Raw genomic sequence first — 144,179 nt, forward strand, 5'->3', positions numbered from 1 at the left:
GCACGGGGCCTTCTTAAATAATATAAATAAAATTTATTTTTATTCAAAATGGGTATCATGATACACTTTTTGAAAGTCGAACGAAGAAACTACGTTGCCTACCACCGGTTCGGGAACTACCCCGCCGAGAAGAACCGGCGTAAGAAACTCGCACGGGGGAAAATTACAAATTTAAAATAAAATAAGTACATGTTTTGCAAACATTGTTCTAATTCAAGCATTACACTAGACTCCAGCAGGCAGCATAATCCCAACGTCATCCAGGGCGTGTCCCAGCTTCGGAAGTCGCAACAACGGATCCCGGTCAAGTGGAAGGATATACGGTCCGCCAGATAACGTGGATGAGTTATAGGATGGACGTAGCCCATAGGTAGTAAAAGATTCCATAATAATAGAAGCGATTTGTTGAAGAGGTTTGACGCCTATACCAATAAAATGATTTTGCTGGGTATGGGTTTTGAGTCCCGGTAAAGGACGAATACTTTTCATCCCGGAAAGGTACGGTTCCCGGGCGATGAATAAATTTTGGCGTAATGGATTTGCGGGTTTTATCCCTTTTTTTATCTAGTACAGGTAGTTTTTATTATTCGTAGTAATAAAAGCTCCATAGAAGCAAAATTTAAAGAAGTCAGAATTAAGTACAAGGTACATAATATTATAGTTGCTTTTTTTTTTATGAAATAAGGGGGCAAACGAGCAAACAGGTCACCTGATGGAAAGCAACATCCGTCGCCCATGGACACTCGCAGCATCAGACGAGCTGCAAGTGCGTTGCCGGCCTTTTAAGAGGGAAATGGGGTAATAGGGGAGGGAAGGAAAGGGAATAGGGGAAGGTAGGGAGGGGAAGGGAATAGGTTAGGGGATTGGGCCTCCGGTAAACTCACTCACTCGGCGAAACACAGCGCAAGCGCTGTTTCACGCCGGTTTTCTGTGAGAACGTGGTATTTCTCCGCTTGAGCCGGCCCATTCGTGCCGAAGCATGGCTCTCCCACGTTTAAATTGCTGCACTATAATTGATCAATATAGGTCTACCAGAATCTGATGGCAAATTTTGATGGCAGATTTTCAAAAAATATCCTTGATATTTGTATAATTTTTTATATCTGCATATTTCACACACAGAATAAGCCGCTATAAGAAAAAAAAAGGATCAAAATTTTTTATACCGATTACCCCGGTATTGCTAGAGTCAATTTCTATCATTCAATCGCCAGCGTCACGTAGGAGAGAAAACTGTCCCCGCGTCTTTCTTTTTTGTTTGTTTTACCTTCTGTCGGCACTCTTGGAGTGTAACCATTTAGTTTTTAGAATTTCTAATGTTGCTTGCAAATTTTGCATAGGTACTTTGAAAACATACAAAATATGTATGCTTATAAATAATACTTATGAAAGAAATGAAAAATGAAAGTTAGAGATGAAGTAAATGCTAGAAAACCACTTCTCTTTTTTTTCAGTTCAGTAGTTAACTCGAAAAGACATAACAACACACACATACCTACAAATTTCACGAAAATTACTATAAATAGTAATGTGATGTGATAATAAAATTATTTTTTAGTCATAATTAAAATATTCAGATGATAAACAAATTATGATTAATGTTTGAAACATCTCAGGTATACGAACTGATAAGATTTAGTGGAAACCTATCTGTGGCATGCTGTATGTCAATAATGCTGTTTGAACTGTTACATCAAAATGTGTTTAGTCTATTTATTGCCTTTATGAGGTTGGACCGTTGGAACAATAAATTTTATGATGACCCTGGGACCATGAGTAGGCGTATAATACTTTCTTAAGTTTTTTGACCGAAAGCTTTGTGTTTAAAGTGATGTTTAATTAGTTAACATGAAACAAGCTAAACAATCAATGATGCTATTGAAATAATAACATGTCTGCCAATAACCTTAAGAAGGCATCGAATCAGGGCTGGTTTTAGGACTACCAGCGCCCTGGGCGAGATTTCTTCGACGCCCAGGGTGCTGGTAGTGCTGAAAAAATTGGCGCCCCTTTTGTTTGCCTCCAGCGACCCTTTTTATCCGGCGCCCTATGTGGTCGCCCCTCCAACCCCCCAACGCCGCTACTGCATCGAATTCTCTCATAAGTTATTACTAGTTGATGCCTGCAACTCCTAGAAATTCTTTATCGCGCAGGAATCATATTATATTTTTTCGGGATAAAAATCATCTTATATCCTTCCCCGGGACTTAAAGTATATCCACATTTAACATCAAAATTACTTCAGCGGTTTAAGCGCGATGGGCTAACAGACAGACAGACAAACTAAAGCCGAAGTTCCCAGCGAGCTTATTACTAGAAAATTTCTCAGAAAATGTCAATATTATTATAGTGACAGACAATAATTGTTTAATAGCGAATAATAACCAGACATTATTAAAAATGGCGAAGAAAATACTCGTACTGCAATAATGAGATCATTAGCAGAGTAAGGTATGAGGTGATAATTATATTTATTTACTTAATTATATTTGTCTAACCTTTTGATGGCATAATAATGTAATGAGTAACTGCATGGCCCCGTGGTTAAAATATTGTATCTGGATTTGAATGTCGTTGGTTCGATTCCGAATTTTGGCGTTAAATTGGGCATTAAAAATGTCCTACGTCTGATCTCTTTCCAGTTACGTATAGCTAGCGGAAATCCCCTACCCAAAGTAATGTGCGATATTGTCATCATCGACCTCAGAGGAACTATTGCGCTATAAATATATATGATTTGATGGTGTGTCTGCCTGTAATATATGATTGGGTCTGCACCTTAATAAGTTTTGTGTTGTAATATAAGTGAAATAATTTTTGATAAGATGAAGACCTGTTAGCAGACCAAATAAATAAATAAATGTTTGTCATCTGTCTGAGTCTGTCGTCTGTCTGAATCTGTCGTCTGTCTGAGTCTGTCATCTGTCTGAGTCTGTCGTCTGTCTGAGTCTGTCATCTGTCTGAGTCTGTCGTCTGTCAGAGTCTGTCGTCTGTCTGAGTCTGTCATCCGTCTTACAGCCTATCTATTACGAGAGTAAAAGAAAATAGAGTTGTGTAGAGTCTAGGGCACTATAATGACTATAATATCCCATACTTAATACTCAGTTGTATGAAACTATTAAACGTACCCTCTATTTTTCAGTAAGTTAAGTACAGTTATGATACAAGCCAAAACGAGCGTGTGAACGTTTTGTTTGGTAAGTTTAACGTGATTAGAACCGCTCCAGTAACCAAATTAGTTACTTATTACCGCTTAACTCGCCATCATAGGTTTTGTAACTATTGAATTTGATGTTTTTATTTACTATGATACGTAAATGCCTATACAGATTGCAACAAAACTAAGTAATAATACTCTAGGGTGTGTATGTGTGCAACACTGAAAGAACTTTTAGTATAACTAGCTGTCCCGGCAAACGTTGTTTTGTGAAATAAAGTATTTCGCCCTTATTATTTTATTGAAGTGACTAAATAAGTACGGCACCATGGCAACGTCCATCGATATCCCGTCACACAAACAATGGTCGCAGTCAGTTTCAAGTCTCTAACCGATTCTCAGACCTACTGAACTGCATATAAAATTGGGACACGGGAGTTTTGTAAATTATAGTATATAAGATTAGATGTTCCGCGCGACTTCGCCCGCGTAATTTAGGAATTTTACGGAAAACGTATATTTTTCCGCAAAAAATAGCTTATATTCCATCACATGGTCTATTCTTCATGTGTGCCAAATAACATAAAAATTGCTCCAGTAGTTATTAAGATAATAAGCAATTTCAAATAATTTCCCCCGTTTTTTCCACATTTTCCTCTATTTCTTAGCTCCTATAGCCTTTAGCCTTTCTCGATAAATGGGCTATCTAACACTGAAATAATTGTTCAAATCGGACCAGTAGTTCTTGAGATATCAAATACTTTTACAGTGAACTCTACACGATGTAACAAAACTAATTAGTGATAATGTTTTAGGGAGTGTATGTGTCCCTTATGTAGAATTCACTGTGAAAGTAGCAACACTGAAAGAACGTTTTTTTTTTACTTTTTACTATTCTTAGCATGAGACCCTAAATTATTATTAAGGTAACACTTAGTTTTGTTACAACTTGTATAGTTTTTTACACATTTAAATGAGCATTGAAACATAATATTATAATCGAATTTCAGTTCTACTTATAGTCTAATTATAATGTGTTATAAGTTAAAACGCATCCCATTCATGTGCCTTATCATTTAATTGCTAATTGATAGTATCACCTATTTAATTTGACATAATTGACGGCAAACAGTCCTAGTTGCGTTATCTTGTGCAATCATCATCACAATATAACTAAACTACTATAAGTTCTACCATAACATACAACTGTCCTAATATTCTATTCTAATTATTATGATAAAGAGGAAAAGTTTTTTCCTTATAAGTACACAATATTTTATACTCACTCATTTTTATTTTTATACAAAAAAAATTAGCATCGAATGGCATCGAATAAGCTTTGAAACTACTAGGGCGATTTTGATTAACTTTGGCATGTAAATAGAGTAGACTACGGGGAAGAACATAGGATACCTTTTATTGCGTTAAAGTTTATGATTATTGATTAGTGATTACCGACTACCGTGGAAATCTAATGGTCGGACGGCGGAGCGGAGTTACTACAATGAAATCAATTGCTAGGATATTGAATAATCTCTTCGATTCGTTCGGGGACATATTTCAAGCTGTACGTTAAAAAATCCCCCAGCATACATGTCCATCGGTTTTAAAAAGCCAAAAAAACTGCAAAGTAGCGACAAAAAATTGCAAAAAACTACATTTTACGAATCGCTGATAGAATGCAATTGACCATTCCATGTCAGCATGGCTAGGAAACGGCTAAATTTTAAAACATCCTAAACGGCAATGCAGCTAAGCTAAAATAAACTCTAACTCTGGCACCCAAGCGGGGTTTTCCAACGCAGAAAATTGTAAACAAACCATAGCGTAGTTTATCTCGCTCGAAGCATTTTTGTGTCGCGAACCCTGTCGTTATAGTCCGTCCCTCTCTAGCTTATTGGTAAAATTCTCCGTCCTGCTCTTTCACGGACCGGTTTTGAAGAAAGATTTTCGTTGATATGATTTTTAACCCAACAAAAGTACGTCTCGACCTTTGGTTTCTTTAATACGTGCTTATGTCAGAGTCTGTTCCATTTTTTACCGACTTCGCCTAAGCCAAAAGGAAGAATAATGATTTTGTTATATTAATCATCATCAGAACCTTTTCATTCGTGATTTAATGATTTATTAGTAAACAATTTATAACATTCTATGATTTAAGTGAATAACCACTCAAAGTCTGCTAATCACAACTTTGTTAACTGCAACAATTCGAATGCACAAAATATGCTATCAATAATCAAAGTCCCATCCAATGAGTAATATTTTGACGCTGGCATGTCCTAGATATTTTGTCGATGCTAATATTAATCACCAATAAATCTAGCACTTCGGGTTTCGTATGACATTAGTCATTATTGGGCCAAGGGTACAAACTTGAACGATCAGCGTCTTTGACATACTTACATCGCGACTTCGTTGTAGGTTTTACTTGTGAGTTGTGACCTACCTTTTTCTGGATTCGGAGCGGTTTTTTTTAATGAAATAAGGGGGCAAAAAGCAAACAGGTCACCTGATGGTAAGCAACTACCGTCGCCCATGAACACTCGCAGCATTAGAAGAGCTGCAGGTGATTGCGCAAAACACAGCGCAAGCTGTTTCACGCCGGTTTTCTGTGAGCCTGTGGTATTTCTCCGGTCAAGCCGGCCCATTCATGCCGAAGCATAGCTCTCCCACGTTTCCCCTGCGATTCCAAATTCCAAAATTCATGGGGGAAATGCCTTTTGCGTGCCCCCGCGGGTAATTGATGTGCCTGAGTTAAGCTTAAGAGGAGTCCACACCGCCCTTTTTTCTATACAAACGTTGTCCCCTGTTTCCTCCCTGGATAATGCTAGTAGAGTTATAATTTTTTTCCTGAATATCTACGGCCACTAATACAATGTCCCTATGTTTTCTTTTTTTTCATAATTTAATTATTAAATAAGATATGAACGTTCAAAAACCCAAAAAAAATGGCCAGATTTTCCGCTGTGTTCAAACGTTCAGAAAACAAATTTGGCTAGATTATACAAAAAAAAAAGCAAAACATAGGAACACAGCTCAATCCTTTTTTTAATCTTTAATGAAAAAACTACTTAAATCGGTTAAGTTTTGGAGAAGGAATCAGGGGACAACGAATCGTTGATTTTCTGGATTTTCTGCAGTTGTCTCTATCGCGTTCTGCGGTATAGGCTTGAGGTAAGGGAGACAGATATAGATATTACAAGTACTTTTTTTTCATTTCTCTAGCCCCTGGTGTATCCTCTTAAACACCCAAAAGGTTATATCGGCCTGCCGACAAGAAGCGCCGAGCCTACCCACTAAAACCACCTGCGGTTTGCTAACAGCTAACTCTAACCCGAGGAAGAGAGATATTACTTCTCTTGCAATGATATCGGTTGTTTACTCTCCCTTTTTTTTTAATAATGTGACATAACATCAAGTTGCGACCAATAAGAGCGAAGAATCAATGTAAAATATGGAAATAACGAAGAAAATTGTGGACGAAGTCGCAGGCAACAACTAGTAAGTTATAAGTTATAAATAACCAATAAAAACATACAGATGTACATTGTACAACCAAAGGCAGGTGTGGTTTACCACTTTTCCACTTTATGCCTTGTCAATAAGGTTCAAAAGCTATATTATAATCTGTTATTAGCTGTACATATTAGTGTCATGACCAAGACGTGCCCTCTTCGCGTTGTGTCAGCGAAATTGCCATGATTCAAGTGATGATAACATCACTTCCGATTGACGCATCATTTCCTGTTACTAAAATGTTATTAAAACACTTCTTATCATTTGATTGAAGGTAGAAAGACATAGAGCTAAAAGTATTAAGCTAACTTCCCAAAATTTACGTTAGTAGGTAGCCAAAATCAGCCTTAAAGGAGACCAGCATCATGGGTTTTTAGTAGGAGACCCTACTGGGTAGTCCCACATACCCCGGCCGATTCCCCATATCCACCGGGAATGCGTAAAGGATTTCTCCCTGTAAAAAAGAGGTAGCCCAAATAAAAAAAAAGTTTAAATTGCTGATCGATCTCCCATATTATAAAGAGGGAAATAGATGATTGCAATCCTTTTAGGATGTTTCTGCGTTGGACAGTAATTGCAGTAAGGCCTTCATCCTGGAAAAGTGTAACTTTACGTTCTCCATAGAGCTGACTCAAAAGTGACTGAAGGTCATCTGTTTGACACCCAAACCTGTCAATAAGGGTCAATTCAGACCGCAACGCAACGCGACGAGGCGAGGCGCGGCATAAATTTGTATGAATTTGACAGATTTCAATTGCGTGAGACGTCTTGCGAATCTGTCAAATCCATATAAATTTAGAAATACTGAATGCATCTACACGTCGCATTGTGGTCTGAATCAACCCTAAGTATCTTCCAATAATTTTGCATATTATTATGTGTAGCGTCCATTCAGACCGCATTGCGACGCGTAGATGCATTTCTGAATTTGTACTGCATTGACAGATTTCAATTGCGTGAGATGACTAGCTAATCTGTCAAATCCATACAAAGTTAGAAATGTATCTACGCGTCGCGTAGCGGGCTGAATTGACCCTAAATTAACGTTGTTATCATTTTAAGTTATAAATATGTCTTATAATATTACAATCCATTTGATGAAGTCAAAAATTTGTATGACATTTCCATTCATCACTGAAGAATCCACTATCTTTGGAAAAAGAATTGGATAAGATCAAAATCTTAGCATTTAGCAGTTTTCAGAAAGCTTTAAAGTACCTTTCTGCATTCCATTATACTTAATCCTCCATAAGAGTAAGGCCACGTTGCTCTATTGCGTTGCGAATTGCGATGCGTGGCTGCAACGTCGTTTGGACGTTTTACAATATACTTTTTGACATGCCACATTGATTCGTTGCGTTGTCGGACGTGGTGTTTTAACGGAACGGTGGATAGAACAGGAGATGAATAAGGTTTGCGACGTGTTGTGTTATCGCACGTTGCTGCATCGCATGTGACATTAAAATCGTTATTCTGTTCCGGCGACGCCAGACGCAACGCATCGCAACGCAATAGAGCAACGTGGCTTCGCTCTAATCTAATTGATTTTGTTGAGATCGAACTCAGGGAAATGCATCGTTTGAAGACTTTTTACACTTTTTCTCTTACCTTGTAAGATTTTATTAAACTTGAGCCACGATTCAGCACAAACGGGCTGGCTCGACCAGATTAACCTGGCTTAAGCAACCGGCAACAACACTTCTATCGTTTTGCAAAGATTGAGGTTCGCTATAATAATACGCACACAACGGGAATAGAAGACATAAGATCACTTAAGGTGAGGCCAGTTCGAAAAGACTCATTTTTATTAAGCTTCCAGTCTGATGAAATTATGTGGAATTCTCTTACATCAAAATTGATGTAGACTCATAAAGGAACAAAGTAACAAAATAACCGAACAGAATATTGAAAAATGACATGGTAATTCTGTAAAAAAATTATCACCATATAAAAATACAGTTCAAATTCGAACATCTCGTAATTATCAATGACAAGATATGATTTTATTTACAAAAAGGATAGTTTTTTTATAGTTCTAACAAAATAATCGAATAGTTTTTTAAATAAATGATTCGGTCGTTAAAAAAAAAAAAATATAATTTTCTCCTAATTCGCCCTATCAAGAACGCGGCGAGCATCGTAACCGACACTGTACATCGCGCGCTGATATGAATGTTATTTTAATGTCCTTTACGTCGATATTCGTACTGACAGACATCGATCTGCTAATTTTAGGAACAGCCTTGCTTTAAACATGGAACTTCTATGGTGTTGCGACTTGTGAGTGTCGTTAAGCAGCTATGGCTATAAGATGATATGTCTACTTGTCTAGTTGATTTTGTCACTGTTTCTGCAGTAACACACCATAATCGTACGAGGCATTTCAAAGGGAAGATCCCCAGAGTTCAACATACCGATTTTTATGTGAATAAACGAGAAATTGCAATGCAAAAACCGCTAACGCACTATTCAATAGAGAATGTTTTTTATTTATCTTAAATTCTCGCTCTGGATGAATGCAGTGCAGTCAAAAGGCGCTCGCAACATTATCAAATACACGGGCAATCAATCAAAAAATATTTGAAATTCTTGTGAAAGAGCGACTCGATTCAATAATTACAGGGAATTCTGTACGTGCGCTGATTTATTTTATGTAGTGATGTCCAGGCTTAGTATCGATATTTTTGTCTCGTTTTTTAAGCGTACCTTTGCGGAAATGTTTTTTTTTTGGATGAGAAAAAATGTAACGCGTTGAGACACGTGATCTGATCACAATGATATTCTACATATACAGATATGTTACGTCCATACTATTTTCCGGCTTAAATCTCTTCCGAACAATTATCAAAGTCAAAATTGCAAACATTGACAAATTTGACAGATAAGTGAAACAAAAGATACGAAAAACCATTTACATAAAAGAGACAGTTCTATTTTTAAACGTCGAATCGTATCGCTGTCTCTTTCTTCGCCTGAGCTATGACGAAAATTCGATTTTTTCCAGATTGTTCGAAAAAATAATTGAAAATGTAAATAATCTAGGTATTTAATGCAATCAAGACATGTGGTAAGAGATTCCATGTGTTTATCATGTTTTTGGGTTTAGTAAACAAATACTTTTAGATATTAAGTATATATTAAATGTAAAACATAGGCTAGAGTTAAGGATAAAAAGGTCATTGTGTGTGTGTGTGTGTGTGTGTGTGTGTGTGTGTGTGTGTGTGTGTGTGTGTGTGTGTGTGTGTGTGTGTGTTTGTGCGTGTGTATGTATGTGTTTATGGTGTCCTAGCCCTACGACACGAGTATCTTGGGTTCGGTAAATGGTCTAGGGGAAAAGAAGTGTGTGTGTGTGTGTGTGTGTGTGTGTGTGTGTGTGTGTGTGTGTGTGTGTGTGTGTGTATGTGTGTGTGTGTACAGTGTATTCGTGTGAGTGCTTGTATGATCGCTGAAAGTGCGAGCCCCATAGCCCTACGACAGTGTCTTGGGTTCAGTTAGTAAAAACTGCTATGGTGCAAGAATTAGAGATGTTGTGTGTTTGTGTGGGTACTAAGTATATTAAATGTATACTACATTTATTTTCATGCCATCATGATTCATATCTAGGGTGCAAATATTTGTGATTACGGAATCAACTTTTTGACTTTTAACACAGACCTAATACATTGGGTCATGGTGCGAGTGTGTGTGTATGTGAGTGTGTGTGTATGTGTGTGTGTATGTGAGTGTGTGTGTGTGTGTGTGTGTATGTTAGAGTGCATAATATGAACTCAGGCGGTGTATGCACCATAGCCCTACGACAGCGTCTTGGGTTCAGTAGAAAATACTGCTTTGGTGCATGAGTGTGTGATGTGTGAGTGTATATGTGCTGTGATTGCCGTTACTAAATACATAGCGCATAGGATTTATCACGGGATAGTGTACGGTACCCGCGTCCCGTGCCATAACGATTTATGGCGCAACGGACTTGTGGGTGTATAATATAATTCTCCCAAACCGGTTTCAGTGATGGCGGCCGGTTTCATTGAAACCAGACCAGTTACGCAGGCGTAATTTTATATTGCCCAAGTGTGTGCGCAGTATACAAGAGCACTCTCTATTCATTTTACTCTCTTAACCCAGTGGGACGGAAGACCGACACGACTAGCGAGAGATCAGGCGCAGGACCGACTATTTACATGCCCGTCCGACGCATGGATCATCTTACTTGTCAGACAATCAGGTGATCAGCCTGCATTGTCCTAACCAAACTTGGAAATAACATGTTTCCAACGCGGGAATCGAACTTACGACCTCCGAGTCAAGAGCCACGCTCTTTACCACTGGACCACGGAGGCGTCAAGGTGCAGATGCCATCAAGTTATAATAAGTATATAATTATTTCTTATACCAACTTCCAAAGAACATTCTTCTCGACCGAACTATCCTGCAGAACATTTAAGTATACAGGATATACTATATTTAGTAAACATAGCAGACGTTGTGTGCACAGGAATTAACATAAAACCTAGGACTTAAGCAGATAAGTCCTAGGCATTTACTTAGCAACATTAACATTTTTACGTTGATCTCATTACAGAAACGCACACCTGAACTACGCTGGAAATATATTTTTATGTTTTACATTTACTGCTCTATTTTATTAGAAAATATACTATTTAGTTCTGTATTATGTTGCTCTGGAGCATGAGCATACAATTTTTTGGAGTTTTGAGCAATAATTGGAAAGCGTTCGATGTTAATTAAAAATTTAATATTATGTAATTATAAGAAAATCATAATTCATAAACAAAATAATTATTTCATAACTTTAGGTCCACATTTCTTCACTTTGAGGATAAGTAAGCAGGCGCAGGAGATTCTGGGTGTTTTTTAGAGTTCCATTTCCAAATGGCAAAAAAGGAACCCCTATAGATTCATCATGCCTGTCTGTGTGTCACATCCACTTTTCTCCAAAACTTAAGACCTTATACTATTTAAACTTGATAAGTAGATGTATTCAGTGAAACTTTTATTCAATCATCGTTAATCACAATCTCATAATCATAGTTAATCAACTCAAATTTAAATATAGATAAAAAGACATTGCCTACTCATTCCTCGACGAAAAAAATGGTACGGAATCCTTCGTGCGTCCGACTCGCACTTTGCCGATTTTATTTTAGTGTGTATATCCTACGATCAAGCCATTTTTAACCAAAGTTTAACTTAACCGTTAATACGCTGTAACAATTATTTATTACACAAATTATTTATCGCCCCGACGATAAGTTTCACGCATTGCGTGTGACTAAACTCTATTTTAAACTTTTGATTTACTGTTACTGCTGATTCGGGCATTGTAACTAGGGAAAAATGTTATACAATTTCACGATTTTTTTCAAATTAAGTTGTCATTTAATGTGTTGTTAATATAACTCGTTTTCCTAATTAAATGTATTATTTGCTTGTCGATGCTCATATTCCAAAAAAATATCGGGCACCGATTTAAAATTTTTTAGGCTTTAACTTTAGATTAGGTTAATAACTAGTATAGGTTTTTATTTTGACACTTGTTATTTAACTAAACATCAAATATGGCGTCATTTTTACAATTGTAAAATGGTGCAACTAGAGATTTGACTGTTGGTTTGACATTTTTGTTATCGTTATAGTAAGTTGGTCCAACTCACTCTCAGTAATAAATTGATCTCTGTTAAGACTCGTAGACAAAGGCTATTTGAAACCTAGTTATTTGTTATAAATTATGAATAGCCCACAACGTAAAAAAAACAAAATTTAAAAAGGCACAAACAGAATCTCTAAAGCATTTGTCGCCCCCTTGTTTGATTGTTGAATTTCAACGTGAAACATCGACAAAATAACGAATGTCCCATCCCATCACTATTTTCTATCAAAACGAGATATTTCACTGGAATCCGGCTGCACGCGGTTACCGATGACCGCCATATTGATTACGGTTTATATTTTAGTTAATTCTTCTCGTTAGACCCGGGCTTAATTAAACCGCAGTTAAATTGAACTTTAATTTCGTTCAGGTCAGAATATGAAAGGAGCAAAAAGAGTTAATTGAAAATAAAGGTTCACCAAAAAAAGAGAAATAGAATTTCATAATAATATAATTATTTATTATAATATAATATTTTTATTACGATATTTTGTGTTGTAGCGTTCGTTGTATTTTAGTGTCATGTCATTTAGGACTTAAGCGCACAAACAGTTTTGTTTTTTGTTTATTATTAACTTAAGACAACGCCCGCAACTATGCTGCGCCAAAATTCGTTTATCGTGCGGGATCCGTACATTTGTCTGGGATAAAAAGTATCCTATGTCCTTTCCTGGGACTCAAAGTATCTTCATACCAAATTTCAGCAAAATCGGTTCACCGGTTTGGGCGTGAAGAGGTCAGACAGACAGACAGACACACTTTCGCATTTAAACATGAACATCCATACTAAACATTAGTTTAGTATGGATGTTCATGTTAATACACTTGTAAGTTGTAACTTACAATACATTACAATTTTTAATTCAAATTGTTCAACCTATCTTTTGTAAGACACATTTTATAGATCGATCGACTAAAATTGATACTTTACATAATACATTGACATCATCGACGTAGACAAGTATCAATTTCTACCGAGAACAGGAGCTGTCCCCTCAGGTTATTATTTAACGTGGAATAAAATCGTTCTCTTAGGCAACTGTTGATATTATATTTTCAATATTAAGTTGTTGTTACCATAGACTAATAAAATGCTGTAACTTTATAAAATTTTTATCGCGCGGTAGCCTTACATTTTTCCGGGATAAAAAGTATCCTATGTCCTTTCCCGAGACTCAGAGTATCTCCATACCAAATTTCAGCAAAATCGGTTCAGCGGTTTGGGCCGTGAGGAGCTAACGTACAGACATACTTTCGCATTTATAATATTAGTAAGAGTATGGACTATTTTTAAGAAGATTAACATTTAGCACAAGGGTTAACATTCTTGTAATCCAATCCACTGCTGGACACTGCAATAGAGGTAATGGGCGCTGGAATGCACTGGGTGGCACTGAATTCCAGTTCCAGTTGATATTCTTCCAGAAGATATCAAGTTGGATTGGAATAATAACTTAAACCGAGTTCCATAAAGGATAACCGATAAGGAATATTTTTCTAGGTAATTTGTACCTAAATAACAATCCTACATCCTTTCCCGGAAAAGTATCTCCATATTCTTTAAATCGGTTGAGTTGTTTGCGCAAACAACAATCAGTTTGATCCACATTGTCCTAACTCCTAACAGCGCGCAGCGGGGCTAAAATGGTCACATTTAGCAATTCCTTTCAATCAATTCAGCAAATGAATTGTCAAAACTGTCAAACTGACAAATGTCAAATCAGTACAAAAATACAAAAATGAATTGCAAGCAGAGTTGCATTTTGCGATTTTAGAAAAATGAATCATATTATAATTCATATCATGATTCTTCAAAGCGACCATGTTAGCCCTGCTGAACTTCGAAACATTTATCCAACGCGACAATCGAACCCACGACCTCCAAAAGCCAAGCTAGCACCTGGACCACGGAGGCATAAAATCAAAAAAAATGATGATCATGTTAAAGAAATATCTCCTATATTTTAATTACTTACAGTATTATTTTCGACATTATTTTCGTCTCGCAATAGTCGAATGGAAAATTATTTTTCACTTTTACAAAGGAAACCTGATTAAAGGTTACAATCGGTATACATTTTAATTATATTTTGCAATTACTGCGATAATTAAAAGCCGAGATGACGGACTCATTATCGTCGAAATATTAATTTTGTAAAAATTTCAATAATTACAGCCCAGGAGTCTGGACTGAACACCTTAAAATAGTAAAAGTTTGTACTGGAAATAAGGGGGTAAAAATATAATGCAAAATTGTAAAAACTTCGGTAGACATCACAATATTAATATTACTGTATACTTTAAAGTTTAATTTAATTGGTTACTATGTATTTTTTATAATATTGGGGGAAAACGGGCGAACGGGTCACCTCATAAGCAACTACCGTCGCCCATGGACACTAGCAACACCAGAAGAGTTGCAGGCCCGCAAGGCCTTTTTAAGAGGATACGCTCTCTTCTTGAAGGTTTGCAGGTCATATTGGTCCTGAGATACCGCTGTTTTACAGTGCGTGGCAGAAAGTTACGCGAAAAACGCACCGTGGAAGACTGCCGCTCATCAAGGCGATGAATTATTTATCAATTATTGCGACTTAATCAATATTTTGAAATTGCAATAATAAATTTTCGTCTTGTTGAATATCAACATAGTCTAATGTAATGTAATAATGGGTACGCCAATGTTTGCTATTATTAATAATTGTAACGTAATAATTAAAATAGAATCTGTCATACACATAATAATAATAATACTGTGAGCTAATAATTATTATAAATATCGTATCGTTTACGAGTAAAATAAAACGTAGTTTCTCAAGTAGTTAGTTTTTTTTTAAAGTATTTATTCCATTATTTTACAACATTATGTCCTTATCCTAAAAACCGCCGTATATAGTACCGTTGAAGTAAACTAGATGGCAGCACACATCGTGAAATGAAAAGTTTAACGTGCGATTTTACCTTGTATTAGCTCCGTGGATTTTACCGAAGAATATTTTTTTATATGAAATAAGGGGGCAAACGAGCAAACGGGTCACCTGATGGAAAGCAACTTCCGTCGCCCATGGACACTCGCAGCATCAAAAGAGCTGCAGGTGCATTACCGGCCTTTTAAGAGGGAATAGGGTAATAGGGGAGGGTAGGTATGGGAAGGGAAGGGAATAGGGGAGGGTAGGGAAGGAAATAGGGTAGGGGATTGGGCCTCCGGAAAACTCACTCACTTGGCGAAACACAGCGCAAGCGCTGTTTCACGCCGGTTTTCTGTGAGAACGTGGTATTTCTCCGGTCGAGCCGGCCCATTCGTGCCGAAGCATGGCTCTCCCACGTGTAAATATTTGTTGAAAGGACCGTGATAACACTTATAGCGGGTTATTATTCCAATCCAGTGCTGGAATGCTTCTGGAATAATGCAAGCGGATACTTGAATGATCTGGAATGGACTGAATTGCATTCGAGTGTCTGTTTATATTATCCCCGTAGCGCTGGATTGGATTACTGGATTGGAGCAATGTAAGCCCGCCATTTTAATTTTTTCTGGACGCTTCACAACACGTCAGTCTGGCCCCGTGGTAAGAACCTGAAGGACTTGTGTTACGGGTACCAGACAACGGAAATTTATTTAATTTTATACTTAGATATTATATAATATTATCCTATCCCTATACTTACATTTTTAAAATTTTAAACCGTTTTAATAGATTTTGATCTAAATGTCAACGAAAAATTTGAAGCAACCAAATAATTTGAACTTGTAATTAACTAGATGATGTCCGCACCTCCGCTGCGCCATAATTTGTTTATCACGCGGGAACCGTACATTTTTCAGGGATAAAAACTATCCTATGTACTTTCTGAGTCCTTTGCGAGTTTCTTACGCCGGTTCTTCTCGCCGGGTTAGTTCCCGAACCGGTGGTAGGCATCATGTAGGACATTCTGAAAACATTTATTTTAAATTTGTTCAGAAATAAAACAATTTTGATTTTGATTTTTGATTTTTCTCGGGACTCAAAATATCTCCATGCCAAGTTTCAGCAAAATCGTTTCAGCGTAAAGAGGTAACAGATAGACAGACACTTTCGCATTTATAATAATACGAGCTTTTGCCCGCGGCTTCGCTCGCGTTAAGAAGTATTATTATATACAAACTTTCATCCCCTATTTGAACCCCTTGGGGTTGGAATTTATCAAAATCCTTTCTTAGCGGATGCCTGCGTCATAACATCTATCTGCATGCCAAATTTCAGCCCGATCCGTCCAGTGGTTTGGGCTGTGCGTTGATAGATCACTATGTCAATCAGTCAGTCACCTTTGAGTTTTATATATTATATAGATATAGATATAGATTAGTATGTATATGGATGGATGTATGGATTTCTGACATTTAAATTGATAGTATTATCACAATAGACATAACTACTCTGTCTATTCTGCGGGGCTAAAATGGTCGCTTTGAAGAATCATGACGTGAATCATAATATGATTCATTTTTCTAAAATCGCAAAATGCAACTCTGCTTGCAATTCATTTCTGTATTTTTGTACTGATTTGACATTTGTCATTTTGACAGTTTTGACGATTCATTTGCTGAATTGATTGAGAGGAATTGCTAAATGTGACCATTTTAGCCCCGCTGGTATTATAATCCCCCTGCTTGAGTGCGGCCCTAACAGCTATAGGATGTTTTCGGCTGGCCCATTCGTGCCGACTCCCAGGTTATTATGACGGTAGTAATTAAGCAGCCATTTCGCAACCGCCAGTCATCTTGTTCGAGCCAATTCGGCCGACCGATGGAAAACTCAGGGTTGCCATAAAATGGAAATTTAGTATTTTTAATAGGAAATTTTCGACTTGAGTAAGTTGATATAGTGAAGTTAGAAATGTATACAGCCGAACGCCTTCCTTCTTTTTTGGAAAGTCAGTTAAAATGAATGGATATTTTTTTAGATACGTTGAGCGCTACGTCGCGCTAGCAGGTCGCAAGACACGTCACACGGCACATTTTTTACTGTGGATGAAAAAATGGTATATAAAATCTGTATAACACAAATTATTTAAAAAAAATTATAAGTCTCGCTAACACTCGAGAACAGCTGAACCGATTTGTCTAATTTTAATGTTAAAATATTCGTAGAAGTCCAGGAAAGGTTTAAATGTTAGGAAATAGGAAGGAAATGATAGTTAATGCAAAGTTCACTGGGTCATCTAGTTGCACATATTATATTTTATGAAAACGGGCCTTATGGCCTTTACATACAGATCTGAAATGTATACTAATGAACAGTATGTAGCCAGTCGTGATCTGTCAGCTGCGCTTGGCATAAGCTAACCAAATTAGGTAGGTGCTTATGAATGCAATTTCCTACTAGTAATCTTCTAGACTAGGGTCAATTTATAATAGCGCAGAGTCGAAGCGAAGCGAAGCGAATTCCCAAAAACTGAACACAGAAAATTCAACCTTAACTCCAGAGCGTAACGCATACATTACTTCTGCGAGGCCGATCAGCGTTGGTCGGGCGCATCATTTTTAAGAGTTTTTTTAGAGTTTTTTCCGTTTCCGATTTTCCTGATGGTGGCAGCCCTGGGGGAATTGTTAGGCGTAGGTAAACATGTAAGCTGATTGCTTACTGCGCTGTAGCTTATGAAATAGCGGCACGGAATTAACATCCTACCTATCTAGTACCTACCTACCTAGGTATAGTACAGTTGGGGAAATGTTTGATTACCTTTTAAATTTTTGTTCGTTCCTATCAATGGCTTGAGTAAGTGATCTGATGTGATGACAATAAATATGATGATGATATTATTATTACGGAATTTTTGATTTCCCTGACTGTAGTATGCGGTGTGCCTAACTAGTTACTATAATACTAGATGTTCCGCGCGGCTTTGACCGCCCGCCCGCCCGCCTTATAGAATTTCAGTGACAAATTAGCCAACAAAAGATAGCCTATGATCCTTCACGAGATCTACTTTTTATCTGTGCCAAATAACATAAAAATTGCTCTAGTAGTTTGCAAGATGAGCCCGTTCAAATAATTTTCCCCGTTTTTTCCACATTTTCCTCTGTTTCTTCGCTCCTATTAGTCTTAACTCTTAGCGTGATGCAACTTATCTTCAAATCCATACAGTTAATATTATAAATGAGAAAGTGTGTCAGTCTGTCTGTTTGTCCGTCCGCCTGTCTGTCCGTCGGTTACCTCTTCACGCTCAAACTGCTGAACCGATTTTGCTGAACATGGAGATACTTTGAATCCCAGTTTTAATCCCGGAAAAATGTACAGTTCCTGAGCGATAAACGAATTTTGGCGCAACGGAGTTGCGGGCGACATCTAGTGAGTCATATTATACAGAGTGTAACTAAGTGATAATACTATAGGGTGTGTATGTGATACTTGTAGAGTTTTTTTCACTTTTGTATGGGCAAGCGCAGCGCGGCGTCGCGAGTTTTCCCATACAAAAGTGAAAAAAATATTTTGTCTTTCAGCGCTGCTACTTTCACAGTGAACTCTCTTTTTGTTACTGTATATCTGGAAAAGACAGTCCGGAATCATTCGTTTTACCGCGAGAAAACTTTAAATTTTCAGGACTCTGATTATTAATATCAAAATAGTTATTATGTTCTGTAGTTTAAGGGTAAACCTGAAGAGGTACAAACAGCGAACATATTTTAGCAGATATTCGGATTTTGCTAATATAAATTAATTTATCTTTTTTTTGTAAAACAAAAATTAATCCTTACTGACATTTTCTTTTCTAGAACTTTGTAAACAAAACCGACCTTCCTTTTTGTAATAAAATATAGGTATACTTACGCGTTTTAAAATAAAAACAAGGTCGAATTTGTTTACCTTTAATAAATGAATAAATATAGAAGTTAATGCACCGTCTGCCCATTTTTGATAAGGATTTTTATATTATTATCTTTAACCTTAATTTCTAGAAATTAGATTATAGAAATAATCAGTAATCGTCATGATGAACATTCTATCGGTAGTCAGATACTGCTTAAGATATTTTTTTTACTGATGCCAGGTACTGCTTAATCTCAATCTAAACAAAAACGCAAATTACAAATTACTTAATGCGTTTTTACTTTTTAGTTTTTAGAGTTCCGTTCCCAAAGGGTAAAAGTGGGACCCTGTTACTTAGACTTCGGTGTCTGTCCGTCCGTTCGTCTCTCTGTCTGTCTGTCTGTCCGTCTCCAGACTGCATTTAATATTGTGTTATTAAAATAAAGGGTGGCATATCTAATAGCCACAAATAGTGAGTTTTATTTACATTCCTATCAAAAGGAATTGAATCAGATTCACAGATCACTAGGGTGGGTTGCACCAACTTACTTTAACTATAACATTAAATTTAACTATAACAAAAATATGTCAAATGAACTGTCTAGTAAAAGTCCATATTTGAAGATAACCTTAACCTTTACTATAAGTTCTACGCATCTGGTGCAACCCACCCTAAATAGTAAATGCATAGAACTACAACTTCCTAATAATTAACTAATACCTATGTAAACAGTATTCAGTCTGCATAATATTGCGTACTTAGCTATTCCTACTATTATATCCTCTTTATGTTACTATTACAGATGTTCCGATCATGACTTTGGCCGACTAGCCGATTAGTCTGTTGCCCGATCATGACTTTGGCCGACTAGCCGATTAGTCGGTTGCCCGATCATGACTTTGGCCGACTAGCCGATTAGTCGGTTGCCCGATCATGACTTTGGCAAACTAGCCGACTAGCCGATTAGTCGGTTGCAAAGAAGCCGTCTAATCGGGCAACTAGTCGGCCAAACCGATCATGGTTTCGGATGTTTCCGTAACGCTTCGTTTACTGCAGATTCGCGGGTAAGTCGCCTACGCCGCCTGCGAACTTGTCGGATCGTATTTGGTTATGTCAACGTCATGATATTATAGTTGATGGTTTCCAGGATAATATATTTTTTATTGTACATCATATTGTGTAACATAATTACCTAGTTTGTTAACAAAAAATCCGAGTATTCTATTTAAATATGAATAAATTTTAAGCTATATTTTATGCACAGCTTTTATCGTGGATTTGAGCGCGGCGACCGAATCTAGTTAATTTCAAAATAATCAAGGTTTTTCTGAAATGTAATATCAATACTTAATAGTAAAATAATAAAAACCCGGATAGTCGGCGCTTTTTGCTGACTATTCGCCGACTAGTCGCCGACTACGAAAATGGCCGGATAGTCGGCACACCTCTAGTTTGAGTGGTTACTATAATAATATTATACGACGCTGAATTAGTAAAAATGGCTTTTAAATATTATTATCAAACTCTTCCCGAATAATATATTTTACCAGCTGTGTTCCGCGGCAAGAGAAAATAAAATGAGATATTTTCCTGTTGTAAACAGTAGCGATCTTACCACAAAATATTTAAACATCTATTGAACAGTTGTTTTGAGACCATTATGTACTGATTTTTTTCTAAACAACTGTTCAATTACAGGTGTTTAAACCTCTTGTAGTAAAACCGTAGGTTATAGGTATCTACTAACTGGTGGACGTGGGAGAGCCGTGCTTCGGCATGAATGGGCCGGCTCGACCGGAGAAATACCACGTCCTCACAGAAAACCGGCGTGAAACAGCGCTTGCACTGTGTTTCGCCGAGTGAGTGAGTTTACTGGAGACCCAATCCCCTACCCTATTCCCTTCCCTACCCTCCCTTATTCCGTTCCCTTTCCATCCAACCTTCGCCTATTACCTCTTGAAAGGCCGGCAACGCACCTGCAGCTCTTCTGATGCTGCGAGTGTCCATGGGCGACGGAAGTTGCTTTCCATCAGGTGACCCGTTTGCTTGACCCGTTAAAAAAAAAAAAAAAAAACTCCATACCGAATTTTATTAAAATCACTCCAACCGTTTAGACGTCTTTATATAATAATATTATAGTTTATACTTTATAGTATGTATCAAGTGTCATAGTGTCATAACAAAAATTATAATTCCTAACGTAAACACTAGCGAGTAACAACAGTGGTCTGCGCCAACCTGTATGTAAATTCGCTCTAGGAAGGATACTGTATACGCGTGCATACGATGTTGATAAAAAGCGCGCGGGGCGCGGGGCGGCGGCGCGGGGCGCGGGGCGGGCGGTGAGGGCGAACAGCTGAGCGGCATATTGACAGCACGGCCTGCCGCGCGCCAGTAGGTGCCCAGCTCTCGCGGAGTGCACACGTAGCCGCAATGCGCGAATCACGACGCGACAGCCGTGTTCGTTGAAATTATGACTTATGGGCATCTTTCGCACATAGTAGTGTCCATGTACTGGGATTTCGGCGAAGCCGGCCGATAGTGTTATAGTGTATAGGTGAACTGTGTTTGTGTTTTATTTTTTTTCCGGGAGGGATTTTTTTTTCGCAAGATGGTCCCGCAGCAGATTTCGGATGTGCGGTCCCTGACTCCGACCGTCAGCGGGGTGGTGTTCGGGTCTCAGCTCGTCGACAAGAACTCCTCCACCCCCTACACGGATGCAACTCAGGTAGGTCCCGAATAGGGCCGCAGGATAAAAAAATCCCAATAAAACAAAAACTGAACCACAAATTAAAAAAAAACATTCCGATGCAAAAATTGGGTAGGCTAAAAAATGAAGTACTTAGGTACTCGTAATATATTTTTTTTTTGGAAATGTAATGCACGCAAAAGTCGTGTCCAAAAATTTCACATGGCAAAATTTTTACGACAGGTCGAAATAAAAAAAGTACCTACTGAACACTTAAAAAAATAATTAGCACTGACTTATATAATTATTCAAAATAATTTCTTAAAAAAGTTATTTAAAATAGAATTCATAATATTAACGAAACTTGTACAACAAATTACAAGTCAAAAATCGTAAGTCAAAAATTAATTACACGAAGAGTTCCAAAATAAAAACGTAACAAAAATTACAAACATGGAAAAAAATGCGCAAATAAGTGGTATAAAAAATCTAAAAAGGTGCGTAATAGATTTTATCTTCGTCAAAAATTGTAAAACGCATTTATAGAATTCCGTAAACATGTTTTTTTCCGATAACAAACACGACCATAACAAAATATTTTTATTGCAATTTTAAAATATTTTTTACAGAAAAGAATTACAAACTTTGATTAGATAGGTATTTTTACGTATATCAAAATTTTTTTTTGAGTAAAATTTAAACGTACTCTAATTAAATTTAACAATGTTCATATCATTACTCTAATGACATAATTAACGTAATGTGTGTCAACAGTCAATTTATTTATCCTTATCTAATTTTTAAACTAAATGTAATTAAATCATGCAACGATTAAAATAAAATTACACTAAGACGTGTAGTCAGAATTTATAATTGCCTAGTTGATATCTGCTACTATTTACTAAAAAAATATAAATTATTTTTGCAAAAAAAATATCTCGAATTTACTTAAAAATCTAGACAGAAAATTAGGTTTTCTCACGAAACTAGATTTATTTGTAGTGCGTGAGTTGACTGTTTATGAAGCAAACTTATGAGTTTCCGTGAAAACTAGATTTTTAAACTTCGAAACGAAATGAAAAATCTTAATCTAACTTTGATCGCACTACAAGAAAAGGCTGGGTTAGTTGTTAGTTACTTTATTTTTGTTTTAAAAATTGTGAAATAATCTGCATCATTATGCGCTTTCGAAAAGTATAACTATTTCATCATTAGAACAACAAACAAATACTTAATACCGTACTTATAATTAAAAAAAAATAATAACCTCAACATTCAAAATTTTATATTCCTAAATTAAAATTATTATTTATTGGCTATTAATATTGTGATTTGTGCGCTTCTAAAAAATAAAATTTTAAGATTTTCGCTAAAAACAATTTTTGATTCCAAAATGCTTATAATAATATTATGTTGTATATAATATAATATAGAGGTTCTTGTAAAAATCTTTGAAAATAAAATTTAAATAAATGTTTGGTCGTTAAACGTATTTCGCTTTATGATGATTATAATTTGCAAATATTATACTCAGAAACAATGAATTATACATAATATTATTAGTACAAGAGAAATAAAGAAGTAATTTGTGAAAACGCCGAGTACCTACTTGACATTAAAAACTATAAACAAAATTAAAAGCAGCACAAACAATTAAAAAACCCGTAAAATTTTTCAAGAATTTTAAATTGATTAGTTTGTTAACCTCTTTAAGTAATATTTGATAAATATATATTTTTTAATTAAGTATGGTAAAAGCCGGATAGTTGCACGGTGCACCAGTATGTAATAATTCTTGTACTTCTTTGGAACAATTAATGTAAGTGAGACGCTATTCAAAATAATTGGACTTGTTCAGCCAAAGATAGCTTGATCTTAATTCTTTTATTTTATAATTTCTTTTTTATAAGCCTAGTTAAGTCGCGTTCCGTAATCTGTTATGGTAATTTCACCGGAGCTTAAAAAGGATACGGAGTACGGACCTATAAAATGTTGACTAACCCATAGTAGTGTAACTATAATAATAATAATAACTAGATGACCTGGTGAACTTCGTATCACTTCCCTGCTAAGAACATAAACCTTTCCTGCCTGCCTAGCATACGCCAACGAGATATCTCACTCTCGAGATAAATAAAACTCGTCTCATAATGTCAAAATCTCGACATTATCTCGACAAAACTCTTTAAAAATGTGTTATTTCAATAATCGATCTACGCGAGAAAAAAATATTTGTCATGCTAGGGTCAATAGAGATGAACAGACAAACCATCAAATATCGAGAAAATATGTCGAGTGAGATATCTCGTTGGCGTATGCTAGGCAGGCTGGACTTCCACGAATATATTTTCAAGACTAAAATCAGCTAAATAGGTTCAGACGTCCTCGAGTCTTAGTGAGACTAACAAAATCGTTTTTAATTAATATAGGGCAACGCTGTGATCGACTATTTACCTGGAGCCATAAGGAAAGATGGTGTTTTGGTAATTTTCTGTATATTTACCCCTTGTATAATTTTCCCCCAACTTAGTATCAACATATTTTATTCAGTTATATAATATAAAGATTTTAAATCTTAGGATAGGTAGGTGGGTTAAGATTTTAAATATAGACATGAAACTGGTAAATAAATAGCTAAAAATTTAGTAGACAGGTGCTCTTAAAATATTTGTTTTAGTAAAAAAAAGGAACATGAATATATATGTTAAGAATCGGAGTATAGCTCTGGTTCAACTATCCAGCTTTTACCCCATATTCTTCAATGTTACAAGAATTTCTGCAATTTTTTTAATTTAATTTAAAATAACTTCAAAAGAAATTTTTTATTAATTTATATTAGTTACTAAATTAATATGGTATTTTCTGGTAACAGGAGATAATAAAAAAATAATATTTAATGTAAAATTAAAATCTTGGTATTTTAATTTCTAATTAAATTCAATACTGTGGAAATAGTAGAAGGACCAAATACAGAACAATCAATCATAAAAAACATTAGTATTACAGACAAAACCGTGCACAGTGATTAATCATTTATTTATTATACAGTAATAAAACAATTTCAAAACAAAATATACATACTTATGCCATAATAGTAAGTATAAAGTGTTTTCCGTCACGCGATCAATACTAAATGATAAAATCTATTTGCTTTATCGGAGGATACACCAGTGTAATAATAACCTAGATAAAGTGAAAAGTATCAACAACTTGTTACAAAAAAAAAAAAAAACAAAAAAAAAAGCTTGATTACTGCTTCCTCAATACGTCCCACTTAAAAGACTTCTTCCTAAACTAGCATCCTATAGAACTTACTTATATCTAGACAAACGGTAGCGTGTCAAGCCAAGTTCAAGTATAACAGAACTGGCGAGCAGCACCGTGTGTAATTATTACACTCGGAACCATTTGCAGCCGCTTTTGACACCCTCATAATAAAGAAAATTTGACTCATATATTGAGACATGCAAGATAATACATATATTATATGCTCTAAATTTCATAAACAGATCTCGAACGGTTATTGCGATATTATCGTCCAAAAATCTAAATTTTTTTCACTGACTGACTGACCTATATTATATCAAAATTCTAACCCACTTCCAGATGACCTAGAAGGATGAAAACTGGCCAAGTTAAGTCTAATCTAGTTAAGGATCTCACATTATTTAAATAACAGCAATTGTTATAGATATTCAATAGAGTAAAGAAATAGACTTTATTATTTGTTCATAAATCATAATGTTATTTGGTTCCTATAAATATATATTTCGATTTTCCATAGAACTTGGCACTCATTTAGATCTCCATTCTTTTTACGGTGAAGTCCTTAGACAAGCATAAAGTTTGTATTGAACTTGGCTCTCCTTTTTTACATTTATGTTTTTGGTGGGATTATGTTAACATAATCCGACCAATTGACCAACTGACGTAGGTCCGTCAACTGCCTGATGATTGATGAATCAATTTCATCGATGGTACTATATTATTAGGTCTATGGCATTTGACATAACGCGTCGCATTGTCATCATATGGCTCTTGCGACGTCTATAATTAATTTTTTTTCTAATTTCAATAGAAGTCGAATGTCTAAGTACGGAAGTGTTATAAAACTTATAAAACAATAATCGAATAATTTAAATCGAGTAATGTTGATAAATCGCTTCGCAGCGGGCCGCGGCGGGTGCATTAACATTTCAATGTCATCTTGTATTTTTAGTTCGTGTGTGTGTGTGTATGACCTCGCTTGTGTTTACTAGGAAATAATCTCCGGTCATTCCCCGCCGATTTTTACTTTTTTTAATCGCAACTCTCGCAGATTGAAATACAATATTATGGAAGTGGTGAGTTGGTCAAAAACTGACTCCACGAAATCTACAGTAAGGTAAATTAGTTGTCATACAATTTTCTACTTTGCCCTACATGTTTATGACAATAACTGGATCCATATTTGAGCAGTTCATTCTATGAGAGTTACCATTCTATATTGTATTGTATTTCGATGGGTGTAAAGTATAAACACGGCTTGAGCAAAAATTAACATGAATTTTAGAAGCCTTGAGCTCAGCTTATTTTAAACCTAATTATCTTAGCATCTAAACGTTATTCAAATTAATTTTATATACATTCGCCTGGGTTAATCTCTCTTATATTTTGTTAACCGGCGTTTAAGCGTAATTAAGTTAAACGATCGTTAAGTTGTATGTAAATTTAATTATGGCACCGGGCGCTGGCGTGCCTGTAATATCTGTCGCGTGCCGCATGTGCGCAAAAGGTTCGTCACCTCTGCACTGGGTTTAGCTGTCATTTGACCATCAGTACTTTTGCTACTTTGGAGATTTCCTTATGTGCCAAATGTTGGCTACCTCTGCACTGGGGGCTTAGCTGTCATTTGACCATCAGTACTTTTGCTACTTTGGAGATTTCCTTATGTGCCAAATGTTGGCTACCTCTGCACTGGGGGTTTACTTGTATTTTGACCATCAGTACTTTTGCTACTTTGGAGATATCCTTATGTGCCAAAGGTTGGCTTACTCTGCGCTGGGGTTTAGCAGCTGTCATTTGACCATCAGCAGCTCGTGTTTGGTTTTGAGATTTCATGTGCAAAAGGTTCTATATCCCTGCCCTGGGCCATTTGACCAGAAATTTTTGGGTACTTGTGACATTTCTTAGGTGCCAAAGGTTTATCATCTCTGTACTAAGGGTTGACACATCTGAATATTTTTCAGTCTTTCTTAAATTAATGAGTAACAGCTTTAAAACCAAATTGTGATCTTTGACACCTCAACCATAGCATATTTTTTTCTAGAAGGCGGTTTTAGTGAAGTGGGCGTGGGTTCAGCTGATAACAAGGTAACTGACCTTACGCAGTCCATACAAAACCACCAAGGAAATGATTACTTATAATAATTATTGTGTTGTAATGAAATTAATTACGATTATTGTATTGTTACATATTTGCATGTATATTGTAATTGTGTCTATTGTTGGTTTTGTGTAACCGTTGACACGGAAAAATGTCACGGAAACCACAGGTTTAGGGTTCGGCAGGATGATAAATGTGCACACTACAGAACCACCGAAAGGTTTTCCTACAGTCAAAACTATAAACATCCATATAAGCAGACTGAGAATGGTATATATTCAGTCAACTGTAAAATGATACACAGAAAATAGAATGATACACCCATACTTTATTTATTCATTGTTAAAAGAAAGTAATGAATTATATTAAATAGGTAGGAATATAATCAACGTACCCAAAAAGTCGTTGGATAACCAACAAACTAAAATAAAAGAAGAACACAAACATTAACGTGTTCGAAATATGATTTTTTGCATACAAGTAACAGAGAGCCAAGTTCCATTTGTCATGGCCAGCATTGGCCCGAACTCTTTTAATTTAGGTACAAACACTTCCTTGGAAAAGGCAACTTTTTCTTCGTGTCTGTCTGCTATAACCATTACGAGTGCACGAAACCCTGTGTTTGTAGAATTCCTAACTTCCTAGCCCTCTTGAGACCTGATAAAATCAAACGGTGCTGCAATTAAATTTGAATTTTATTGGGCTGTTATCAGAGTAGCTATTGCAACATTAGTAGCTACTGATAGCGCTCTGAAAAGGGATAAGATTGGTTTTAAAAGGATAGTTGGCGTAATTGCTTTTTAATGTTGTCCCGCTAATCTTTCTCATTAGGTTCGGAAGCTTGATGGAAGACTTCGAAATGGAAACAGGTTTCTAGAAAATTATTTAGATAATATATTTTTAAGACTGCGATGTGTATCAAACACTCAATAGTAGGTATACGCACCAATCAATATGATAGATTTAGGGCCTGTTTCACCACTTTCTGATAAAGTGCCTAATAGGCTATTCACAACTTTTTTGACAGATTCTCCATACTTGATCTGTCAAGATAATTGGTGGATAGCCTTATCAGGAAGTGGTGAAACAGGCCCTTAAAAGAATGTAATATTGATCAAAGTATTCAACTATTATATTCTAAGTCTCAACCAAAATATTCAACCAAAAGTAATTTAAACAAAACACGTACATGCCTCCTATTAAAACAATTTCCAAATCAACGTCAAAAATGACGGAGCTTTCGAAATGGAAGCTAAAGGGTAAAACAAATAGTCGACGCTCCCAGACAATAAATTATGTTCACAACTACCCGCTTTCAGAATCAATTTCGTGTGAATCCTTTCCTCAAGTTTATCGTTTAAGTAAGCAAATTTATGTACCCTAATGCGCTCTTGGCAGCACTGGAAATCAAGGTTTGATTGTAAAATACACGGCCGTGTCGGCAAACGCAATTTGTTCTACACTTGTGGGTGGTGTTTAAATGGTGCTATTATGCTGGAGAATGGAGTCGGTTGCACAAGAATTACCTTCGTGCATTACTTGGATGTTTATTTCATATTGTAATGTGCTCGATTGAGACCTATGTTGTCTTAATCTTTATGATTTATGGTTCTTGTGGAGTACCGTCCGACTCTGATGCGATTGCAACATACGCATAGGTACTGTTTCTACAAAAGCCAAGGCTCCAAGTGGTATATTTTTAATACAGACCTACAAGCTTTTTTGACCTAAATTAGAAATAAAGCCATCTAAGGAGACATCTGAACGAATTTTGACCTATTCTATGAATTTTAACATCCGTACCCCAAGTTCCCAACATCATCTCCGCGCCAAGGTATCCTTGTGAATATCTGTTACTTCAGCCAGAATAAAGTTCCACACTAAGTGTATTACAGTAAATTCTCGCGGAGCATAAACTTTTAAAATGCGACCTCATGACATGTGAAAACAAAGTCCGACTAGCAATAAATCCGGCACGGTGACGCCGAACCGAAAATCTTCGGCCAACTTCTGCGAAACACCGAAACTGAGCCATATATCTTTCAATCCAGCTCTAGCTCGCCGGTTGATTGTAAACACGCGGGATTTTACCAAATTAAGCTGGAATTCGTATGTTTAAGCCATCCGCGCTGTTTTCGCGAACTCCTATAAATCTGTATTATTGGAAAGGGGAACGGTGGCGATCGGTCTTAAAATTCTTCCAGCGTCCGAGGAATACCGCTGCAGTTTTATTAATTCGGACTGGCTGGAAACAATTTACGCTCGGAATTTTAAAATATTATTTATTCATCTACATCGCTATTTTGTTTTATCGGACGATGTTCGTCGGAAACTTTTTAATTTCATTAAAGACAGTTCTGTTTGCATTCGAACGAACCGATGGAAAGGAACGGGAGCTAGACAATGAACGCTCCGAATCAGCGACCGAAACTAATTGTACATATTAATTAATCGACGGTAAACAATATAACGAAACCATTATCAATCCACTCAAAACATTTCACAATTCCCAGAAGCAATATATTCGCGTGCTGCGTATTATTTTGTACGCAAAATGTCATTCATTGGACCTCATAATTATCGTGCAGCAAAGATTAACTAAAATCCAATCGGGATCCCTCTCGGTGCTCGTTAGAGGCGTTATAATATACAGCATTGACGCTAATGAAGGTACAGTAGGTGCAGTATCATAAAATCAGACGCTTCATTATAATTTATTTTGTAATGTGAATGTCGCTAATGAGCGGGAATTAAACTACATGGCACTAATGGCTGTAAATATTAAATTACAATTTTATGCCAGGATATGAATGCATCTGCCTTTTCAACACGCTGCAAGCTGACTAGTTGAAGGAAACTCTACGGAAACATCCAGGGTTCCTTCGCCTTTCTCAATATTATATACTTTAGTAATATTATGTTTATTTAATCTCATAAGTCATGTATAAAGAGATTGTATTAATGCTATGAATGTTATCATCACCATTAACTTGCAATGCAATGTCATTAATGCCAAAACTGTCAAATCCTATCAAAGCTAACTCAATAATCGATCATTACGAGGACTCGGCGAGGTTTTCATAACAGATATCTCTCGGGGGATTAAAGACTTGATCAGGTGGTTGACCGAGCTTAGCTCACCCTAAGCATGTTCGATATTACTCCCTCGGTTTATATTGTGACAGGAGCGGATAAAATTACAAAATTATATGTTCCATTTGGTGTAATAACTTAGCTGTATCGTAACGAAAGTAAGCTTAATTTATTTTAGTGGCCAGCTCGCTGAACTAAATCACTCTTAAGCTGAATTTATTAGGTCAAACGTTTACTTGGGCTCGGTAATCAGACGTGCTATATTGATTTCTTAAGAACTTTATGTTAACTCGGGGGGTGAATTTAATTTTTATCAGTTCCTGCAATAATGTTTTGACTTGCTAAACCACATTCAACGAAACAATTTATTTTTCAAAGCAGACAACAATTTTGCCCTTCAGCGTAGGGAACTTATCATTTTGGTATAAATCTGCTGACATGTGCCCATGTAACCAGACGACAGTTTACTATTGTATCGTGTCCGGTGTTCGTATTGTTGACGCAGCTCGATACGAAGCCTAGATAGCGTCTAGATAGCAAACTGTCTAGAACGTTGTAGCTAGCGGGTCGGATTCTAAGAGGTTCGAAGGTAGGGTCCTCACTGTCATTTGCAGCGGGAACTATAATTGGTTTGTCTGTGAGACTCGAGAGTTTTGCAAAACGCTTCGAGAATAATCGCCAACAGTACGTGACTATATCGGTCCGATAGTAATTTCGGTAATAAAATCTCTATCAAAACTTGCGGCTCGACTTTTGTACTGTCATTAAAGTTATTTTAAACTTTAGAAATAAAATGTCCGCCACCCCACGGAGTTGGAAGGTTGTCCACAGTATAAACTGTCATGAGAATGTTTTATTTTGTGACAAGTTCAAATTAGTTTACTTTTTCGTTTTAAATTGTTCTTATAAATGTGATTTTTTGTCGCGAGTCGTAACAACCCAAATGATTTACTTGACTCATTTTACACAGTCACAAACTTCTTGAACATGCAAATAATTTTGTGAGCTAAGTAATGGATGTTCGTTTTAAATAAATTACCTACTTATATTCCAAAGTTGGTTTCTTAAAAACTCGTAAGCGCTGCCTACGGAGGCGGCTTTCTTGCTAATCTCGCTTTACAAAATGAGTTATTTAAATTAAATGATAGGGACATTGACAAAATATATAATCTTTAATCCCCGCGATGTTTGAACTGTTTATATCTCGTAATTAACGCAGTCGAAAAATAATCGCTAATCGTCCATTTACATTTATTTCTGCGCCATTGTCCGGACCGTAAACTTTACGACCGGCCGCAGGACGACCGTCGTCTTTACTTTCGAAAAAGAAATTTCTTAAAACTAGAATTTCTCCGTGCTTCGAGTTATTTCACTTTATGACTCCTCTCTTATCAGCTGTCTCGGTTTATGGCGTAATTAATTCGCTTATACGCCCTGCTGAGACTGCCATTTTTTATGTTCCAGTAACGTCGAGAGCGCTCAGTTAAAATCTTTATTAAACCTTGTGATACTCGTATCGCAGACATTGCAATTTACAAGTGTATGTTTTTTCGTGTTTGTTTTATTTTTTTATTTATTACCGACATGTTACCCGTGACTTCGTTTGCGCTAAAGTTCGTTTACCACAAGAAAAATATACATTTTGTCGCAATACTCATTGTCGTTTTACGGGACTCAAAGTATCTCTTTGCCAAACCTCTATGCTAAAATCTTACCAGTTCATTGGTTTAAGAGTGACAGACCGACAGCGACACATTCATATTTATTATATTAAAATCTGTATATTATGTATTATCTCATTTATGATCCGATCGATTTTCCACTTTGTCGCAAAGTGCTTCAGTTTAATCTCGTTCGTTGGAAGTTTTCAATTCTGCGTTGCCATTCGTATTATCGGCAGTGACCTTTAACAACTTTTATTCCGCTGAGCTGCAACCGGTTACTGATCTAAGTCGAGACCTGTTTTCGTGTTCCTATAGTAAAGTGGTCTGATATTTTACAACCGTATCATTAAATGTAACTAGACGTCTCGCTGATACGTCAGATCCAATTTATTGTACCTACCTTTTTATGGCAACTTTTAAATAATTTATCAGGAGATGATTGTGTGCTTAAAACTAAACTAGTTTAAAACTGGAGCCAACTAAAAAGCAAAAAAGAATGAGCGCTTTTTGTTCGATGTATAAAGACACACAAATACCTAAAGTTACAAAAGCAGAAGTCGCTGAATTTCGTTTCGAAACTCAAAGAATAAAGTCTTCCAGAAATATAAGAGGAAATAATATGCTAAACGGAGTGAATAGAACGGCAGTCGAGCACAATTATACTAATAATTGCTACAGTATCAGAAGTGTCGTTATCGCGAGTGTGTTCAACAACTTCCCTTGTTCAAGAAACTTTTTCTCGTGATATTCACTCTGCGGTAATCGCGTTAGCCGCTTAACTTGCGGACATCTTCCCCGGTTCGCCCCTTATTGAAAAAAAAACTTACATTTTCCGTTCTAAAAGTTAAGAATTGCGCTTTAAAATTCTTTATGTGGTAAAATGTTTTTTTTTACGAACTGAGACAGATAATGAATTTTGCATGCAGCAAGTATTCCGAGTAACATATGATTGTATGCAATGTACAGTATATTTCTGAGTAAAAAGAACGAAATAAAGTCAATAAATACAGAATTCTTTTCACCAGCTAAAGTCGCGTGTTGGAGCGAAGCATTCCTGTTTAAGTTAAAATTTAAACACATCGCAACTAGCTCCACGAAATGTATTATTTACCCCAACTTTGGATCAGTATATCTTGGTATTATTCCGTTTGTCATATTTTATTTTCTCTTTGTTTTTGAGATGCTCTTCTTTTACGTAATATTGTGTTATTTAGCAAGGTTTTTCGAAAAGTAAACATACAAAACTGATGAAGTTTAAAATTGTACCGCAGAATGTTTGTATCGTTTTAGCTAAGACTAATATATTGAAAGTCATTACAGTCTCTCAATCTGAAGCTTTAAATCCAATAATTCCAATCACGCACACTCTATCATCAATATTTGCGTTCAAAACACTAGTCGCTACTAATCATATGATTATTTTTTCGAAGCTTCATAAATCCCGCGGGACCGTAGTACGGCACTGGGATGATTTACATCGCGAGTAGCGTGACTCCAGGAACGAACGGCAAATCCCTTGAATGCCAGCGAAATTAATCACCCGGCTCGAGTTCCCCTTCCAGCGCAGTTCAGTCGAAATTCCCTTTCGAACCAGCCAGCCAGATTTTTTAATACATTAAGTAGATAAGTGAGTTTCGTTTTATTTCCTGCGATTGTTTTCTTTGGGTTAGCTGAGCTTTTTACATGTCTCGAATATAATGCGAATTAAAGCGCGTTTTTTGCAAGCGACTGCGGCGTCGGTGAAACCGAGTTTACATTATCATGCACGGCTAGAATTAGTCGCCGCCCGACACCTTTATCGTCTAAACGGTGCACCGTTATCCCTACCAGGGAATTTAAAGTTCGAAAACAACAATTCAGACGTACACGCCTGAATTTTAAATTGTTTCAGCAAACAACACTTGTTGTTCGAAATGTTTAAGCAAGAATTTCAAAACAAGTTTTGTCACGTCCCAAATCTCCTCCTACATCGCCAACTTTATAATTTTCATCTGCAATCTAAGTAAATTGAAATTCGATCTCGGATCTCTACTCGATTCCACATCTTAAACGTATTCAATTTGTGTTTTACTCAATCTAGTTAAGACTAATGTCTACGGATTCGATGATTGGCACATACGAAAGCAATTTGCTAAGTAAAAGCGTGGAAACCTCAAGAACTTAATATATTATGAAATAGATTCGATTTCCATGTTCTTCCCTCATTAGCAATATTTCGCTATAAAGTTATTATAGCTTGGTATTCGACTACCCTTGCCCATGTTATCCTCGTCATGATTCGAGTTCTGATTGTGCTCACAATTTACAAGTCACGAATTTAGTACTGATATTACAAAATTGTCGATCCCGCTATCATTCATCGTTGACTGATTGCACTTAATATAGTGCCTACTCAGATCTGGTTTGTTCTCATGATTAGCTTTGACTCAAGCATAAAATAAAATTGATTTACTGTGGATTTTGATTTCTTCTACTGTTAAAAGAATATTATAAAACCTTATTCTAGAATCACTAAACCAAATTTAATAGACCAAAAGGTGACGAAGTTATCAAACACGTGAACTCGTTATTACGATTGACGCACAAAAATGAATTAAGAAATATCCAACCGCACTCGTGTATTATAACTCCCCTTAAGCAACAAACAGCGAATTACGAATTAATCATAATTTGATCCCCGATAAGGCCGTACAATAAGTCTCAATAACAAACTTTAACAATCCGAAAGGAAATGGATCTCGGTGTCGTGACCTGTCGGCGGCCAATTTAGCCTCGAATGCGATGACGATTAAAAACTAAATGCATTATTTATCTAGCTTAGTGACAATTATATAATTGGGTCGAGTGATTTTACAATCGACAGATAATGCGTTCGCGTCGATAGCTGTGTATGCACTTCGCAGTACTTCCTTCTTATTCACACTCAGGTCTCATTTAGACGTTCCAGCTTCGACAATATCTAAATCTGAGCACAATTATGCTCCCTCTATAATTTAAATTGCATTCGGAGAAGGAGTAAAGCATTATCAAAATCACCATTTAAAAGTTATGCTCGAACAGACATAAAAACAAATCGGGAACATCCTTTTGGGAAGTTGGGCTGTAAAATCTTAACAAAGCCTTAAATGTGCAATAAAATCCAAAAATAATTACGGGGATGCTGGTACGCTGCTCAAGTTTTTATGAAACCTGAATTGGTGGGTACGAGATTTCGCGAACTAACCTAAATTAGACTCATTATTGTGTTTTTGTGTAACCCTCCCACTATTGTAGTTTGGAACACTAAAGACTACAATAAATATAACTGTAACCTCCGGTAGCCCCATATCTTTAATTTCTTTCTTTTAATTTTCGTGTGTTACGTTGTTATTATTGTTAATTTTTGTTGACAAACAGACGCTCACTCTCACATTTGTAACAATATTAGTATGGACAGCAATAATATACGACGTAAGCGAGACATCATAACAATCAATATTCTTGTACATATTATGATATCGATCGAAGACACGTCTCGAACGATTTGGGTTTCCAAAGCCGTCAGATTACGAACATTATCTCATGACGCATATCTAATGGGATCGTCGACCTATTGTCCTATTAGATATTTGATCACGCAAACATTTAAATTAGCACCCATTTAATGTCACCTCCGTCTATTAACAGATTTATGACATCGAACAAACCAGATTTAGGAAATATATAAATAGCGAGAAAAATGTTTAGATTGCATATTTAATGGAACGGGTGCCTGAGTCATCAACGGATTCGCTGGAGGTATTAATATGAAATTTGACAGGTATATTCCTTACCGCGTAATCCACTCTGATGTTTCCCGGAATACCCATGGGAGTGACGGGAAATGGGAAACAAGTTCCGTGCACGAAATCGTGCGGCTTCTGTTGTAAGACATAAAGGCTTTTAAATTTTTGGAATTATTCGCATGGTCGAAATTGGGAAGGCTCCGGTGAGGAAAATTCTTGTCTAATAATATTTTTATCCTCCTCGAGAGGCGGGCGTTCTTTTTTTGGTAAGATAAAAACAAAGATTTTAATAAACACCCACATTATTTCGTTCTAAATGAAAAAAGAAGAATAATGATTGCCTACTTATTGCTCGCTCTAGACCATCTTGGGGACTGACTAATAGGCATCGTTTATTTTTTGCAGAAATAAGCTTCTGATTAATCACCCGAGTAATAATCCGAAAGTGTAATGTGTACAAGTATTATAAAATAACATACAAAAAGAATTTCTTCCACAAATTGATGTGGCAATGGCGACGTGAAGCTCGCGTGTATGACGGCTTTGTAAGTTTAACATAATTAACGAATCTAGATATGAAAATATACTCAAAATGCCTTTTAGGATAATTAATTTTCGCTCTTTATAATTAATGAGACCTACGTTTAATAAATTATATTCTATATTACTCTGATTATTTAGTTTGCCAACGGTCTATTTTAGCTCTTGAAATTATGATGCTAATATGATTTCCTCGTACGTAATATTCAAACTACTGCTGAGGGAGGAGTTATTCCCAGACCTCTAATGTCGCCCCCCAGTCACTCTACCCACATTAATTTTCATGAAATGGATTAATTTAAATTTTAATAGTTTCCAAATCAACTTCATACGCATTCCCCTTGACACTGTACGTCATATGAATCCTTACACTTAACAAATGACAACTGTTCCCCAATGATTAAGGAGGCTCAACCTGAACTAACTCTGCTGTATAATTATGTGCCTCATCATCAATATCAACATCGTTTGAAACATCTACAAAGTTCCCGCTTGATCAGATTTAAAACTTTGCTTTTCCATACCGAAAATATTTGATCGAAGTGACCGCAACGACATACGTCTCGATCGATTATATTCATCGTACCTTTAATACTATTTTTTTGACTCTATATTGCTTAATATCAGTACTAATAGCTTCTCTAATAATAATTTAACAGCATTTTCAAATGCAATATCTCAATCAATCGTTTTAGCCTCGTAATCAAAGGCACAACTGATATTAAACGTGGAAGTTAATTCACAGCGAGTGGGACTCTGTAATTATGTATTCGTGAACGGAAAACGTTCAAATTCAACCTAATTGATGCTTTTGAAGTGTTTTAATTCTGTAATTGAATTTTTCGTACTTGTTTAGCATCTTTTGTTTAATGTATACCACTTTGGCCTTTTACAAACCGTGTTATTTGTTAATGATTTTCCGTTGAGTAGTATTTTCTTAAAATCTCTTTAAATAAAATGAATTTTGTTAGTATTAGTAAAACTCGAAAACGGCTGAACTGAGTTGGCTAATTTTAGTCTTAATATATTAGTGGAAGTCCAGGGTAGGTTTATATTAGAAGGGAAGTGATAATAATCACCGGGTCATCTGCTAAGTTTATAATTGTATGTGTGTGTTTGTAATTCCATTGACTGTTGTGTATGTGCTTTGAAGCACGTAGATACAAGTAATGCAAATTAATGATAGACTGGACTTTGATTATGAGATAATGATAATGTACAGGAAGTTCAAGACGGAGGTACCTTTCTTAACACGGATAATGCACTGTATCATGAAAAATATAAACTAAGATAAAATGTGTGTTCCAAAATTCCAAAAGATTTTAAAGCATCGTAATATACATTATAAGTAGCAAATATCTTATTATTAGTTCCAACAACATACCACAACATCATATTCGTCTTGTTTTAATAAAATATTCAATATAAAAATATGAAGCTTATTGAGATGTCAATAAAGATGCGAAAAATGTCTGGCTTACTACTGTCTGCTTGCAAATTTATTTTTCATCGACGGGAGGTATGCACTTAAAAAAGTTTCAATGGAATCTGTCTCGACGCCATATTTTGCGATGCCTTCTTAATAAATCTTCGACATGAATGATAAGTATTTTCTATTTTACGTTTTTGAATTTCGTTTTATGTTCACTTGTTGACCGCCATTTATAATCTTGTAGTATGTTAAGATTATTCATTCGTGAATCCTTAAACAGATTTTTAAAATTAAAATTATCAAAATCATAATTTTAATACAAAGTTTAAATAAATAAAAAAATATAAATAATTTATTTCCTTATTTCACAATTTTGTTACATACACAAAAAAGATGAGATCCACCTAGTAACTGTCTTAAGACACTTGTGTCAGGTGGACTCGCCCTTCCATAACTATTATATGTAGTGTAAAATACATTTCAGGAAAGAAAGAGATAGATTTACAAAAAACAAGTTATAACAATATTTAATTTTATTTATGTGTGTGTGCGTGTTAAATGTAAATTAACTTCTGATATTTCATTCAAATATTCCTGTTAAAGCTTACAGCTTTACATCAGTACACTTTGCCGATATATGTATATTTAGCTTATAAAGTAAACAACAAACTAGTTGATGAAAACCACATTTGTCCAACCTTTAACAAAAGGCAAAATTTTAAAACTCATCCCAGCTTTGTTGTACTTTGAAAGTTGCCCGTTACAGTTGGTAATACACCACCAATATTTACTTTGTCCAGTCCCGGAGGATCGGGAGTCCGGGACGCTTCGTTGTGTAAATATTCTTATCCAATTTCATCTGTCTTCGGATTGAATTCTGAAAGCGGACGGGTTGATTCAGAATTAGTTTACAAGATCATAGGTATAAGCTAATTACGCCGGACAATGGCTTCTTCACGGAAAGCGTTAAAGTGTTAGCTATTGATTAGCTGATGTATAATTCACAAAACAAGGATGCTATTTTTATTAACACCGTGCTAATTTTAAATTAAAGCTCATGTTCTCTTTTCTCGTATCGTAAAATTTAATTTTATGTTCCTTTTATAGCTTTCAGATAGGAAAGTTTCGTTTTATTCAAATTTTATTAGTTTAAGATACACGCTATCTCGCGTCAGTCAGATATTAATTAAATTTTCAATTATAATAAACATCTAAGAAACAAATAAGCCCAGTCTATATTCGACCTCATCTGTTTCTCGTTCGACACAATGCACTATTGAGATGTTCTATTAAACAGAATATCTTAAACGTTACATCTAGCTGTAATGCATCCTTGAAACGTTGCTTGTGTTGCTACACGTAATCCTATTTGCTCGATGTATTAAATTTTCTGTTCAATTATTTCTAAAGCGATTTTAATATTACACTTATAGTAATATTAACTTGCGTTTTTACTACCGAGACAGTATATAATAATATCTGAAGTGTATACTCGTAATATGTCCACGTCAGAAGTAACTTTTTTATTATGTAGTAAAAGTAGCTTACGAATCTCCAGCAATTTTATTTTCAAATAAAGGGTTGCCGGATTGTGATTTACGATATTTTCGGTCTCGTCTCGTAAACCCTTTTACACTTTGAGAGTAATTTCTAATAACGTCCGCTACTGTTATTACGGTGCAAATGGACGTAAAGCGCTCTCACATTTCATACGCTCGACTCAATAGCGAGCCTGTGCATGCTTTTTATTAAGCGAGTGAGCTATAAATTTTACATTTACAACGTCGAAAACTCGACCACTTTGTTGTACGGCTATAAAAAGTTCAATTCGTAACAAAGTATCGAGTGCGGGCTCACGTTCCGTCGAATTGCATCTGCGTCCGTTTCGGTTCGACTCATCGATTGGCTCCATCTGGCGAAGGTCGGCCGTGCTGGATCGTCCTCGTCGCCCTCGAGAGGATCCGCAGTGCCAGCAGATATTTTCCGATCCCCGCCGGCTCGACCACCGCCTATCGAGTTATCAATTCGTGCCCCAGTTTCCTGACACGAGTCACGCAAGCTCCGATAAGACTAATCGGCCTTTATTATTGTGACATCGTTGCGAATTGTTAAATTACATGGTTCGTTTCGAAGACTCGTAATCAAAAACGGCGAAGGGGATGGGAGTCTCATCAACTTTCCTTTCGGTTCACTATTGACTCTGTAATCTGACTCATTTCCCCACACCGGCTTTCGGGAATAAGAAAAGTTCCGGCGTCTTTGAAAACGAAAGAAAGGGCCCTTCGCTCGAACGAAACTGAGTGTCTTTGATCAGCAAAAGTTCGTAATAAGTTAAACACAAAAACAATAAACGGAATCGTTTCGAATTAATCTCGTAATCGAAAACCGAATCAGTAATGAATAAAAGTAAATTAAACACAGCATTAACGTTTGTGCGCTCGGTTACGTGTGAGTACATAATGAGAGCTTATGATTCATCAGTTTCGATACGAATGTACTCTCCTTCAATAACATTATCGACGTTATCGATTTTAGCTCCTATTAGCTCATATTTTCTCGCATGTGCTACATTATGTAATAATATATTTCCACCGCATTTCGCAAATCAAACGTTAGAGTCGTTTCTTTTCCTTTGTTACGGCCGTCATTATCGTTTTCACTTCGTCAAACTTTTTTATTTTCTTTCTCCTCACCCCGGATCGGGATACATTGAATTTAGAAACGTTTCCTTTTTACCCCCCGAGGTTTTTATCTTTATACGGTGCGCTGTTTTAACACAAATCCGCACCGAGTGGCCCATTCGGTAAATTAGCATGCCTCCTTCCTTATTTCTCCTCTCGAATTCGTTTAAAAATCAAAAAAGATCACCGAGATAAAAACCGAGGCGCGGAAACGTAAGCCACACGATGGAAACGATCTCGATCTTAATACGCTCGCCTAATGCGTTTATAATCATATGCGTTCGCTTCGTCGTTCGAGAAACAGTTTAGTCGGTGTGATCACACTAATGAGCGTCCGACCACTGATCGGGAACGGGATTTTGTAGAACACTATAATTTTCCCGAGCGACTAAACCAGTAATAGCCCCGCTCCTAATAACTTCGCAGTCTCGGTAACTCAGTTTTCTCGAGTTCTAAAAGCAATATGAAAAGTGTTACTACGTTTAGTTGTAATCACGGAAACATAATTAAGATCTACGTTTAACGTCTCGAGTCCCGGCAATCCGGCACACTCCGTATAATCGACATTACGTTTGTAATTAAATCCCCAGCGAGTGCTAAACGGGCATCCATGGCTGGCCCCGTAATATACAGTCGACGCATGTCGCCGCGATCCGCAGACATATATTTCAGCGGATCCCGCATTCTGCCTCAATATGTATAAATCTAAGCGTGTCAAATTTTTCTTGCCGACTGAAACGTTTGCAATAGCGATATTTTGCGGTGAAACTAAATCGCAGATTTAATCTAAAAATTGGACTAGTCAGTTTGTAGTCTATTTTAAAACCGTTCATTTGAGAAGTCGCTTATAAAAACGCACTCATCAATCGTAATTTGCATGTAACATTTTGCATCGACTAATGTCTACCCCGTTCCCATGCGCTCGGGAGATGCATATAGCTCCGTTAGGGCAAATATAGTGTGCAGCTCTAGAATTACAGAACTATACACGGAAAATTACTGTTGTGTACACGCAGCGTTTTTTGTTCCCATACTAGCTGCCGCTGATATATGATGTCATTATATAATTATATCAGCTGCTCTGCTCGGCTCCACTGACTCTACGTAATGTATGTTTTCTTAGACTATCGTAATAAAACTCAATGCTATTATCACTGCGATGATTAATACTCTCTTTATGCAAACAATAAATATGTTAACAGTCGATACAGCTATTATTGAACATATAGCTATTACAAAATAAAGTTTATTCGCTGTGTAATTTTTATCACGTCTCCGCTTCCTAAGTCAACGATCTCGACGCTTCGTACTTAGCGAATATTACGTACTGACATGCCTGTCATAAAAACTGAACTCATTTCACACTCGGTAGTTTTAAACGGGAGACATTCCGCTCAATCGTACGACAGAAAAATATGTAGAGAAAGAATAGAGACGCTATTGCGAAGACGAGATATTATAATCTCAAATTTCTCAGAAGAGACAGAGCTGAAACGTCTTCAGTAATTCTACACGAGATTTATAAATAAATCTACTCTCGAGTGTTTATTGCATTTAATTTGTATCTCTCTCGCATTTGCATTCGCCGTGTCGTTAACAACATATTGTCTCGAGGAATCCAATATAGTAAACATTGCACGCTATATTTTAGGCAAGAGCTCCGGTTAGAAATTTAGGTCCCTCTGGAATTGTGCATCCGGAATTGCTTCTACTATTTTAACGGGTACACGATCATAAGCTGCAATACTTGCATCATCGGATCTACAAAAACATGATGAGTATATTGAAATCGGTATATCTGTCAACATAGGAATTAGTTCAGAATCAAACGCTAGTAATCTGAGCGACGCAATAGCGATTTGCGTAGCGGCACCGAGTACACGTTCCGGATTTTCACATTCTATTTCTGCTGTGTTTTCGTTTTGATAGTAAACTTTCAGAGGATTAATCGAACTATCATCAATACCTGAGAAAGAACGTTCACGGTTCAGGATATAATATGCTGAAAAGTAAAAAGTGATCAACGTTAATTACAGTTTATTAAATGCATTAAGCAGAGCAAGTTTACCAGAATGCGTCGATCCTGATTCTCAGTAAAACTCTGCACGTATTCGCTTATCACAAACATAATATTTATCGTTAAACATATTGTATGTAAATGATAATTTCATTTTTACACAGCAATTGATATAATTCCGTTGAAGTGTTTTGTATCGGATCGCGAATTAATGAACGGATCTCTCGCTCGAGAGACGGAAATATTGTAATTACGCTCGTAATGATGGAAAAAATGCCAGCAGCTTTCGGGCACTTCACGTCTGGGAGTATCGTGCAATCACTGATGATGGTGCATCATTAAAGTAGATAATCTTAATGTTTGTGTTTACAGCAGACGTGTAGTTGGCGTTAGATCAAAACCCCACTGTTAGACAGGCGGACGCCATGACATTTGAGATCTTAATGCAGTCACTTGTTAATAAAGATAACAACCTGTTTAAACATTTTTGGATCCCGTCCCAACCTCACCTTTTACTACCTGCTATTTTAAAGTTTTATGTCGGTCTAGCTCGCGGTTTGTTTTTATCCGACAATATTATGTTATGATAATAATTTTTACTTTAGTTTTGGTTGTGTTTCGTTAAATGTTTTTGATGTTAAATAGCATCCCAGAGCAGTAAACATTTCAGACTTTTTGTATTAGTATAATTACGTTCTAGTTTTTGATGCACTAATTGTATTCCCTTAAAATAGCCGATTAAAGATTCCGACGCAATGACCCGTTAACACAAATAACTGTATATTTTTATTTAAATTTGCATTGAATGACCCGTAGGAATATAAGGTGGAAATTAATTCCAGAATGTATTGTGACTCACGCCTCTAATTAATTTATACGACAGAACAATTTGATCAAGGTTCGTATAAAGATGTCAAATTGTAATTATACAGTTAGATTACCACTTAAGCCTGCATGTGCTGGGCTCGAGTTGGCCTTGGGTTAAATATCACGTTGTCATCTCTGTCGTTCTTCGTACTTGTGAACCAACCCTGGTTAAACTCCAATGAGCCGCCCAAGAAAATATAATTTTAAGTCGTGGAATGTCATAAGTTGACTCTCTAACTGATTTCTATTCATAACATCATAACCATTAGTATGGGGTCCAATATTCCATCTATTACGCCTCCCTAAATGAACTCGAACGCTTCAACAAAGGTCGCCCATCTGTCGAGCGTCAGAACCTCGCTGACTCATCCATCATGAACCAACAAAATATCTCGTCCGTCTCCCCGAGAATCTGATCCTACAATAAATTCTACTTCAGATTAAGCATAAGTCGTCCTAAACTATATAATAAATCATATCATCAATTCGCTGTTTGAAGTCGAGCAAACGATTTTCAAGTATAATACAATAAATTCTAGTTTTGGCACGCGCCAGCTCGTATCGAAACTCCTGATTCTTTATTGATCAAATGTTTACCGAAAATAACAAGAAAGGTTAACTTAATGTTGCGAATAAAACGATTTTCTCGTTTGAATTTTCAATAACGGCCTCGTGTAATCGTTCTGTTTATATTTCGTAAACAAGTTTAATCACTGAGTTTATTAATTTTCGGTTGTTGATTATCTTTATTGCTTTTTAATAGTGGTGCGACACGTTTCGTCTCAGTATTTTCCCTCTCTCTTATTTCTCTCGATTTCGCCTCATCGCGAGCCACACGTGAAAGATCTCCAATTAAACACATAGTTTTATCAAAACAATCGTAAAGCTGTGACGTCATTACACGCGCGGTCCTGCACCGCGTATATTTATAAACAGCACGTGTGCCGAGTGCGCCGTACATGCGCCCGCGCTGAGCGCTGAGCCGGCGTTTACATGGTGGCATGGAAATTCACTTTCTAATAACTAGAATTCTAAAACATCCAGCTTCTAAAATTATATAGCAGTAAATGCTCGCCAGCGTTTATATCATCCACATAGACATGTTGCTCGCTAAGCTAATATTACAGACCTTCGCTCTTATACGTATGTAGTGTAAGTTTCGTATCCGTTAAAATCTCTTCCGAGCCACATAAATGTAGCGTAAAAAGATAAGTGTAAATTAAGTACATCATAAACGTGTTAATGGGAGGTTTGACTATACTCGCGTTGGAGTGAGGAAACATTTCTTTTAATTATAAACCTTTGTAAAGACTCGAACAATTAAGATGAATGTTACAAAGTAGTGTGTAGACGTGCACCTCGTTAAGACCACAAAGCTTTCAAAAGAACACACTCTACATAAGAAGTAACGTAGAATGCACTTCAGATAGATAATAATTTCATCAACATTTGTAATTATACTGTTTAACCTTATCCTAACATACTTTTAGGATAAGGTTAAACAGTAGACTTTTCCAATACGTTCGATTTCAATAATCCTTCCTAATGTTATCTGCGGAAGATTTCGGTATTGGATCATCATTTGATAAAAATCGTCTCAAGTCTAAATCCGCTTTTCGATGTTCGATATTGTGACCCTAATCCCCATATAGTCTACATACGAGTGTAGGATCTACTCATGACAGCGTCGCATTTGCATAAGATAGTACCTAATGTACTCATGTTAAAAATGATAGCGTTATCTTGTATGACTTATTGACGATATTAAACCAATTTTAAATTTCGACAATGATTTGTTCCTCTATTTTAAGGACCTTCACATTTATTATCTCGCTGTTTTAAGTTTGTATTAATCGTTGCATCTTCAGATAATAACGTCGCATTTAACGTATATTTGTGTCGTTATCTGTCGTTGTTTGTTATCTCTGAAGTAATAGCCCCTTACTGTCCTACAGCAGGGCAAAGGCCCGTCGTCGGTGTTAAACTGCAATGCGCGATAAATTTTATTGGCAATGTCATTACTCTCTACTTGTCGCGCGATATCGGCGTAGATATTTTTGTCGCACTCACAGTGAATTGGTCAATAATATTTACATTGTTTTTACCTTTGATAACGTTTGTTGTGCTCGATCTCGATTCGTAATACTTTTTATCAATCTGATGTCATCATTATTGTTATTAGCAATGGTTATTTCAAATATTCGGACTCAAAAATTACAAACATTTATTCTACACCTTCTTCGTATGAAACGACTAAAATATCTTAAGAAAATTTAAAATCACAAAAAAACATGATACCTTTTGTGTCGGTATCGCTTCCGCATTTATTACGAGTCGGTCGTGCATTCAAATTTAGTTCCAAATAGATTTTAAAACGATATCTGATTGACCGTATCAAACTAAAGTTTTAAACGTCGGAACGAATCACACGATGGAGCTTAAACTCTACGTGATTTTATATAAAAGGTAGTGTAAATACCGTGGATACACCCGTTTCCATCGATTCTCAACCCTACCGCGTAACTTAAGGAATTTATAAGTCATCGCTTCTCAGTGGTACGCTGAAGTAGAAGCATCTCGGTAATACATCTCATTTTGAAATTGACGTTCTACAAGCAGTGAAACCATAATGATGGTTTATAGTTACAACTTACACGAGTGCTATAACAGTAAATCTAATGTGGATATCGAAAACAAATAAATACATCTATTCTATTTTCACCGCTTGCAACATTGTTGCGGCCACTTGTAAATAAACCGATAAGACACTACGCATTTGCAGTTAACGAAAAAACTACACGTGTACGCGGCGCGTCATCGCTCGCCTCAGCCAATTATGCAGAAGATGTGACTGCAGTCAGGCGATGCCGGGTCACGCCGTCTGCACGGATCATTAACTGCTGATCTATTAAATGAATATAATCATATTTTATATCGCCAATTATTAGTAATCGCTCGCTATTTCCTTTACGATCTAATTGATCGTATATCTTTATCGGTTTAAATGCTTTGTAAAGATCAGCCCAGGACAAAAGTCCAAATACCCAAATTTTGTATTGGAATTTACTTTTCAAGAGAAATTTGTTTACAGCGTTTTAGAAATGGTTCACTAAATGAAATCCCGAGCCGTTTAAACCGATCCGAAAGTTGGGAAGGATGCCATTTTCCGCTGAGTCAGCAAAGCAAATAACTGTAGCATTGTAGACCGTGTCAGTCGAAAAGCGAATAATATATGAGCAATGTTCTGTTTTAAATAAACCGAGAGTAAAACTGATCTTTATTTCTTGGTACATAATAAAAGAAATCGTACAGGTCCGTAATAACATATCATTATATTCCCATTTCGAGAAAAGATTCAATCGCTTTCGATTACATTAAATCAATTCTGGGACGTTCCATAAGAAATGAAACATTAAAGATGTACAAAATATAAAAATTACCATTCCCCGATACATAATAACTCGAGCGTAAAACTCGGCTGTAATTTAGTGAGCACATTTCAATTCGGATATAACTTATCTCAACTTAAGTAAAATATCTTGTCCCTCGGCTCGGAAAGATTAAGAAGTTTCAGCGAATTCGTAACTTGCATGATTCCCTGAGCCTAAGACGTTGGGACGAAAGTGATATTTCTCGTCCAATTAGACTTGAAAATTAAAAAGTTGCCCGACTCGAATTGAAATTTTGTTAGTTATTCCGTAGTTTTGTCGGTCTGTTGCTGTCTTGCTGAGTCATTAGGTGTCTGACCGTGCAAAACCGGCTTCGCTAACCTCATGTGCAATCTACGATTGCTGTGTGCGGCGTGCACTCTATATTATTCTGTACATTGTAGATCATGTTCAGAGACTTACAACAAATAGATATTTTCGATTGAATACTACTCTATTTTTAATAAAAACATTTTAAGTGATCAAGAGTTTACAAAATTTGATTTGTTCTTAATTTTTCTTTAATTTACTTCGGGTTTGACTTTACTAAAAACTTCTGTTTTAAATGTTGATCTGTTCCTGGATACTTGTGATTAAGCGGACAATAACACTGAAACCAATTTAATCGTTTGCAATAAATACCCTTGAACTATTGTCGTTCTAGCTTTATTCGAGCAGATTAAATCAAGCGCCGCTTTGCTTGATCTACGGCTTACCAACCGCCGGGTTTCTTGTATTTGATTTGCATTGGGTGATTCTGTGATTTCAAATTATGGCTTTTTATATTTATATCCTTGCTTTTATCTTCACTACACAACCTAGATTTTATCGCCATCGTAGTTTTGAACAATACTAGACTCTTAATAGTACTACTAATTGTCATCACAAGATACCAAATAGTACTAGTAACTAAATATACTTTTAAAATGAAAATTATTCAGTTAATGCCCTTTTACTAACAGGTTCTGCATACACTACGTTTCCTTACCGATGCCGAGTCGCCTTGACTTTTGTGATATTCTCTACAAAGGTTACTCTTAAAAATGACTGTTGCTAGATCATTAATTACTTATTTACATAAAAGGCATCATTCGATTTTGTGTCCATTAAATTTTTAATGTTAACGATCATGCGTTGTTTATTGTGTTTCTAACCTTCAACTAATTTTGTACTGATGGTATTTTTATTTATATATTTTACTTGTTGATATGTGATCTAAATCTAAAGCACTCAGTGACCGCAGAAGTAAGATAAACATAGATGCAATTTCGAAATATTTGGCAACCTTAATGCGATTTCCTTACTTGATAGTAAAATCAGCGCATATCACAAAGATATTTGCCGCTTGCGCCGCACTTGCGCCATTGTTGCACCATTGAGACGTATTTGCGCCGCGATAAGAGACTCGCGACTCACAAATGTTTACTCAAACAATATTTTCCTCCGCCTCCACTCGATGTCGACATCAAATTAAACAACTTAACCGACCCGACTTTGATAAAGTTTACAGAGATAAGGAATAAAAATCGCCGGCTACGATAGTGAATCCGCCATAAAACCATAATGCGCCAGATTTACAATGTTTAAAAAGGAGTAGGAAAATAGAAAACATATTTGAAGTACTCGATAGTTGTATTATAGCATTATAGATCGTAAACAAAGTAATTTCACACGATTAATAATAATCTTAAGGAGAAGATACACCAAACTGTAGTGACAGGTATAGTGTATACTTTTAAGCTATCTTATCTACGATCGAATATAACATCAAAATAATGTGTTAATGTTGACTTATTCATGATCAAAACTTATGTTGATAGTATGAATCCTTAACCAATGATAACAGCTGATCATTCGAAGTTACGGAAGTGGCAAATTGAGGTTCGCCTCACAAAAAGCAGGAAAAGGTCAAATATGGCGTATCAAAGAAACGTGAAACAAAATTCCAAATTGTGGGCTACGATTGTACCACCTGACTCGAAAATTTTTGCACACTCGAGTAACGAGAATAACATCTGTTCCGGTAAATTCTGGATTGTTTTCACCGTGTTTGAACACTTGAGTAAATAATTACGCATTTCCCCTTTACGAAGTTTCTATCACATTTTTTTTAATGGCGATGAACTTTTAAAAGGCAGGGTTAACGGCCTTTTTGTGGCAGTACCTACTGGCGAAACTGTAAACTCGCAAATCGAACAATGCTTACCCAATTCGAAATGTCATACGACCTCCATTATACCTAATCATCGTCGTTTTAAATCGTGAATTGGTCAAATGGTGTGTCTTACTTTGGGAATTACTCTGACATTGGATTTAAATGTCAAAAATAAGTGATAAACATTACAAAATATTATGAAACTGTCATATCGATATTTAACTCCAGTAAACCAAAGATTAAGTTTCATAGAAAATATGAAGTCTGCTCACAATACGCTTCACAAAGTTAAATAGAGACGAGAAATTAATAAAAGAAAACATAGGGGCCACCCGCTAGTGTGGTAACGAAGGATAAAAAATGACGCAACGAAAAATGGGTTTTAAACGAAAACATAGCGGAGAGATAAGTTCGTTTTATTGTCCGCGACATGGGGGCGAGCTACAAAACATCGAAAAAGAGTTCAATACGGCCTGCTCCAGTGTCCTGTGTCACGTTACAAAAAATCTATTAGAATGTAGATACAATCAGGGAGACCGCCGATGAAATATTTACCATTGTTTCCGATTTCACCAATTACAACTCCCCTTTGCGGCTCGCAATGTTTGACTTTACAGCGCAATTAGCTATGCGCTGTAAAATTACTGTCATTGAATTTAATTTTTAACACTAATTGTAGTTAAATCAAATTTAACACCCGAGTCGAATAACTGTAAATGGCTTAATTAATATTATTCAAATGATTATGTTTCCCAACGGCGGAAATGCAGCGAAACGTCGAATTCGACGTCGAATCCTCTATTAAACTTCTAATGGGATATTAAACCTTGACGAATTTACAGCATTTAGATTTTATTAGATTCAGAAGCTGCACGTGGCGCGAGCCGACATCTTTCAGCGCCAAGTTTTAATCGTGTCTAATAAACACTTCCCTTTTATGAAACATTACCGTGATAAATTACCGGGGTGCGATTATTGCGAGTAGCTCCCGTGGCGTATGAGGCTGATACGTATCTAATAGAATAATACATCAAAACGTCCTGCTCGTATCAGATGTAAGAATGGTCTACCTGTCTTCATCAATAATACTTTTTTTATACGCGAAGTTCCCTCGAACGTTGTCTAATGTCTGTCCGGTGTGATTGATGCGTTTTGAATACGGCGCTGGAGGTTCTCGTGTTAAATCGTCCTCGTCCGATGCGCTCAGATTCGAATCGAACTCTGGATAATTTATATTCCCAGTTTAGTATGTTTATTCGATTGTAAATCGTAATTAAAACACGAGCGGGCCGGGTAAAACATGTAAAAACTCGGTTCCGATTCGGGCGATCCCGATAAAATTGAATAAGAGGATTAAGAGATTTATTGTACGAAACTCTTCAAAGGAAAATTTCGGGTGTTCCCATTTTATTTTGTCCGTTTGTTTCTTCGTCGTCTGCTACCGTACGTGCCAACGCATAACTTAACCGAAATGCTTAAACTCATTCGTTTATTTGGCTCCTTCATGTTGATGCTCGTTTTGAGCTTGTACATTTTCGGGTACCGATGTTATTTTTTCGAGGCTCCTAATGGATTCGGCTTAAGTAGCCGCGCGCTGAGTAGTTACACCGATTTCTTGCAATGGAGTTTTCAATTTTGCTGCAGCTTTTCTAATCTAAAATGGAATTTATTTTATAGCTTGGAAACTCGTGTTTATAAAAATAAAGTGATAGAATTTTTGCTATTTGTTCCATTTATCCGTATCTTAAAAACATAGAGTTTACATCAGTAGCGACTCATTTCATTAAAATTATTTTAATATTAACTGTTATTATAGAACTAAACACATAACCGTTAAATAATAAACTTAGAACTGGCATATGCCAAAAACAGATGGCCCGTTGGGCAATAATATTGTATAATGGAGGTCAAACTTGGAGTAATATTAACCTTGGTTCTGGTAAATTATGTTTAGTTCGTGAACTAAAATTCGATAACCTTACAATTATGTAACTTTTTAATCGGGCTTTAATAAGTAGAAATGTTGTTAACATTTGAGCATAATTTGAATTCCGAACTATCCATATTTTCTTACGGCCGTTCCCAATATTTGATCTATCTCTGGTTTTGCCCTACTAGAGATAGGAATAGCTCACAATTGACATAAAATATATGTCTCTAATGTCTAATGTGAGCTATTCCTATCTCTAGTAAGGCAAAACCAGAGATAGATCAAATATTGGGAACGGCCGTAAGTTGTATTCAGTTACAAGCAACGTCAGTAAGACCAACATAGCCTTATGATTGTATGATATACTCACACATATATATCATACACGTGATCCCTCTCTACGATCAATTCAGATGTTATTGTAATGAACATAGCCAGTGGCATGTATGACAACAGCCCCAGGGCGCTCTCCAGTAATATATTAGTTAAGACATTGGAATATTACTTGTGTATTTTCAGCTACGATAGCAATGGGACCTTTACACAAATGTTTGACTATATTTAATATCATCACAAAGATATAATAATATTATATTTTATTAAAGCTAAAACAACTATAAAATTTTAAATACCCAATTAGATAAAATAATTACAGTAAATAAAACAGAACACAACAGACTCGAGAAAAAAGAAAAGTAAAATAGCGATTAATCTTAATATCTCCAATTAACAATCTGTGCGATACAAAATAAAATAAATCCAGCGAGAGAGACGCAGGCTGAGACAGTTTGAACAGGAGTCTGATGGCTGTAATTAACGCGTCTGAGACGAGACGAGATAACTCCCCCGATATTGATGCTAGCCACATAATTACACGGATCTGTGTATTTCGTGCTTATGTAACAGCTCACAAGTCACAATGTATTTGAATGTCTAAGGTCGGATACCAAAATCTATGCTAAGTTATTTTGAACGATTTAATTTAATGATCTTCATTTTGAACTTTTACCATATTTTTTTTTGAAAAAGGAAACTGATTTCATATTATTAAAATAGCGTTTAGTTAAACATTTATACATAAAAAATCACAATTGAATATCTTCAATGAAGCGATTTTTGTCGATCCTAAAACTATGCATCTCTCTGATATACGAGTATTATCATCATCCCCGGATATCCAGGACTATTTAAAAAATTCCCCTGTATCGTTAATAAAATAAATTGATACTTAAGGATTTTATGTTTAATAGTAAATCTCTCTGTTACAGGTAAATAGCGTTCCGCACTACGGTGAGCCACTACATCAAGTTCCAAACATATTTTATACCAGTCTAGACCTTAACGAGCTCCGGCATTGTTTATGTGTTCATTGATTTTTATTCCCGTGCGCCGAGTATCCAGGAGTTTGCTATTACCTGACGAGAAAAATGATATATGAACAGGTATGTTGATGTTTTGTTTGGATACTTTGCTATCGCGTGATGTCTCTACATCAAAATACCGACATATTGAAATAAAGAAATTGTCGTTACGTAAACCAAAGAATTTGAAAATCTTTTGCGAGTAAATCGGAAGAGAGTTTAATAATTGATTTAAAGTATTTTAATTTTTTAATTTTTATTTAAAGTCGTATACTTATTATTTAAAAAAAGTGTTCATGTACTAATTTTCCCGCTCTTTTGACAATGAATACAAGTAGTTGTAATCTAGGATTTGTTAGTTCGTTTCCGTTGTTTTAACTGTCGCACTAATTCGTACGTGCACTTAAGTAGCCACATCCTCATTAAACGCAATGCTATTAATCTGTCTCGACCACTTAACTCTATAGTCACCTTAATATTTTAAAACTATTATTAGATGCACGATGTGAGATAAAAACTAGAAAATAGAATTTCAGTGAATAGCGTGTGTTCCTATAACTCCATTTCTTTTAACTTTACCATTATTATTTTGAAGATCTTCATCCGAATCCTACTTCTTATATATATTATAAGTCTTCATCGTGATAAAGAATTAGCCTTTGCTACTGCTCTATTTTCTGGTAATTCTAAGCAAAAATGATTTGCTTCTCATTTGTGTATTATATTTGATTTATAACACGCTGGCTTTCAAGACTACATTTAGGGTACGCTTTATGAAATACAATGTCCCGTTTGGGTAATAACCATAAATTGTTGGATCTCTCATTTACAACATCTTTTGGTTTTACACCAAATATATTATCGTTTTGTTTGTTCGTTTGCCAAGTGTTAAAATTTATCTTCCTGTGTTTGTATAGTGAACGTGACATCTCAATAAAAGCAAAATCGCTGACGATGGACTGACTGCTTTGTTTTTTAGTACCGACCTTGACATATTGTCATACGACATACTGTATCATTACCCGATAGGCACATTTAGTGGAAACGTGTTATTTTTACGATTCTATTTTTATTTGATCGAAAATTCGTTTTTAATGACTGCTCTTGGGTTCGACGCTGTTGTCGGTACGTAATTGATGAACATAAAAATATCTATCCTATAAAAAATCAAATATAGTATGGAAATAATTTAATGTAGTACATTATGCTTTTTAAATTTAAAATGAAATAAAATGATATTATCTGATTACTATTTCAAGTATTATGAATGTATTTGAAAAAAATAAATTTCAAGTTGCAATATTTTTTTTCATGAAAAAATCTGGCATTGATTTATAAGTAAAGCAATTAGTGATGTGGATGGTAACGTAAATTTGGAGTTAATTAAAATTTTGACCTCAATTACCTTTTAAGGCCAAATTTTGGTGAGGGTATACTTAAGTAATTATTTTTTTAATGAAATTTTTGTAGTAAGTTAATTTTCAAAAACGTCTTAGCCAACTTTAAAAATCAACGGCAAAATGTGTATAAAATTCATTCATAAAGGTAAATTTACAGAATTATGGAAATTATGGAAAATCAACTTCTTTGGACACAATATGGCTAAGAGGTTTTTAAATGTATGTCATTAAATTTATTAGCATATTTATTAATTCGCAGCTGAGAGAGCAGCTGTTTCCAGCGCAAACCATCGCAATAATTAATCTTTTGCATATGCAAATGAAACCAGAATTAAATCTGTCCATTAGCCCCAAAAATAATAAAGATTATAAAATTGTTACTGATTTCGTCAAAAACTGGTAGTAGAGAGATATATGTTATTTTATAAAATTACGAGTTATATAGGCTCATGGTACAAAAAATTAAGAAGCTACATTTAAAGTTTTTAACAAATACAACCTATTGGCTATTTGAATGATAGAACCAATTAGAGAAAATATTCCAAACAGAAATATCCGATCTAAAACACTCGACTTACTATTTTCTACAGGGTCTGATTTATGGAGACAATTAGAAGACGAAGCAAATTCTCAGAATCGTGACTTAATATAAAGATAATGACTGAAGTTTCTAAAGCAAAATGGAACATCTTTTGTTTGTTACCGAGCAATGTCATACTCATCGGGTCCCATCGGTTCTGACAAATTATAACAAACTGGAACTCCCGAGTTAGTGAATACCATCAAACGGAGGCAAGAATCCATTAATTCACCGTAAACTTGGTAGATCCCTCGAATCTGGTGGAATTTTCGACGTTTTTGTATAATTCAATATACATTCATACAAACTTTGTACTGCAAATAATTGAATTAGCGATGAAAGATACTTTCGAATTGGATTGCTCGAGTCCATCTCGAAATTAAATGTTTTAGATATACGAACCCTTTGATTAGAAAATATTATGTAGTAAGTATAATCTCTTTGGAAATTATGTAGTATAATGAACCGGCGGGAAGTAAGTTAGCATTAAGTATTCGCATTTCTAGAGCTGTCTGTGTCGAGGCAGTTAAAATTTCACTTGGCTAAGCAAAATTTTCTATCCGTTGCAAAAATCTTCCCCTTTTTAAGGGTAGGAGTCGAGCGAATTCTTGCATAAAATTTACATCGAGCGGTCCATACAAATTACCATTTCACTTCTAACTCTGATTAAATGTTGTAGAAAAAATATTGCTCTCTAAATGGAAGAGAAAATGCTCGGTTTTCGACTCATTAAAATTGATGTTTTGTTTTTTTTACGCCCGCCTTCTCCCGAGAGTGATTCCCTTAGTTGAGCATTTTTTTATTCGGGTCCAATACGAAATTGTTTAATTTATCCAGCAGCAAGATTAATGCTTCGCTTTGAAACATAATTAATTTTGTTTAGATAAGTATTTACTACAATGGTTTTGGCATCAGTAAAATAAACACACGAGAAAACTGTTTCTGTTCCGAGAAGCGTCGTTTCGTCCAATCTTAAAACTTGGCAATATCCGATGAGCCGTCTTCCAAAAGAGGTGTACGGTACAGCATCGTTGAAGCAGAAGGGTGTGAAAACATCGGTAGCAGGGAAAAGGGTATTTGGCAGACTCCTACAAGCTAATGATCCTCTTGATTGCGGTAAAGTGTCGCTATAAACCGTCTGGATGTTGCCAACTTTGAAAAAACAGTTCCCTCTCTTAAATGACTATTTTTCCTGGCAGCCGAGCCATATTATGAGACAATTGCCTTTATTGCCTGAGAATTGATGCTTTTCCCCCTGCTCGCTAATTATTGTTGTTTAGTTATTTAAGTGGCGGATAAATCTCACCTTAATCTAAGATAAAGCTTTCTCACATGTACCAGGTACCTCTATAATGCACATTTTAATGTAGCCAGTAGGAAATCATGTTCACGTTCATCACACTTTTATCAAAGATCTGTACCTACAATATTTTAATTCAATATAACCAAGTGTAGTTATTATCTGGGGGCACGGGAGTGCCAAGATGAGCCAAGCGAAGCGCGCAAGCGCAAACTACCTACCTTTTCTCGAAAATTGTTATTCGTCAGGGCTTTGAACTTAATATAATGATAAATAATCATAAATGGCCGGGCCTCCGATTTTGACTAATGTGTAAAGTTTTTAGATTCTCCTCGTGCGGCTGACACATTATATTATTATCAAATATTTTGCCGCGCTTTAGTGTAAAATTAAGGTTTTTAGATTTAGGGCTGAGTATGTAAGGTTAGAAACTTGGCTCTACATGAGATCTCACTACTTTTTGACACGACGAACTATAATATTATTATGTTCTCATCTTGGCAAAATTTTTCATGAAAATGTTTTTGTGGTATTATAACTATTACCGAATTTATCTACTCTATATAAGTCCATCGTTTGTTTCGGAAATAATTATTTTCGCAAAATGTTGTGATAAATTTATGCTGTCAGTTAACTTTTATCTATGTTCTTTAAAATAGCTCACGGCGCCCGAAATCAATTTCGGATTCATAATTTAATTTAGTGGCGCCCATGGCTTTGAAAATGTTTAAATTGCTCGTCAGAAACACAAGGGACCTACTATTGTGATGGCCTTATAACTTTTGTCGCTTTTAATAAATAACGTTTAATTAATTCTGTTTACTTTCGAAAGCATATTTCGATAACTTTTGCTGTAAAACGTGTTTTAATAAAATTTTACAACAAATTTTGTACTCGTGTAATCACTAATCAAGTAGGTTGTGATCAAGAGAAATATTACGTTATTTATTTGGTTTCCAGTTTCACAAAATAACATGAGTGTTTCTAAAACATTTTCATAGCAAACACCTAATTATCCTTAATGGTATTTCTGGTAACATAGTTTCGTTTAACTGCTTATTTAACTCTCATTTCCCAACGAATTTTTCCTCCATGTCCGACTTTATTAAAAGTTGATTCTTCGAGATGGCTTCAGTTAGTACTTCACCGAGAATTCGCGTTGTTAGGGCTGTCTTTTCCAGCTCTGCGAAAAGTTGTATACAGTAAACCTTTTTTGCTGTTTAGTCGGCAAATTATGTTCAGAATATTGTCTTTATTTTGTTAAGCTTATGCTTTTTGTAATTTGAGAAGTATTATTATGAGTGGCTTTCTACTCCGCATCTTCTAACAACTACACAACTTGTATAAATATCTTGGCCTTACAGTTTAGCACAACTACAGTTGTGTTGAACTGTTAAGCCAAAGTGTGTTTTTTTGCTCTTTATTTTTAAGATTTGACAACCCTATGCGTTGGTTCAACGTTTCAATATTCTGGGGGTCCAATAATCACACTAAATTGACAGCGAGGGGGCTCACGTTGATGTCTCTGCAAATCAACTGTTTTTTACTTTACGTTACGAATATTTCCCGTGACAATTCAGTAATAGAGACTTATTTCATATTAGGGTCCTGAGAATTTGGATACTTCATCAGCGACTACGAATTTTTTGAAAGAAATTTATTTCAAACATGCATAATATTATAATAGAGGTATTAGAAATGAAACTTATTGTAATATTTTGTAAAGTACTTGTTTCATTGGTAACTCTTAGTTATTATTTTTTATTTAAAAGATAATTAATATGCATTTTTTATAAAATTTAAATATTTTACATCTACATGACTCCCATATTTTGGTAGTTTTTTCCGTGTTAGATGTTTTCAATTTAATTGATCATAAAATCGTACATGTTACTTATTTACATATTTAATCGGTAATTGAGCTACGAAATCGTCTGTTAGAAGCATTCTAAAATAATTTTTATATTGATATTACCAAATAAATTATATTCTTGTCTTTATTGAAATTTATAGTGTGTGTTTCAGAGAATTTGTACAGAAAATGTTAATTAATTTAATGGTAAATTACAATTAAATTAATAAATGACGATTCGTAATAGCGTTTTAATAATGTTCGTTAAATCCAATAAAACTGTGTGTGATTATACAATCTGTAATTTAAATGGTAATATTATTCTTACAAAGCTCACTACATAATGGCTGACATATTAGTTAAAGATCTGACACTTAAGCACTATGTTACTATGTCATGATTGTGTTTGATGATGACGCTCGCGACTAATGCTCCGCTCATAAACTCTAGTTCAGTTTGTGTAACTTCTACAATGTATAGATAGCGAATTTAATGTTTCGTGTAAAAGCTTCCATTTATCATTAATGGGGCATTCATCATAAATCAGAGCTCTCTCTCGATTTGTATCGCCGTCCCGCTCTAAGTGGGGATCTGCGGGATTTGCTTGACAGAGTACTTTTTGTTTTTCCTTGTTTGGAAAGGCATCACCTTCTATCGGCTGCATCGGCTTGTTTACTCGAAAGTTTACTAAAGTCATTTGGGAGCGATTTTTATTAACTTTCAAGGCTCCCTTTTTTCTTTTAACGATTTTCCGCCTCGTTTACTTTTGGAGTGGTTTTAGGAACTTTGTCTCTTTTAAATTATGCACGAGAATTCGTTGTCTCATCATCAGTATTCGCTGAGTCATCAACATAGATATTCGTCATATTTTGACAGTTCGACATTATCCCACTTGGGGATTTTTTAAATGTTTTGATTTTAATACATGATAAAAAAACAGAAACATTTGTAACTATTTTTAATGACATAATACATAAAAATAATTTTACATCACATAATGCTATTATAACTCATTTTTCCCACACTTCATTAGATACGTTAGCACTTCATTAGCAATATTACCGATTCATTTAAATATAAGCTTGATTACGAGCGACTAAGGTAGATAATACAATAACGATTCCTCAAAGGTTCTTGTACGCCCGCGTGGGTGGCACATACGCGATTTTGAACGCGCTTGCGCAATTTCTAGGACGTTTTAGTGACACGAATGCCCTACTGATATATTGACGGAAAATTTCAATACATGCCCTATCAATATTATTTATCAATAACATATTGTATGAAACCAATAAAATGTCTGTAACTAATTGATACTATGAAATAGATAAAGTACGTTTTGTGAGTAAACAAAGATACTTCCCTGAGGTGGGATAAACTGATGAAGTAATCTAAGCTTTGTCTAATAAAAGTTCATTGAACAATTGATTTTTGTAGTCCTACTTGGTTACTCTGTTACTATCCATTCTAGATCTTTAGCGCTATTCCATATACTTAGTGGCATATAGTATTTCTGTGTTTTTTCAAACAAAGGTTTGCCTATTTTTGAAAATATGTAATATTATGTAAATCGTTAATCACTGTTCATAAATCTTCATAAATCTTTTTCTATGATTCGTAGGTTCTACTATCCAAAACCTTTTGCAGAGTCAACTTGCCAGTTCCTATAGGAATAGACATATTTGAGGGGTCAACCTAACTGGACAAACACTAGAACCGGTTACCCCGGTCCAGTATTTACCGAACCGGTTATATAATCTAATCACTGATACCTGTTTTTATCTCTGCGATCTGTGTTTATGTGTAACTAAGGTTTTTTCCTATCTATTGTTGTTTTTATGGTGTTATCTTCCTAGTTCAAAATGTATTTTTTATATTGATGACCTGTTGGTTCTTTAAAACAGTTTGTGTGTTTATGTTGTGTTAATGTTTACATACAAAATGTTCAAGAGGCAGAGTTTTTAGGGAATTTTTTTCGCGATTATAATAATTAATTCGTTAATTTTAACCTTAGAGATGAAAACTATCCTATGTCCTTTCCCGGGACTCAAAGCATATCAATACGTTTCAGCAAAATCGGTTCAGCGGTTAGGTTGTGAAAAGGCAACAGACAGACAGACGCACTTTGCATTTATAATATTAGTATGGATTGTGTCCCCAATTCAATAAATGGTGTTATGTGGCGTGTGAAGTTACACGATTTCGTCTAATTCCAATTCGGCTAAGATGCGACCTTAACACTATTGTGAGTTTTCTTAACAACCTCGAGTAATTACGAAATTACGGCTCGCATGTTCGAATAACATTATACAACTTATCACGGTCGGTTAAGGTGGCCAATATTTGCTCTGCGTCCAAGACAAATACTTCAGTAGAGGTTAGTTAAGACGATTACTGCTAAGTACTTACACTTGTGGTAGGCAGTTTTATCGCTTTAATATTAGTATCGACAATTATTACATTATAGTTTCGGGTTCCGTAGTTTTATTTATTTCTTCTCCTTTCTAATTTAATTCAATAGACACCTTCTTTTACGTCGATTATGAATTATGATACAAAAATCATTTCTCTTAGATGCGAATGGATGCACAGTTTTAAATAAAAATACGAATTCAGATCATCAATATAATATGCGATTTCCAACAAAATTAAAACGCCTGGTTAGTGTACAGGTACCGTAAGAAAACTTGACCTTTAATGTATCGAGTGCACAGATACAAACACGATGTTTATCATCATCATGGGCATCATCATCATCATCATCATTATGGTTATCACCATTTCCACCACCACCACCATCACCATCGTCATTTTACTTACTTGATAACGTCCGCAATTCCATTGTGCAAAAAATCATTTATCGCGTGGAACCGTTAATTTTCCGGGGTAAAGAGTTTGTGTTACCGGGACACAATCCGATTTTGATAATTTTTTTACGGAGAATGGAGATACATACAAAATTTACTCAAAATAGGTTAAGCGGTTTCAGCGCTGAAGAGTCACAGACATACAGACACACTTTCGCATTTATAATATTAAGTATTACCTCATAATACCAAAACATTTCGGAGACCTTATACGATGGTGATTTCTAGAGCTTTAATGCTAATTTCACCAAAACTGTTTTTTCCCGTTTAATTGGTGTTTTTTATATGAAACGGAAATAAACATAAATCATTAAAGTTGTTCAGGCTAATAGGCCGAGTGGCGCCGACTATAATATAATTCAATTTTCCCGCACATACAAGCCAACCGGTTCTCCGGATTGATTAATAGTCAATAGATTTCGCATTCATTATGAAAATAATAAAATACGATTCGTAACAGACCGACTAACTGAGTTGGACCAATTCAATATTATGTGAAAGTTTTTGAGGATGGATGGATCATGGATGGATGGATGGTTTCACAGTAATAAATAGTTGTCGCACTGGATTAGAAGTCACCTACCGAAAACTAGATGTCGGACGCATCTCTATTGCGTCTTAATTCATTTACCGCGAATCGTACATTTTTCCGGGATAAAAACTTTGTCCATAATTTCCGGGACTCAGTGAGTCACGGTATCTCCAAACCAAATTTCAGCTAAAGAGGTAAAGGAGTATTAGTATGTATACGATTGGTGTGCCAGGCAATTTGCCTAGTCACAATTATATAAGTATAATAGTCCGTGCAATCCACGAAGACGTGCCCCACCAATTTTTGGGTGAGCATCTTTCCCTTTGACCGTGACGCTTTACTTAATTGTCCTATTTATTCTAGTGTGCGCGTACACTCATACGTAATTAGTGTGTACCGATAACACTCAAACATTGGCGAAAGCTTGCACAGTGCACACATATACTACAAACGATTAGGAGGAATAGTGGGGCGCGTCTTCGTAGATTGCACGGACTATATTATGAGCTACAACGCTGAAAACCTTTCTTCACTCTCTTTTTGGTAACATTGTTTATATTTAACAGTGTGGCACTACTTGTTATACGAAGGCCCGCTTATCGAAGGAGTTATAATATCATTAAACAAAATAATGTTAGAATTATTGTGACTTATAACTAAAGGTTCCCACGAACGCTTTCAGCTAACAAACTAATTTATTCACAAGTGTAACTGCGGCTACATGGGAGCGCCTGTCATTGATTTCGTTTCAACAGCAATCCTTGAAATTTAAATACCACCTCCTTTCCAATTCGCATTTGTTTAATCTCTGTTATGGTTTTATCTATGAAACTTTGGATTCCCTAATTTAAAACGGATAAAATATATCTTTCTCGGAAAATTTCGATGCAAGAGTCAATTTTATTGACAACTAGATGACGCCCGCAACTCCGTTGCGCCAAAACTCGTTTGTGGCGCGGGAACCGTGCATTTTTCCCGGATAAAAAGTATCCCATGTCCTTTGCCGGGACTCAAAGTCCCGGGAAATACTCTCCTCTCAAAGTCTCATACCAAACAGCCAAATTGGTTCAGCGGTTTGGGCGTGAAGACCAGAGAGAGAAGAAAAAGACAGACAGACAGACAGACACACTTTCGCATTTATAATATTAGTAAGGATATAAGTTTTGTAATTTACAATTTGCGAAATGAATACAAATAACCGCAATAAATATAAATTTTCGGATAAGCCATCATTCCTTTCTGAGCCCTCTCCTGTATTAATTGTATAGTTCACACTTCGTATGAACAACCTTTTCATTAAAATTTGGATTATTTATTCATCTATTCATAACAATTGAACAAGAATAAATTATCACTAATTAATTGACTTAAGGAAGTGTAGCGTTGTTGAACGTAACACAAAAACAGAACATGCTACCATTTATATAGAGCGTTTAGAATATAAAAACGCAGACAAGGTCAGAGGAACACTACTAGTCCGTGACGATTCGAATGTTTCCTCTAGATAAGTTAACGATAATGATGATGAACCTCGCATACAAAACATTTAGGAAGTGCCTAGCACTACCTCTTGTATTCGAGGTAGTTACAGTACTACCTCGAATACGGGAGGTAGTACTGTAACTACCTTACTTCCAAGATTAGTTTTTAAAGGATGAGAAGCGTTTTGTATTCATAATGATGATTATCACAACAAGTTGTAAGTTGTATCTTAAACATAGCTATCGTAAAAAGCGAAAATGATTTCGACACCTATCGTACTAATTTACTTCTTTTTAAGTCCGTCGACTCGTTCCTGTTACAAAAAAGTAAAAAATAAGCAATGTCAATTATATTTTTTCATACGTTAGCTAATATTGCTCAAAAGAAATAAATGTAGGTGACTCCGAGCGGAATATTGCAAATACAATAAAATGTAAAAGACGAAAGCATAAAGGAAACAGGTGGGTAGGCAGAAGTCTACACTCGACAATAGGTAACCATGGCGACGGAATCAAAGGAGCTCCCAATATTATCTCGGCCAATAAAAGTCGAGACCGTATGCCTCGCAAATTGTACGTACGTGAGTTGTAAAGCGTTCGAATTGGATTTTTCGAGTGTCTCGGTAGGGACATTATCTAAAGTATGTTACCAAATCGTCTAATGTAACTTCTAATGTGTTTTGTTTTGTTAGAAAAAACGTCTTTACGTGCTGAGTGTTTATGATTTATTGTTATTGCTTCATTAGATACCAAATGTGTTTGGACTATATGTCGAGATGTACTTCAGCTGTAAGTACATTTAAATTATTATGCGTCATTTTCTGATTGTAAATTGCCAAATATTTAATTTAGCAGAGGTTCAAAATTACTTTAAAAACTTTTAAACGATTTACATAGGATTATAAAAAATGTAAGTTCTAAAAGCACATACATAATATCATTCGATGAAGCCCTACAAAATGAGACGAGATTTACATTATAATGAATCAGCAAATCAGTAGACGATAAATAAAAACTAATGCTACAATAAAACTAAACTGCTTTAATCAGCTTAAGTTTTTACGAGATCAAATTTAAATATCGACACAGGATGCTGAGTCGTAGTTTACATAATGCATTTCAAATTAAGCGCGACTTTATTTATTCAATTGAAAAAGAAAAAGCTACTAACAGAAAACCACAACTCGAAATTTTAAATTGCCTCAATTCTTTCGTCGGAATATTTTTTCAAATTATTTACTATATTCATTCCATTCAAATTGTGTACTACATTAATCAGGGGAAGGAAGCGTTTTTAAACAATTCTACGCACCACTTATCTTAATAAGGTACACACTCGACTAATTTCACGCAGATGACTATCACAACACCCAAAATAACGTTCCTAATGAACGTTAAATATATTTCGTGTTCAACATTTCAACATCTCATTTTAACAATCTCGACGACTGAATCGTTACTGAGTAATTATGGAGCCATTGTTTCGACAAATTATAACGCGGACGAAATCGAAGCGGAAGCTATGCATAGTACCATAAATAATGACTGACGTTTCTATTTGGCCCGTGAAAAAATTCCCCCAAATTTAAACATGGAGCAGCACGCGAGGTAATTTAAGATTTTTATCTGCCCAATACCTCCGGAAGGCTCGAAAGAACAAACTAAAATGAAGCTAGAGCTACTACTACCGAACATTGACTGTGAAATGTTATAGCCACTCGCGTATGTAATTAACTCGATAAACTATTAAAATTAGGTAAAGCCATAAAATGGTCGTTTAATGGCCCTGTTCAATAACGTTTGGTTACCCTTGACTTCGTTTGTCTTGTCGATGCCACATTACGTCTGAGGACAGCATGTGATATTGTCATTGTTGATATTTGCTTACTGGAAGATAATATAAAGATTATGCTTAATTATGCAATCTAAATGTAAGATTACATTTTATATTTACCTGTGCAAGTTCTAAGAAACAGTTATTCACAATTTACGATTAACTCGAAATCTTGTTAAGAATATTTAATGTAAGCAATAAAGTACCCTGAAAAAATAAAACATAGTTTGTCTTTAAAGGCGAAGCAAATAGAAATTAATACATTAAGCGGAGCAGAATTAAATTCTGTAAATTGTACGATCCCAGCGTTCACTTCGCAGTTCCATCGAAAATGTTTTTATGTGATTACTCATACATTTCCACTCCCGAGACCCTCATGATCGCTAAACGCCTCAAAGTTATATAGCTTTTTTATCGGAGCACTCTTTTTGATTGTGACACATTTCAGACTCTTCTTGTCTCCATTAAAGTCTTCTTGACAAGCGATTTTTAATATTATGTCCTCTAACTTTTACTGATTTTTAATGTTTGGTAAATGTAGCTTTAAATCACTTGCATTACGGTTTATTTTTATTCTTGTATAAAACAGTTAATGGACGTTTAGAGTTTTCTTGCTCATGAGATTTTGAGAAAAATTATAACTTGTCTCCCGCAACTATAAAACACAATGTTTTAAATGAATTATTATATAAAACATTGCGTTTCATATATTTTATAATTGAAACTGTTTATGGTGACTCGTTTTTCATGATTATTATTTATTTACATGTACTGGTTCGACATTAAAGAAATATCATAGAGCATCGTACTTTTAGAGCATTTCTGTACGATACAAAAATGTTTACTCTCCTATATTCTACCACTACTAAAATAAAAGAGCGACAATGTAGTACTATACATTAATATATTATCATCACTTTAACGCACGGGCGTTAATTTCTTTACAGCACAATTTATTACTATGTTTACATGCCCCCGTGTAAGTAACCAAGATTATGATTATCTTGTAAAAACCCATCTTCATAAATACTAACCGCGTGGGTTCTTGTCAGATAATATCGTATAATGGGGTTTCATTACCTAATAATTATGTACATTATAATTAGAAGCAAGATCGTAAGTGCATTAATTATCACTCACTTAGGTTTTTTCCAGTTTAGTTGTTTAGACATGGGAATGTAGCGGACTGTTTCTTTCATACTTTTTGTTTGCTAATTTATTAAGTGCATCTGCTATTTTGATGTTTGACAAATGAATACATTATTTTTCTTCTATTCCAGTATCAAATTACACTTCTCACAGCCTTACGGTATTATCATTATCATCATTACCACCATATTATATCCTCTCAACAATTACGTTTTATTTTTTATAATAACAAATCTTAATTACAATTGTTTTTCATACTTTCAACTCCATCATCAGTACTCACGGTGGATTTAATATGACCAAACTAATTATATTTCTCATGGTCTCCTTGGTGAACTGAATTACTATTGCATCTATCATGTCTAACGACACGTGAACGGTGCGGCGACGCGCGAGGCCCGATTAGTGAACGCTCCGTGGCTCGTATTTCGAGCTCCTTCGTTATGTCGCTTCAATTGATATTGTATTAAAGCCAGTCAATCGTAACTTATGGTATCTTAATAGATTATAGATGGTCATCAGTGTTGATCTCGTTGCACTGTCAAAGAATTTTGTCTTTCTATACTTTGCTATAAGTTAGAAGTTTGAGAGAAGAACGTAAAGTTTATTAATAAACTAAAAACATTGGTATCTCGAAAGTGCATGGTTTATAGGAATAACGACTAGCCAGATCTTTTTCTTTCTTTAATTCTCTTAAATTGTACATTTTAAGGTAATAATTTAGTTTAAACTATATATTAAGCTAAATTATAAAATTAGAATAAAAAACCCGTTTTGAACAAAGCTTATCTTAGACACAAGATTTTCTGCATATGAGCTCTGATCGAAATGGTCCCTGCATGGTCACCAACATAAAGATTCACCAACAATTACGGTTAATGCAATTATTTCTGATGAAACATAATAATTGTATACTGATGAAACATAATATATAATAACTCGTTTTATGGTCCTTAATACAAATGTCATTACAGTGGTACTCACATCAAATGCACACCTGCCTTTGATTGTGATTAATCTGATGATCAAGAACGATTCATTGGAATCATTATCGATTTTGTAGTATATCTTAAATTCTCTCGTTGAAGTAAGACCCTACATGCTCCAGAAGCGATGGGTGTGATACTTGGCAAGACCATTATGATATTGGATCGGTCTGGGTCCATTAAACCTGTTTATTTTCGGTTTATTTGACTTTGTAACTGGGTGTATTGATTTAGGATGCCAGCTGTCGGTAGCTGATAGGAGCTCAATATTCGTTACTCAATAAGTAAATACATCGTAATAGCCCTTTCGATGAAATGCTTTATGTTTTGAGCTCTTGCGTGTTTTAGTGTTCGCATCCATTAAATAAACTGTAAGACATATTTTTTGAGAATAATACCTGTCTAATGTCTATCCTATGGTATCCGTTTTTAGGACTAAGTATGGCAAAAACTTTTTTTATAAGGCCTAAGGATTACGCTAACATGTTATAAACTCAAACTCATTTTTTTGTATTCAGAATAAATTTTTGCAAATCTTCTCTGAAAGTCTACATGATGCCTACCACCGGATCGGGAACTTAACTATAAACTTTGGTGAATCAGAACGGCACGTCGTTTTGAAATATTATGGAGGAGCTGCTGATCTCGAACGTGTATTAGTTTATTAGTCAGAAGGGCGTTTGGTTCCCTTGATCGCGTTACAATAATCGCTTCTGATAGAATCGTGAGCTCTGTAATATGCACATTAATATTTGTATCTGAACGCAAAATAGGGTGAAGTCACATTGCTACATTGCGGTGCGGTTCACTATAATATTATACTACTTATGCGTTGCATCGTCGAGACGTTTAAACTGATTGATGTTTAAAGAGCTGCTTAGGGTCATGCTCTGCTTTTGAGTTATGATGAAGGAAGCTTGTTGCGTTATCGCAGCGTCGACGCAATGCATTAAATGCATTATTTCACTGCGATTAAAAGACGCAATGTAATGTGGTCTCGCCTTTAGGTTTGCAATTACCGACCGCATGAGATGATTATTTTGTAATATCCCTGATTGTAAGATTCGTCATAGAGCCCTCGATCGTTGGAATGGATCATTAAGATTATGACCATTACAACAAACCGTATGTCATGAATCTACAATGCTTTGGCACGAATAGACCTTGCGGAACAAGATCAGGCGTTTCGTCAGAAGGTAGATATGAAGGCTTTTCAACTCCAAGTACGGGCATTTTCGTTAAATATCATAAACGTGAATTATGAAAAAGTCTCGTTTTTCAACACACCTGCTTCTTTATCTCCAAACGTCTAATAAGCCCATGTATGGCGATACCCAAATACCACACCATATACGTTATATTGTCAAGAAAATGGCATAAATTGTAATATACAATTTTCCTATTAGGGTCAAGAATAGATGACGACCTTCGTTTTATATTTTGACGTTCACTCGCTGCCGCCTACGTACTCCTTATATAGTAGATAACATGGCTTCAGGGTCGCCGTTGGATCTTTTAGTTACCTTTCCTATTCATCATCATCAGCTAGCTTTATCAGGGACTCGGAGATTAGGATCACTGAATGTCGTTTGCAATTAGTCCTAATAATTATTTGATACAGAATACTTTATTTGTATGATGTTTGTAGCGACTTAAGAGCACTTACATTAATTGTCGTGATATAAATAAATCATATTCATTTCTGCTGGCACTCTTTGGCTTGCAACCCCTTGTTTTTTTACTAACTTTTATCGTGTTTTACAAGTTGCTAATGAACCTACGAGTTGCGATTATAATTACTATACTAACTATCACAAGATCATGAAATCAAAGCTAAAGTCGACCAACGCCACCGTTGCCCCTGGCTTTGTTACAACTTGGAGTGATCACAACTATAGCTATGATTGGGTGGCTTAGCGGAAACTTGGGAATATTTTAACTACGTAGTTAATAGTTTCAACTGAAAATGGTAATGAAGTTTTTATGTTTGAAGTTTCAACTTCAAACTTGAATTTTTTATTGTTTGACTTTCTGTTTCTTTCTCTTGAAAAACCTTTGGGTTTCCTTTCAAGAGATCATGTGATTCAATTTTTTGCCATAACGTCTGAATATAATTGCAGGAACCGTACATATTGTACCGTATATCTAGTTATCTACATAAAAAATTAATACAAAAAGCGGACCAGCTTATTATATTAGTATAGTTAACAAATATCCAAATGTGAGATGAATTCACACGTTTTTATGTAAACAAGTTATGAATGGAAAGACGAATCCGATAGAATCGCCGGACATATTCGCATCATTCATACGTCGCTGTATGTCATCACCATATTTAGGAATCCGTTACATACATACAAAATCTATGGATTTGTTTTTATTAATAGCAAAAAAAAGATAATATTTCATTTTATTTTTACTTTACTTACTAACTTTAATAAAAATCTTTTTTTTTCTTGTCTGATACGCTACGTTGTAAAAATATCCACATCCGAACATAATTATGACCTCCTCCTTTTTGGAAGTCGGTTAAAAAGTAGCTTGAACAGGGACAAAACATTGTGTTATAGTGTGTTAACATTTTAATTAGTAAGGGAACTAGTGTGTTTTGCTTTTATTCGTAACGACGTCGCACGGGTATAAAATATATAGCCACTAAAAAAATGATTAAAATCGATAGCCTATGATACTTCACGTGGTCTACTTATTATCTGTGCAAAATAATATAAAAATTGCGCTAGTAGTTCGCGAGATAAGCCCTTTCAAAAAATTTCCCCCGTTTTTTCCACATTCGCCTATTAGTTTCAGCGTGATAAAATATAGCCTAAAGCCTTCCTCAATAAATGGGCTATCTAACACTGAAATAATTTTTTAAATCGGACCAGTAGTAGTTCCTGAGATTAGCGCGTTCAAGTTAGCCCTTTTAAATAATTTTCCCCGTGTTTTCCACATTTTCCTCTATTTCTTCGCTCCTATTAGTCTTAACGTGATAAAATATAGCCTTCCTCAATAAATGGGCTATCTAACACTGAAAGAATCATCAAAATCCGTTGCGTAGTTTTGAAGATTAAAGGGAACAAAGGGACATGAGGGAAAAAAAGCGACTTTGTTTTATAATGTGTATTATAAAGTAACATTTATGGTAAATATTTTTCTCACTTCTTTTGCTTCAGCTATTTTACCAAAATTAGTCGCAATAGTTGTATTGAACAAAACTCTCACTTTGCCAATACTAAAATAGAAATCATGCGGAACCCATGCCATAAATCCGACTCGCGCTTGACCGGCTTATCCGCGCCACTAAATCGGCGGGTCGTTCAACCGTTTTACATTTCGTATCCGTATAAATATCAACGCCCAAATTTTAGGTTAAGCGCCTAATAAATTGTATGAAAAATATTTATAATTCGCCAAATATTAGTATGGCTGTCGTAATAACGAATGTATATTTTTTTGCAGGTAATTATTCATTGGATTCTGGCACGTTCACAACTGCGACTTTCATCAAAATGAGTTTATTAGTAAGTAACGTAGCTCAAAACCAAGCTAGTGCTTCATTTTCTAATTTGCTCGGCCCTTCGTTTTTTGTGTGATGAATTATGTTGCATAGGAGTTTTGTCTTTTGGTTTGTTGCATTTTTAGTCTTGAAAATCTGCGGCAAAATGTACGAATATCTGCGTAAACAAAAGGGCTACCTCGAGTTTAAAATGCCTTATATTTATGTAAAAATAATTTTCCTTGATCACGGCAGCACGCATAAACAGCTGGACCGATTGTAATGAAATTTGGCACATAGATCACAGTGAAGGCCAAAGGGCTATTATTTGCCGAAAAATGCAAGGTTTCCGTGTAATTATTTCTTGCGTGCGAAATCGCGCGGTGGAGCTAGCCTAAGTGCCTGTCCAGTGATGCGTTTTACGCGCGAAGTCCATACGCGCGTTTCAATTTCTATTGCATCCAGATACCGCGTTTACGCGCGTTTTTACGCTACAAACATGGACTCGAAGTTATCACGCTCCAATCAAATACGTCCATTCGCAACGGACTCGCGCGTAGTTCTGGACGCTGCAATGTCACCCTGGAAGTATCTCGACTCGCGCGTCACTCGCGCGTTTTACGAGTCGAGAGTCCCGCTCATTGCAAGCGTTTTACGCGCGAGTAAGACAACGCGCGTATATTATACAGTACTTAGCTCTAGGATCTCGGGTACGCGCGTAAAACGCGCGAGTCGCTCACTCGCGCGTAAAACGCCTCATCTGGACAGGCTGTAATTTTTTTATACGTGAACGTTTCAGCGGTAACACGTAGACACAGCGTGCCTCGTAGACACCTCCGTATGTGATTGTACCGAATATGAGTTCAACGACCGCGTTATCGGACACTATTCGCGTATAATATATTTAGATGAACACGTAGTATATAAAATTATGTAAATTGTTTGTGATGACGAAAAACGTGAGAAAATTACTTAAATATTAAATACAGATTTTTTTGTTGTCCTGTTTTCTTCAAATATCCCGGTCAAATCAATTGTTTGCCTTTGCTGGAGTCTTGATAAAATTCTATGTACTATGTAATAATTATGTATATTATCTCGGTAAATAAATGACTAATTACTACTAATTTAGTACAGGTAAATGATAATACATAAATGGACTACCACGAGTATTTGGCAATAAACGAATTTCGGCATAATTTAGTTGATTTTTTCACTCTTTACTAGCCATCGCAATGATCATGATGAGCAATAGCCGGCGTCGAAGCGACGATGATATTGTGTCCGCGACCCGCCGATTTTATGGTTCACCCAGCAAAGGTCAGGAGTCAACGACTCACGAGGACGTTCGTTGACGCTCAAATTCGAAGATTATCATAACTTTAAAAACATCTTTTTGCGTTAAAATAGTCAATGAAATAAACATCGTGCGTTGATATGCGAATGAAAAAACATGGGTTGAAATGAAATAAACATTTTTGTGTTGTTACGTGAAAGAAAAAAATTGAGGTAAAAAACTGTGATTCGGTATAGGTTGTGTGCCACGGCTATGTTAAAAACATCTTATTTTTTATATGCACAAATTTTGTTTTCGTTATAAAAATAATAAATTATATTGGGATCCCGGAATCTCAACTCAAGTCAACTCTTACTCATTAAGTTAATAGGCTCCACCATCACAATATTATTAACGATATCAAAGAAAAGAAAAATCTCGTAAAAAAAATAGGGTGTGCACTCTTGCTGATGATCGCGGATTAGTGAAACGATCACGGGTTAAGTGTCACTGACCCCGCGCAGTTCGTTCAACTTTAAATCATTGAGTCAAAACTTAAAACTATTGAAATTATTCTCGCACTTTACGGTTAATCGCTGATTAATATCGTCATTAGTGACATGGTGGATGCCGTCTGAACGTGACAGAAAAAGTATCGAATGTAGTTAAAAATTATTTATTATGTTGTACTTGTCCGTGAATTCGAAAATGCAAAAAAGAGACTTTCCAGAGTATCATAATATTCTCTGATTTTTTTTTCTATAATAATTTAATATCTCTTCTAAATTTAATAATATTGTAATTGACAGGAAAAATTGTATCAATTGGCAACGACTTCATAAAATTTATAATAACCGATGTTATTTTCCTAAACAAATCTTTACCACGGGATAATGTACGGTTCATGCGGTTTATTGGAATGAAGTTCCTTATCGCGCGTTCGGCGTAAATGAGGCTAGACAGAACGATATTTGACCTCGACACTTTTTATTAGTACCTACATGGTAGGGGCAGAGGGCGTTGATAGTCCTGTGCGTCTAACTAGATGTCGTTTTTGAGAATAAACAGCGACGCGTTGTTAGTATTCCTGGACGTCAATTATAGATAACGGTTTTTTTTTTAAGTGTATATTGTATACATGTTTTTGAACATAAGAAATAACTTTGTTCCATTCGGGTGTCCCTTGACACCTCTCAAGTTTTTCTATTAATACGATTGTTCAGAATAGAGTACAAATTCATACAAATACTATCTAAGTAGATCAGTTGCATTATAACGGTAAAGCCGTAACGCCTATTGTACATAGATGATTAGTTTTTGGATTAAGGTCGAGCCATACGGAATCTTATTATGAACGTCATTACCTTAATATAGGGTAATGCATTCATCAACGCGTTATTGGATTCAGCCAAAATGCACGTGTCATGGGATGAAGAATATGAGAGATCATCACAAGCGACATTAGTTAACTTAATAAGAAATAGATTCAGAGGCAAATTGCAGACCACCATTATTTTGTTGGATTATGTCAATTGCATTGCTCCTATTTTCTTCTGATTAATTTCGTCGTGGGTCCCTAGGCAGCTTTAGCATGTCCCTGAGATCATATCAAAGGGTTTTGTACCGCTGTCGATCCTGGCGACGCAGGAGATACAGTGGTGGAAATGCGTGGTGACTGGTGGACCAAAAAGCGGCAGTTTTCCATTATTTGGTTAGGTAATAGGTTATGTCAATCATGTATGGCATGGCTCGATAAAATCCCACCAATTCACGTAAGCCTGCAGTCTATTATTAAATATTTCTGACGATACAAATCTTTACTCTCATAGGTCAACTGACATTTAGGTATATTTTTTAATCTTTGACAGTGAATGTAACTAAGGCATCTTGGCTAAGGGCCCAGGCTAATGGCCGGGCTTTTAATTATTCCAATCCAGTAACCAAACCAGCTCTATATTGCTACTGGAATAACGAAAAGTTTACTGGAATTTACGGTACTGGAATACTTATTGCATTCCATTACTCCAGCGATCCAGCGCTGGACTGGATTACTGGATCGGAAAAATGTAAACCAGCCATGTGCCTCACCGAAGTCCACTCCTTTTAATCAATTGGCTGCGTGTCTAGCCGGCTAGCCGATATTTCGGGATGTCACGCCTGTATTTTTATCGCATTTCGTATTTACAATTATGCGTAGTTCGGTCGATGACCTTCTTATTTATGTCAATATGTATTTGAGATTCAGATTTTTGTCTGTCCGTTCAAATAGCACATGACAGACGTCTGTATAATATCTTTTAACTTTTTATAAGGACTATTGATCTGTCAAAAGGCTGTACTTGTATCCCTAAGGTCTTAATATATATGTAAATTTCATTTAAAGTAGTTTATTTTCAATGAATACATAATTTTATGTGATTTATGCAATCACCATATTTTAATTTCTGTTTCAACCTGCATAAGAGTGGTAATGGAAGAATTATACAATACAATAATACACAAATTCATATTATACACTAACACAATCCATACTTAATATTATAAAATATGTGAAAGTGTGTCTGTCTGTCTGTCACCTCTTCACGCCCAAACCGCAGAACCGATTTTGATGAAACTTGGTATGGGGATGCTTTGAGTCCCGGGAAAGGACATAGGCTACTTTTTATCCCGAAAAAATGTACGGTTCCCGTTCGATAAACAAGGGCATCACCTAGTAAGTAATTTTGGAGTATCTTTTTTCACTGACTTTCAAAAAAGGAGGTTGTCGTTTGTATTTTTTTTTCCGTGACATACATTTTATAATATTATTAATGTTTTATAGTGTCTAGACCAGACTTAAATAAGCGCTAATGACTATTTAATGCTTTTACTAAATTAATTTATCTTTTCGTTAAATAGATACAACCATTTAGATAACGCACAGAAACATAAAACTTAATTTCATTTTAATTGCTTTTTGGAAAAAGTTTATAATTAATTTAGTTAACATGAAATGAAGATAGTATTTTAAAGACCTCCATGACAAACATCGAAACAGATTCAGTTAAGAGAGGTGACAGACCGCCGACAGAAATTTTTACAGTTATATTAGTATGGATTTGAAAAAATCGAGTGCGAGTCGTACTCGCGCACAAAGGGTTCCGTACCGTTAGTAGAGCAAAAGTAAGCAACAAATTGTGTTTTTTGTATGGGAGCCCCCCTCATTTTTTATTTTATTTAAATATTATTATTAATTATTAAAGTACACATATTATAATATGGGATTTCATAAAAATTGTGTCATGTTATAAAAAAGTGTCTAATTGTTACCATAATATTGAAATCAAGCAAAAAAGGCCAAAAAAAAAATTCCACGTTTCTTGTATGGAAGCCTTCATTATTAATTTTATTTTGTTTTTAGTATTTGTTGGTATAGCAGCAACAGAAATACACAATCTGTGAAAATTTCAGAAGTCTAGCTATAGTGGTTATTAAGATACAGCCTGCTGTCAGACAGACGGACAGACGGACAGACCGACAGACCGACAACGAAGTCTTAGTAATAGGGTCCCGTTTTTACCCTTTGGGTACGGAACCCTAATAAAAATTGTGTTTTCATACCCAATACTGAAGATGCGCCAAACAAGCGGTCGAGGGTACAACAATATAAACACGTCTCTAACCTAGACGTCTAGACGCTGCACATACCTAGGTCCTAGGCTATAACCTGGACTCAAAGCCTATTCAGTTATAACTACAAAAAGGATACATTTTAAGATTTTCCAACAAAGTAAGGTTTCTGAATTATTTTCAATTTTAGGGTTCCGTATTCAATAATAGTTGTTCGCCGCTCGCTAATGGTAAATTGTAACTTTATAAAGAGTCAACATTGACATCATACTATATAACAGTGTTAAAGTCTTTTCACTTAATTGCTTTAATCTTATATCTTTAAACGAGCAATTCTTGTATATATATATATATATATATATATATATATATATATATATATATATATATATTATTAATATATATATAACTTTGTTGGAAAATCTTAAAATGTATCCTTTTTGTAGTTATAACTCAATAGGCTTTGAGGTTTATATAGATAGGGGGTTTCGGGGGCGATAAATCGATCTAGCTAGGAATCATTTTTAGAAAATGTCTTCTTATTCGTGTTTTATCGAATACCGAGCAAAGCTCGGTCAAATAGCTAGTAATAAATTAACTATCTTACATTAAATATGAGATGTATAGTATATTTTATAAGCTAAAGTACAAACTTTACCTCTGGCTTACAAAAATTCAACCCAAGAACTTTTTGCGGTCTGAAAGTATGAAAAATTCATTCTCTTATTTAATTTACTTACGCAACACAAAATATAAGGGCATTTTCACACGCTAGGAAATTGCTTCTGAAAAAAATTGAATCGTAAATTCATCAAACTGGTCAAAGCAAGATACATGATTTTCTATGGAAAATAAAAATCATTACTTGGGTTAGGTGTCCTATTGAATTTGACATTGATTATATGAATTTGACTTGTGGCACTGGGGTGACAGCCATGGAGTCGTGAACATTGTATGCAACTTTCTATTAAGTTACACTTTACAAGGCCTCAACATTAGTTCCAAAAGTTAAGTTTTTTTGTCAATTGATTTTATTGTTAACCATTGAAAAGCGTTTAAAACTAAAGCTATTATCTCTTGTCAAGATCTCAGAAACCCGGTGTCCTTCGCGCCATGCAAACGCAGCCTTATCCACCGCCACGTTAATAAAGGAAATAAAAAACCCCAGCCCATTCGAATTGCAGTCATAACAACGAAATAAAAGCCTCCGAAACGCCAGATGTGCATCCAATTCTACAGGAATAATACCACGTAAAAACAGCGATACCTGCGTAATGGGTACCGTGACGAAATATTGCCGGAATAAAGCCTCGCACGCACCGTGCCGCACTGCGACGCGTCTTGAAATTGCACTTGTTTTGGACCACTTTGGAGCAGCTCTGGATCTATGTATAGGCAGTATAGGCCATGGCCTTGGCCTATGGGCGGCAGCGTCCAAGGATGGCGGCAGAGTTCGTACATAGGGGAGGCAAAATCAAAGTGGCCTATCCTTTACTCATAAAAATATAAATCCGACCTAATATATATACGTATATCTTATATCTTTAAACGAGCAATTCTTGTATATATATAATTGGAATCTCGGAATCGGCTCTAACGATTTTCATGAAATTTAGTGTATAGGGGGTTTCGGGGGCGATAAATCGATCTAGCTAGGAATCATTTCTAGAAAATGTCATTTTCATCGGATACCGAGCAAAGCTCGGTCAAACAGCTAGTAATATAATAAACCTTCGATAATGGTAGCGCTATGGATAAGACAGTGCTGAGACAGTTCTGTCATATCGACGATTCTGACCTATGCGGGGTCCAAGAGGTGTCACAAGGGACCTGACCGCTTAAAGTGGTAATTACTATAGGAGTTTTTTATTTAGACAAACATAATAACACATATCTCCTTCCAAATCTCGAATCCCTCGAAAATTTCAGGCTGACCATGCATCACTTTCTTCCAACAACTGTAACAAAAATACGAGATTAGTTAACGCCCCGGTAACTATAACTATAAATAATATAATATTCCTTACGACTAAAACTGTGTATTTTGTGATACCTACAAGGCAAAGTCACCGGTCGTTTGTACGCATTAAATATTGTATGGCGATCATATTGGACGTTTATATGACCCGACGTGCAATATTTCAGCCGCTGTCAACAAACTTCGGCTCGGATGTTCAGATTTTAATCATACATGAGATACAATTCGATGTTCGATGCGAAAAAATACATTTCGAGCACCATTTTGAGACTTTCCAGTTTTATTTATAAAGGATGCAATATTTCTCTGGATTTACTTCTTACTTACTACTTATGTTGGTACAATTTAATATAATTTCTTCTAAAACAAGTATGTATTGGCTATAACCCTATTATTAACGATGTTCTGTCTGACAATGTTTGTACCTGTCTGACCAGCACTTTTCTAGCGTACCAGACGATGCCACTCAACTCTAAGTTTAACTTCTGTAAGTATTGTAAATGTTACAAGAGGTAAATATTTTCCGCAAAACAATCTCGCACTAAATCATAATTCTCACAAAAAGGTTTTTAACTCAGCCTGCACCGGTCCTTCATCTGCGTATTATCTCCGTAACTGTTGTTTTATGGAAGATGCTAATGCACCTCACGTCCAATTGACATTTCATTTTTTCACTTTGCGTGTTTTGTCCTTATTTAAAACTGTCGAAAACAAAATTACAAGTTCATAATTGCTGCCAATTTGGACTTCTACTAAAGCATTTTTTAAGCATTTGCTTACAAATAACAAGCTTGAAAATTTTGTCAACTTGAACATCTACTATAGTACTTTTTAAGCGTATTATTAGCTAAATTAGCTAGACAGTATAATATGTTTTAACCAAGTTCGGACCAAGAAAAGCTGTGGTTGCACTACAGTAAAGACGTAAAGTAACAGTAATGGCCCCTTGGGGTTATAAATTTTAATAAACTCATCTACAAGCTGATGTTAATAATCGCCATACCCTATAATGCTATTACGTTAAAAAGCTCAATCTACTTCAGCACCAATATATCTTGCAAAGTCGTTGAGTAAATCTCGCTCGTACAAGTTTTTGCTATAACAGTTAAGGTGACCGTCTCTGATGGATCAGAGACGAATCGATTCTGACCGACGAGCTGATTGATGGAAAAACTTCAGGTATCTCCAGGGCTATGGGGCGAATTAGCCGGGGGATTGGGGCTACACATTTTATTGAAGATAATATTTTTATCATCAAATATATGACGTCAATATGGAAGTAACTCTTACGATATAAAGCTCTCAGAAGTCCAAAAATGTTATGATTTAAAAAAGATATATAATATTCAAATACATGAAAGTATAATAAGTACAGCTTATAATGATCTATAGAAATAAATTTCATAATACGTAGTAGACAAATTCGTATAATTTTTCGGAGAATCCCTTATATAATACCGAATCATTTATTTGCTACACCGTAGTCAGGTTACAGCTCTCCAGACAACAATTTTTAGACCACTCCTATGTATTCTGGGAATACCCTTAGCCTACTTCAAACGAATATAAAGTAACATTAATGATAGGCGAAATAATAGGGTTGAAATTTCCACTATATAACTAAAAGGATATTATGCTATACATTCGGGGAATACCCTTATCTTTTAATATTGTAATAACAGGGCGAAACATTTAAATGTTTATTTGAAACATTAGCATAGATAACGGTAGTTGCAAGTATAAAGGTTTTGATAAAACTGACCGAAAACATAAAATGTGTGTAGGTACATTTAGTACACAGGTGCTCTACCCCAGTCCCCGGCTCTCAGGTACACAAATGGCCAACGCGATCGATTGGATACGCAAAATATTTCACAGGCCTATCCGACGCGCAGATCACCTGTTCTGGTCTACTTTTTTGGCCATCCATCATTGGGTAACCAGAAATCTTGTTATTGAATTTTGATAATCGAACCCGGAGCCATCATTGTTTCTACTTAGCGAATAAATATACTTTATAATGCAGTCTCTGTACATTCAAACTTAAACATTTTATCAATAACACTGGTACGTTGATATGTAAAATCGATACAGTGCATCCAATATTTCTATTAAAATTCAGCGAACATTCGCTCCATTACAAGCCCACGAATATACTTCAAATTTCAATTTCCCCATTTCCAAATACGCTACTTTCCAAGAATAGTGTGTATTTCAATGTTTTAAGCAATATTTCTGCCGCCTAAAATGATTGGGTGGAAGGCTTTGACGATAGCGATTTCATTTTTCGAAGTAACATCGTAAGAAGTAACGTCGGTCGTCGCGTTTGGCGTCTTTTCCTTATTGAAATACTTCTTGATTAAATATCTCGCTTATGATAAAGCTTCTGATATCAAATTACTGTACAATGTACATTCCGTAATGCTTAGGATGCGTAAGGCTATTGTTTATATTAAATATCTTTCCTTCAACATCAAATTAGAAGACGTCTATAAATAAGAGTCTCTAGCACCTATCACTTAGATATAATTATTAATAGTAAAGCAATTTAATGCAATGTACAAAAACAATAACTTTTTTATGTCAATGACTATTATAAATTGTTTATAGACCCTTTTTGTTTACCCACAACAAAAACTTTACGATTTACAATTAAATTGCAGAACAGTAAAATATAATAAATGGCATAACGGTACATCACCATTAGAGCACATGAGCGGATGTCATATCAGCCGTGCATCATAAAGTATAGCACAAATAGACGTATCAGTCGCATCGTGCGATAACTTTATAGAGGACAAATGCTGCGCTCGGCTCGCTATGATTTATCAGGTTTGTGCCCGCGACTGTGAGTTACCGATGTTGGATCGTCTATTTTATTGAAAACGCGGCGTCATCCATTTTAGATAATTTGTCAGCGAATACGTTACCGATGTAACTCGTAATGATGACTTATTACAAAAGCTAAACGAGACGGATAAAGCGAGGGAAATTATTAATATTGGTAATACTAACGATTGAGGATTTACCTCGGCGACCGCAAACGAAGTAACCGCAACGGAGACAATACATTTTGCAAGTATAATGTTGTATAACGCTCATAGGAAAGTAATTGACGAGGAATCAATTACGCACTCGGAATCCGACGATCTTGGATTACCGCAGGAGCACCAGCGCCTCAGAGCACGGAACGAGATCCGAGTAATGCATCATCCGGTTTATCATTCGCAAATAAATTGCTTCGGAGGCATTCGTGCCGGCCGCACGGTTTGACTAAATCTCCATAGTCAAATTATTCACTTTCGCAATCCAAGCTAAGCTCCGTCCCCACCGACGCGCCGGCCCGCTCGTGTAATATTAAATTATAGTGGGCCAAGTAAAGCATTTCGAAATGGAAAATTGTATCCAGCCGTACGTTTGTCTGGGCGTCCATAAAGAGAATTTTACTCCCTTTCACGTTTATTTTCAATAAATCCCTATTATAAAATTCCGTTTGCCGGATCCATTAATGGACTCCGTTGCGGAAACGATGACTTATTTATGCATACGATTTTCCATGGACGGAGCAGAATAAAATTTTGAACGCTCTAGACGGTCATACGAGACTGCGAACGTTATTAATGTTCCAGCGGCCGGGGCGTTCGCGGGAGATAACGGTGTGTGTACGTACATCCGAGTTAAAATACAAAGCGAGCACTGGCTGGAAATTGTGAAATATGAGAGGGGATCACGGTGTCACTCTCTTCGCCGCTGGAAGAATTTATCACGACACGGTGTCCGTTTGTAGACCGGTCATACGAAATACGCTGGCCTTTATGTAAATTAGAGTTTGGTCTACCGTCGCATTTGTTATATTCCAGCGACTCGGAGGTCCGTCTGATGTGGTGTAACCGAACGCTTTTACGAGTGAAATAATATCGGCAATCAATAAACGTTATTAAGCAATCGCTCCTTGGCTGATTAAAAGTAATTTACAATGGTTCGTGAAGGGAGCAGTAAAATTATTAATATTCGCAACAATAATATAGCCAAATAGCGATATTAATTTATGACACTTTCAATTATGGGCACTCGCCTTGCGTTTAATATTAATGGCGCAAGAAACGTTAAACTTGGGTTAATTTCAAATTCATAATCAAAATTCGAAGCTCTAATTAATATGGTCACTATGTTAAATCCTTTCATAGAACTAATTAAGTAATAGAGAGTTTTAATTTCATTTGAATAAGTAAAAATCCAGTTACGAAAACTTATTTTAGAATTTAAACAAATGAAATGCATTTGAATTTTCATTAAAGAAAAACGCATCCAAAAGCAAAAAGAGCACCGAATCCTTACTTTTAATTTATTCTGTTTCCGTTTGCAGACTGGATGTCATTTCGTTTTGTGTTAAAACAACAGGTTTATGCTTTTATTTCTCCACTCAAAGTTCAGGCTGAATAATATTTCCGCGTTCTCGGTGATTGTCTTTTAATTTCCGGAAGAGCGTAAGTTGATCTTTAAATTTGTTTGCCTTTCTTTAGCAGTCGGTTATTTGTTTAAAGTTTCGGACTGCCCGGGCCGGGAGATAAGTACCCGGAGTTGTCTCGTTAGCTCCGAATTTAGGTGAATTACGGATTCTACTTAAGATGGAATCAAACTTTTTAAGGTGATACTTCGTTAGGATCCCCGCTCGCGAGAATCAAAGTTTCGCGTTTGAAACTTGGGTGTATAATACGAAATTGCGGTGGTAATAAAAGACGGCTTTGTTTATGTACGCCATCAAATGAGACAGTAGCTTTACATTCTCGGCTTAACTTAGTATCATTGTTTCGTTACTTAGGACTCTAAGCGACATTTCAACACGCTTTTGTTTAAACATTCATGAATATCATTAAACGTCCCCCCGTTTTGAATATTACGGATCTCTCACAAGACCATCATAAAACAGATTTTATTCCCGCCTAATATTTGCCCTTCTTTTGTTATTTACAAACAAATAACGAACAATGGGAGATCAAAAGTGAAATAAGAAGTAAACTGAAAGTGTTTTGGAAAATGCAATTCGATTCCATTTCCGAGCGTCCCGAACGATTCGCTCTTGCAACAAACCACCTCCGTGGAAGTCGACATGCAAAGCGTCATTTACAAAGGAAAGAAAGAATAGCTGCGAGTAAACAAGAAAGTTGGCTAGGAGCGGGCGTTCCTCAGGAACGAAACAAGTTTCGCATATACATTTTAAGTTGCGCCTGGAGCGGGCACTGTATTAAACGTATCTGAGTTTTTAAAGGCGAGTCGTCGATACAGCCAAGTTGGTAGACCGCGAAACAGCCTGGAGTCGGAACAGTTGGCAAGGAACGCCTATTCCGAAAATAAAATGCAGGCAACAGTTTGTTGTAACGTTCCTACAAAAGAAAATATTAGGCGTTTATCTTTATTGAATCATTTTTTAACTTCGATGGCCTCCTTTTTATTATTGAAACGTTTGTAATATTTCTTGAATTGGCTTCATCTACAACTTTTTATTGATTGAAATCGCAATTAATATGTAATCAGCTGTCGACAATAGGAACTGGAGCTATAAATTACTATGTGCATGTGATATTATGCTGATCTAATTTATGAGTCAACAAAATAACAATAGCGGAGTCTCCTTGGACTTTGTTTGGTCGCAAAATATTGATAATGTTTAATTTCGAAAAGACTAATCCTTTTTCGTGAAATTAATTTTAATACGGACTAAAGTTTCAATGTTTGTATAATTACTTTCGCTCTGTTCATTTAAATTAATTTCATCAAACGTTCATTATCTTGAATGTCTCTCGGAGAACATACATTGGCTGCGAAACTTTCGCAAATTTGAGGGTCGCAACAATCGGAGGCCCTTAAACAAATTGCCAATTCGACTTGATATTTGTAAATTTCGTGAACCCTTTGGGAGAAATTTGACAAATAGTTGTTGGACTAATAAATTTCCATTGAAACCCTCGATAATTTCGCCCGAATCGGGACATTTGAGATAGTTAGCTGTAACTTAATTATTACTTGTATTTGTCTCGCCTTAAGTATTGTTGCAACTTGCTTTAGTATCATCGCCTATGGTGTTTTAATTCCATCACTTTTATCACTAGCAGATAGATGAGTTACGATCACTACGTTGTTAGTTACTACGGTTATTTTGTAAATGTTCGTTCTCATAAGGCGTTCTCTGTATAAAGGATGTATCAAAACTTCAGATTGTTGATGTTTTTATTGCATGTACTCGCATGGCGTGTTCTATCGTGCAATGTTCTCGTTTTTATATTTCCTTTATAGGGCCGTAAAATAAACCACGTATTGTAATTAACTCGGCGTGAAACCGTTTTAAGTATTTAAACGTTTATGCTAATATTGTTTTCGTCTTGTGAGGATTCATTGTGACTTGCATATGATATGAACCACTCATACTTTGCGTTGCGTCCATAATATTAACATACATAGTAAAAAGAGCTTCTACAAAACATGTCTTAATATATTTCATATTCGCTTTGCGACGACTTGCATTAATACGCTCAAGCTTTAAGTTATAATTTAGAACAGCGTTTAATATGTTTCGGATCCTTTGCATAAAGTTAGATAAAACATTAACGTCGGAAATTTTAAACTCTAACTCTATTCGAAGTGCATCTCGCAAGAAGATCCAATTTTAAGCGATTATTTTAATCGCCAAACTCGATACAGCCTATTTCACCTCATACATTTTATGCAAGAAAATTTAGTATTAGGTTCTACCTGACGTCGGAGTGTGGAAATTTCACCGGCAAAAACTTTGAGAGTCCCGACATCGAGTGGGAGTAAATTTACGAGTTCCAGTCCGCTCCCTGCGGGGATGAGCTAGAATTTTTTGAGAATTTAATATTTTATACGCTGAAAAATAGTGGTTTTGATGAAATTGGGAACATGAACGAAATTCCTGAAATACTTGTGGAGAAAGAGCGTTTTAAGTTTATTAAAGCGACGTAATTTTTGTTGGAATAACTCACTCGCTACGTTCGTTTAATCTCTCTAAATTGCCTCATTTCCAAGTCGTACAAAATACGAGTAACCTAAGGTCTTCATAATTTCCAAGAAGCTAACGATAAAGTTTATTATGTACTCGGTGAAGTAATGGAACTTTGTGAATATTTCAAACTGGACCTGAACAATAATACAACATCATCTCGTTATCTTTTGTTTAAAAAGTAATTTCGCCGCCCGACGACTTGCTACTTTTAAAATATGAAAGGGCTTCTTGTTTATCGCAAAGACGTACGTTTTGATCAAACATTTAGCTCTTTATGAACTTATATTTCTGTATTTCAAGTTATTTCAAGAGACATTCCCTCTCAGTCCACACTAAAGCCTATCTTTGGCAACAATGCGAGAACGACGAAGTTATATTAACTTTATAAGAAACGAATTATAAAGTTCTTAACTCAATCTGCAATAAAGGCATGTGTAATTACACTTTCCACATTCGACCCGAATGATAGTTCTACAGTTTATGGAAGAAATGGAAATCGAATTAGACGGTAAATTGCTAAGAACAAATATTTCCCCATCGAGGCTTAATCTTGTTCCCGTGTTGGGATAATTCCGTTACCATTCCCAGGTACAGTTAGTAACTATATTAATTTATGAAGTTCGCGTGCATGTGGAAACAACTTCCATACGTGCCTTACTTTCTGTCGATAAACATTTGATTTTATATTTTCACGGTTACTTTTATTGCCCTTGCGGAAGTAAACTGTGTGAATGGTTTTATTGCAGCGATGGTCCTTATTTTTGTGTGTTGTGTAAGGGTAGAATGTGAAAATAGCTCAATAAATTTCGTTGGATAGTTTGTCTTCTCCACAGATTTAATTTTGCAAGAAGAGCTATACAATAATGATATTAGACCATAATCGATAGCTTATCGTCAACCCCGACAATCTTTTGTCGTGATAAAATATTACAAAAAGACTTCAATAAAAGACAAACAGAAAGCGTCAAAGCAAAAGCGACGTGATATTTATTGGTATAGGTGAAGACACGTTTTCTATAATAGAATAGCTAACATATGTTTGGTTCATCCAAAAATTACTTCGCAAAGTGTTCGCCGGAATAACCGTTTCTTTGGTACTTTTCTTAACTTGCAAAGTGAGTATTTATACAGACGGCAAGATCAACAAAGACTTACTGCTCTATGAGGTAGAAAATGTTAACTTCATCCTATACTTTGCCAGGATAATAACCCCATTTATAAAGTGTGCAACTTCTGCGTGGAAATGCATAAAGTTGGGACTTGGGACTATTCAGAATTGACTAAGTATAATGTAGTCCTACGAGTGAAGTAAATTTAATGACTTCGCAAATATTGAGCGTCCGGCGAAGTGTTCCGGCGATGCAGGTAAACATTTTGAAATGTCTTTAAGGGTAACTTTTTCGAGAATCATCGGTTCACTATCGGCAACCAGCAGTACTTACCTATGATACTTTAATTGACAGATTTTCGCAAGAGCGAGCCTTGGGTTCAATTCTTTAAACGTTTGAAGAGTGTCTTCTCATTGTCAATAATTTAACCGAGTAAAGGTTAAGTACTGATGAATTTGGTGTTTCAATGAAATTTTAAGGTTACATTATCATATAATTAAAATATTTACAATTTGCAAATAATTTAACATCAATTAATTTTAAATTATATTCAATAACATAACTTATTACTTGTTACGCAATCGCTTCGTCGGTTTCTAGATCGTTATCTTTAAATTTATTATCAGCTGAGCTTACAGTTCCTACTTAAGAAATTCATTAATCTGTAATGCAAATTACAGTACCTACTTTACATTAAAAATTAATCTTATACAATTTTTGCAAAGTGTGATTCTACAGATTTTCAACATGCGTAGTAGCAGGAGAAGCTAGTATTCGACATTAGTGGGATTAGGTGTACTGTAATGAACGTGGAATTACAAAAATATCTCATTTCATACGTTCTCTCGGAGAATACATTTGCAACATTGCGATGCAAATTGCAAACGCCTCATCGTACCCTCCCTACTTCTCCGCTTCCCACTTCCCAACAAGTTATCCTTTCCGTGCCCGGGTAAAATTCAAAGGAGTGTCAACTACTATAAAAATTATATTTGTTACTTCCCCGTCTTATATTGTTGGTAAATTGTTATCTCTAATTTGTATTCTTCTGTGAATATCGTTTCTGTTGATGATAAAAGTTAAATTGTTTTATGGAACTAATTTAATTTGATACAATTTAAATATTATTTACTAAATTTAAAAACATCTAAATGCAACCAATGAAATGTTTCCTTGCAATAATCAATAGCAAATTAATTTCGTTGATGGACTTTATGTTGATATTAAATTTGATTTTAACTAAGTCAATATTGTACTAAAACAAGCACATAAAATGACTAGCACATGCTCCGATCGGAGCACAGATATTTATAATATAATCACAGCGAGTTTACGGCTCGAAATAAAATACAGATATGACATCAGGGTGGACGCTCTCATAAAAGCTTATACTTGATCTGGGTATAAAATTGAAAACGTAAAGCTGTATATCTCTTGGCTAGCTCGAGTGAGCATTAAATTATTTGGCACTCATTTTCTTATATATGTCTTCAGTAGTAACATAAAAATTATTATTTCAAATTTTTACTTGCAGGTGCTAAAAATAATTTCATATTAGTAGTTCAATTCATATTATGAAATACAATTTTATGAGAAAGTTATAGCAAACTTGTTGGTGCCTCCTTCAACTCCGTTGCGCCAGAATTTGTTGATCTAGATCCATTTTTCTGGGATAAAAGTATGCTATGTCAGTGATTCAAAGTATCTGAATACCAAACAGTAAAATTGGTTCAGCGATTTGGGCATGAAGTGGTAACAGACAGACACACATTCGCATTTACAATATTAGTATGTATTTCAAATATTTTATAGTATGAAACGAAAGCGGCCGTTTATTTCCCTGGCCTAATTTGAAGCTTTTCGAGCCTATGAATTGTTTCATTGTTTGGTCTATCACGAGCACGGCTCACTTTTAAGTCTGACCTGTTTCAATAAGCTGGTATAGTATTCAATAAGCGACGTGTGGTTGGGCATAAAAAACTGCCGATCATAATTCCGAACACACACACAGAACGTGGAACGTGCCCAGAATAGATTATTGCGGCTGATTGATTCAATACCTATACACGATTTGTCTCTCAGAGTTTCATTTTAGTTCATATTTTATTCGTCGCAAACGTTGATACGTAATTTTGGATGTTTCATTTTTGTTTGTTTTAATTTGAATAATTACTATGCTTGTCATATCAATTTAGGACTTTTTCGGCATAACAAACAGTGCTTATGAGTTTGCTCATTTAAATTCTTAAACTTTTAGTTGTTTTGGTAAATTGTTTTTTAAAATTTTCAATTAACAGAACTTTAGCTCGGGTTTTACTTTAATGTACTATAGTGACCTGACCTTAGCCTTAAAATATTTTGACCTCAACCATAACTAATATTACAAAAGTTGCTAGTTTTGTAACAAAACGTGATCATGACTTAGCTTAATCCGATTACTGCAATATTTTTGTAGCAAAGCTCATAAAATTACAAAAAACTACTATTGTTAATAAATATAAATATTGTGTTATAAAAATTGTGTTGCAGCCGAGTAGATAAATATTTTTGTTATCTTATATCTTTAAACGAGCAATTCTTGTATATATATTTATATATAATTGGAATCTCGGAATCGGCTCCAACGATTTTCAAGAAATTTAGTATATAGGGGGTTTCGGGGGCAATAAATTGATCTAGCTAGGAATCATTTTTAGAAAATGTCATTTTATTCGTATTTTATCGAATACCGAGCAAAGCTCGGTCAAATAGCTAGTTTTTTTTAATACTAAATATTAAATAGAACATTAATCATAATATATACATGTGTAATATTTACGAGTATACGAGTACGTACATAAAATTATAATTCATATGCAAAAATGTGTTACTCCTTAGTGATTTTCATTAGCATTATTAAATCATTTATCGTTATAATCATTTGTATCTGATCTTATAATTGTAATTGTTGAAATCTTAACACGCACAGCTGTACTTATCTAGTATTATTGAGTATCCCTATCCATACTAATAATATAAATAGTAAAGTATGTTTGTGACTCTCTCTCTCTGAAGAGGAAATCTTTGCCCTAAGATTTCTCAATTGCTAAAGTCCTAGGACAGGACATAGCTCAAGACAGGACATTTTTGTTCCGGAAAACTGTTCTCATTACGCAACGAAGTCCTTAACAATATCCTTAGCCTTAATTATTATTTGTTTATTGTAAATCTAAATTTCAATTAATATCTCATCCTGACATTTTAGTAACAAATAGTATCTGCATCCTAAGAATAACCGAGTAATTCGACGAGACATTTTATTTTACTTCTCTGTCAGTCCCCATTTAAATTGTGTTCGTTGCATTACACTAATTGGGCCGCGGACTGACGTCGTATGTGGCGTATTTTTTGTGTTCCCTTTCTGTTTGAGGTTAATCTTCATTTGCATTATAGGTTTAATAACAGAATTTCACTTTATCCAGCGCTCCGACTTTACAAAGAATTTTTAAAGCATCTTTGTTTTTCGTTAAAAGGTTACGTCAAAGAATTCTTTATTGAATAACTCGAGAATCCGTTCAAAACATCCCCCGATTTAGGTTTCAATGCTGTCCCTAGTCTGGAGCTAAGTCCTTTAAGATTATCGGAAATTTCATTACTTTGGGTCGACGCCCGCTTAATACATGCTTCTGAAGCAGACATCAAGATTTCTATCCAGTTTTAAGGTTAAAACGAAGTTAACCGTTTTTAAGGTAAAACGGCACCACCGTTCTTATAAACACATTATTTTCGAGACATTACAATCTTGAACTTTACAAATGAAACAAACATTGTAGAGAAATCTCATAAATATGAATAAAAGTATCTAATTCGAGTTAAGTGCACAAGTTTGAACCTAGATTTTATGCGTGGATAAGTGAATGAGTATAAAGTACCAATCCAGTTTCCGACACTAGGTCAGCTTAGAAACGTGCCTAGAACAGGAATCGAACGACCGACCCGATAATTATCGATTATTAAACACTTTGTTCGAGGTGAAACTTAAAACGCCTTTCCCTTCGCATGTAATATCATTTTCCTAACATTATCTTAAAAGCCTCGGTTGACATTGATTAGAGGATTATGGGTGGAAACGCGGCTTGAAACTTTCTTTTCTTCATTAAAAATAGAAAAGTAACTTATTTATTTTGGAAATACCTTACTTATATTAAACGAGCTTTTGCACTGGGCCTAAAATAAACATTATAATATTGTTACTAACAATTATACTAACATAGGTTAAGTCGTGCATTGTTACTAACACATCTACTAATATTTTTATGGGTTGATGAAGCCTGAAATAAACATTTTTTTATTTGTCCGCGGCTTCGCTCGCGTTGAGAAATATTATTATATACAAACTTTCATTCGATATTTTAACCCCTTGGAGGTAGATAGAATTGATCAAAATCCTTTCTTAGCGGATGGCTACGTCCTGCATGCCAAATTTCAGCTCGATCGGTCCAGTGGTTTGGGCTGTGCGTTGATAGATCACCATGTCAGTCAGTCACCTTTAAGTTTTATACATATGCTAACATGCTAATGCTAACATCGGAGTTCAGAACCGTAATATTCCGTAGTATTCATCGAGGTTTTCTAGTATACTTGATCTTTGAGCCATTATATATTTTTTATTATGACATTATTATTTCATACTTTTTATTCATTCTTAAAATATTAGGCTAATAACATAAGTGCTACATATTAAACGCAAAATTCAAGTTTTCGGTTATCGAATCAAAACGGAACTTGCAAAATTCACGTTCGCCTCGGATTTTGAATCATTGAAAACAAACGACTTTGCTGCACGTCTCCTAATTGCTGTATTGGGTCATCGCTCGGTCGTGGCCGGTGCAGGGTTGCTGAACTTTGCCGTAACTCAAGACCTCCTCTTAGGCATACATTATTAATGCAGATATCTGATACTTTTAATTCACCTGAAATGTCACTGGCCCTCGCTTCCTCACTAACTGTATTTACATTGTTGTCTTTTATAATATCAGATTATTTGATTTTAAAGATCTCGCTGGCTTCGATTTTGATTTGATGACATTTCGATTCATTATATTTATTTAATTGAATTCGAAAATAGTATCTGGCATTTGAAACGACTTTCTTTATTTGTTTTTAGCAGTTTGATGATCACATTGCTCCGAATGATTTTAAAGATAACATTTGGCTTTATGTATTCATAGGTCAATAAAATTTACATACGCTACAACTACTATTACTAGTACAATGCAGTAGGTGCCGTTGTCCTGATGATGATGGCACTTAAAACTTTTCACTTTAACATAAATTCTAACTTATCCCGTCTACAGTGAGAACATTTAACGCGGTTCTTGATCCCAAAATAGAGCTCTCTAGAAAATTTAATGATAACACGAACACAAGGATATTTCTAAAGTTTGTCTATTCATCATTTCGGATCGCCTCCGCTTATTGGCTCGACTCGCCCAGGATTTTGCTGATATAAATTCTTAGAAGATGTTATTGTTTTGAAAGCTTGGCTAAGATTTATACAATTAAAATTATTGTCAACGAAAGTGATTGTTCAAATAAGATGAATGTCGACAGAATTAAGGTAGTACTTAATATGTATCTTGAAACCACAGACATAGATCAAGATAGATACCGCATGTCGCTCCATTCGTATGAAAACGAGCGTGCCACTTTTTTACTACCTACTGTGACGTACCGATGATAAGAAACGTCCATTATCAATGCCAACGTTTCTATTTTAATTTCTACAGCTCAATACGGCACTTTTAGGCATTTAGGCATTTTAAAAATTCCGATTGACGTCCGATTCCGATAGCAGACTAAAGAAAAGACTTTCGAAAGACGAGCATTGCTCGTCGTTTGGGAACGCGATATGGTACGCGAAGTAAATACACATGCGGTATCTATCTTGATCTATGTCTGTGGTTGAAACTGAAAAATTTTAGATACCAAGTTGCTATTAGTAGGAAGTCAGTTAAAAGCGTGTCAAAACGTCTAATTCACTTAATCTAACGTTCTCTTTCTGTCAAGGTCTCGTAAGTCATACAAAGATATGACATTATCAAAACCGAAAAAAAATCGATTTATTTTAAGGTTGGAGACCTTCATTTCACCTTCTACCGCTCCATTACAAATAAGTTGTTATTTGTGGCTTACAGCGGCAAAAAATAAGAATGATTACTATGAACGTGATTAGACAGGTACCGTTCGCAAAAAACTAGAGTACCCTTTTTTACGTTTAGGTGGCATTTATCCCTTTTATGTTGCTTTATTATAAGGTTATTGTCAATGTGTGTTTTATTTGAAGGGGGCGACTAACCCTAAAGTGTCGATTTTATAATTCATTTTTATACTTGAAAATAAGCCCCGAGCTGTTTCATTTTCTAAAATTAAATACTACATTATATTTCTAAGAATTGGATGTGAGGAGAAACACGGTATCTTAAAATTTTCTCGATAGAAAAAAATCACAAAGATGCATCTAATTTTCAAGAATTTTTCATTTATTGCCATAACCGTGCATTGAACTAAGTTAATATTTTAACACATTGTATAAAATTCTATCATTGAGAGATTGACCTAGCGGATTTTTAAAATGTATATTTATCGAGTTATTGAGAAAAAAATATATTTGGCGATGAATCCGCGTTGTTCTTTTTCACCTGGCATATGAAACACGGGCGTGAGTGTGAAGAGAGAAGGACGATGTTTGATTTTTGGGGTTAGTGCTATTTACTTTTATCTAAAGTATAGGAAATTATGAAAATCACTATCAAATATTTTTTAAACTTGTTAGTTTACCTCACTAGTTTATAACAATGTAACTATTTTTATGTAAGTAATTAATACTAAATTGGTTTTGCTAACCCTACATCATAGGTATCTTGAAAAAATAACAGAAATAATTTATATTTCGATATTAAACAACGCCCGAGGAGCTAACCTTGCCGATTTGTCAGTAATGATCCTCATTTGGAAGTATATTTTTATAGCAAATATATCATAGATAATAGACTCTCGTATGAAGTAGTGAACTTGAATTTAAGTGTATTATCGTGCAATATGAATGGTAAATACCAGAATAGAAATAATATGATAGTTCATAATATATCAGATTAAAGCGCAGTTAAAGTAGTTATTGCTGCTAATTGAAGAAATGATAATGATGATATAGTACCTGTTTCTACTTTTGCTCCTACTCATTTAATCTGCGTCACCGATGATACTATTGATCGTGAGTAGTTAGGTAATGCTTTTGAAGACGTATCGCATTTGTGGGCTTACGTGTTCGGTAATGAACTGACAGGCTTATTACCGAGTCGCCCGGAGGCGCTGGTGTCAAATTCAATACCAGTATTGACGCAGATTAACACGAAGATAATCACGAGCACAGTATATCGCTCGCTAATAGCATTATAAGGCGGAAAATTGTGTTTGAATGTTTCTACATAGTAAAGTATATCATTGTTTATTTGTGGAGCGCGTTTAGAACGGCTTAGATTCTTCAAAGTTCGCAGAAGCGACCGCATTATCGAGCAAACAAATCGAAGCAAATTAGCGTCGGCGGCGTCTTTGCAGGATATTTTTAGGCATCCGAGGAACTTTATTTATGGTTAACCCGATGGAACGGACTCGTTTAAAATGTGATAAACGAACCAATACCTCCGCCGGCGCTCCTTGTTTGTGACATATAAATATTTGAATAACGTTATCTAAATGTACCGTTTGGAGAAAATGTAAAACTTCCTTTTATGAAGTCGGTTAATGGTTAAGTGCCAAAGGTTGCACACGAGATGTCCCACTTGATATTCAAAACATGTCCGGGGGAATAGATTATAGGGAAGGGGTCGTAGACTAAAACCTCAGTTTTGCATTTCGCGCCGTTACCGACTAAAAAGATTTTATCGACTCGGAAAAAAACATTACGCCACACTAGAATTTCAATTTCCTTCGTCATCATCATTTACCCAAAGATGAACCACCATCATCATCAAAACTGTAATATAATAGAGATATAATGCGTTACCAACTCTTTTTTCATCTTCATAAAATTTTCTTTTAGAATCTCTCTCCTAATATCTCTCATAGAACAAATAACTATCTCTCGATTCTCCTCCTCATTAGTGTATTGTACTTGAAAAAAAAAAATGGTTCCATCCGCTTCAATCCAGGAATGCCCTCTTAAACCAGCCCATGCAATTTACTACACCTCAGCCTCTTACATTTTCACTCCTACTTACACCATAAATTACCAACGTTATGTTTCACAGGCAACGCAACTAGCATTGTGGAAATTGGAACTGTGCAAATAACACAGCTCCAGTAATAATAATAAATGTGTCATTTACGCTTATTGGGTAAGTTATATTATATTATTACAATGTTAATAATGAAATCATAATATATACGAGTCGAATCACTAATCAATTTTAAATGTATGTCACACTGTGTTTACAAATTCGGTGTATCCATATATAGAATTGGATTATTGTCCGTATGTACGCAAAACTAACGTACGATTACCGTTAATAATTTCATTCGATTATGGTCTTTATGGTCACTGTAATAGTGTAGTAAATCGCATTCGCCATTTCATTACATCGACCGTTGTATTGTTGCTAACCTGATAATATATGGGCGATCGTTTATTTATGATTCTCCATTGGCGCAATGGTTAGAGTGATGAAATTTAAATGGGGATTCCAAGTTCAAATTCCTTACGAAATTATCATGGTAATTAAATCAAACAATGTCATTGTCAACTATAATTGCTAGTGATAATTTTTTTAGTTATTATGTTTGCATTCGCAAAAGTATAATCATCAGAATAATATGCTTTGAGTATCTATGCTCATCTTTCTGTTTCTCTATCAATTTAACATTTTTCTAATCACTTAGTATTCTATATTTATAATCACTTCTAGCTGTCCCGGTGAACTTCGTGTCACTTTAAAACCTTCCCTGGACTTCTACGAATATTTTAAGTCTAAAATGAGCCCAATCCGTCCAGCCATTTTCGAGTTTTAGCGCGACTAACACTTTTAAAAATCCATTTTTATATATATATAGATATATATTTTTCAAGCATTATAATTTATTATGCTTTAGAAAATATTATTTCTAACCAAAATTGGTATCATTTTTAACAAGTCTAGACCATCGACCATAAGAAGCGTATTATAAATTACACACTTATTCGAAAGATGTGATGAATGTGGCTATCCAACTTCTAACACGTGGAACAATTATTTAAATTAAAATAACAGCTTATCTAATGAGAACCTTATTTGACTCGAGCAAAAAATATTTCAATACCTTTTAAAGTCGTCGACTTATTCTTCCGTAATATATTTAAATGTCATCTATATAATATAGTAGGTAGCTTCTGTACTTGAAAACGTATAATAATTAATATAACATTAATCTATAATATTTGTCTGTCTGTCTATCAGTCCTACTTCTCTTCATGTATCAAAACTACATCGAGATTACTTCCACGAATAGAGAAAAAATGAAGTTTATTACCTGCGACGTCAATCGAGCGAATAAAATATTAGCAATTAAAGAAAATCCCAGTACCATCTAAGAATTAATGGAATCGTCGAAGAAATATTAATAATTTATAGTATTCGATATCGAGAACGAGTCGTTATACAAAAAGTATACGTACGTGATGTTACATATAACAAAGATTAAAAGCCTTGGCCGGTTTAACGGTTCGCAGATTTTAAAGGTTAACACTTAGGTCTTATTATAACACGTCTAAGATCATTTTTTACGACGATAAGTATCGTGTACGTGTCTGTTTTTAAACAAAACAGAATTTGCTTTTGATAATATCGAATCTTTTTGTCAGTTCATTATTCACGACCGGTCTTTGGATGTGACGTATGGATTCATAATAATTCCGAGGAACATTACCGATAGAATTTATTTAATCGTAGACCCCAAATTCTACTCTGTGCTTTATTGCGGAAAAGCCTTGCAATCTATTAGGGAATTCATAAGAACCGTTGGTCACAGCAATAAGTGAAGCATTTGATAGTAGAATAAATTTTAATGTCGGGGGTGCGCGTGGAGCCATCTAGAGGAACTTGTGATGCAGCACACGAAAGTCGTAACCCATTTTCCTATCGCATTTTACTATTGGAACGTTTACTTTTTATATTTGGCATTACTTGTGGCGTTATGAATCTAGTGGAGGCAGTCAAAGAATTTGATAGAGAGAAATATAATACTTACTATTATAAATGGGGAAAATGAGAGCCGTAAGGTTTCGGAGAGTCGCAAGACTACGGAGAGCCGCAAGGCTACGAAGAGCCGCAAGGCTAAGTCTTCTCGACCTGGCAAGGACGAGAGCAGCAGGTGCGATGAGGAGGGCTTCATACTGGTGGAGAGAAGGAAGAAGAAGCCCGCCGCCCGCAACCATTGCGGCACCGCGCCATATGTACCTGAGCTGCGTCTGCGGAGCGAGGTCCCCGCGACGCCCCTGTACATATCCCGCCTGCACTGGTCCATGGAGGTCGCAGACGTCGTGGACTACATCAGTAAGAAGACATCCCTCCACTTGAGGGTCGAGCGTCTGCAGTCTCGCCACAAGGTCAACTTCAGTTCCTTTGTGGTGAGAGTACCGACGCATCTTCTCGCGACCTTTGAAGCGGAGGAATTCTGGCCGACTGATGTGGTTTACCGAAGACTCCGGAATGAAGCGCGCGTCACGTCGCCGTTAATTCGTGATAATCTGTAGTTTATATAATTTTTATGTATGTTAGTCATTAAGGTATATATTGTATGGGCCTACGTAGCCTGAATTAAATAAATAAATAAATAAAATAAAACATTCACATTTGGTTTTGAGTACAGTAGAAAAGTAAATAGAAGAAACCGCGCAGATAGCGAAGCGATCTTATAAGGGTTTCCGTTTTCCGTTTGAGTTAAAAACCCTCAAAAGATGAAAGTCATACTTTCACTCCGCAGTCATGGGGCTAACTGGCAAATTCAATTCGATAAGGCGAACATTTTCTAATAACATTTGAAGGCGCATTCCCTTGTGTAGGGTCGGGCTCGAATACCCTTCCCTGAGGCCACGTCAACAAAGTCCAAAGAATTGACATATCCCTAGAATAGCGGATGATAAGGTTAAACTGAATAAAGCTTATTCGTGTTTCAAAAAACGAAAAACAAACTACAAATAACGTACTGAAATAATTTCCAAAAATGACCTTTAATGGCTTTAATAAGATCGTTATATATTAGAACATGTAACATTGAAATTCGAAGCAGAAAGAAAACGTTAACAACGGAACGTAATGATCGTAGATTGCGCAACATGATAGATGGATAACGCCTACAAAATTGAATAGAAGTTAAATCAACAGTAATTGCATGAAGTACTCAAATCTGACAAGAAGTGTATTGCGGCCGTGGCATTTTGTAAATTGACAAAGGCAATTGAATATTGATACAACGCTATTAGAAGACTGTAATTTTAATACGATATTGTAATCATAACCCGCGTGTTAAACATGGTCTGGAATTATCATTTACAAATATATATTTATTATTTATATTCAATTCAAATATTCCGTGAATTATAAAATTTGTACTATTTTGTTTAGTATGAAACAAGTATGCGATGGCATAAAATCTTTCTGCAAAGTGCAAACGAACAATTTTGTTGACTTCGGTAAAAGCAGCAGCTGGAGTTCGTAGGCAACATTTTTTCTTCCTTTTGTTTTAGAGTTTAAAATCCATTGCAAAATCCATATTTACCTTTTAATTTAAAAAAAATCTATTAAAACTCCAAATAAAATATTATTATTTAATTTTTAATGATGAGTCACAAAAGTAGAGTCTCCTTCGAAGAAGTTATACCCAAACCGGAAGAACATAATATCTTTAGTGTTTTAATGTTCGAAAGCTGCATTCAAATTAATTATTCTGGGAGACGTTAATTACAAACTTAATTGCATTAAATTTCTCAATTTGCAACTATGTATATTATTTTGCTTTCATCGTGTTACTCATTTAACACAACATATTCCTTCCGCTGTATGCCCTTGCATGAACAAGCATACTCGAGTACAATATTTATACGACTCATTACGAATTTATGAGGTATTGAAGGATTTTGCAAAGTTTGCGTGTTCAAAATATTGGCCAGGGATCTTCCTCAAAAGTTGTTTCGCGCCTTTGTTACATTTATGATATACCGGGCAACATGGAGTTGCGAGCGGACTTCGAATAAGTCATGAATTGTACGACTGTTGCATGCGCTTCATAAAATAATACGTACATTTTAAACGAGACGACCGGGGAGTGTGTTTTACGTTTCATGGAGTGCTTTCGTATTTGTTTGGTTTGTTATTGGTTTAATATAAAATGTTGCTTCTGTAAGTTTGTTTGCACATTAATTGGCTTCGCCGGCATCTATTTCAGTATTCGAGTTAACTACTGTTTATTTTGTGAAAGGGGTTTTTCTACGTACACAATTTTATTTGTAGTTGCATAGAGTTCAAAAGCGTGCGTGTTTACCACTAGACTTTATGCATCGGCGAGCAGATGCAAGTAATAACGAAAAGAGTTAACAAAAGCTTAATTTCTGTGAAAATCCCTCTCAATAAATCGCAAGATGTCGTCACAAATTTAATTCTTTATTCCCGTTCGGACCCGATGAAATTGCTTCAGTAATAAGGGACTTTAATAAAGGAATCGGTCAAGCGTGAACCGCCCTATAATAATACGGGTTCGGAGCGCACGTGGAATGATAAAGTTATGTAAAAACTTACTTTCACCTTCTTCTAAAGGGATTATAATTAATGGACAAAGTTCCAATTTCAATTACGCGACCATTTTAACTTTCGTAGCTGGGAATTATAAAAACCCACAAAGTTCTTGATTCTTGCTCGTTTAGTATTCTAATCTTTACGAGTATGTCTTGAACTAATTGGTTATCTGAAGCAGGTAAATCTGTCCTCGACACATTGTCTAGTTCATTTGAAATCGTGACCAACATTATTGGTTGTATGATTTATTATTTAGGAAGCTATTGGCATTAATTATCGAACTACTCGTTTTAACGTGATTAATTATTAACGTTTCAAACTTATAATTAATTTTGTATCGGCAATATTGAATTTGTTATAATAAAACCAGATACGTTCTATTTAACAAACGTGCACAGCTCATAATTACATTAAAAGCGATTAAAATATGTTTTGAGTTAATTATTTTATAGGACCAACGAACTGCCACTTCGATCTCAGTAGTCATAATCAAGGGATTTAATGAGTCGTAATATTATCGGATAGCAATTTCTGAGCAAACGACTGAACTCATTCATTATGTACACATCAATTTAAACTATTCGATTTCAAAGGGTACCCCAAAAAGTTTCATTTCGACTATTGTAAGTCATTATCAGCAAACACAAAAGACCTCATCTGGTGAGGCTCCATTATTGAGGCCCTAATCGCCCCCGGCTTTGTACGCGAAAGGACTCGGATTGTCAACATCTTCATTAATATTTTCTACCTTGCATTATGTGCTAAAACTCTTAGGAGCTTAAGGATCTTGTAGAGTGTCTGATTTAGCTTGGCCGTTCGCTCCATCGATTTTATTATTAAGCACTCGTTTATTTTAATTGAAGAGTGTAAAAGTTTAAACGGCTACGGTTTTATTTGTTCAGATAAGAACCAATAAACTGCAGTTCGTTTTAAGAATTAACATAAAGGTACGTAGATATAAACATAATTGTACCATTAAACATACTTTTTTTATAATATTATATAATTTATTATATCACTAATCCTTTTGGTGTTATTTGACAAGTATTGTGTTATCATCATTTACTTTTCAAATGCATACGCTTAACCATGTTAAGACTCATGATAATGTAATTTATTGTATTATGTATTTCATAAATACACGAGCAGCCAACCCATTTACAATTACAACTAATATTATTCCACGCTAAACATTAATTGTGTTAATCTTCAATAACGTCGATGTTATTACTGAACTTGGTACATAATTAAATATTGATGGTGTAATTAATTTTGATTTAATTGCGCTAAATTAAATTATTTGTTGAAAAAGTTTCAATGTTGGAGTGAAATTAAAATGGATTGACATTAAATTAGTATCAGTTATGAAGGACCTAATCCTTTTAAAAGCTAAGAATAAAAAAGGAACAAAAATGTCTTCATAATGCCTGGTTTACATTATTCCAATTCAGTAATCCATTCCAGCGCTGGATTAGAATAATGTAAACCCGCTAGAAGTCTACAACTTGAAATCACACAAATCGCCGTTAACAATAAAAATGTAATCTGCTCTATACTCGTAGTTTCTACGTTCAGGTACTCGTATGGGTGCAATAAATATTTGAGATCACGAATCACATCCGATCATAGCGATTCTCGAGTTATGGTATCCAATGAAATAAGGGAAATTGGAAACGTAAAGGTTTCATGTATCGTTAGACCACTTTAATGCCATTTCTGGCTGGCTTATTGGCTCCAATTTCGGCCCAATTACAGCTCAATTTAAGCCCAACTCGGTATTGTAATGCTAGATGAACTCCGAGAAACTTGCTATTCAGTCTGTTTTTCACCTTAAGTTTCTCATATCGTTTGATATAATTTCTTGCATCTAGATTAAGTTCATCTGTTGCGATATGCATATGAATGCCTAGATAGATTAGAAGGTAGAACCTTCGGGTAACGAAATCACAAGCTACATGTCGTGTTCAGGAAGTGAAGCGGCTGCCCTTGGGCTTACAGACATAGTCAAACGACGCGCATTGACGGTGTACTAAACAGAAGGTTGCTAAGCCATATTTAGCCAACACAAACACGCTTCGACTGTTTACATTAGGTTCCGCAAAGTTTTTTCTAACATTGCTGGGTAATTGGACGGTTAGACGTATTGCCGTGATTATGTTGTGGTTTTTGTACGGTACAAATACCCTTATCAGGAACTTAAACCCATAATTAATTACGTGAGGTTCATTAACTTGTTGCCGAATCACATACGCTTTAAATAACCGAGCATAATAATAATTTATAATTCAGTACACTGAAGGTTGACGATAAAATACTAATGTTAGAAATGAAAGAGAATATTTTATTTCCAGAAGTAGACCGTACCGATTATTCGCAAAGAAATCGATGAGCATCACTTGCATCAGGCAATGGTTCGCATTATTGATGAAGTTTTACGATCGTGCTGTAACCCTAAAAGAGTCGGAAAAATTATACACCAGTTGGAAATCGAGCAATTTTCAATGAAGTTACGTACCAGCTGTCAATTTATCTGCCAATAGTTTCTTATCGTAGTAAAATATGTAACTACTTCATTTCTAGGCTTTTATTATGGAGCTGCACTTTATGTCTTCGTTTATAGGAGCTTTTAACGATGTCCAGCATTAATGGTAGCATTTTTATGCGCTCCACACTTTAGTGCGCTAATTACGTATATTGAAAACGTATTTAAATTAATTGAATCCATTCTGTTTTGTTACGCCATTACTGAGTAGTTAAATGATAGCAATGAATCGAGTAAAATTAAACATAACTAATGCACCCGCTTTAGAATTATTACTTTGCAGCTTTGAATTTTCTGCACCTGTCCGATTACTTCAAATAGTAAATCGATCGAGCAATAGAGACCTTCGCTGACATGTCACAATTGACTATTATTAATCACGAAATACGATTTTCATTTTCGATTTTGTGCGTCGAAATGTTGCAAGGAACCACAAGTTCATGATTAATTGAATTGTGGTTTCCAGCTATCCCACAAAAAATTATTAATAATAGACGTATTGGTAACCTGAATACGTTGACTGACAAAAAATAACCTAAGTTCACCTTGAAGACTAGTGGGCGTTCCGAATTTGATTTGCCGCCATCTGACAAACCCTTTTTTTGTCTTGAATATAAATAAGACGTGAAAAAAAAATACGTAGTCGGGTGAGATTTTTTCTTCTTCGTTACCGTCGGGAGTCGGGACCGCTGAGTTTAGCGAATGTTGCATTTGAATAATAAAAGAGGTGGTCGCTCGCTGGTGAATTCGTCAAATCGCAGCCTCGCCGAGCCGCCGCACCTTCTAATGAGGAAAAACGGTATCAAATTGTCCCATATGCTTCCGGAACGATTCGATAATGACTTCCTGCGTCCTTTAATATTCTTCGCGGCCAATGTTTATGGCGCTATCGACACACGGAAGGCACAAACGGTGGAAAAACGTCCAGCTCACGTCCGATAATTTGGCAATAAATTAGAGGGAGGTCGACCGACTAGTGGTAAACTAACCACATGGATGTTATATCAAATTTTAATTAATATTTCCCCGGGCAGGACCGCTGTTCGAATGCCTGGGACTGTTTTGAACCCATTACACGGCGACTCGTTTGTTATAATAGTAATAATTCCTATGATAACAATATCATTAATAGTAAGGACGCTAGCTTAATGGTGCAACGTCATGCATACTAATTTTGTATAGCATATAATACGGGCAGAGCGAGGCAAAACGGACATGCCTGAAATAATAATTATAACGCTCTCCACGATTTAACCGATGCTACAGATTTTACATTTTGATTGTAATTCTATACATTGAATAAATTATGACAAGCGTTATCAGTTTATTACTAGACACGTGTAGTAACGTAATATGATCCGATTGGTGATCTAGCATAGTATGAAAACAATACCTGACTATGTTTTTGAAAACAATTTTTTGTAACGTGCTTTTTTCATTGTTCACAGACAAAGAAGAACAACCCCAACCACATCAAAAGGCCGATGAACGCGTTTATGGTTTGGTCCCAAATCGAGAGAAGAAAAATTTGCGAGCAAACACCGGACATGCACAACGCGGAAATATCCAAAAACCTCGGCCGCGTCTGGAAAACTCTGAACGACGAGGAGAGGCAGCCGTTCATCGACGAGGCGGAGAGGTTGAGGCAGCTGCATATGCGGGAGTATCCCGACTACAAGTACAGGCCTCGCAAGAAGACCGCGAAACCGGCGCAGCGGAGCGGAGCGGTCACCAAACAGAAACGCAAGCAGCGCGCCGACAGCAACAACAATAGAGGCGTCGCCAGGCGGCGATCGCGACCGTCGCCCTCGGTGCGGAGCGTGCCCATAGAGACGCCCGCCCCGCCGCTCCTGCCCGCGTCCCCGGCCTGTGCGCCCGACTCCCCGGAGTCCGCGTGCCTCTACGAGGATAACTCCCGGCGCGAGGCCAACGACCTGTCGGAGCTGTACTCCATCACGGATCTGCTGGAGCTACCGACCGACTGCGAGGTCGACCTGGACGCGCTGACGGACATGGAGGCCTTCGACACGGCGTCCTCCTCCTCCGGCTCCCACCTGGAGTTCTCGTGCACGCCGGACATGTCCGACATGCTGAGCAGGATCGGCGTGACGCCCTGGGACGACCACACGTTCTCGTCGTACCTGACGACATCCTAAGGCGGTGCTCGTGTCGCCCCGGCCGCTGGCCGACACCACTGATCTCATTTTCGAGCCGCCACAAGGAGGCCGACGACGCGGCGACCGCCGCCCCGCCTACTGCGAGTGCCTACGTCCAAACGTGTTTTATTTTGGATCGGAACATTTGAATTCAATGTACAAAGTTATTTAATAAGGTGTGAAATTTTTATTTGGACTGTTATCGGCCGACGCCGGATTTTCGGTTTCGTTTCCGTTTCTCAAACGCGAAATATTCGAAGCAGCAACCCGAAGTTGGGAAACGCATGGGTCTTAAAACATGGGCTGTGAGTTGGTTCTCGTTTATCTGTTTTGCTTTTATGTTAAATATTTCCAAAAATTATGTAATCGAGTGTTTTTCCGAGCGGCACGTCTCAGATGCATCATGCAACAAAGTAAATAATCCGTCTTAGTCTCCGTCGCCTGATTAGCGAGCCCGGGTCCGGGCGGGTCACTCGCCGCACGCGCGTCGCGCGCTCGCCCCGCGTTGTCGTGTCCGTATTCTTCGTGTACACTACTCGACTTGGCTTCTATAGTAAGTTCGCAAGTAACATAGAGCACTTTTACTTTTGTACATTAACTTTCGATTATAATTTTACTCTTACTTTCAAAATATTGCGTATCTTCTATAATAGAGAAATAAGACTAGGTTGTAGTCGTGTTCGTCTTGCGTTACGTTTACCGCGAAGTTCACTTATACGTTCGTGCACATAGTCGTAGATGACGATATATTTTATACTTTACTTTCGGAAGCTAATCGGTATGTAATATGATAGAATTTCGGAGTGCGGAGTATTCGAGTAGAATTTCGAAAAAGATTGCCCTCACCGTGCTAAGGATCGTAGCGATTTGCGCGTGCGCAGGCCCCCGTGGTCTTTTCGTGTTTTTCGTTCGGCGCGTTATCGTTGCGACTCCATTTTTAGAGAGCACGGTGGGGGATGTGTGTAGGTTACGAGATGTCTCGCTGTAATGTATGTTAGGTCTTGTAAGGTAAGGTCTGTCTCCGTTCAAAGGTAAAGTACGAAAAAAGAGAATTGTTGGCACCTCAGGATCGATGTGAAGGGACACTGAAAATTTTCTCGTTAATTTCTTCATACTTCTTCACGCTTCGACGTAAAAAGTAAAGTCTATAGAAGGATACATATCAAAATTCCGGGAGGTGGTATTCATATGAACAAACACCGGTTCGTTTTAACTCAAATGTTTTGCTGTTTAAGCTCTGTGATTTACTTTATGGATTTTCTAAATTGTAAGGATCTAGTGGAGACTGATATCGCATAGATTAGTTTTAGCGGCGCTAGCTTCTCTTACTTTATAATTTTTAGAACTGGACATAATTTTAGTGGAACGATACCTATTTTTGATAATTTGCTTGTCTGTGGAGATCGGTAACGCCGATGTACAAATTTTAAAGTTTTGTATTTTAACGTGCTCAAATTGTTTGCAAAATATTTGTGTACTTCAAGATTTCCCGGCCATTTTTAATACAATAGTTCCGATGTCTCAGTTCGCTGTCTGCTCTTTGCCACACTCTCCGATTTCCACAGTAAAGTATAAGCTAAAATTTTGTATAAAATTTCGCTGAAAACTGTCAATTTTTGGAAATGGTGTCAGTTAGATTAGAGAGGTAATATTTTACTGACTGTTACCTCAAACGTTTTACTATATAAGAATCTTCTAAATAGAAATATACTGTTTCAAATAACGAATCGATATATGTAGGTGACTGTGTCCCTGAAATAAATTTCATAAATATAGGGGATCCGTTGTGCTCTATCTCTTAAAAAAAAAGAAATGCTTTACTTATATAATATTATATTCTTATAAATATATTATGTAAAAACTTCGTGTAATTCTTAGTAAGTGTCTACGAAATCCAATTATTTTTAAAGAAATACATAAAAATACATGTTATCTATACAATATTGTATGAAAATCTGTAAGTAATGTCTGTGTGTTAGACGATATACATAATAATATATTGATAATAAATGGAAGAAAAAAAATTTGTGCCTAATGAATACTTAAAATTCTTCATAATATGTATATTAGTGATGCTCAAGGTATCTTAAGCGCGTAGTGATTATTTAGATGCTGTTGAAAATATCTTTGAAATGAATATAAGATTTTGTACGCCAGATAAGCATTTTGATTCAGTTCGCTTCTCCTAAAGCTTTACATACGCTTTACTGTCTATGATATATTTCTGTACATTAAATATCTTTATGATGTTTCACCGGCGGCACGCGGAGACGAATCGCGGGCTGGTCGTGTTCAATTTGTGGGATCAGGTGATTTGAGTCCGTGCGCTGCCGAGATGGTATACGTCGGATGTGAAAATATTATCATGGATCTAACAAACTATCATAAAACTACTAGGATTAAGTCGTAATATACTTTGTAGTAGTTATCCGACTTCGTTTCGTTTCGCTAAAATAACCTGACACTCAAAACTTCGACAATAATGTTCTGCTTTTAAATTCGCGTCATCGTCTGTCATTCGTAGCTTCGTACGGCTTTAACCGATATACGACTTCTACAAGCCACGCTCAATTTACTCAAACGTACTGATTCGATCGTTAAACGCTTCCTCCGATCGCTCGGTCGGTCTCGTTTTCCAAATTTTTGATTGTACGATGTTAATGTTGACTTAAGGATATCGTTGTTGGGCAGAGTTCGTTAGCGATTTGGACATCGAATTTAATGTTGTAACGCTTCTCGTTGTGGTTCTTCAATAATTGGAATTATCAGGGTTTAAATGTTTCGTTTAGGAGATAGGTGGTACGATCCTCTCTCGTAGCACGTCGTAGATGTCCCAGATGTTCCCCGATTCTTTGCTTGACGGTAGGCGTTTTCCCTAGGAGCCTCGGTCGTTTATCGAAGTATTAAGTGTAAATATTGAAACTGTTTATAATAATGAAAAAGTCAAAATAAAGCGATACTGTGAGAAATATTAGATGATATAAACGCGTCTCAGAAAAATAAATATCATAGACGACGTAGTAGTTATCGTAGGGTACGATATGTGTACCGAAATTATATTGTTAAATTGTTGTATATTTCATTACGCTGAGCTTCTGTGACTGGTTCATATTTTGTATTGCTTGAAGAATACACAGGTATACGCGACAAGGACGCGACCATTCTCTCGTCTTTTGGACGAGTCATCAACCTCGTCTGATGAAAAAAATGTTTTTGCTCAACTCAGAACCCAGAGCGTTTTGACAGAAGATTATCTTCACAACAGCGTTGGTGATTGGTCGTGACTCGTGTTTGACGTTATCCAATCACAAACGCGAGTGAATGGATAAACTCGAGTCAAAAATGCTTTGAAAATGAGCATTAGGCGAGAGAATGTGCGTCGCCTGTCATTTGCAATCCGTGCTTTCATAGCTTTTTTACGAGTAGCTCGATGTTTATAATAACGACAGTAGATTTAAATATTGTTCAATAATACGTTCGTAAGATAAGTTTTGTAAATTCGATTTGAAAATTTAATGTTAGTGATTCATTCACAGAACTGAGAAAGTTTAAAATATTGTCGTTATATTGTTTAAAAAACAAAATAATCTTAGTATTGTACCATATGTATGTATTGTAATTTATTTGTAGTTCGTTTATGATCTTTTCTGTCGTTGGATGCAATAGAACAACGAAAATCTTTCTGTCTCCCTCTTCACGGCACATCACTTGTAATCGACGTGTGCCGGTACTCTAATCGGTGTCTATAAACATAAATTTAACAGTAATTATATACAAAACTGTAGATGCATATAATACGATAGTATTAATAATTCGTTGTTGCAGTAGCTGTGTCATTATAATTATTGTATTTGATATAATAAGAAATAAAATAAACGAAACTTCGCACAATCTCAGTCAAGGAACTAACATAGGAGTAATACTAGGTGGTAATATAATACGAGTTAAAGTCGCGGTAAGTGTGATAGTGTTATTTTACGCTTCGTAAACTAAGTCTACGCCGATCGCCGTCAATATTTCAGACGAGATCTCGATCCGTCTTATAAAACTGCAATTTCTCTCGACAGACATCGAATAGATAAGATATTATATGCATTGAAATATCTGATTTACATCCCACACTGTTATCGGAATCAGTTGGCGTTTAACATTCAAAAATATTTTGCCGTTTTCAAATCCTTTCCCGTAGCGTCCCCATCGAGCGAATTCCCAACAAACGTAGATACCAACCAATCTTTACTTTCTTCCCCGATTAAGGCTTCGTAATGTAAATATTAGTTTCGATCAAATCTATTAGGAACAAAAGATAAAAAATGGTCCATTTAAATGTATTGAATAAGTTAAGAGTAATTCGAAGATGTGTATACCTAAACGTAGTCGCTTACATTTTATAGTACCTTCAATGCCAAAAGAATACCTTGGAAGCTGAAGTATGGCTTTAAATATTGGACTGAAATTCACGATCGCATCGGTTCAATACTTGTAAATAATTTTAGGGCCGCGTTAGTCTTTCGCATCCGGAGTCCGAACCATTCTAGTCTCGAAAGATTTCGGCCGGCCAGAACTTTTAGAGCCCCTCGGATTATTGTGGCCTTTAATCATTGATACCTGATTTTTTTTTCAATTGATACCAAAAAATAATGTTGCTGTTCGACACCGTTACCGATGGATCTCTTAGGAATACCAGACGTCGGGCCTACCAAAAATTGGACGCGTTCGTTACCAGCATCGATATTGGGCTTATCATTCGTGTCTTTTAATTTTCCCAGCGTGGGACTTTTGAAATCTTATTCGACGATACTTTAAGGGTTTTATTTTGTATTAATAAGTTATTAGCGAGGCGCCAGAGGTCCGCACCGCCTCGTCCGTTGTAAATTATTGACTTAGTATCTCGTAAGGTACCTTCTATAACTGCATATATTGTACGTAGTTCACTAGTTAAGTATGAAATAACATTACTTTAGTTAATATAAGGCAAACGTGTAAATTTTGTATCGTACTTTGTTTTAATAATGAATATATATTATTATTATTATTATATGGTAAAAATAAATGATCCAGTTTTTAAAAAACAACCAGATTTTTATTTTACTTTCACCCTAGTTTATGACAAGATAAAAACCATAAAAATTAAGCTAACCTTAAAATAACTGATTATTTTTATCAGGTTGGTGTTTAATTTCAAATATTTTGAAGTTATGAGATTATACAAACATTTTAGTCAAATATTATTATTATGTTTTCTGTCTATGAATCTATACTGAATAAATAGTAGAGCGAAACTTATAACTTACAAAAAAATAGCGAGAGATACTGGGGATGGAAAAAGTAAGTTTGTAAGTATCCTAAAATTACTAAGGCTGGTATAAATAGTAAGTACTTAAGATGCGATCCGGTCTCAAGACACGGTTCGGCTCTCTGATTGGTTCAAATTTTGACAGCCAACCAATCACAGTGCCTGAACCGTGTCTTGAGACCGAGATGCATCTTGAGTACTTACTATTTATACCAGCCTTAGGGTCAATTTATAATAGCGCAAGTCGAAGCGAAGCGAAACCAAACACTGAACACAGAAAATTCAACCTTAACTCCAGAGCGTAACGCATACATTACTTCTGCGAGGCTAATCAGCGTTGTTCGGGCGCATTCACGCAAATTTGCGCGGATACGCCTCTTTAAATTCTCAGAAGTAATAAAGTGCCTTAACGCTTTAGAGTTAAGGTTGAATTTGTTATGTTCAGTTTTAATAATTCGCTTCGATGCGGTTCGACTCTGCGCTTGTATAAATTGACCCTAATGAAGATAATAAAGGCGAAGTTTCTAAAATGACTGAATATAATGAACATAATATTATGGATTATGAAAAAATAATTACGAGACTTAAATCCTGATCCTGGGGATAGAGAAAGTAAGTATTCGAAAGTATCCTGAAATTACTAATAATGATAATAAAGAATATGATTTTTTAGGGCTTAGGTATCACAGAAAAGTTTTTATGGCAGACAAAACATCTGGTTATATTATTCTAATTTGCAAACTCGAATTGATGCTCTCATCAAAAATGAGTAATGTAACGCCTAATATAAGGCAGGGCATATAAAATTAAAGTCATAAATTTGAGTAATAGTCCAGGGTCCTCGGTCTTATTTGTTTAATTAAATACCCTCGCTACAATTTGGCCGGGGTATTGTGTTTGTGAATGATAAATCGATACAGCATCATCACTCTCTTCGCTTCTTGCCCGGATTTTTGGGGTTCTTAGCGATTTTTACGACTTGGTATAAACACTAGGTCATTCTCAAGATTATACTGGCTTGGATAATGTGTGCAACGACTTTGAATAAACACTAGTCCATTCTGAAGTTTACACTGGCCTGGATATGGCGATGAAATCTGAAATTAGAAGTCTGTCAAAAAAGTGAAGAAATTAAAAAGTGGCAACATCGTAGTGTCGTTCTTCTTCTGTCGTCGATCTTTCAAATCATTCTAAGAAAAAAGGGATGACACTACGATGTTCCCACTTTTTAATTTCTTCACTTTTTTGACAGACTATTAGACTAGACTTATAGCAAGTTCTGATTTCAGTTTAAAACATTTCTGTAGGCATAACAAGTAACAACATTAGAAACGGGAAAGAATGGAGATTGGACAAGGATATACTGAAGGATTTTAGTGACATAATGGCGGATTTCCTTTGTCTATTTGTCACATTGTCTATTCTTCCGTAGAAAGAAACCGCTTCTATGGCGACCATGCTAAGCCTGCTGAAGCGCTCAGCAAGATGAGAGTTTTCAATAAAATATTGCTTTAATAACGACACACAAAATCTAATCAGAATATTATCTTCCTTGCCACATGCAAGAGACACTTAGGCTCAATTTATACCGGCAGGGAATGGAATGGAAGCGACTTTTGCAACGAAACTGTACGAAGCACTATGAACTTTATGTCAACAGTATAACACTACAGTTAAATACGACCCAAAAAATTGGTCGCGCGTCTTCCGCGGAATTCTCGAGAATTCTCCTTTGTCAATTTACTTACATCATCACATGAGGCGAAATTGACGCTTCCATTCCATTCCGCGGCAGTGTAAATTGAGCTTTAGATGATTTGGAGAGTAAGTATTATTTCTGATTTCAGTGGCTGGCATGAAGAAGAGAGATTTCTCGGTGGAGGGAACATTGCCACAAAATCTAATCAGCCTCGAATCTTTTCCGAGGTATCAGCCCTATCGCGCTAGAAACACAGATCCATAATTAATTTCCATGTTCTATCTAGTCCTAATTTCTAGTCTAGACTGGCTTATCAGACAGGCCCTTCCTTTTTATGGCTTGTTTATTTTATACCCTATCTTTATTGATTCCGCAATGTAATAAATTCTGTGTCGACACAGAGTTTTTACGACTTGATTTATCTGTACTGATATGTAGAAAGGTAGTTTTTTTGTGACTGTCATTTTAATTGCAGTATTTTTTATCTAAAACTGAAGATTTTTTAAGAAACGGGAAACGAGTAGCCGGATAGCCTAATTGCTGCCTGTGGACGCTCGCGAGTCGCGACTTTGGATTATGGACGCTCCTCCATTTCAATGTACTATGACTGTAATAATTGTCGTTGCATGTTATTTATATTGGTAGCATAATAGCCACTGAAAATCACACTCACTTTGTCAATTTGTTCAAATTGCAGTATATGTTATATGTTTTAAGAGTTCCGTACCCAAAGGGTAAAAACGGGACGGCCTTTTACTAAGACTTCGTTGTCTGTCCGTCTGTCTCCAGGCTGCGACTCAAGAACGGTAATAGCCAGAAAGTTGAAATTTTCATGGATTATGTATATCTGTTGCCGCTATAAAAACAAATGCTAAAAAAACGAAATAAAATTAATATTTAAGGGGGGGTCTTATACAAAAAACGTGATTTCTTGGCCTTTGTTGCTCTATATCAATAGTGGTAACAGGTAGGTACTTGAATTTTTTACAAAATCCTTAGTTATGTATGAATTTTGATATTTAATAATAATATTGAAATAAAATAAAACAGTAAGGGGGGTCAAAAACACAAGTTTTTGTCTGTCTTGCCGATTATTTGTTTACATTTATATCAAAATCAGTCTCAATGAAATAGGCAAACAACCAGTGGCGGATTTACAAATTTGCCGCCTGTAGGCTATTCAATTTTTGCCGCCCCTATAACTGACCTTTGAAATTCAATGCGTTAGTTTAGTTCACAATCATATCCCACCAAAAACATTTTTTGAAAATTTTTGCTGAGACGTCCACACAAAGGTTTCACCCTGTGCGGTAGCGAAACGGCGAAACCTTACATATTTACTGGAATGTAGAATTTGTTTAAGTCAGGATCAGTAGAGTTAGGCCGTGTAGATTCAGAAGCTAATTGGCTCTACATGAGATCCCATTTTTTTTTCACAGGGTTTATCTTATGAGGTCGTCTCGGCAATATTTTACAAGAACTGTTTTTGGTGGGATTTTTTATTTCTGTAAGATAAAAAAGTGGGGCCGCCCCTCTAAATCTGCCGCCCTAGGCTGGAGTCTACTTAGCCTATTGGTAAATCCGCCACTGCAAACAACCGTGTTAGAATAAATATTTCAAAGCATGTCCCAAAGCAATCGCAGTTGAGTTTATCTGGATCTAATTAATTCAAGACTCACGGCTGATCTTATAAATGGCGGACAACGAGGACCAATTAATGGAGCAGAGCCGCTAGCCAAGACGTTTTCTTTGTCGCTTCTTTATAGAACCGCCGATCAAAATGTATGGAAAAGACATAATTTGAGTCGAATGTAAAAAAAATCCACAGCCGAACATATAACCTCCTCGTTTTTTGGAAGTCGGTTAATAATATTATCGAACGCTTATGTCAATTTCATACATTTTAATCGGCGATGATAATATTATATTAAGAAGTAATAAAGAAAACGTCTGGGCTAAAAAGCCTTAGCCCTTAGTCGCCTTGTATTCGATATTGAACAGCCAAAAAAAATTAAGATGTATGGGATTAGAAATAACGCTAAGTAATACGGCGCTTGTGATGAGCTTATGTTAGACTTATATTTTAAATGCAAAATTTACAGTCGAAACTATCGAAAACATCTTGACTAAACACGCTGGGACTGTTGATTCAATTTGTATTTTGTGTATCGGCTGAACGCTGAAACACCACTAAAGTTGAGGGCTTCTTAAATCGCAGTAACAGTTGTGACTTGTGAATATTATGGAGATAAGTAAAGTCGTTGCTAACACCTCCATATTCACAAGTTTTTTCAACAATTTTGCTCTACTACAGAGCAGGAACAGGCACCTTGGTCGCCACGAATACTCATCCACAGAGGAAATTCTTGGCACCAACCCCAACCATATCGTTCAATTTAGGAATAGTATTGGGGTTGGGGATGATACTCTAGTGCGAAGGAGTCACAATAGATCCCCATGGGTCGCAGTGACGTAAGGGCTACAGCCACCTGCCTTCTTTAAAAAAATGTATAATATTATATGAGTAACACGGTTTAGGTATCGAAGTCGGTCAAGTGTGGCTTATCGTGGCAGACATTCTGGCGGTGATAACGTCATGGTTAACACATTTCGTTGCTGAATTACAATTTAAGGCCATCCCCTGAGCAAACGACCATACATTTGCCGCGTTGCCGAGATTGCGCCAAAATCCTATTTTTTTTTACTTATCTTAGTTCAAAATTGACCAAAAAAAAAACGTTTAGTATGTAGTTATTGAAATTGTCGATCTATTGGCGTGTATGTCAAATAACCGTAATTTGTAAATACTAGGGAGATACTGAATGTATGCTTGAATTTAAGCAAATTGGTATTACTTTGGAAGCTGATATCATGAGTTTAAAAAACAAAAATATGAAATTAATAAGTACGAGTATGAAAGGAACGTTCATATAGATTATTATTGCTGTATTTTTATTATAATTTTGTAGCTTAATTATGAGTTAATAAGGCTCTAAACGGTAAATTACGGCATCTCCATTCTCCTCAGGGAGAGCATCTTAATCTTCTTTCTGAATTGATCTGAACTAAAATTATGTTGAATGCGAAAGTGTGTCTGTCCATCTGTATGTTATCTCTGCATGGTTTTGATAAATTTTTTAAGAAAATATTTTGAGTCTTGTTTTGGGTGGTCGGGGTATAGTCATGGGCGTACCCAGCATATCTGTTTCGAGAAGATGGTCGTCTGGTATATTAAAACAAAAAATCATGAAAATTGACTTTTATTAATCTGATTGAAAATATATTTTGTTACCAACACTTCATTTTGCGCAGAGTAGGTAACACGTTTTTAATTCCCACTTGCCAGGAAAATTTACTTTTAATTTTATCTTTTGGGAAAGGGGGTGGGGGGGCTGCCCCTTCCCTGCCCCTACCTGAGTACGCCCATGGGTATATTTGAGGCGAATAATATCACGATTTCTTAGTTCCCATACACTAAGGTACAATATCGTTGGCTGCTTAATTGCAGCAAATTACATAATAATATAATAATATCTATGGACGCTTCACACCACGTCAGTTTGGCCCCTTGTTACCTAAAGGACTTGTGTTACAGGTACCAGACAACGGAAATATATTACATACTTTTATACTATACATATATTTAAGATTTTTATAATAATAATAATAATAGCTCCCGTCACCGAAACCGGTGGTTTCGGTGACGGTGGCCGGTTTCATTGAAACCAGGCCAGCTACGCAGGAGTAATTTATAGTGTCCAAGTGTGTGCGCAGTACACAAGAGCACTCTCTATTCCTTTACTCTCATAACCCAGTGGGACGGACGACCGACACGACTGGCGAGAGATCAGGCGCAGGATCGACTTTTTACATGCCCATCCGACGCATGGATCATCTTACTTGTCAGACAATCAGGTGATCAGCCTGCATTGTCCTAACCAAACTTGGAAATAACATGTTTCCAACGCGGGAATCGAACCCACGACCTCCGAGCCAAGAGCCGCGCTCTATACCACTAGACCACGGATTTTTATTATATCATACACATATATAATACACATCCAGACCCTGGAACATTGAAAACTTTTTGTTCCGTCGGCGGGATTCGAACCCGCGACCCCCGGCTTGAGCTACCGACGCGCTCACCACTGAGCCACAGAGGTCATCACCTCTAGAAAATAAAATATTTTGATGAAGATTTTGGAGTAAACTCTACATGACTCTACTTTCTGCAAAACTGTTGAACTGATAGATGCATAACGGGACATGTGAAAGTTCATCAGATTTGATAACAGATAACTCATATCAGCAGTGTCACCGTTGTTTTGTAGACTATAGTGCAGTTTTCTAGAATGTTATCTTGAGACTGTAATGATACCTATGTGATTCCCCCTTTTACTAGGATATTAGAGAGAGTAGAGTAAATGTAAGGTTAAGGTTGGTTTTGTAAGAAGCTCCTCAACATTTTTTAAAAGAAATAAGGGGTCAAACGAGCAAACGGGTCGCCTGATGGAAAGCAACTATCGTCGCCCATGGACACTCGCAACATCAGAAGAGCTGCAGGTGCGTCGCTGGTCTTTTAAGAGAGAATACGCTCTTTTCTTGAAGGTTTGCAGGTCGAGGCGAGAAACTCACGGTAGAAGACTGCTACTCATCAAGGTGATGAGGATGGTATGTTTTTTGCGTGGGACGATGGCGAAAAATGGCAGGTGGGATGATTCCGAACAATTTCTCAGAGCACTCCCCGTGATACAACCGATAGAGGATGTAGAGTGAAACTACATCTCGGCGTAATTCCAAGGGGTCCAAGCTGTTTGAAACACTATGGCAGTCAACAATTCGAGCGGCCCTTCGTTGGATACGATCCAGAGGGAGCAGTTGGTATTTAGGTTGGTATTTTATATTACATTTTCTGGAGTACCACAAAATATATTTCAAAATAAAATTAGATAAATCAGTTTAGCCGTTCTCGGTTACAATCAAATCAAAAATAAAATTTAAAATTATTTTTTATTTATAAAGATTATAGTAGTCTTCTAACCCAGTATTGCTCGTTTTCACTTATGTTTAGAGAATTAGTTTCCGGATTTAAGTATTTATTTAGTAAAATATATGGAAAATATTGCGAAATATTATGCAATAAGGTAAAACTACCTCTAAAAACACCGGGTCATAAGTGATATAAGAAACTTTAGAAAGAGCTTTAGGTCCAATTTCATCAACGACTGTAAATGATTATTATCACTTTATCTCTTTCGGTTTTTCTTATGAATGAAAGAGAAGACATGACATTTAAACAAGCTGTTAACACTAACAGACGTTAGTGAAATTGGGCGTTAAGTAATTATAATAACTCCCACACCGGTTTCGGTGACGGTGGCCGGTTTCATTAAAACCAGGCCAGTTACGCAGGATTAATTTTATAGTGCCCAAGTGTGTGCGCAGTACACAAGAGCAAGTTCTCTATTCGTTTTACTTCTCATAACCCAGTGGGACGGAAGACCGACACGACTGGCGAGAGATCAGGTGCAGGACTGACTTTTTACATGCCCATCCGACGCATGAATCATCTTACTTGTCAGACAATCAGGCGATCAGCCTGCATTGTCCTAACCAATATGGAAATAACATGTTTCCAACGCGGGAATCGAACCCACAACCTCCGAGTCAAGAGTCACACTCTTAACCACTGGACCACGGAGGCTTTAAGTATCATTTTAACCGCAGCTAGGCCCATAAGAATGGAATTTTGATGATTGAAATTAAATGAAAAACATCACAAATAATGAAAAGTGTCCCGTGTGCGAAATATTAAGTTTGTCGCTCTATAAAGGTTTGTCCTGCTATATTATAAGGTTTCTGACAGGAGTTTAATTATGTTATCAATGGCGTTGTTGACTGGTTAACTATTTATTTGACGTTAACCAATCAGAAACACTAAGGGCGGGTTGCATCAACTTACTTTAACTATAACTTTAACCATAACAACATGTCAAATTCACTGTCAAATCCCTAGTAAAAGTCCATAATGGACGCCATATTTGACGATAACCACGCCTCGCACCCCACCCTAATGAATAGATAAACTTTTGTCTAAAAATCACAAAAACCGAGCATTGGTCAATCAGCTGCGCCTTTTATGCACCTACATAAAAATAAATGTAAAATTTTCTTAGTGTCACAAAAACTCGCGAACGGCTGAACCAATTTGGCTAAATTTAGCCTTGAAATGTTTGTCAGAAAGTCCAGGGAAGGTTATTAGGTGGGAAGTGATACAAACGTTCACTCGGTTACATAATATTAAGTATTATTATTAGTATTATGAGCCTAAACTGTCCCACAGCTGGGCAAAGGCCTCCCCCAAAGACTTCCATCTGTCTCTCTCCTGCGCCACCGCTGGCCAGCCTGGCTGGTATGCCTCCAGCTCATCACGCCATCTTTTTCTAGGCCGGCCACGGTGGCGGCGTCCGTCTTCAGGTGCCCACTCTGTTGAGATCCATGCCCAGCGGTCGGAATGCATACGGCCAACGTGACCCGCCCAATCCCACTTCAGCTTGGCAGCCTTGACACCTACGTCCTTGATACCTGTTTTAGAGCTCAGTGTGGTATTCCTTATTTTGTCCAGAAATTTTACTCCTAACATACTGCGCTTCATTGCTCTTTGGCAAACCCCGAGTTGGAAATCGGTCAATGACCAAGTTTTTGCACCGTAGGTTAGGACCTTATATTAAAGTACAATAAATATTATATATGATTATAGCTAGAACATCCAAGTGCATTTTTGTCCATGACTATGCATATTGTACATGCGTTATCATATCACATCTATTCGAATTTCAGTGATAAGCGTTATCAGTGACGTCACGACCTTGGCCGCGGGTCTTTGACCTCAATGTTTTCAAGTGTATGTTAATTGACGTGTTGTCGTAAACAGAATGTAAATGCAAATGTCAAAATATCAGGCGCAATGACATTTGGCAGTTGATGAAAATGGAGAATGTCAGTATTTTGTCAATCCATAATATTATTAGTACAATATTATTATTGTAAATGCGAATGCGTCTGTCTGTCTGTAACCTCTTCACGCCCAAACCGCTGAACCGATTTTGCTGAAATTTGGTATGGAGATACTTTGAGCCCGGGCAGGACGTAGGATACTTTTCATCCCGGATAAATGTTCGATTCCCGCATGTAGTGTTTTATAATGCCCATGTATTTCTGGAATTCATTGAAATATATTCTGCCCTTAGGGGCTGTTTCACCACCTCCTGATAAATGACGAATAGGCTATCCACCAATTAACTTGACAGATCAAGTATAGAGAATCTGTTAAAAAAGTTGTGAATAGCCTATTCGGCACTTTATCAGGAAGTGGTGAAACAGGTTCTTACTCTTATAACCTAGTGCGGCTGCGGCAGATAGCAATCTGCTAATATCGATGCTAATATCGACTGAGACTTAACTTACATTAAATTATGGTCCGAATTCATCGGAACACATTTAGTTAATCTACCTTACGGAATAGAGAAACAAAGGCCTGAGCAAGCAAGATGTCACTATCAGTAACACTGCGTGGTAAAAAGAGACGTGTGATACATGACAGCAGAACCAATTTTTTTCATCTGTTTGCCGTCCTATCGGCACGTTGATAATTTAATATCTTAGAAAGATGCTTGTGTAAATGTATACGTAAGCAAATTTTTACACATAGACGTAAGTCAATTTCGGTTTCGTTTGACAGCTCGAGATTGTTGCTCTATTCCGCTAGGTATTAATATTAACTTTATGTCGGAACAACGCAAGAGTTTTTGCGCCCATTGCCCAAATGTGTGCTTAATACACAAGGAATTAATTTGCTCTCGTGGCCCATTGGGGCAGATAAGTAAGGCTGTATCGTTAGGGTTGATTCAGACCGCAACCCGACGCGTAGATGCATTTCTAAATTTGTATGGATTTGACAGATTTCAATCACGTCAGACGTCTTGCGAATCTGTCAAATCCATACTAATCTGAATCAACCCTTAGACGTATTCTTTGCGTAGCCTCATCGTAGACCTACGTTATATCCCTGATATAACGTAGGTCCTATATTTACACAAAACTGTGTACCGAATACATGGTGCACATACAGTATGCATGTATTCGGCTCACATTTTGTAGACTCGTGGACTTATTTTTTGACACAGTACCTACACTTCCTTAGTCTTTATTATTCGTAGGGGCAGCCCTACGCAAGGAAGACTGACTTGACATTACCTGTAATGTCAAGTCAATGTCAGTCGTGATCTGCTAAGCTTTACTAATGTATATTACCTGCGGGGCTAAAATGGTCACATTTAGCAATTCCTCTTAATCAATTCAGCAAATGAATTGTCAAAACTGTCAAACTGATAAATGTCAAATTAGTACGAATTACTACAGTGCGACAAGGTTAAATATGAACGTGGGCGGTGGCCCTGCTCGTAAAGGAGAACTGTCAAAAATGAGGTTTTTGTATGATGGCAGCGTTAGTTCCTTTTTTCGACACGTTCATTTAAAGACTTGTCGAGTTGTAGACATGAATTGCAAGCAGACTTGCATTTTGCGATTAAAAAAAAATGAATCATAATATTATGATTCTTAGTGTGATTCTCCAAAGCGACCATTTTAGTCCACCAGATCTCATATAGATCTGCCATATTTTGTTTGTGAATCAATTTCCTGATGGTACATAATAATTAGATATTAATACAATATCATAAAATTAGTCATATAATTATGATTTTCTTTTTTTTATGAAATACGGCAAACGAGCAAACGGGTTACCTGATGGAAAGCAACTTCCGTCGCCCATGAACACTCACAGCATCAGAAGAGCTGCAGGTGCGTTGCCGGCCTTTTAAGAGGGAATAGGGTAATAGGGGAGGGTAGGGAATGAAAAAGGGTAGGGGATTGGGCCTCCGGTAAACTCACTCACTCGGCGAAACACAGCGCAAGCGCTGCTTCACACCGGTTTTCTGTGAGCCCGTGGTATTTCTCCGGTCGAGCCGGCCCATTCGTGCCGAAGCATGACTCAACCACGTCAGATTCTTGTGATATTTGAAATTGGAAACACTAGATTATTATTATTTTTAAAGCACAAATGAAAAACCTGACTGTACATTTCAGCGATGACTTGTGGATCAAAGAGTAAGTCATATTCCTTCAAAGTGTTAAGTCTTGCAGGGCTATCACATAAACAGCAGCTGTTCGTTAGATATATATTCCGGATACCTGAAAATGATGTAATGTATGATATAATGTAAAATGTTATTTGTCTGTCGTCCTGCCTGTTTTTCTAGCAACAGAAGAACCGACAATCTGTTGCCTTTTTACGTCTAACCGTCCGGCAGTCAGAAAAAGATAGGAATAAACACCCTGCTAAAATGTACGGATACCACACGACTATCCATAGTGTGTCTGTCTGTCTCCGGAAAATGTCAGTATTTTGTATTTTGTTGTGTGTCAGTAGTACAATATTATTATTGTAAATGCGAAAGTGTGTCTGTCTGTCTGTAACCTCTTCACGCCCAAACCGCTAAACCGAATTTGCTGAAATTTGATATGGATGTACTTTGAGTCTCGGGAAAGAGCATATGTTACTTTTTATTCCGGAAAAATGTACGATTCCCGCGCGATAAATGAATTTTGGCGCACCGGAGTTGCGGGCGACATTTAGTAGGATGTAATATTATTGCAATGTTTTATGGTAGAGGCAACACAAGCATAGACACTAAACAAAAGTATATTTGTACTGTATGTGCAGGTAGAGCCCTCCAACCTTTGCATATCTAATATTCCCTATTTTAAATTGTACTAAATTGTTAAAAGTTTCTGTGAAGAAACTTCTTTCAAGACACTGATACACACAAAAAAATAGGTAACATACTGGTGTCTGGCCCTTAAACAAATCTAGCCGGCTTTTTTTGCCAAAGCCACCAATTTCTATGAAACTTATTACACTCGGATCAGATACCGGAACAGTTTGATCCGGATTGAGGGAAGTTGAAGGCTGTTCATCATTAATAAGTCATACGTAATAACCCGCCGAAAGTTTGTTCAAAGACGCAACTTGTTACCGCGTATTAATTATTACGAACATCCGAAATTCCTTCAGATGTGACTAAAAGCTGCGCCTGAACTAAAGATTTATTTAAATGTGAGGATAATTATTATTAATGTATATGTTAGAATGCAGAAAACGTTAACGTGCACATTACCCAGGTAATCTGCAGATTCCCCGATACCATCCGTTAAAGTGTGAAATTTTTAAATAAACAAGCTTATATTTGCACCTTACCTATTTTTTTTTCTAGTTGATACGACCTGTTAGATATATTTTATTAGTGGAGTAACATTTTACTTAAAATTTAATAATTTCTTCGTTTGTTTATGTTCAAAAATATTATAAATGATTATTTATTCTACAGATAATAACATAATTTATTTAAACAAGAACCTGTTTTATGTAATTTAATGAGAATAAGTCTTTTTGCACTTTATCTGACTCACCCAGATAATTTGCAGAATACTTTGTTAATCTGCTGTCTAACTGGTTTACGCACATTGACTGTCAATATATAAATTAATATTTATTATTCATTAAATATAACAGTTCAAAAAGTCCTAAAGTGTAATCGAGAAAAAGTTGTTTAAAAATATTGATGGACTTGAAATCCTTCATAATAATATAATATTGTTGATAATATTGATAATTGATATTATGATAACTGCAATGAGGTCAATGGCCGAATTTCTAACATTTAGAAATTCGGCCATTGACCTATAACTTCTTGTCTTTTTGAGGCACGAATATTCAGATATTTTGTTTGCACAGGTTAGCTTTTCTTTATTGCGCGGGAACCGTTTATTTTCCGGGATAAAAACTATCCTATATCCTTCCCCGGGACTCAAAGTACTCCTTACCAAATTTCAGCAAAATCGGTTCGGCAGTTTGGCCGTGAAGAGGTAACAGACGGACAGACAGACAGACAGGCTTTATCCATACATAATATTAAAGTAATTATGTATGGATAAAGCCATACACTCCAAAAATATTTTCATCCCTCTGAGTTCTGGCGCACTTTAAAAGTTATAACAATTGCAATTCTACGATCTTACCATTCGATGAGGAACTCTTCGCTAATCGTCCGCCCTTACTCCTGATTGTGGAGGCCACCAAAACCGGCAGCACAAACTTATCGTGTAACACGTAGCTCGCCCCGACCTTGTGGCAATTATCCATCACGATATGTTGCTCGATCTGTAACACGAACTCAGATGAAGTACAAGGCTGATTGCCACTTAATACCTCGATCGTAGGAATAGCAGACACAATAGATTTTTAATTGTTATGTGACAGCCGGGTGCCGCTTGGGGATTGATTGATTGATTAAAGTGTGGACTTGAAGGGATTAAAATCAATTTTTGAGGGGCTTCTTTGGCGGCGTTGTGTTAATTTTTGATTTTTTTTTTATGAAAAAAGGGGGCAAACGTGCAAACGGGTCACCTGATGGAAAGCAACTTCAGTCGCCCATGGACACTCGCAATATCAGAAGAACTGCAGGTGCGTTGCCGGCCTTTTAAGAGGGAATAGATGAGGGTAAGGAAGGGAATAGGGAAGGGTAGGGAAGGGAATAGGCTAGCCACCACTTAACTTGACAGATAGAGTATGGAGAATCTGTCAAATAAGTTGTGCATAGCCTATCCGGCACTTTATCAGGAAGTGGTGAAACAGGCCCTTAGACACGAAAAGTCACTCCTGCTAGATCCAATGAAACCGGTACCCAAACTGGCGAAAGGCACTAATGTTTACTCTGTAACAATTTGCCCCGGTCACAATTTCGTGGCCGCACGCGACGCGATTCACTTCCTACATAATTTATAATTTCATGGCGCTGTATATGGGTTAATTGTAGTGATTCACCCAGTCATTATCGTTTTTTTATTGCTAACTGTTGCCTTGTTTTACGGGGGTGATGACAACGCTATGTGTCTTGTTGCTAGTTTCGGGGGTAGAGGAAGATTTGCTTTTTAACTTGACAGACCGAAATTACATACTTCGCGGGTCTCAAGATATCTTTAGCATGTCCCTTGGCCTCTCTGAGATCTTATTAGAGTTTTCGTGGTTGGATACCACTGACAGTGGAATTCGTGGTGGGCCACGCCCAATTTTAAATCAAACATACATTACAATTCAATCTCCCTGACTGAAAAGCATTCGCATGTAATGTAACATTCGACATTGAACATTCCATAGCTAGTTGATGTTACAAGTTGTATCAAGATATCACACACTGTATCATTACAAGGTGCGCATTGTAATGCTCGGTTTTGTATTATTACAAGATGCGCATTGCAATGCTCGACTCTGTAACGTTACATTACATACGAATACTCTCGGTGAGGGAGCAACTTTAGAAAGAGAGGATGTTACTTCCTCTTCTACACCGCGCCGGCAGTCCGCTGTCCCTTCGTCCTACAAATTTTCGATCAGATCACGTGAGCGAGCGTAGTAATGTTTACTCATCGTAAGGATAACTACAATTATAGTCCATAATATAATAAACAAACAGCTACAATGTAGCCTTATTATTATCGTTAAATAAAAATAAAAAGATAATCACGCGCTATCATGAAACCAAAATGCCCGATTGCTGTGATAAGAGGGCATTGACCAAGAACTGATAATAGGTCGTCCTGGACGCCCTTAGTGAATTACGCAATGTTTTGATCCTTAATTACTCATTTATTTCGTCAAACCACATGCTAAGGGCTTCCACACAAAACATCGCATCGCAAATATCTGCGACAAAACTCATACTAAGGGCCGCGCCACACCAGAATGGCAGCGGCGAAGCGAGCACTTTCAGCGTCATATGATTTTAAACTTTATCTTCATTATTGTATGTAATATGCTAAGTACTCACATACGGTTTTGCTCGATAGTTTTACTCCAAATTGAGCAATAACCACCGTGTGGACCGAAAAACTGACAGCTCGAAGGCTCACTTCGAGCCAGCTCGATAGAATTAAATATGTCAAATATGTAATTTCCTTCGATTCGGAGTAAAACTATCGAGCAAAACCGTATGTGAGTACTTAGCAATACATAGTATCGCTTGAGAATTAGTCTACGGCCGCTCGTGGCCGCTCGTGGCCGCTGGTGGCCGTCGGCGGCCGCGATTTCTCAAGCGATATTATGTATTACAATAATGAAGATTTAAAATCATATGACGCTGAAAGTGCTCGCCTCGCCGCTGCCATTTCGGTGTGAATCGGCCCTAAAAATGACATTGCGATGCGATTTCGCAGTTTTGTGTGGGAGCGCTAAGTACGAGTTTTTGCTACAGGCAACCCCACAAGGCACAACACACTTCCACAGTCCACTACTGCAACTCTTGTAAGCCAGGATCGGCAGCGGTAGCTACAATAAAAGACGTGATCACAGGGAGCCCGAGGGATATGCTAAAATGATCTTGGACCCGCAAGTTGCAACGAGATAAATTAGAAATCTATTTAAATAAAAATGTATTTTCAATTGTGTTAGTAACGCTAAAACTCGAAAACGGCTCAACGGATTGGGCTAATTTTAGTCTTAAAATATTCGTAGAAGTCCAGGGAAGGTTTTAAAGTGACACGAAGTTCACAGCTAGTAAGGAATATAAGAATGAAGTAACGTAAACTATCCTTGAATTTTAACTAAAATTTGTATGGCATGGACTCTATAACTGTTTTAGTTCTATAGCCTAATAAATTTCTATTATATCCTTCAAAATCCGTTCAGTGGCTTATACATCTAATTGTAAAGAGGTCTAAAATCTTGATGCAAACGAACTAAAAGACTAACAAGATTAACAAGTTTTGCCCTTATCAATAATAATCTAACCTTATTCATTAACCTTGCGTTCCCTTATCACAGGTTGTTGCCTCTGGCTGTAACGCTATCGGTCAACTATTTCATATTTTTCTCAATCACAAAAAACAAATTCAGTTATTTATAGGTACTCTAGCGCAGTCTGATACAATATCAGACATGTGTGCGATTTTCCGTCATGGCCTATGGTGGACTAATAAAGCAATTGAAGACAGTTAAAAATTGCATATTTTTTGCATAAATGGAGGCTTTAGGGCCGGGACTATGATTTGAAATCATGATAATGAAGAAGGTAAAATACATGGTTTGTTCAAATTATAAGCGAAAATATGAGTAATAGGTAGGTATCTGGTTTACCACTCATGTCTTCAATTGCGAACGTGTAAAGAGGCATATTAATAATTATTGAGCATATTCGTCTATGTTTGCTGATCGGCGTGGTTATCCATCATGATTCATGGTATAACTGAAACGGGACGAGACGAGGCGCGAAAGACATACAAATTAAAATGATCTAAGAGCCGGTGGAAGATCGACCTTCACCGATCTGATAACCAGATGAGACATATTTTTTATCTATAATTATAAAAAAATGAAATTCAAATATTTATTGTTATATTTATTATTCTTACTTATAGCTATACACAGAAATGAGTAGGCAAGCCTACTGAGGCATTTTCTGTGTGTTAAAAACTAACAGTGAAATAAAATTCATTTGGTTATCAAAATAATGAAAGTGATGAAAAAAAATCGATTAAAGTTAATTTAATTAAAAATAGCCATGAGCACTTTTAGATACGCAAGTAATTATAGGCATATTTGTTTATAAATTATATTTCATAAAAAATACGTCTCATCTGGTTATCAGATCGGTGAAGGTCGGTCTTCCACGGTCTCCTCTACTAAAAAAAGTCACAATATTGACTTTCAATAGGGAATATTACGCAAAGGTATACTAGCACATACAGTAAATAATCCGACCAAAATGCGACATGTTGCACACGTCAAATCAGAAAATTGACAGGAACAAGACAGTTATCAAACGTGAAACAAAACTTTTTGTTTGCTGGTGCTGCCTCTACCGTGAAAACATTGCGTTAATATTATGATATCCTACTAGATGCTGCCCGCAATGCGCCAAAACTCGTTTATCGCGCGGGAACCGTACATTTTTCCAGGACAAAAAGTACCCTATGTCCTTTCCCGGGACTCAAAGTATCTCCATACCAAATTTCAGCACAATCGGTTCAGCGGTTTGGGCGTGAAGAGGTAACAGATAGACAGACAGACAAACGGACAGACAGACACTCTTTCGCATTTATAATATTAGTATGGACTAGTCTGGATACGGAACTTCTATAACCATCACTGCCTCGCGTTGTTTCACCTAGTTATGTACTAAGACGCTATTTGTTCGTACAAGGACCCCGTAATCAGACGTAAACTGGTGACAAGCAGGAACGAGCTAACATTTACAAATTAAAGTTTTAATATCCACCGTCACGCAGGGCGGAGTCACGCGAAATGAAGGGTGGAGTTGGAATATCTTGGATGTACTATCAGGAAATACCTATGTAATTTGGTCAGATTATGAGCCTGACAGACAACATAGAGCGAGCGCTAAGGCTGACCGCATACACACGTTTTATTCGATTTACTATAAATGTGGAATTTCGATTTGGAATTCGTTTTTCTTCACTTGCGAATGCGCTGGCTTGCACTCGAAACGTACGGGCGGACTTCGGAAAACGGCCAGCCTTAGTGAGACACGGGAATCTATACTATAATATTATAAAGCTGAAGAGTCTGTTTGTTTGCTTGAACGCGCTAATCTCAGGAACTACTGATCCGATTTAAAAAAATCTTTCAGTGTTAGATAGTTCATATATCGAGGTAGGCTATATAGTCTTAGCGTGATAATATATAGCCTATAGGCTATATATTATCACGCTAAGACTAGTAGAAGCGAAGAAACAGAGGAAAATGTGCAAAAAAACGGGGGGAAATTATATGAAATGGCCTATCTCGCGAACTACTGGAGCAATTTTTATGTTATTTGGCACAGATAAAAAGTAGAACACGTAAAGGATCATAGGCTATTTTTTGTTGGCTAATTTGTCAGTGAAATTCCTAAACTACGCGGGCCAAGCCGTGCGGAACGTCTAGTCTTAAATAATTTGTTTGTGTGTTATATAGCACTAGTTGATGCCCGTAACTTCGTTTGAACTATGCCATTATATAAACTTTAGTCTCAATTTTTAAATGTTTTATGATTGTAAGTAGTTCATAAACAAACATCAACCAAATAAGAACGCTAGTGAAAAGAATAAACTCCTATCAAAATACTTTTCTCAAACCGGTCATAAGTAGTCCATATAAAGGCATTATGCTTTTGGGGTAATAAAGTCCTCTTGTTGACCCCAAAAACATCAAACCTTTGTTTGTCGATTAACCTGCGAATCTCCAAACTCCTCTTATCCCAACTTTATTATCCCATGCCGAGACAAAGATGAATGCTCCTCCGTCCGCACTGACATATTTGGACAACAGGACAAATGTATTGTTTGAATTTACATAGATTTTATTTTGGGATAGTCCAAATTGGACGCCTTATCTATTATCTGATTGTGTTCCCGGGGGAAAGTGAAATCAAGATACTTTGTTCACTCAAGGTATTAGGAATTTACAGTCGCCAAATTCAGTACTATATTTGAATATACTAGCTTTATCCCGTGGCTTCGCGTGAATTATTGGCTTTGGGAAGCAAATGTCAAATTTTGAAAAATTCTTCCTTAGCGGTTGCTTACAACACGGGAACAACGTAGATATTTTAATATTAATTTCTTTTTATCATAATAATGTCTTCCTAGAGTAAAATAATTCCACGAAACTTCTATTACCTTTATAATAATCAGTTGAATAGTTTTCGCATGAAAGCGGAACAAACTTTTGACATTCTTAATTAAATAATTGTGGCGGATTAGTATGGCAGTAGAATTATACTTACCAACAAATTAAAAAAAAGTCCTGTTAGCAAAATTAGAGTTTAGACATAGCAAAGCTTGGGCCTTTTTTTTTTAAACGGGCAAATGGCCTACCACACATTCCCACCACTGCAACTCCTGTGTCGCCAGGATCAGCAGTGGCAACCAACCACGATAACCCTTTGATATGATCTCAGGGATGCCCGAGGGACAAGCTAAATCTGTCTTGGGACCCGCAACGAAATTAATCAGAAGAAAGGTAGGAGGAGTAGGAGAAATCCAGTTTCCCTCCCCAAAGCTTGGGCCTTGTGTAAATAAAATTATATTGCGCATATTATTTTTATCTTTGACAGTTTGACTCCTCTGAATTCTTGTAAATGGAATATTTTAATGTTACGAGCTCGACATGACAGGCTCATAAATGAATTTATTTTTTTCCTTCAAACAAATATACCTGAAGGTAAGGTAGGTTGTTTGTATTTAAACGGTCCTGCGGAGGTAAAGGTACTATGAAAACTCGACTCGACTTTGAATAAAGTGAAATTCGATTCGATTCCTTCAATTCCTTTCTTAACTGTGTTGTATTTCTGGGATTGGTAAAAAATGTTACTCGGCACATGTGATCGAAAATGGGTAAGACAAAGAAGGCTACAAACAGCGGTTACTTTTTTCGGGTCCACTATGCCACCACTCTTGTAAGTCAGTGATAGCTGTAACCAACCACGAAAACCCTTTGATGTAATATCAGGGAAAATGCTCAATATCTCTATCGGCTGATTTGCGCCCAAACAGGAAGGTTAAAAATAAGCGTTCCTGTCGAGTTCGAGAGGAGCGAACTAACGCCATTCATGTGCACATCCGCTAACGCACAAAACGAGTCAGTTCAACCTGCGATCAGTACGACTGGAATGATCGTCCTCCTCCGTCTAAGAAGGTCATAAGTTGCAGCATTTTTTCCCCAGCCCAAAGTGACTTTTTAATACTTTCGAGTTGCCCTTAGTAGGGCCAAGAAACCCTTCCTGAGGGCAGACTGATGAATAAGTAAGTGTTGTCAATCAAGCCCTTCATGCAAACTCCTGCCTATCCGGTACCAATGTATATTTTATAAACATAAGGATATGAGATAATCATCATCACGACTTGACAACCCGATCTATCCTAATATTATAAGCTAGCTGCATTTCCTGAAACCTTTTTGCGCCTATGTTTGTTTATCGCGCGGGACCGGATAATATAACATTTTCCGAACCAAAGCATCTATGCTCTGTCCACTCTTGGTACTCAATCTCAAAAAACTTTGGGTCCCGGAAAATAACATCCATACTTCCATACTAATATTATAAATGCGAAAGTGTGTCTGTCTGTCAGTCTGTCTGTCTGTCTGTCTGTCTGTCTGTCTGTCTGTCTGTCTGTCTGTCTGTCTGTTACCTTTTCACGCCCAAACCGCTGAACCGATTTTGCTTAAATTTGGCATGGAGATACTTTGAGTCCTGGGAAAGAACATAGGATACATTTTGTCCCGGGAAAATGTACAGTTCCAGCGCGATAAACAAGTTAGTTTAGATCTAGTAATATATAAGTCGAAAAGATAGTGTACTGTTTTTATTATTCGTAGACTACAAACGAATTTCGGAGCAACAATGTTGCAGGCAATATCTAGAAATATTACAAATGCAAAAGTGTTGGCCCGTTTGCTACCTCTTCATGCTCAAACTGCTGAACCAATTTTCGTGCGATAAATTTCAACGCATCGTTGCTAGCAACATCGCACATGAATTTACATAAAACTCAGTTTTCTGCATATCTAGGTTACATACTTAATATATGTGTCCTAATATTATAAATCTCTCTACAATAACAAATAAAATGCCAAGGGTGATCTTTATGTAACCTTCGGTGTAAAATTTTATACCTCGCGCCATTCATATGCAAAATTTCAAGTCGTTTTGTCTCCAGATAAGAGGGGTTGGGAGGGGTTGAGAGGGGTGTGGAGGGGTAGAGAGGGTTTGCATCCACAACGGGGTGCGGTTCCGTTTGTTTAGGGTTCACTGAGTTTATTGTCATCATCATTATCAGTCACGTTCACACCTAACATGGGATATTCCGTATTATGTAACATGCTAGTATGGAGTTCATCACAGATGATACCTTACATTAATTTTTCTTTCATTTGGTTTAATATGTGAAGGTGTAACGCGTCACCACATTGATTTCTACTTTTATTTCAAACTAGACTTTACCCGCGACTTCGTTGGGCCAAATTCCGTCCATCGCCAGAACTGTACAGTTTTCCAGGATAAAAACTATCTTATATCCTTTTCCGTCTCTCAAAGTATATCAAAGATCATCAAAATCGGCTCAGTGATTTAAGTACATAGAGGTTACAAACAGATACACTGATTTATAGAATAAATGATTTAAGATAGACCCATTTTTTTACTATGCTGTATAGTAAAAAAATGGGTCTATCTCGATCCACTCTTACTGAAATCCGACTTCAGCAAAATGTACAGTTTCCACCGGATTCCATCGCCCCATAGCAACCAATCGTAGTGATTTGAGTACGATAATCGTATCGTACACACTAAAGATCGTCCCAAATTATTTTGAGGTAAGGCTTAGCGTACACGAGCGTCGAAGTCATAAAAAAATCCTTAAAAATGCGTAATGAAGCTTAATTAAAAACGTTTCGAGGCAGTTGATTAACTTGGAGTTGTGTCGTAAAACGTAAGCCGCGTTCTTATTAAAAACACCATTGTGTTTTAGCCGACGGCGGAAAATGATGGTTAAGTGTTTCGAAAACGGTTTTGTGAATATCATTATGGATTTTGGGATTAACTGTTAAAAGATTAAGTTATGATAATAGAGGTGTTCAATAAATAAAAAATAAAGTTAATATTTAGGATAAAAAGCTTTAGCCCCAATTTCACCAACGACTGTTAAAGTTAACGCTCGAATTAGTATCACGTTACCTCTTTCCTTTTTCTTATGAATGAAAGAGAAGACTTGACATATTTTTAACAAACTGTTAGCACTAACAGACGTTGGTGAAATTGGGGCTTAAGCTATTGCTTCAAATGGCTTCTAAAATAGAAAATGATTTTAGTAACATGATCACCGGATCAAAAATAATAATAATAAGGAAATAATGTAATTAAAGTAAAATTGAACCTTTATTATAATTTGGTAATAAAGGTTCAATTTTATTTAAATTTTATATTATTTAGTACATACATCTATACTATATTATTATATATATATATATTATTATAATTCTGCAGGGTTTGTTTGTTTGTTTGTTTGAACGCGCTAATCTCAGGAACTACTAGTCCGATTTGAAAAATTCTTTTACTGTTGGATAGCCCATTTATCGAGGAAGGCTATAGGCTATATTTTATTACGCTAAGACTAGGAGTAGGAGGAGGAGGAGGAGGACTAAGGAGCGAAGAAATAGAGGAAAATGTGGAAAAAAACGGAGAAAATTATTTGAAAGGGCTTATTTCAACGCGCTTATCTCAGGAACTACTGGTCCGATTTGAAAAATTCTTTCAGTGTTAGATAGCCCATCGATCAAGAAAGGCTATATTTTATTACGCTAAGACTAATAGGAGCGAAGAAATAGAGGAAAATGTGAAAAAATGGTGGAAATTATATGAAAGGGCTTATTTTAACGCGCTAATCTCAGGAACTACTGGTCCGATTTGAAAAATTATTTCAGTTTTAAATAGTCCATTTATCGAAAAAGGCTATAGGATATATTTTATTACGCTAAAACTAATAACAGCGAAGAAATAGAGGAAAATGTGGAAAAAACGAGGGAAATTATTTGAAAAGGCTTATTTGAACGCGCTAATCTCAGGAACTACTGGTCCGATTTAAAAAATTATTTCAGTGTTAGATAGCCTATTTATCAAGGAATATTGTAGGCTATATTTTATTATGCTAAGACTAATAGGAGCGAAGAAATAGAGAAAAATGTGGAAAAAACGAGGGAAATTATATGAAATTGTTTATTATCTTAAGAACTACTGGAGCAATTTTTATGTTATTTGGTAAACATAAAGAATAGACCACGTGTAGGGACATAGGCTATTTTTGCGGAACAATGTACGGTTGCGTGAAATTCCTAAATTACGCAAGCAAAGCCGCGCGGATCATCTATATAATATATACAAGATGTTAGTGTAAACACCGTTATCCTTGAAACCATCAATTGAGCCCGTCAAAATGAACAACTTTTTCTATGAGAACAGTCCTGGGAACTCAAAAAAATCCGTCATCATACCCATACAAATTGCCGATCCGGGCATCCGTATTGGGTATGAAGACGGCATTTTTTTACAAGCATTGTTCTCATAGAAAAAGTTATTCATTTTGACGGGCTCATTTGATGGTTTCAAGGATGGTTTCAAGGACGGTGTTTACACTAACACACTGTATAATAAAATCGTAGGAAAGTCAATTCTGTACATTGAATATTTTTGTACAATAAATAATACTTGGGATGTGATCTACTATGCTAACGCGGACGAAGTCGCGGGCAACAGCTAGTTATTTATAATTTTGTAAATACTCGTCTAATATTATACAAGGTGTAACAAAAAAAAGAGATATTACTTAAGGGTGTGTTGCCCAATGCCCATACAAAAGTTAAATAAAAGATTTGGTTTTTCAGTGCTGCTACTTTAACACTGAACTCTCTACAAAGAAGTAGGAACACGTACATACCCTTAAGTATTATCACTTAGTTTTTTTACATCCTGTATTTTACTATTATAATTACTTTGAGTTTGTTTGGTTACCTTTTAACGCATTTTTCCGAAGATTTTTCCCTATAAATAACAACCACAAGACGTATGGTATATTATGTTAGTATTAATTGTTTTTAAAACTTTTGTAAATATATTTACCTACTTCCAAAAGGCTCTATGTTCGAATGTATACGATTTTTATTACTTTTTTATACGTGTGCACCATCCCTAACATAAAGATCGGTATAAACAATTGCTTACGTTTTACGATCGAGGAGATAAGGGTTTCCTGAAGCGTGTTTTTTTTAATTAAATTAAAATATACGCAACTTTATGTTCGGGAGATTTATCTTTATAAGATACAGCCAGATTTACAACGTAAATAAACTCGTGATAAGAAAATAAACCAAAAAAGAAATCAATTAGGATGTTCCTGTTTTGCTAAAATTTATAAGTTTACAGTGTCCATGTAAGATAATATAAAAGATAAGAGAATTCAAAAAAATAAGGCGGTTCTAAAATTAAAAAAAATACCATTGAGGAATTGATTCCTAGGCAGTTGACGGACCTACGTCATTTGGTTGGCTTATGTCAATTCAATGTAAGCTGTAATCGGTCGGATGGGTTTGACCTCAGTACAGGAAAATAAGGAGAAGTGTTATGTAGCGCCGTTTATATGGAAACCTATGTCGCCGACTTCAATGACACTATATTGTCAGCATAGTGTCAACGGTACACGGTCTAGTGATGTCCGGTCTATCTACGGTGTCGATTAATTATTATTACGACGATATCGATGTATTTTGGTAGGTATTTAAATACTATTAAAAGAATTAAAGTGATAAATATTTAATATTACAGTCTAACAAAAACAACTTAAAGGCCGAAAGGGGTTGAAATCATCCATGATTACGAAAAACTTTTACTATGGGACCAACTCAATTCGGCAAACTAATCAGCTGTTTGGCAAAATCGTAACTAGGCAATAGATAAACAAACATTCATAATATTACCTATATAACCAGATTTTGAGTCGGAAAAAGACAAAAATATCTGCGAAAACCGCATTTAAAACGGATCAGTCGTTTTCGTGTGATGCTGGAACAAACATACAGACAGACAGACAGACAAAAAAACTAGCCACAGTTTTGGCATCTATAGCGATGTTGTAGTAACATCTCCCGCTATTATTTTTTGAATATCTTTAAGAAGGAGAAAAAGGGACCCTATTCCTAAGACTTCGATGTCTTATTGTCTGTCTCGGCTGTCGGTATATCTCAATAACCGCTACACTTCTGAAATTTTCACAGATTGTGTATGTCTGTTACCGCTATAATAACAGATACTAAAACAAATTAAATTAAATATTTAAGGGGGGCTCCCACACAACAAACGTGATTTTTTTGCTATTTTTTGCTCGATATCAATAATGGCAACAGGTACTAGGTAGGCACTTGAAAAGTACAAAATTTTCCATTGTATTTATACTTTAACAATTAATAATAAAATTAAAATAAACTAAATAATTAAGGATTCGTACAAAAACACATTATTTGCCTAATTTTGCTCTATTATGATAAGGAACCTTTCGTGCGCGAGACCAACTCGCACTTGGCCGATTTTTCATACATTTCTCTTTGAATTTTGCGTCTCTGGGAAAACTAAAATAGGACTAAAGCGATGAAGGTAATAAAAATCATTCTTCAAAGATGCACTAATTATTGTGAGTTATTATATGAGTAAGCATTAAAGCACCACTTCTTTCGACTTTAAAATAAAACTTCCGCATATTTATAATAAATTTAGACCTTCTGCGCGGCTTCACCCCCGTAAATTAGGAATTTCAAAGACAAATTAGCCCACAAAAATAGCCTATGATCCTTCATGCGGTCTACTTTTTATTTATGCCAAACAACATAAAAATTGCTGGATGGTGCGTGAGATAAGCCCTTTCAAATAATTTTCCCCGTTTTTTCCACATTTTCCTCTGTTTCTTGGCTATGAGCTATCTAACTCTGAAAGGATACTTCAAAATTTCAAATTAGACTAGTAGTTCCTGAGATTAGCGCGTTCAAACAAACAAACTCTTCAGCTTTATAATATGTCGATAAAAAATGTCGATACCAAAATCTGCATCACACCACATCTAGTGATGTGCCTTAGTTTAATAGTTCACGGAACATTTTTCGTGAAGAATATTTTTCGTGAAGAATAATTGGTTTTTAAATTAAAAAGTCGTTTAAATTACAGTTGGCTGTGATAGGTGATCCCGCTATTTTTGAAATTCACAGTATCGCTGCAATTTTTGTAGGTAATTTTAGCACAAGTCAGTATTTTTTTCACCATTTACGGCGTAGTGAAAACGTGTAAGCCGTGGAGTGATTGACATACGACTGACAATTTGTGCCCATATGGGCAGGATTTGGCGACATGTGACACGCTCTATAACATATCTCTTACTTCTAAAATCTGTGGGTTTGACGTAACGCGACCAAATTACGCAGGTCCGCCATCTGCCTATACCATAAAGTTAATAATATACCTAGCGGAATAGAGTAACAATCTCGAGCTGTCAAACGAAACCAAAATTGGTTTTCATCTAACCTAACCAAACTTGGAAATAACATGTTTCCAACGCGGGATCGAACCCACGACCTCCGAGTCAAGAGCCGCGCTCTTAACCACTGGACAAAGTCAAATAATATTATAGAGAGCTAAATTCTACCATCAATTGCAACCACATAGCAAAGAAACTTTCCACTAAAATACCTGATAAAGAGTCCAATAAAAGACTATAAACTAAGCTACTTAGGCAACTCGACTTATTGCCTTCCGACTCAGAATCGGTGCCATTTAAAAATAAATTCTCCGAAGCCGAAATCTATTATTATGTTAAAGAGGAGACGGGGGACGCTTGCAGTTTTTGTGCACCGTATAAACATGCCGCGCTCTTGCATTGTGTAGAACAAATTGTCAGTAAGTTCAATAAAATGTGTGGAAATTGCCTTTGATTTGTTTTTCTATAGACGATACATGAATTGATCTGAAAAACCTTTAAATTTTATTGTATGGGTATAAAAGTTCGTCCTAAGAACCTATGTGCTGTAAAAGTACGTTGTGAACTAGGATATTTTTACTTTAATTGTTATTATCTGCTTTGGTTGCTAAAAGACTTTTGGCTCATAAAAAGAAACAAATTTAAGTTTTTAGAAACATCAAGCGGAATTGGTCATAGAAAAACTTATTAAAAATTAAACTATAATATTATACAAAATTCTTAAGGCCCTTCCCCTATGGAGATTCCGTTATTTGCCGTATTTAGAGCCTTATAAACTCATAATTTGAAAGCTACAAAGTTATAATAAAAATACAGCAATAATCTTCAGTATATCAATATAACTTTCCCCGTTTTAAATTTTCTATTTTTGTTTATTTTACTCAAGATATTGGTTTACATAGTAATACCAATTTATTAAAATTGAAGCATACTTTCAGCATCTCCCTAGTATTTACAAATTACGTTTATGTGAAACACACGACAATAGATAGACAATTTCATTAACTATTCCCGGTTTTAAAATTTTTTAGATCAATTTTGAACTGAGTGAGATAAGTAAAAACATAGGACTTTTGTGCGATCTCGGCAACACGTCAACTATATCGTAAATAACAGCTACCGTACTCTTATTTAAGTATTCTAAATGATGTTTTATTATTTTATTGTATTATTATATTATGTATAGTATTATTATTATTTATGTTGAATCTGTCGTGCGTCAGGCGTAATATGTATAGGAACCACGGAAGATCAGGTACCGCGGTGCAGTGTTCTGCGCCGTGGTAATACACCTGAGTGGGTATCCTTTTCGGCATTATACAATGCACTGCCTAATGATGCCATATTTTTTTTTTGTAGTTTGTTGTTTGTTTTATTTTTTCTTTTGGGTTATTGTTTGCTTTTTTTTTTTGCTTTAGTGTGTGCAGTGTATTGTATTTATGTTTGAATAAAATTTTTATTATTATTATTATTATTATATTATAGTCAAGTTCGTTTGCACGGGGGGTGGCCTTATGTAAGCTTTCTCTCTACTTTTTATACATTTATACTCAAACTTTTCATACTATTGCACCTATTCTGTGTCCTCCGGTTACACTACTCGAGATAAAGTTAAAATATTATCGTCGAGGATCGAAAGTGGAAGCGCGAATGCGATGCGACGGTACATTCCGAAAACAACGGTTCAATTCCGTCCGACCAGCTTAAGAATTTAATATAACCTTAGACTAAACAACTAGATTACAGTGACATTTTCATCTAAACCTCGCTTGTTTTTCCAGATATTTGTTAGTATTTACCAATGTTGTTTAATTAAAGATACAAATTGTACGTTTTAGGGCTTATATTGAAACGGGACGAGACGATACGATGGGTTTTTTAAGTCAACCTCATTATAATACAGTTTCAATGAAGTCCTAATGTTTAAACAGCGAAATAGTATTCTCATGAATGTAAAATTAATGTAAGACGCGCTTCGACTGGTTTAAACCAGAAAAATCTTTAAGATATGAAGACAATTCATTTATAGTTAACTAGCTGTCCCGGCAAACGTTTCTTTGCCATATTATTATAAAGTATTTCACCCATATTATTTTATTGAAGTGACTAAATAAGTATGTCACCATGGCAACGTCCATCGCTATTCCGTGGCACAAACAATGGTCGCCGTCAGTTGTAATAATTTACTATTATTTATTCAACAAATGCACTTATCAATATAAAAAGTACCCAGTAGCCGATTCTCAGACCCACTGAATATGCATATAAAATTTGGTTAAAATCAGTAAAGCCGTTTCGGAGGAGTACGCGGCCTAACATTGTGACAAGAGAATTTTATATTTATGACTAGTGCTCACATTTCGGTTGCGCAGAAAATCTATGTCCTTTTCTGTTCTCTTCTTTATAAGTAGCCCGAAATATACTACCAGGGTCACAGAATGCTAGAAGAAAAGTCCGCATAGTAAAGAAAAAAGGGGCGTAATTAAAAATACCTAAAATAGCAGCTCAGGGATTTCTGTTTTCCGCAATTCAATGATGCAATTTTGACACCGACTTTTTTGGTCTAGGTGTCATTATTGTCTGACTTTTGGGATTTCGTTTAAAAGTCTTGAAATTACTTAACTATTTTTTATTCATTTATATGATTATTTTAAACTCTATAACTGTATTCTGTTCATTAAGTTTGTTTATGTTTTAGAGGCGTCGTAATTCTTAGAAATCTTACTGCCGCATTTAGTGACTGGCGAATATATTAATTACGAGTACTTAATTATGTTTTTTTTCTAATAAGCCATTGAAGTTTAATCATCATTAAAATATTATGTATGTGGGTGTAGTCGTTAGTAACTTATTCCTTATGTAAACAGATCGGCGGATCAGAACCAACTTTTAACATGCCCATCCGACGCATGGATCATCTTACTTGTCAGACAATCAAGTGATAAGCCTGCATTGTCCTAACCAAACTCGGATACAACATTTTTCTAACGCAACCCACAATCTGAACCCCAGCCTGCCTAGCATACGCCAACGAGATATCTCACTCTTCATATTTTCTCGATGTTTGATGGTTTGTCTCTTCATCTCTATTGACCCTAGCATGACAATCATTTTTTCTCGCGTAGATCGAAAAAAATACATTTTTATAGAGTTTTGTCGAGATAATGTCGAGATTTTGACATTAGAGGAGTAGTTTTTAATTACCTCGAGTGAGATACCTCGTTAGCGTATGCTAGGCAGGCTGGACCATGGTATTTTATCATCCCCCTGTATAAGACAGGCAATATTTCCTATAAACTGCTTTTACAACACCCTGCATTAGAATGTCTTACTTTAAATAACTTTAAACTCCACCCTGCATTGTCAATATTTCCTTTAAGCAACGCGACTTTAAACAACCCGTATTAGACTGTCCGATCGAGTAACCGTTCGAGCAGAAGATAGAAAGTTCCAGAATAAGGTAGAACATTCTACATTACCGTGCCATTCGACATTACCGGTGTGCCATCGTGCCATTCCGATCCATTTGCCGGACAGAATGGAAATAAGTTTGTATGTTTAGCTGGTGGTGTCTAGGTGTGAGATATGGAAATTGCTTTGTGGTTTCAAACTGAAAAGCTAGATATCTGTTTCGATTCGCTTTGATCTTAACGGAAACAATGTATTCTTTATTTCGCTGTTAAAACGTAACATTAAGGGCCTGTTTCACCACTTCCTGATAAGGCTATCCACCAATTAACTTGACAGATCAAGTATAGAGAATCTGTCAAAAAAGTTGTGAATAGCCTATTAGGCACTTTATCAGAAAGTGGTGAAATATGTAGTGATGATTATATTTAATCGTTAGATTGCTTGTGATCTCGCTGTGTAGCGGCCGGGCCTCTCCTTCGAGCCTAATAGGTGGCTTTCACACAAAACTGACTGTCGGAAGTTTGTTGGCAAACTGACTAGCTCAATAGAATAACGTATTGCCGGTTATGTGTAAACGAAAAGGTTAATAAGCATGCAAATCTTATTACCAGCGGAAGGTTAGATTAAAACTGAATATAGTTTTATTTTAGCTGTTAAATAAATATAAGTATAATTTAACGCCTCCACGGTCTAGTGGTATGGACCGCGGCTCTTGACTCGGCGGTCGTGGGTTCGATTCCCGCGTTGGAAACATGTTAATTCCAAGTTTGGTTAGGACAATGCCAGGCTGATCACCTGATTGTCTTACAAGTAAGATGATCCAAGAGTCGGATGAGCATGTATAAAGTCGGTCCTGCGCCCGATCTCTCACCGGTCGTGTCGGTCTTCCGTCCCACTGGGTTATGAAAGTAAAGGAATAGAGAGTGCTCTTGTGTACTGCGTACACACTTGGGCACTATAAAATTACTTCTGCGTAGCTGGCCTGGTTCAATGAAACCGGCCACCGTCACCGAAACCGGTGTGGAAGCTATTATTATAATATAACACATATACTTAGCATTTCACTAATTACACAAACACCTTACTACCTTAACTTAAACATTTTTACGCCGTTCTTCTATGCAGCCATGGTATCCAGACAAGCCGGCTCATTCGTGCGCGGCTTGCCCACTAAACGTCTTGGCAAACTTCCACATTGCTACTTAGAGAACAGTCTAGTTTTCAAAAGTGCCCTTTGCCCTCAAGGTAAGCAACACTCACACCAAGGGCCGCACTCAGACCTGTCCTTAAGGGCTGAAACGGAGATCGAATTGCAACGCGAATGAAGTAAGATTGAAACTTGAATACGCAGTTATATACTGTGAAATTATGATCCTCCACGTTCATCCATGACGGAAGTTTCATCCATGAAAAGTTTGTCTGTAATTGTCCATGCGCAATCGTGAAAGCAAATTGACAATGATGGCCCAATTTGAAAAGTTTTTGAATGATTGGCATTTTTTTTATTTATTTATTTAATTCATGCATCTTGGCCCATATTATAAATACCTTATAAAATAACATACATACCATTGTACTAAAACTAACACTAACCCTAAACACGTATTGTCTGCGACGTGGGGCGCGACGTGTTCGGAAGTCGTCCTCGGAACCTCCTGTAGACGACTCCAATCGGCCAGAACTCCTCCTTCTCGAAGGTCGGTAGATGATGCGTCGGGACTCTCATCACAAAGGAGCTAAAATTCACTTTGTGGCGTGTGTTTTCTGTGATGTTTAACATTCTGCTTAACAGATGTTGATGATAGCATAAAGAGTAGACACTTTAAGTTCTAGAAAAGGACTTAAAACAGGTATCATCTCGGAAAAACAAAACGATATCCACGAATTCACAAGTAATATCTAGTTATAATTCTATAGGAATAGTATCTATTTATATCTACAGCTTGAGGCCTGGGAAAAGTCTATTATAAAAGTAAGTTTATAAATATTATCTGCTGTATCTAAGCCGCGTATTAGTTAATAGAGACCCTTAACTAGCGAGTTCACCTGCCGATAATATAAATTAATATTATATTGATATTGTCCGATCCAGTTTTTTGCATGACAGGTGTAAAAACTTGTAAAAGAGATATTGTTTTAATCGTTCATAAATTTAAATAAATGCACTATATTATACGTGTGGATAGAAATATAAAATGATGTGTACAGTGCAATATAAATAGGTTATTATTGCAGAATAAAATTTATACTAATACTATAGATGCGAAATTGTGTAGAGACTAGAGTCTATCTGTTTGTCTGTTACCTCTTCACGCCCAAACCGCTGAACCGATTTTGCTGAAATTTGGCTTGGAGATACTTTGAGTCCCGGGAAAGGACATATGATGCTTTTTGTCTCGGAAAAATGTACGGTTCTCGCGCGATAATCGAATTTCCGTGCGACGGAGTTGCGACGTCACCTAGTAGTTTATAATCTCACAATATTATATTCGGAATGAACAGAACTTCGGCATGAACGTGAATGATATTACAAACGTGTTGAAAGTCTTGAAGTTGGAAGCCCGGCTTCGACTTCGCAACTACATTACTAGACTTATCTTGTAGACTAGATGTTGCCTGCAATTTCGTTTGTGAAGATGCTTGACGTTTTAGAGCCATGCTTTGGCACGAATGGGCCGACTCGAGCGGAGAAATACCACGAGCTCACAGAAAACCGGCGTGAAACAGTCGAGTGAGTGAGTTTACCGGAGGCCCAATCCCGTACCCTTTTCCCTTCCCTTCCCCCTATTTCCTTCCCTACCCTCCCCTATTCCCTTCCATACCCTCCCCTATAATCCTATACCCTCTTAAATGGCCGGCAACGCACTTGCAGCTCTTCTGATGCTGCGAGTGTCCATGGGCAACGGAAGTTGCTTTCCATCAGGTGACCCGTTGGCTCGTTTTCCCCCTTATTTCATAAAAAAAGATGCATACATTTTTATAAAAGACTAGCTGATGATGCCCGCAACTCCGTTGCGTCAAAATTAGTTTATCGCGCGGGAACCGTTCATTTTTACAGGATAAAAAGTATCCTATGTCCTTTCCCGGGACTCAAGGTAGCACCATACCAAATTTTTGCAAAATCAGTTCAGCGATTTGGGCGTGAAGAGGTAACAGATGGATAGACAGCTGACAGACACACTTTCGCATTTATAATATTGATATGGATATAGATCTATTTTCTTTCACAACGCCTCCGTGGTCTAGTGGTTAGAGCATCGCTCTCGACTCCGGAGGTCGTGGGTTCAAATCCCGCGTTGGAAACATGTTATTTCCAAGTTTGGTTAGGACAATGCAGGCTGATCACCTGATTGTCTGACAAGTAAGATGATCCATGCGTCGGATGGGCATGTAAAAAGTCGGTCCTGCGCCTGATCTCTCGCCGGTCGTGTCGGTCTTCCGTCCCACTGGGTTATGAGAGTAAAAGGAATAGAGAGTGCTCTTGTGTACTGCGCACACACTTGGGCACTATAAAATTACTCCTGCGTAGCTGGCCTGGTTTCAATGAAACCGGCCACCGTCACCGAAACCGGTGTGGGGAGTATTATTATTATTTTCTTTCCCAGGATTCAAGGTGTCAGTACTTGGTACTATTAATATATATTCTGTGTCAGTACCAAATTCTGGCAAATCAGTTCAGCACTTTAAGCGTTTAATGGTAGATAAACAAATACTTTACATATTTTTTAAATTCCGTTTCCCCCCTTTCCCTTTCTTCCTGTCATCTACAGTCCAGGGACTCAAATATTATCTCCATACCAAATTTTATTCAAATCGGTTAAACAAGCGTTAAATGACAGGCATACAAATGATTTGTCAGCAAGACATCAACGGACATATTACACTTATTCATTTAAAACTCTAGCATAAAAAATAAAATAAAGAATGAATACATCGTCGAATTTACTGCAAAAATCATTACCCTTTCATCCTCTATCGGTTAAGCCCGCCAGCTATTATTCACACCCGTCATGACTAGGGTTGCCAGGTGAGTCACGATAAAATACCGAACAACCGAAATGGGGGGGAGGGGGGTTTAGGGGTTCATTATTATTGCGGTTATAAAATTGTGGTTGCCATAATAGTTACTATAACTTACATATCGAAATAAAGGTAGTAGCTTCTAAAAAAATTACCAGTAACACCGACGCGCGACGTTCCTCAAAATACCGGACATTGTTCTGTCCTGTGTGACCGTTTATTTTTTACCGGACAGGCCTCAAAAATACCGGACTGTACGCTTAAATACCGGACATCTGGCAACCCTAGTCATGACGGACTGATCGGGCCCGTCACCCGTCGCCGACAGCAACTCAGACGAAAACGCGAGAATTTTGTTTTACACGCTCAAATCGAAAATTTTCTTACACTCGCCACTTAGAGTATCGATCGGAGTAGAGAGTCTACAGTTAAACTCTCTTAGTTTTACTGCAGACTCATATTATAATATAAGTACCTGGATGACCGAGCTTTGCTCGGTATAGCAAACACTCATTGACTTCGTGTTACTTGATAACGCCATCTGCTGGTCGTTAAAACAATTAGTTGCTAACAAAATAGTATTATTATTCGCCAATAAGTAGATGTCAGGAAGAGTAATATTTTTCAGTTTATCGCTTATTGATAAAACACGAATAAAAAGACATTTTCTGAAAATGATTCCTAGCTAGATCGATTTATCGCCCCCGAAACCCCCTATATACTAAATTTCATGAAAATCGTTGGAGCCGATTCCGAGATTCCAATTATATATATATATATATATATATATATATTCCAATTATATACAAGGTGTAACAAAAATAAGTGATAATACTTTAGGCTGTGTATGTGTTCTTTATAGAGAGTTCACTGTGAAAGTAGCAGCGCTGAAAGACCAAATTTTTTTTTCACTTTTGTATGAGGAAACTCGTGACGTTGGGGCGCTTGCCCATACAAAAGTGAAAAAAATTTTTGGTCTTTCAGCTCTGCTACTTTCACAGTAAACTCTCTACGAGGAACACATACGCACCCTAAAGTATTATCACTTGTTTTTGTTACACCCTGTATATATATACACAAGAATTGCTCGTATATTAGATATATTATGTGGAAGAATACTTATAATTGCCAACCCGTTTTCTCGTTTTTCCCCGAAGCCGAAGCAAACATAGACTAGTAGAAAAACAAAATATACTATGTTCATAATGTTTACTTTGGCCTGCACCATCTACACCCTCGATACTCTGCGTCAACCCTGGAACCAGCCCCCGTCGCTTGACATCTTGCCAATTGGCTGAAGGAGCCCCGATTCAGCCGTCAAAACCTCCTAATATGTATTGTATTGAAATAACATTCGACATGTTTACAATATCGGGCCAAGGAGACTTTTTTGTATAAGTTTTCTCAGAGTTTGGAGTTGCAGAAGTTTTATAGAATACCTAAGCCCTTTTATAAAAAGATGTTTTGCCTCATAAGTCATAGGACGTTAATAACATTATTTTTAGGGTTCCGTAGCCAAATGGCAAAAAAACGGAACCTTTATAGATTCCTCATGTCTGTCTGTCTGTCCCTCTGTCTGTCTGTCTGTCTGTCTGTCTGTCTGTCTGTATGTCACAGCCACTTTTCTCCGAAACTATAAGAGCTATATTATTGAAACTTGGTAAGTAGATGTAGTCTGTGAACCTTTTTGAAAGTTTTAGGGGTCCCCAATCCCCATAGATACAACTGAAACAAAAAAAAACATTCATCTAACCTATGCGTGTGGGGTATCTATGGATAGGTCTTTCAAAATCATATTGAAGTTTCTAATATCATTTTTTTCTAACCTGGATAGTTTGCGAGAGACACTCTTCCAAAATGGTAAAATGTGTGTCCCCCCCCCCCCTCTAACTTCTAAAGTAGGGGCATGATAAATCTAATAAAAAAATATGATGTACACTACTACAAAAACTACCAACGAAAATTAGTTCGGACGAGATCTAGCCAGTAGTTTTTTTAATACGTCATAAATGGTATCCCTTAATTTAACTTTCATTAAATCAACTGAAATATGAAAATTAATCAAAAACCTCATAAAACTGTAATAAAAATAAACCTTATTGCTGCTGCGGAACCCTTCATGAGCGAGTCCAACTCGCACTTGGCCGGTTTTGTTAGGAAGGTAATAGGTACTATGCAATGTTTACTTGTTTGGTCTTTGTAAGTCTGACTTTCCTTACTTATCAAAGAAAAAAAAGGCTATATTTTAAATCTTGGCTAGCAAGCTTATGCTCAGTAACAAACAAAATATTTTTATAGGTATAATATTCGCTCAAATCTCTTTTTTTTCTGAAAAAGGAAAAAAAGGCTATATTTTAAATTTTGGCTAGCAAGCTTATGCTCAGTAACAAACAAAATATTTTTATAGGTATAATATTCGCTCAAATCTCTTTTTTTCTGAAAAAGGAAAAAAAGGCTATATTTTAAATCTTGGCTAGCAAGCTTATGCTCAGTAACAAACAAAATATTTTTATAGGTATAATATTCGCTCAAATCTCTTTTTTTCTGACGTGTATTTTTATTAGCAAGTGAAAATATCTATGACAATCACAAACATAAAACCAACATCGCTTAACGCCGCTAACAGAATTCAAAATCCAAAAATAGATAATATAAAAATAACACCTAAAGTTATGAAAGGGTCCAAATACAATAAGGGTACGTCTCTGGGACCTTTATGTAAAATTTTATGAGACCTCTCGCTTTTTAATTCCGCATCATAATATGAAACGAGCCTAAAACTCGCTTTGGCTTTTGTGCGCCATCTTTATGGACGATATTAACATTGACAATGGCCATTTGCCATAATTAAGGTTAGAAGTATAAATTATTTCGGAGATGTTATTGTTGACGTTTATACCCTCCACGTTGGCAAATGATGGCGATTGATGACCAGAGAGGTATTATGTACTAGGCCCTAGGGTAACATATCACTGTTGATGACACGATTTTTTTTATAAGGTTACGGGCAATCGAGCAAACGGGTTACCTGATGGAAAGCAACTACCGTCGCCCATGGACACTCGCAACATTAGAAGAGCTGCAGGTGCGTTTTCAGCCTTATAATATAGAATATAGCTAATTGCGGATATTTGTCAATTGGGGCTTCTTCATGTTGGCCTAAAATTAACCAATACAGGAAATTACGAACTTTTAATGCAGCATATTCGTATATTGTGGCTTTCCGCTTCTCCAAGATGCTGATGGACAAACACAACCGATTACGACAGAGTAACAGGACATTATTGCCTATTGTGGCTACGTTGGCACGTAATGGATAAATAGAAATAACGAATTATTACGAGATCCTATGTTAAAGCTAATAAACTGCAAATGGGTTGCAACAAACTCGTATCCAACCTAGAGTGACATTAGGTTTAGGTTTTGCTACCCCTAGTGGTATTTTCAGCTATAAAGAATAACGAATGCATTAGTAGAACT

General features: G+C 36.2%; 1 protein-coding gene and 1 long non-coding RNA gene across 3 annotated transcripts; one reads left to right on the plus strand and one right to left on the minus strand.

Moving 5' to 3' along the window:
* Positions 1 to 8,483: 8,483 nt before the first annotated feature.
* Positions 8,484 to 19,407, minus strand: LOC121737269. The gene is made up of 3 exons (XR_006037113.1): positions 19,395 to 19,407; positions 19,320 to 19,322; positions 8,484 to 8,541 (listed from the first exon to the last, which is right to left on the minus strand). It is a non-coding gene; the product is annotated as an uncharacterized LOC121737269 (long non-coding RNA).
* Positions 19,408 to 21,499: 2,092 nt separating this feature from the next.
* Positions 21,500 to 105,435, plus strand: LOC121737490 (transcription factor SOX-4-like). Of its 2 annotated transcripts, none has more exons than XM_042129172.1 (2): positions 21,500 to 21,858; positions 101,380 to 105,435. In XM_042129172.1, the coding sequence occupies exons 1-2, from the start codon at positions 21,742 to 21,744 to the stop codon at positions 102,085 to 102,087; spliced, it is 825 nt and encodes a 274-aa protein (XP_041985106.1). In that variant the 5' UTR covers positions 21,500 to 21,741; the 3' UTR covers positions 102,088 to 105,435. The 2 variants fall into 2 exon arrangements, with proteins under 2 accessions (XP_041985106.1, XP_041985107.1); XM_042129173.1 differs by lacking the exon at positions 21,500 to 21,858 and adding an exon at positions 52,027 to 52,197.
* The last annotated feature ends 38,744 nt before the right edge of the window (positions 105,436 to 144,179 follow it).

Source organism: Aricia agestis, chromosome 20 (genome assembly GCF_905147365.1).
Source record: "Aricia agestis chromosome 20, ilAriAges1.1, whole genome shotgun sequence".
Lineage (NCBI taxonomy): Eukaryota > Metazoa > Arthropoda > Insecta > Lepidoptera > Lycaenidae > Aricia > Aricia agestis.

What these genes read in the sequence shown, in the direction of transcription:
- LOC121737490 (XM_042129172.1), top strand. Translation starts at nt 21,742, where the DNA reads ATGGTCCCGCAGCAGATTTCGGATGTGCGGTCCCTGACTCCGACCGTC. An exon ending in CCTACACGGATGCAACTCAG is followed by an intron (nt 21,859 to 101,379) that starts GTAGGTCCCGAA and finishes CATTGTTCACAG; the next exon opens with ACAAAGAAGAACAACCCCAA.